Source organism: Chlorocebus sabaeus, chromosome 9, assembly GCF_047675955.1.
Source record: "Chlorocebus sabaeus isolate Y175 chromosome 9, mChlSab1.0.hap1, whole genome shotgun sequence".
In the NCBI taxonomy this organism is placed as follows: domain Eukaryota; kingdom Metazoa; phylum Chordata; class Mammalia; order Primates; family Cercopithecidae; genus Chlorocebus; species Chlorocebus sabaeus.
Window position 1 is genome coordinate 126,580,278 of NC_132912.1, and position 143,551 is coordinate 126,723,828.

At 50.3% G+C, this 143,551-nt stretch overlaps 1 protein-coding gene and 1 pseudogene across 4 annotated transcripts; one reads left to right on the top strand and one right to left on the bottom strand.

Moving 5' to 3' along the window:
* The window catches only part of LOC103216829 (Y-box-binding protein 2 pseudogene), a 1,101-nt pseudogene extending 788 nt beyond the window's left edge, over positions 1 to 313 (top strand).
* Positions 314 to 14,765: 14,452 nt separating this feature from the next.
* Positions 14,766 to 99,049, bottom strand: CHST15 (carbohydrate sulfotransferase 15). 4 transcript variants are annotated; one of them, XM_007964330.3, is made up of 8 exons: positions 98,867 to 99,049; positions 50,916 to 51,976; positions 49,818 to 50,157; positions 47,360 to 47,506; positions 43,550 to 43,706; positions 27,812 to 27,968; positions 19,278 to 19,425; positions 14,766 to 17,423 (listed from the first exon to the last, which is right to left on the bottom strand). In XM_007964330.3, exons 2-8 carry the CDS (start codon positions 51,459 to 51,461, stop codon positions 17,233 to 17,235), a joined length of 1,686 nt encoding a protein of 561 aa, XP_007962521.1. In that variant the 5' UTR covers positions 51,462 to 51,976; positions 98,867 to 99,049; the 3' UTR covers positions 14,766 to 17,232. The 4 variants fall into 4 exon arrangements, with proteins under 4 accessions (XP_007962521.1, XP_007962523.1, XP_072875536.1 ...); XM_007964332.3 differs by lacking the exon at positions 98,867 to 99,049 and adding an exon at positions 98,607 to 98,815; XM_073019435.1 differs by lacking the exon at positions 98,867 to 99,049 and adding an exon at positions 98,221 to 98,557.
* Between the last annotated feature and the right edge of the window lie 44,502 nt (positions 99,050 to 143,551).

Below are 143,551 nucleotides of genomic sequence, written 5' to 3' on the forward strand. Positions count from 1 at the left end.
GGGAACGGGCGAAGACTCTGGGCAGTGGCCCAGATGACGGCGCCCCCCACCCTTCTTCTACCTATGGCGGTTTGTGCGAGGTCCCCGGCCCCCCAACCAGCTGCAGCCTATAGAGGGCACTGAGGGGGTAGAATCCAAAAAGACAGCCCCATTGGAGGGGCACTAACAGCAGAGAGATGAGCGGGTCCCCCCCGCCCAGATTCCGGCCCAGATACCTAAGGCCTTTCCGCCTAGGCCACCCCAGCAGCCTACCACGGAAGGTGGGGACGGTGAGACCAAACCCAGCCAAGGAAATTATTTTTTTTTAATTTAATAAATAAATAATAAAAAAGAATGAAGACATTTATGCGGCCAACAAACATATGAAAACAAAGCTCATTATCACTGGTCATTTGAGAAATGCAAATCAAAACCACAATGAGATACCATCTCATGCCAGTTAGAATGGCAATTATTAAAAAGTAAGGAAATGACAGACACTGGCGAGGCTGTGGAGAAATAGGAACGCTTTTACACTGTTGGTAATAGTGTAAATTAGTTCAACCATTGTGGAAGACAGTGTGGTGATTCCTCTAGAACCACAAGTACCATTTGACACAGCAATCCTATTACTGGGTATATACCCAAAGGATTATAAATCATTCTACTATACAGACACATGCACACATATGCTTACCACAGCATTGTTTACAATAGCAAAGACTTGGAACCAACCCAAATGTCCATCAATGATAGACTGGATAAAGAAAATGTGGCACATATACACCATGGAATACTATATGGCCATAAAAAAGGATGAGTTCATGTCCTTTGCAGGGATATGGATGAAGCCGGAAGCCATCATTCTCAGCAAAGTTAACACAGGAACAGAAAACCAAACACAGCATGTTCTCACTCATAAGCGGGAGTTGAACAATGAGAACACATGGATGCAGGGAGGGGAACATCACACAGCTGGGCCTGTTGGAGGGTGGGGTCTAGGGGAGGGAGAGCATTAGTACAAATACCTAATGCAGGCGGAGCTGAAAACCTAAATGACAGTTTGATAGCTGCAGCAAACCACCATGGCACATGTATACCTATGTAACAAACCTTCATATTCTGTACATGTATCCCAGAACTTAAAGTAAAATTAAAAAAAAAAAAAAAGTTAAGCCAAGGGTCACAGATTGGATATCTAAGTGTGTCTTTTAGGCAGAGCAGGGCATGTGGATTTATCTGTGTTATCTCAGCTTTTCATCGAGACTGCGGACACTCCTAAGCCTGCACAGTAGCGGCTTCTTCTCCAGATCCTCTGTCCCTCCGAACACCAACCCCAGCCCTAACCCAACCCAGCAAATCTCCTTCACTGCCAGAGGGGCGAGAGCAAATGGAGAGGAGGAGAGAGAAAGCAAGTAAAGGAGAGGAGAGAGCAGAAAGGACTCAAAGACAAAGTGGACAGGGAAAGGGAAGGTCAGGGCCAAGCAGGATGAGCACCTGGGTCCAAGATGGAAATCCCAGACCTCAGCATGTTGAACTAAGGCTGGGAAGGTGCTCAGATAACACAGGGAGGCCCTGGGAATAGGGCCAGGGGTGTCGGAGCCCAGCAGCCCCTGGACCTGTTCCATCCTGTTCCATCTAGGAACAGAGTGGTTCGGGGAACAGGAAGAAGCAGAGCCTGCCTGCATAGGACTGCGAAGACACAGAGGCAAGGCTTAAGGAGAGAAGAGAGCAGAGAGGAGACGGGAGAGGCCAGGGAAGACAGAACGCTGGGCAGAAGTGGAGAAGGCAGAGGCAGGCAAGGGTGAAAAAGGATAGGAGCCCCTGGTGTGTTTGCAGACAGGCCTCTGATCTTGCTTCCACGAACTCCTCATCACTATCATGCCCACTTCCAAGGCCTCCCTGGGAAAAGTGATGGCTCCTTCCGAGGCCCTCCTCAATCATCCACAGTCCTAGGAGGGGGCTTGAGGCCAAAGTATAGCTGGCTCAGGACAGGATTTTGTAAGGATTCAGGAGAGAGGGTTGGGAAGGGGCAACTGTCCCAGGGTGGAAGGACTAGGAGGGCAGAAAGGTGGGGAGGTGTCTGCGCCCCTATCACTTCCAGCGGAGCTGCTGAGCAGACTTCTCAGAGGCCGTGGGAAAAGCCCACAGACGGAGGGGCAGGTGGGTGCACCTCTAGGGGGCCGCCACATCTACTTCCCCGCAACTGGGCGCCTTCAGAACCACGCTCTTGATTGGCTGAGCTGAGACCCAGTCTTTCACCCTCCAGCGCCCTCATCCTTAGTGTCGGGAGCTCCCTAGCCGGGTGAGAGGTGAGCCACGAAGCCTGGGGAGTGTCCAGCGGACAGCCTCTCTCCGGAAAGCCGGGAGGGAAAGGCTTCCTGGCTGCAGTGTCCACATTGGCCACCAGGGAGCAGCGCAGGACTGCCTTTTGGCGCCTCCTGGTCTCCAGCGAGCAGGTCTGCAGAACCCCAGGGGCGTGGGGACCGGGCTGCCACTCCCGGCCCCCGCCCCCTTCCACACCCTTCCCACAGCTCCTCTGCAAAACGCCTTAGGAATTCAAGCAGCTTGGGGAAAGTGGCGAGTTTTCAAAAGGCAATAAAGAGACAGGTAGATCTGAAAGGGCTCCTTGAAATCCTCCGTATTCCCACCCCGTTCAGAGACTGGGGAAACTGAGGCTCAGAGATGTTAAATCACTTGCCTAAGACTGTCCAACTCTTTCTCTGGCCTCCCTAGTCCGGTTCTCTCTCCGGACATCCACTACCTCCGCCTCAGGAACATCGCTACACTGCGGGATATCTGGGGATAGGGATGGAGGAATCCAGGCAGCCATCATGGAGGAAGCAGCAGCACTTGAACTTGGCCTTGGGGTGGGGTAAGAGGCGGACTCGCTTGAACAGTGTGAGGGTGGGCACTCCTGGTGGAGTCACCGCGTGGGCAAAGGCAGGAGGCAGAGGGCTGGGGCCCCGGGAGGCAAGTGCTTTCTTAGGGGAAGTAGGAAGATAGCGGGAATAGGAAGTGTGCCCATATCCCGAGGTCCTTGCAGGCTGCCCGGGTCTCTGCCTTTAGAATTGCGGGGTGGCTCGACCCAGGAATTTTCCTGAATTCCATTATGCTGAAAGCGCAGAGTATGGCAGGAGACCTCCCGATTATCTCATGTGGAAGTGGGAGTAAGCAAATGGTCTGCCCCGCCACTGGGGCACGGGCCAGCTGCCCCTCCGCGGCCGGGAGCCCAGCCCTGGTGAAGAGAGCGGCCACGCCCCATTCCTCCACCGTGACTCGAACCTTCAGCTGCTGGAGCTCTTGGCCACCGGGGCCCCGTATTGACCTCAGAATTGGCCGTGTCTGGGTCAGCCTGAGGTTCCTGGGCTCTGAGCAAGCGTCAGCCTGTGAGGTGGAAGGGCCCAGGGCACAACTGGTCCCATCTGCTCAACTGCGCCTGCAAAGCCATGGGGCTCCTCCCAGGGCTAGCAGCGCACTCATCTCGGCTCTGGCCTGCAGGGAGATGTGGGACAGGGAGGGGATGCAGTGAGGGCCGCGGTGGAGCCCAGGACGGAGTTTCTGTCCCCTGGGAGTCTGCGCACAGTGGGGCGCAGGGGAGGAGGAGGCCCTGCTGTCCTGGCATTGCTGTTGCTTCCACAACCTGAATATGGCACCCAACCCTGACCTCAGCCCTCCCTACTTGCAGCGGCTCGGCCTGGTCTCCCAGCCCCAGACCGTGTCCGAAGTCATTGAGTCTACACGGTTCCACCACCTCCTTGGAAACCCTTTTCAGAGACTCAGAGTTGAGAAGCTGAGGCTGAGATTCGAGCTCTGGGGACCAGCAGACCTGAGACCAAGGACCACCTCTTCTCCTTACTAGCTGAGGGGCCTGAGCCCGTCTGAACCTCAATTCTCCCACCTTTATCATGATGGAACCAGAATAAAGGTAAAACCTCCTCCCGGGGTTGCAGTGAGGATCTGAGACACGAGGAGACGCCCCAGCACAGGGCCTGGTGCTCACCTGTGTTCAATGATAGCTGGCCTGCTATGACCGTTTTCATCCCCTTTGCCATGGATGGCCTCTCATCTGGCCCTTGCGGGTGACAGGTGTCTCCATAGCCCCTCGACGTCCTGGGCGTGCTGCTGAGCATACCCTGGGCTTTTACGCTCCTGGCTTTCAGCCATTTGGCAAAATACCCTCCAGCTGATCTTGTATTTACCACAAGTCAATTGTGTTTGCCCCAAGCCTTTTTCATGCCAGCTGTTCTTGATATTATGAATGCACAGGTTAATTAAATATCATAGAAACTAGCACGTTTCAAGCTAGTTGGGTTTGTTTTCAGAGATGGGGTGTTGCTCTGTCCCCTAAGCTGGAGTGCAGTGGTGTGATCACAGCTCACTGCTGCTTCAAATTTGGGGGCTTAAGCAATCCTCCCACCTCAGCCTCCCAAGTAGCCGGGACCACAGGTGTGTGCCACCACATTCTGCTAATATCTATTTATTTATTTGTTTACTTTGTAGAGACAGGGTCTCACCGTCTTGCCCAGGTTGGTCTCAAACTCCTGGGGTCAAGGGATCCTTCTGCCTGAGCCTCCCAAAATGCTGGGATTAAAGGGGTGAGCCACCATACCCAACCTCAAACCGTTTAAAGATTCCTTTATACTCTTAAACATCATTGAAGATCCCAAATAGCTTTTGTTTATGCGGCTTGCATTGATTGATATTTACCATATTTGAAATTAAAGACGAGAGACTTTCAAAGCACAGGAATACACAAGCACGCATTCCATCGGCTGTCAGAGGGCAGGGCTGGGGCCTCTGGAAGTCTTTATTTGCACCTTCTGGAGAAAATGAGAGCATCAAGGGCACACAACATCTTAGTCTGACCAAGAAAAGAGTTTGGACTCTGGATTCCCTGAAAGGGTCGCAAGTGGTCCCTGGGCCACTCTCAGAGAGCCACTGATGGAAGCTGATGAAATATGAATGCAGAAAGGGAGCTGCTCCCTGAACGCCAGGCTGGAAGCTTTGGAAAGTCCCAGCACAGATGAAGGTAAGGATTTGGGGAAAATAGTCACACGAATAATGAAGGACTCCGCCTCGAGACTGCCTTGTAAGTGCCTTCCAGTTCTCACGTCCCTTTAGAAACACTGAAACCAGAGATCAGTGCTGATTCACTGCGCTGTGGTTTCTGCCACAGAGATGACCCAGAGCTCCAGTCAGTGGGCTCATGCTCAGAGAAAAGGTTTTGGCCCCATACCAAAAGGCAGACAAATAGATGTGCTGTACTTTACATATTTTAAGTAAAAATAAAATGTTTAAGAAATGTCTATGTGGTTAAGTAGGACTTCCCCACCCATCTAACTTGCCCAGCTAACGCTGCAATTACAGATGTTGCAAGAACGTTGACCCAACCCAGCCTTCCCCTGCTATGGTAAATGCCCCCCAGCCCTCCACCCTCAGGCTGGACACCAGCTCCAAGTCTAATCCTTGCCTTTGACCATTTGGGGCTTGACTTGGCCTTTGACCTTGCCTCCATCGCCTGCCACAGCCTTCAGTTAGTCACAAGCACAAGACGGGTCAGATTTGGTGGGTTCCTATACTGGGTCCAGTACTAACTGTGTGACCTTACAGCAGTCACCTAACCTCCCTGAGCCCCAGCTTCCTTTTCTGTAAAATGGGGAGTTACACATAAGCATGCATATACCCGAGCTCTGTGGGTGCCGTCAGTAGTGATGTCACCATCCCACTGGAACGGTGCCTTTGAAATGGCCCTTCAGCCATGCTTCCTACTCCTAGCCCCTGTGATCACTCACTTGGACCATAAAAGCCTCAGCCTTGGCCTTTCCATTTCCAGGCACTTCTACCTGCTCCAAATTAATGACCTAAATCCCTGCTCTAACCAAGTAATTCCTCTGCTCAGAAAATGTCAGTGTGGGAAGCTCAATACACCACTAGTTCAACCAAAGGCATTTACCCTGAGACCCAAACTCTCTTTGACCTGGTGCCCACTTACCTGGGTGGCTTCACCCGCTGCTGCTACCATGGTGCCTGAGGACAAGTGCCGAGGTGACCTGCCCCAACCTCCAGGGGCCAGATGCCATGTGGAGGGCATTACATGCATGAACCCTGAATATCGCCATAAGGGCCTGAGTCTGAGTGTATCCCCATTCTGCAGATAAGAAAACAGAGGCTCCATAGCATCAAGTCCTCTGCCCAAGGTCACACAGAGGACAGTGGCAGAGCCAGGATTGTAGCCCAGGTCTCCCTGACTCCAAAGCCCAGAATGTTTGTATGCTCCTTTCTGGAGGCACTGAGACCTTCCCTGCTCTTGTGCCTTCCCTGTTCCCTGCCCCTGCTCACCCCAGCCCCTCCTCTCGGCATGCCTGCCCACCTTTCTAGATCCTGCCAGTCTTCGGGGCTCAACACCACCTCTTTCCTGATGCCATCTGGGTCACAGCCCCCATGCACCCTGCAGACCTCTCCTCTGACGGAGGTTCTGACATTTGCACAGGGCCTGCATTCTCCTAGGCTCTCCCTGTTCCTTCCTTAGGAAAGTGAGTCTGGCCCCTACAGTGAGGTCCTCTTTCCCTGCTTCACACTCTAGAGCAGCGGGCCCCAACCTTTTTGGCACCAGGGACCAGTTTCATGAAAGATAGTTTTTCCGCAGTTGGGCGGGGGGATAGTTTGGGATGATTCAAGCTCATTACATGTATTGTGCATTTCATTTCTATTATTACTACACTGAAATATATAATGAAATAATTCTACAACTCACCATCATGTAGAATCAGTGGGAGCCCTGAACTTGTTCTCCCGCAACTAGATGGTCCCATCTGGGGGTGATGGGAGACAGCAACAGATCTTCTGTTGTTAGATTCTCATAAGGAACGTGCCGCCTAGATCCCTGACATGAACAGTTCACAATAGGGTTGGAGCTCCTATGAGAATCCAATGTTAGGATTGGTGGTGGACCTCAGGCGGTAATGCAAGTGATGGGGAGCGGCTGTAATAGAGATGACACTTTGCTTCTCACCTCCTGCAGTGTAACCTGGCTCCTAACAGGCCATGGACTGTGACTGTCCCACGCCCGAGGGGTGGGGGGTTGCTTGCTCTACAGCATCATCACACGTCTTTGCTCCATCTAAGTTTGTTGAGTATTATGTGCAGTCACTGATCCAGGCTCTGAGACTGCAGCCATGAACAGCGTTCCCACCTCAAGGAGCAGAGGTCCCTGATGGGTAGAAGGCTGCTGAAGCAGCAGCAGACACACAGATGGTCCAGTCTCAGGTGACAGCTATGAGGCAAGTGCTCTCAGCAAATCAAGCAGAGAGCCTGGCTTGGCAGGAGAGGTATTATTTTGTGTAAGTGGCCAGGGAAGGGACCATACTAAGTCAAAGGCACTGGCCTGGCCAGAGCCAGGGAAGGGACCGTAGTGAGGCAAAGGTGCCGGCCTGGCCAGGGTCAGGGAAGGGTATGCCAGGGAGGGTACCCCAGGGGCACAGGCCAGTACAGGGAAGGGCTTGGTGCACTGAGCATGGCGGTGAGGTCAGCATGGCCAGAGCTGAGGTGAGTGCGGGCAGCTGAAGTCTCAGAGGTCAGCAGGGCAGGGTCAGGGAGGGCCTCAAGGGCCATGAGCAGGTCTTGGCCTCTTATCCTAGGTGTGTTGGGGGGTTGGGGAGGGTTTCAAGGAAGAGCGTGACATGGTTTGAAGGACTGCAGGGAAAAGTGACAGTGGAAGTGCCAGGCTCTCACTACCATGCCGGAGTGGTGCGGGGGTGTGGGGTGTTGAAGCATAGGTTTCACTGTTATTCTGGTAAAGTGAGACCAACAGCTCAGAAGATTGTCTTTGGCTGGGCTCAGTGGCTCATGCCTGTAATCCCAGCACTTTGAGGAGCTGAGGTGGGCAGACTGCTTGAGCCCAGGAGTTTAAGACCATCCTGGGCAACACAGCGAAACCCTATCACTACAAAAAAATACACAAAGTTAGCTGGGCATGATAGCAGATGCCTGTAGTCCCAGCTACTCAGGAGGCTGAGGTGGGAGGATCACCTAAGCCCTGGAGGTTGAGGCTGCAGTGAGCCGAGATGGCACCACTGCACTCTAGCCTGGGCATCGGAGTGAGACCCTGTCTCAAAAAAAAAAAAAAGATTGCCTTTGACACAGTGGTTTGTTACTCACAGTTCCCAAGAGGAAGAGACACACCGGGCTATGTGAGGCCACTGGGAAGCACCGGGGTGAGGAAGCAGAGAGAGCACTGGGGAAATGGTGAGCCAGAGCCTTTGCTGTGGTTTTCATAGCAAGAAATGAACAAACAGCAACCGGGTTATACAGGGCTAGAGCTGAGTTTGAATAATTTTATAGGGCTCAGGGTGTCTGGGCTTCCAAGTTGTCTGGGCTCTGGCCCCAGGACGTCTGGGGAGCTGCATTGCCCACTGTAAAAGCTCAGGAAGGGAGATGGTCGGGGTGGGCTGGGATTGATTGTTTTGCATACAAAAGGTGTGCTCCAAGTGCTGCTATATCTAGGGGTTAGCTAGTCCCGAGGGGGCAGTCCTTCCCAGGTCAGCAACAGGTCAAAGGATCATAAAATACAGAAAATGATTAACATAACTAATACAAGCGTGGTTAAGATGAGGGGGCAGAGCCGGGAGAATGGTGGATCCTCTGAGGCAGAGGGAAGACCTGACGGTGAGAGAGTGGCTTGGGAAGGGGTGGGGTGGCTGTTTGGTCAAGGTGGTCGGTTTGATTGGGAGGTTGCTGTCAGCCTGAAGGAGGAAGCCGGGGCAGAGCCTTCCCACAGAAGAGACTGCAGGAGCAGGACAGTCGGCGAGATGGGTTCCAGGGTGGGTGTGGGCGAGCAGTGCCCGGTGGAGCTCAGCGATGTGGCCTGCATGGGCTGGTCACTGCGACTGAAGATGGAACTGTGCTGGGGAGGCGGCTTAGGTGGGGGGACAGACCCAAGAGCTCTGAGTCATTAATGCTGGGGGCGCCACCTGTCACACAGTGGGTGCACCAGCCTGTGCTCAGGGCTGAGGTCTGGGAGTCATCGGCATAGAGATGGCATCTGAGGCCACGGACTGGACAAGACCAGTTATGGGAGAGGGCTGAGGACTGAGCCGCTGGGCACCCTGATATTCATTGGCCAGAAAGAAGAGCAGGTGCAGCCATGGAGGCACGATGAGGACCAGCGAGGAGTCCATTGTCCTGGAGACCAAGTGAAAGTTTCAGGAGGAGCTGCCAACAAAGTCAACAGGGCCAGAAGATTGGATTAGGGTTGGCGTCTCCAGACGAGCATCTGCGGAGGGTCTGACAGGGTGCACTCAACTTGACCCTCAATGAAGCAGAGTATTACCCACTCCCAAAAGAACCCCTTGCTTCTCATAAGCAGAGCTATATTACCAAACAATTGTACTCAACGATTGTATTTTGAATTCTCTCTCTAAATATTTGTGGAACCTCTTTTCTCTCTGTTACATTAGTACCTAATATCTTCTATTTTTCCTCTTGGGTCCACCAAGTCTAATATATTTACCATCTGGCCCTTTATGGAAACATTTCGGTCATCTTGAGCCAGAGCAAGAAAGTGGAGGAGGCATTTTGAGAATGGATGAGGGGCCACGGGACACACAGGACCCAATGCAAGGTACAGTGGCTTCCTGAGGATCAGGACATGGCAGCCTTGGGGTGATTTGGTAGGTAGAGACTCTGGTAGGCCTGAAACATTCTGGGAGTGGTCTTCGTGCGGCCTGGGGAAAGCTGGGCGGTCAGTTCCAGCCCAGCCTCCTCCTGGGGCTTGGTCTCTGAGGCAGATGGGGAAGTCAGAGAGAGTAGAGTAGCTGGGGAGGGGGAAGGGTATCTCACCAGAAATATGTCACTTTCCCCAGTATCGCCCCTCATGGCTGTTGCAGTTCTGAAATGCTTTAGGCAATGCTGTGATCAATGTCCTGTCTGTTTCTGATCAATATCTGTCTGCTGCACTGCAAGCAGGCAGGGACCAGCTCTGCTCTCCCAGGTGCCTCTAATACCAAGGACATGGCTGGTGCTCCCTCAATATTTGTTGGAAGAACCAGTGAAGGAATCAATGAATGAGCAAATGAACTATGCCCCACCCTCACCACAGTGCCCAGCCCAATGACTCGTGCATAGTAGATGTTCAGAAAATATTTGCTGAGAAAATTAAATTTTGGCTTTTTTACGCTTTCTAGCTCAGGTGTGTTTGTTTGGTGCCTTTGATGCCCTGGACAGGGCTGAGCCCTGGGGTGGAGCAATCTGCTTCTGATATGACTCAGGGCTCACGGGACTCCTCTCCGCAGCTAGCCCATCACAGCCAGCCCCTGAAGTCTGCCTTCAGGGAGGCGCAGACAACTCACGCCAGCCAGCCCAGGGCAGGGGGAATATCCATGCCAGCAAGTTTCGGCTAAGAAAGCCTTTTGGCAGAAAAAGTCATTTTTATTTCCCTTGTTTCCCCCTAGAAATCCCAGTCATCACCTAGACCCTTGATGAGTTAAGTTGCACAAACCCCTGGCCCAGGTGACCTCAGAAACCACTGGCCTTCCCTGAGGGAACTTGAAAGGGGGGCATTTGAAATGGAGGGGAAGAACTGACCCTCGAAATGCAGACAGGCTGCTGAGGATGGGAGCCTGGGGCTGGTGCTAAGGGTGTACAATGCAGCACTATGGTTAAAAGCACTGACTCAGAATGTCTGAGCTGCCATTCTGCTTTCTGGGGATCTGAGCTGTGTGACCTCAGGCAGGCGTGCAGCCTCTCTGATCCTCAGTCCATATTTGTTAACTCTGAGACCCACTCATGAGCAAGACAGACCTGTGGGTGCAGAAAGGGCCTGTGGCGTACCCAAGGTTATGAGATGGCTGTCCTAGGCCCTCTGCTGCGGAATTGGGCTTTGAATCCAGCTCATCTGGCTCCAAACTCAGGGCTTACCCTCTTCCCACACTGTCCCTGTCGGGGGCAGAGTTTGGTGGATGCAAATCACAGTCCCTTATGGTGGAAAAACAGTCGAAAGGGGATGGCTCATGACCTGGGGGAGATGGGCCAGGGTGCAAGGAGAGGCAGCTGGGATTTCCCCACCCCGATTCCCTGGCCCCCACCTTTCTCTGCTCTGCCAGGAAGAGAATTCCTCAGGGAGCGTTGGGCCTCCAACCCTGGGCAAGTCACAAGGCTCAGGGAGGCCAAGGTTTCAGCCTCAGCTGAGACTTGCCCACTTCTAGATCTGAGCAGGACCTGACTTTAAAGGGGCCTTTCAAAGCATGCAGAGCTGACGGTACACCCCCAAAAGCCCTCAGGATCCCCATTGGCCCTCAGGCCTGCCAAGGACCCTGCAGGAACCCGGCCTCCTCATGCTGCTGGCAGCTCTCCACCATGGGAGAGGAGGCCTTTCACAGTCTCTGTGCCCCAGACACGGTGCCCAGCACCTATAGGGCAGTCAGCAGAGGCTGCCCAGCAGGGAGGAGACCAAGTCTCCTCCTTGCTTTGCCACAAGTTCAACAATGAAGAACCCAGGTGCAAGCCTGAGCTGGGTCCTGGGTGCCCCATGGCAGGAGGATGCAGCCACTTGCAGGTGGCAACTGACTGGTGCTCTTCCCCAGCCTCTCTCACGGGTCTGCTGCGTTGCCTGAGAATCCCCACCTTCTGCCTTCGTACCCAGCCTTACAATCCAAGGTCAGCAGCCCGTGCAGCCTCAGGCTCCCAGGACGGCCCACAGTGCTCAGCCTGCTGCCCCGGACCTGAGTAGGAGCAGGTTTGCAGAGGATACTGGGGATGAGCCACGGGGCTGGGGACAGGGTTGGTGAGGACAGAGATGGTGGGGGTGAGTCCAGTCTGTAGCCATCAGTGAGACCGGACACCAGCCTTCCCAAGCCCAAAGCCATGAGGCTGGGGGCCACGGAGGTCACCAACCCCTGAAGAGGGACTGGAAAATGTTCTGTTTCTGCAACTTTCATCAGCTGCTGCCTTTGAAGTCAACAACAGCTGAACTTCAGCAACTCAAAACTACCCAGGTGGCTGATGTGTATAGTTTACACACATCCTGGAAAACTCACAAAGTAACTTCACAGAAATTTTTTAAAAAGCAAACAGGTAAATAACTAGTAAGCACTCAAAAATTACTTCTACCAAGAGCTGGAGAAATTGTCCTGTCTCCGTTGTGGGGGACAAGGCTGACTCTTGGAAACCAGGTGACCTTCTGTGGGAAAAACACTGTGATGTGAATTCGGGAGGAGGTGGGTCTGCGGCCTGACCCCTCACATTGCCCTGTCCACCTACTCCACTACCCCAGTCATAGGGCCTTGCCTGGACAGGAAGATGCACTGTCCCGGAATGATGCATCCAGAAGCTCGGCCTTCTGCTGAGGGCAGCCCCCTCCCCACTCAGACCTGCTTGGGCTGTACAATAGAGCACGGGGAAGCGGCCAGGGGGTACCCCCTCCATCCCATGCTTGCCCAACTGGCCAGCTCTCCACACCACCCTCCTGTGGTTGGCTGAATAACGGCCTTTGAAGATGTCCACGTCATAATCCCTAGAGACTACAAATATGCTCCCTTCTATGGCAAAAGAGGCTTTGCAGATGTGATCTGGAGATGGGGAGATAATCTCGGATCATCTGGTGGGCCCAGTGTCATCACGAGGGTCCTTACGACACTGGGAACATGAGGGTCAGAGAAGGCCAGGTGATCTCAGAAGCAGAGGGAGAGTTAGACTTGAAGATGCCATGCTTTTGACAATGGAGGAAAGAACCAGGAGCCATGAGTGCAGGCGGCCTCTCAAAGCTGGAAAAGGTAGGAAAACAAACTCCCCTTGAGCCCCTGGAGAGAACCAGTCCTGCTCATCACTTCACGTTAGCCCAGTGAGACCGACTTCAGACTGCCGGCCTCCAGCACTGTGAGATCATACACTTCTGTTGCTTTGAGCTACTAAGTTTGGGGTGATTTATAGTAGCTGCTGTAGTTTGGATGTGTGTACCCCAAACCTCATGTTGAAATCTGATCCTCATTGTTTGGGTCATGGGGGCAGAGCTCTCAGGAATAGCTTGGTGCTGTTCCGGGGGTAGTGAGTTCTTGCTCTATTTGTTCCCACAAAAGCAGGTTGTTAAAAAGAGCCTGGCACCTCCCTCCCCCGGCCCTGCCCTCCCCTCTGTGACCTCTGTGCAGCCAGCCCTCTTCACCTTCCGCCAGGAGTGAAGCAGTCTGAGGCTTTCACCTGATGCTCAATCCTTAGCCAGCAGAATTGTGAGCCAAACAAGCCTTTTTTCCTTTATAAATTTCCAGCCTCAGGTACTCCTTTATAGCAACACAAACTCACGAAGCTCCCAGGCTGCTCCAGCCAATGCAGCGTCTGCCCCACGGGACCTGCTCTGTCTCTGCTGCTCCGCAGAGAACCCTGCCCAGTGAAGTGCTGGGAAAACCCAATTCATCAGTGACGTTTTCCGATCAGTCCCCCTGGGATCCACCTCACTATGGGCAGCACAGCTGCCTGGAGGGTGAGATTTCTGGAGTAACAGGAAAATAGCCACCCACACAATCCCTGTCTCCACACTCAGGGATCCTTGGAGTTCCTCTACCTGGAGCACAGCCTTTGCTTCAGTTCCCAAACAGGGTCATTTTGTGGGGAAGAGGCGTGCTCATCAGGATCCTTCCCGGGGGCTGGTTTCTCGGTGGGGAGTGGGTGGCCTCACGGGAGAGGCTTTCAGAAGAAATCTGAAAGGGAGGGAAGTCGTGCCCTCAGCTCTCAAAGATGCACCCCAGCTGTTCTGCTCCTGACTCCCACCTGTCCTCCATTCCCTGCTGGGGAAAGCCATTCCTGATGCTGGCGGGAAAAGATGGGGTCTTCCCTATTTCCAGCCTGGACACACTAGCCCCCAACCTCAACACACCACTATGGGAGGCGGTGCTGGGGAGAAGGGGAACCCCAGGAAGGTCTGCCCAGAACTGGGGGACCCACCAGGGTCCACACTATGCTCAGGATGGCCCAGCTTCCAGAGCCCTAAGCCTGAGATGTCCCCTCTGTATGGGCTGAAAAGTGTGCCCCAAATTCATATGTTGAAGTCCCAATCTCGAGTACCTCAGAATATGACTGCATTTGCAGACGAAGTTTTTTAAAGAGGTGATGAGGTTAAGATGAGGCTGTCAGAGCACGCCTTCATCCCCTCCGACTGTGTCCTTATAAGGAGAGGAAGAGGCAGCAGGGCCGGGTGTGTGTGGCCACACGAACACACAGAGAGCATCAGCCATCAGCAAGCCAAGGAGAGAGACCCCCAGAGAAATGAGCCCTGCAGCACCTTGATCTCAGGCCTTTGGTCTCCAGACTGAGAAAACCAGTTTCTGTTGTTTGTGATCTTTTGTCCTGGCTGCCCCAGCTGAGTGCACACCACCTCCTCCTGCGGGCTTGCCCTCAGCGATAAGGACATGTGCCACAGACACCAGGGGTCTCAAACTCACAGCTGCCGGGGACCAGGCAGGCCACCTGGTCACCTAACCTTCAAATTGGAAGGTCTGAAGACAATGCTAGGCCTGACTGTGGGCTGGGCCGGACCTCCCACCCTGACTCACACCCCAACAGGACTCGCACAGGGAGTCCCTGCTAACATGTGAATCCTTCTCTCTCTGGTCTTGAGTTTTCTTCTGCCTGTTGCTAGCACGATCACACCTCATCGCTCAGCAGCCAGCACAGCTGTAACTCCCCTTTACACAGAGCCTGCACAAGTCGAGCAGGTCCGACACTAAACCACTGTGATTCATTCACGCCCCAGGAAGAGCCTGGCTGCCGAGGAAGAGCACCCGCTCCACAGGCGTCACTCACGTGGGTCCATCTTTAATTATGTTAAATATTAATAAAAGTACAGTGTAACTGCGACTCACGGAACATACCTTACAGGACTAAGGGAGTACAATTTAACACAGTCTGGTACACAGCTTTTGAGAACAAAAAGGAGCTTCAATACCATGTTATGAGAAATGCTCTAATTCACTTTGGTTTTGAATGGCAGGCTCGAGAACCACCGCCCAGAACGGAACCTATCCTGTCAGCAAGAGCCGGGCCTCGAACGAGAGGAAGCAGAGGCAGCAGAAGTGCCCTCTGGAGAAAGGCCCCTGGAGGGAAAAACCATGTCTAGATGGCATTGATTGGCACAGAAGGGATGGGACTGCATATATAAAAAAGATCCGCATAATAAACCAAATAATATTGGAAATAATACCTTCAGTAATACTTCTGTAAGAAGCAGAATTACACCACATGTTATTCACATGCATAGGAGTGCATAAGAAAAATCCCTTGTTGTAATTATGGTTGGTGTCGAATAGTAAAATATGTACTGAAAATGACAAGTTAATTGGCAGAGAAATTAATCTATAAAAGGGTTGTGTCCAGAGCGGAGGAGCCTCATTAGCAACTGGAACTGAACAGAACCCACTCAGAAGACGCACTCACCCACACGTGCGAGTACACACACACACACACACACACACACACACACACACTGTACTGCAAATAAATATACACACACACTGAAGGGATCTCTCCCTAAAGCATCCTTGTGCTCAGACCAGATTTTCCTGCTGGCAGCTGCTCCTAGTGCCGGCTATAGAGAAGGTGGGGACTGTCCCTGCAAGTGGGAGTTCGGGACACACAGCTCCTTCCGTAGCAGGAACAGCTCCCGGCCATCCTGGTGCTCAGAGCGCCTGCACACCTTCAAATGGGCTGTGTGTCCCTTCTCTGATGGCAGAAAGACAACAGCACCAGGGGACGGCTGAGCGATTGCAGATCCTCCTACCCCTAAAGGCCGGTCTGTCTCACACATGCGAGTTAGAGCTGGGTAGACGGGTGCTTGCACTTTCTGGCTTTGGTGGATGAGACCTTGGCCTGAGAACTTTGGTTCACAGGAAGCTTCCCTTGACAACACTTGAGTGCAAAGCTTCATCCAGGTCCCACCTGGGCTGTTGCCAAGGATGCTCAAGTCTTCTCTTCAATCTTGCCTGTGACTGCCAAGAAATGACAAGATCTCTTGCCCATCCATCGGTAAACCAAGCTGCCAAGTAGCCTGGAAAATTCCATGAAGAACACGACTCTTAGAAACCTCATCCCAAATCTCAACACGCCACGTTCAGCCCAAGTTCAGCTTATGCATTGTGTTTCAGAATTGGGACATGGGTATCTATAGTCCCTTGCTGGGTGAGGAACTTTGACCACACGTAGTGGAGAAAGTGGAAATAAATGTTTCCCAATGGGAAGGCGGAGAAATGAAGCCTGTAGCTGGCCAGAACTAAAAATTAAAATCCTCTGTTTCTCTGATGATCTTGTAAACCTGATGAGGGCTTGAATTACCTAGATTTTCCATGAAGTGTTCAATTCCTTCAGGTTGCTCATTCTGGCATTAGTAGCAAAAATTTCCCTTCCAATTATAAACTGAATTTCTTGACGTATAAAGAGGCAGCAGAGAGAGAGCCAGGACTGGTTAAATGCAGAAAGTGGTTTTGTTTTAAATGTATTCATTTTCTAGGTTAAACATAAGTAAAGTCCACAAGGACAGAATAGGAGGAGGTCAGAGAGATGAAGGTGCTGCCAAAAACTGACTGATTTTTTTCCTTTTGGAAACAGTGACGTTAACAGGGTTTACATCTGAAGAAACTAGAGGGCTGACTTTGGAGTAAAGGAGAAAAAAAAATGAAGAGCCTCCATTCTCGAAAGACTGCGGTTCTCTGTCCCAGTGAGCTTAGCGATCTCAACAAGCGAATTTCAGAAGTGAATGTGATATGATCACACCTATAAAGATAGCCATTGAATACAGACAGTCTGCGCAACACAGCGAGACCCCATCTCTAGGGGAAAAAAGGGAACGTGAAGTGTAAGTTCCAGCCAGCCCTGTGGCATGACCTCTGGCGTGCTGACTCAGAACCCAGACTAAGGCTGGCCAGAAGGCGGAGGCGGAGAGCGCTGGGCTGCCTTCCCTAGGTGTTCTCTCCACGCCCAGTGCAGGGTCAGCTGGCTGCATCCCCAAGCTCCAGGACGCTGGGAGCAGAGATGAATTCTTGAGAAATGGGGTCTCCACTGGCCTCAGACGGAGGAGCTCTGTGAGGGGTCCATTGCTGAGCTCTTGAACATCACAAAAGAAATTCCAAAATGGTTATAATTCATGTGTGCCTAGAGAGGCGGAGTCCTGGGGTTTTCCATACCATGAGTGAAACAGTTCCCTGCAAAGAGATTTGTAAAATCCTGGTGATGACGGCATTGGCGGGCCCAGCACGTGCAGCAACAGTTCAGCTCTCACTTCGTCTTCCACGCAAATGCCTCATCAGCGAGGACCTGCGCCAGCCTAGCGTTGAAAGGCCTGTAGAAATCCCGCAGAATCTTCTGTGTGATGGGCCACATGGGCCCCAGGTTCCGGTCCTCAGGACGCCGTGCATTGGAGGCAGGGCTCTTGGTCATCAAAGCCTCCTGCTTCTCACTTAAGGGCCCTAGAATGAAAGAAGAGGAGTCCCGTAAGGCAGGAGGCATGGCAGGAAGTAAAAGGGACTTTGCAAAAATCCCAGCTATGCTTCGTATTCAGGCAGGATTTTCCTTTAAGAAGAATGTATTTGGGGATTAAAATTCTTTGGCTGGATCCATTTTGGAAGCACTGAGGAAAGTGGAAATACCATTAGGAAATTGCAAAGACATTCTGTGGCGGGTGCAGGATGCCCACCCACGGGGGAGCCCAGCTGGCATTTAATGATGATACAGCGTCTGAGGCTGACCTCAAGGATTCCCTCCCAATTGCCCTTGGTGGGCTGCTCTCCATGGGTGTCAACCCATCCTTGGAGGAACGTTCGGCCTGCCGGGCACAGCCCATGGGCTTCAGTTTTCCTGCTCAGCAGCCCTCTGGAATTCCGCCATCATCATTTCTATTTCAGGCTGCTCATGCCAAGGGCCCTGGGCCTGCAGTTTCACCCTGTGCGTCTTGCTGTGAACTGGCCATAGGTTGGAGGGTGGGGAGGAGGCCACCTGTGCCCAGAGCCCCCACGGGCTAAACCTCCATCTGCAGCAAGGAGATCAGTGAGGAGAGGCCTGCCGGCAGGGGCTGTCAGTCGCCCCCACGCCCCGCCCTCTAGAATGAGGAGAGGCCCTGAAACAGGTCGGCAGAGGTTGTCAGTCACCCTCACGCCCAGCCCTCTGCGCCACAGCTTCTTAGTGTAACCCATCACTGCTCAAGCCTCTTTTTAGCCCATATACAGAAAAAGCATGTCCCAGCATCCTAGGGCCATATGAGATACAGAATTGGCCTTACTATCCATCTTGGGGACAAAAGACAAGCTCATTAATGGGACAGAGTCAACATGTGGTCAAATCAAAGAAAGATGAGTCTAAGCCTTGGAAGGGAAAGAACTCATCCAACTCCATCACATTACCAGCTCTCCAAAAAAAGGAGAAACAAAATCAAATGATCAAAGAGGCCCAAGTCCCAATGGCAGGCAGATATACTTCCAGAAACACTCAATTAACCAAGTTCCCAGGCAATACCATTAGTCAGGGCTGCAGGAGGTGTTCTGGGAAGGAGGGCGGCTTGTTCCGAGCCTGTTCAGCCTTTCAAGCCATCCCTGGGTGCCCCGTCCACATGGGCAACCCTCACTCCGCCAGCACATGCCTCTGCCAGCCATCACCATAGTCAACAGTGTGGCCTGTCACCACAAAGTGACTCTCAGGCCCATGGGGGCGCTGGTATCCACAAGCTGAGGGCAGGTGGTCATGACCCAGGGGCCCAGCACCCATGGCCAGCAGCCAAAACTCAGCCACACGGCTGTGACTCCAGGAATTTCCCAGAATACCCGAGATGATGCAATGATCTGTCTGTTCCCTCCTCCAAGCCCCATGTCCTCTGCTCCAGCTCCCCGGTGACATCCTGTTGGTCATACAAAGCTCAGCTCTCAGGCCCTTTCCTTCCATGAAGCCTTCCTCATCCCTGCAGTAGCTGGGATCCCAAACCATCAGCACGCACCTTACATGACAGTGCTGACCTTCCCCATGGCACCCTACCTGTCATTCAGTTAGGTGAGCTATGGCCTCTTCCTCTGCCTTCACTAGACCGTAATTTCCCAGAAGGGAAACTATCTCCTCCTCTCCAGAGAATCCCTCACCATACTGTGCACAATGACCTGTGTACAGCTAGTGCTCAATAAATGGTACTTAACAGGCCTCCTGGAGGGCATGCCCAGGTCTCCCAGCCCAGCCCATTCCTACCCAGCTGACCAGGTCTGCATTTGCCCCAGAGGACTCCCAGAACAGGTCCACAGAGCTCATGCTTTGCCCCGTCAGTCTAAGCACCACACTCATACCTAGGTTCAGAAACTGGAAGACCTTGTGCATGGTGTACTTGACGTTGGATGCATGATCTTCCAGGCGAAGAATGAGAAACTGTTGCTTGTCAAAAACACTGAGCCAGTCCAGAAGGTACACAGCATAGAGCCCGACCTGGAGCCTCACCTAGGACCACAGAAGAAGGGCATTATTTCAGGAGCAGTTGCCCCAACACCATAGGGCACTTTTCCAAAAGTGGTATGGCATTTCACTGTACCACAAAAGAGTTATCCTAGCAAAGTTACTTTCAGAAGCTGGATTTTAACACAAGGTGTTCTTGCTTCTTTACAGGGGGTTTTTGTGCTACATGTGCAAAGAATTCCTATATTAGGGGTTGCATTTAATCCTCACAACACCCTGTGGGTAGCGCCATGCCTCCATTTCACAGCTAAGGACTGAAGTGCAGGGAAGACGTCAAGGTTGTGGCCACCAATGGTGCGCATGTTCTTTGCACAATATCCTGGCTATTTCTGTTCCCAGTGTGACCTCTATGCCCAGCACACAATGGGCTGTGAAAAATCAACCACAGACACCCCAAAGACAACCTAGATGAGTGAAGAGCCAAATGCCTGATGCCAGAGGAACATCCTTGACTGTGAGGGTGTGTGTAAATCAGCATCTAATGAGCACTGAACCAAGTCCACAGGAGGATGTTTCTATTTAAGTCCTTTCTACTTTCTAGTACCCATTTCCCAGGTCTTCACCCTTCTGTTCCTTCTCTCAAGCCTTACTGCAAGCTGTGTGGTAAAGATTTCGCTCTATTCTAAGAGAACTCTGGCCTTTCCCTCAGCTCCTGGGGGGTGATCTCTAGGCCCCTGGACATCCTACCAGACAGAAGTGTCCTGGTTGGCCTGGGGGTTTTGGTCATAGGCAGGCTAACACTGTGCTTTATGATGGGGCCTTGGGCCACATGGTATCACTCCTGACTCTAGTAGGACTGGAGACTAAAGGTCAGCCACAGGAGCTGCATGTGATAGAGCCCCAGTAAAACGCCTGGACTCCCAAGGCTTGGCCTGGCAATACTCCCCAAGGATTGTCACATACCATGGCCAGTGGCACTAACACCGTCCGTGACTCCACAGGGAGAGAAGGACCCAGAGCTCCGCATTTGGGCCCCTCCCGGACTCTGCCCCCTGCACTTCCTCTCCCTTGGCTGATTTTAATCTTCATCCTTTCCCTGTAATAAATCATAACCAAGAGCGTAATAGCCTCCAGTGTGTTCTAAGAATCCTTTTGGAAAATTACAGAACCTGAAGGTGGGTTGGGGAATACCTCTCCTGAACTTGCAACTGGTGTCAGAAGTGACAGCAGTCTTGGGAACAGTTTCCTCTAACTCCACAGTTCACCCTAAACTCTTAGCAAAGCTTCCAGGAAAAACAAAAACAAAACAAAAACAAAAAACAAAAAAACCAGCCTCTTCCTCTTTCGCTGAGGCCTCCTTCTCCAGGACTTCTCCCCTTGCCCCTTCTCCAAATGCCCAGGGACCCTGCTCTGCCTATCTGTGTTTACGCAGAACTTCTCATCTCCTACCTCTCCCTAGTTCACACCACTCCCTTTGTTTGTGCCCCATCTACACCTGCCTGAAGCTGATACAGCCTCCTGGCTGGTCCTCCTTCCCCTGGTCTCTGCACTTCCATCTGCACCCTGCCACCAGCATGGGCTTTCCAAAGCGGTGAGCTAGCCACAGCCAGCCCTGCTTAAAGCTTCCATGGCTTTCTATGTATAGAAAGTTCTGGGCCTGGCTTAAACTTCCAGCTCATCCTCTCATATATGCAGCACTTCCCGGCTCCCCAGGCTCCTCTCTGGAGTTCCCATTTTTTAGGCAGACACTCTCATGTCACATTTCCTTTCCTGCCCAACTTGACCTGGACCTTGACCTTGAGGGCAGGGACTGTGGCTCTTCCACCATCCCATCCTTGCGAAGCCTGCACTCCGGCCCTCAACATGGTTCTCGGGTGCAAATGCTAAATACAGTGTTAACAATAAGACAATGAAAGATTGGGCAAAATATGTACAGATGCTAACTATTCTTTTCCCATTTCATTATTTTTCTAACCATGGAGGAGGATGGGGAGGAAGAAAAGCAATTAGAGTGGATAAGTTGCCTTCAAAATTCATTAGCTGTTTCCAACCCACACTTTGTTGCTACCTCACATGCCAGCTCAGAAAAAAAGACCTCAAGCTGGGCCGAAGCTAAAGAGAAAATGAGAACGTGCCAGTCTCGGAAATAAACATGCGTGTCGCCTCCAACGCAGACGAATCATGACGAGACCATCTTGCTGTTAAGTCACCGGCCTCCCGGGGCTTTTCAATTCTCTCCCTGGCAGGCTTGTAGGCCGTCCCTCGTAGGGGAGATCAGGCTGATGAGGTTTTTCTTTTCCAGAGAACGTGCCTTTCAACAGGAGAACTTTCCAGAAGGAAAGCAGCCAGGTGTTTGTGGCAAGCTGGGGTGTTTTAGAGCAGCTGTGGCCTGCCGAGCACCTGGCTGGGCACCTGCCCCTGACAGCTCTCTGAAACCTCGTTTGTGCCCATCCTCGTGAAAGCCCCCTGAGCGGTCTCAGGTGGACACAGGCCTGCACCGCAGCATGGTCCTCCTCAGCAGGCGGCGCTGAGCCAGGAAGGGGAGGAAAAGAGGAAGCCGCAGGGGCTGTGCATGGGGAAGGCCTCCAGGCACTTGGCTGCTTCTCCGGGGGCTAGCGCCCCTCCCGCTTTGTGCCTTCCCTCTGATCCATCCACCCCAAAGTCCCCTCAATTCCCACCCCAACCCCCAGCCCCCGTGCCAGGGAGGGGGAGGGCGGTCACCTGAAGTGACAGTTTCTGGTGCAGGCAGCATCACTACTGCAACCATATGCACCATGAAGACAGGACAAAGACAGCCCCCAGCAGACTGTTTTCCCTCACCTTTTCCCAGTATAGGACAGAGAATCAAAATAGAACAAAATAGAACAAAAAGAAAAAGGGTATTTAGGGCAAGTGCCCAATGTGCTTAAAATTAGAAAACATCAGAGCTGCGAGAGGCCTCTGAAGTTAACTGTGCCAGCCGATTCATCGACAGAAACATGAAGGTGCAGGGCAGGGCAGGGGGCTACCCAGGGTCGGTGACCAATATCCTTGAAGCCAGGACCCGAAGCCAGGTCACCTGTGCACATGGAGCTTGTCCCCCATGCAGGGCCCCAGGGAAGATCCGAGATCCGAGGCTGAGCTGAGCACAGTCCCAGTCCCCTCTTCTCCCCAGACAGGTACCTGGCCGAGTCTCTCCGTTCCCTGCTAGGGATTTCAGTTGGGAGTTCCCACTCAGCCTCCCCACTAGTCCCCATTCATTCATTTGGCAAATAAGCTGAGCTCGTGCCACTATGTGCCAGGCACCCTGCTAGGCAATGGTGATGTGCTGCTAACAGAAGTGGCCCTGGCCTCAGGGAGGCTGCAATCTCGTGGAGACAGAGCTCAACTGGTAAAGAAACCGACTTCAGCGATCACCTTGTGATGCCCGCAGTGGAGAAAAGGAGTGGGTAGAAAGAGAAGACCGTCAGAGTAAAGCAAGCCCTGGAGTAAGTCTCCCCAACCCCAGAGGGCAAGAAGGAGAGAGTGGTGACAAGAGCCCTGATGGCTCTCCAACCGGAGCCCACAAACACCCACCTGGAGGGCCTGAGAAACAGACCATGCCCCTGTCCCGAGTTTCTGATTCAGGAGGTCTGGGGCTGGCAGAGCGTTTGCATTTCTGACAAGTTCCCAGGGGCTGTGGCTGCTGCTCATCCAGGCACCAGGCTTCTCCGGACCCTGCTCTGAGGCAGGCGCACTGGCCCCTCTGAGCACCCCCAGGGTAGGGTGTGCTGCAGAACACTGGCGGGGGCTGGCCAGAGGCAGAGGGGTCTGTGCTGCCCCTGCGTGGCCTCACAAAGCTGCCCTCCCAGGGCTGTGGCCGGGCTGGGATTCACAGCTGGAGGGAAACTGGCTTCTCCTCCCAGAAATGGGGATCTCTAATGAGATGATGCATTGAAAGGACTTGGGACAGGGGCTGGCAGTAAAGAATAAAGGTTGGATCCCTTTCACCTCTCACAGATGGAGTTTCAGAAACCTTTTATCAGAAAGATTCAAGCATACACAACACGGGGAGGATCACGATGGCGCCCACGAACTTATGGCTCAGGTTCAGCAGCGCTCTCAAGTTCACAGTCGGAGTGCTGACCTACAGCAGGAGGGCAGGGGCACACCCTCCCTTCTGCGTGGGAGAAAGTGTCCAAGTGCTTGGCCCCAGGGCACTGGATGGGGGTCAGCACGCTCTACGTGGTACAAAGTGCCCGGTAGCATGCAGACTGCACATGCATATTAAATATTTGCTCTTCTGCAGCAAGAAACACTATTTAAAGCTATTAAAATAAACTGTGCTTCGGGTCAGGAGTTCCCCCTGCCCTGCCTCTCCTTGCCCATCAAAACCCAGCCCAGCTTAAGCCACTTCCTCCTAGGAGTCCCCAGTGCAAAGCCCACACCGCCCCCACTTTTCCTAGTCCTTTTCAGGCAGTCTCCTGCAGAGAGAACTCAGTGGTCCCAGGGCCTGCAGCGGAGGGCTCTGGCCCCTTCTGCGACCACATTAGCTGGATACCTTGCCCCTCACTGTCCTTATCTGCTGACAGTGACATCGACTGACTCCTGTCTTCCCACCCACCCATCGGGTTTGTTATGAGAGTCACGCTGGATAATGAACAGGAGAGTTTCAAAAGGCACAATGTGGTAGAAATGCCAAGGTGGGGACGGACACATGCCTCATTCCAAGCACACAACTGGTCACAGCACTGTCCTGCACCTTCTCTCTTGGACCAGGGCCTGCCACGCCATGGGTGCCGAGTAGCAACCACTGAAGATCAGACCGTTGGGGAAATGTTGAGGCCAAACACACGTCTCGGGGAAGCTGGGTTAAAAGGCCTAGCTTTGGGTCCTATATCCTCTGCTTCCTGGCTGTGACTCCAGAGGAAGGCTGCCTCCCTGAGCCTCAGTTGTCCCAGTAGGAAGCCCCAGGCATGCAAGGGCCTGTGTTAAGGTTTAGTGCCAGGCTGATGCTGAGCCTACACTATCTGAATCCATCACTTCCCAGCCATACTCTGACGAGCACACACAGCCTCCTCGGCAGGCTCCACCTGGTGGCTCTTGTCTACCAGAAGGCACTTGGGCAGAGAAGGGGGCCAGGCAAACGGGGTCACCTGGCCGGATGGGGCCAGGAACCACCAATGCCTTCCTCCTTCTCATCCCTCCCTCAGTCAGGGTGCTGGCCTCAGAGAAGCCTTGAAGGCCGTGCACCAAGCTCTTCCTTCCCTTAAACGAGGCCCCTATCAAAGACAGGACAACACTCCTATTTGGTTTCTCTTGGATTTTCCTTGGACTTTTCCCTCCAGATCCATTCCTGGCGGAGGCCTGCACCACCTGACCCTCGGGGGACAAAGGTGCACCCTCACTTCCCACACTAAAGTAGGCGAATCTCCCCGAGCCGTGCTTTAAATTCACCTGGAGACAGTCTCCTGACGACATCACAAATTTTGTTCGTAATTACAGTTGTTTAGGATTTCAAATTATATCATTTAATAATGCTGGGGAATTTCCTCTCTTTGCTTTGCATTTATAAATATTGGCTGATTAAGTGAGAGGGTGAGTGCCAGCCAAAGAAGTGAGCTCGGAGCCACGAACCCCTGTAAGGGGGAATTATCTAGTGGTCACGCACTGGGGGAGACACAACCAGGCCTGTCTGTCCAGATTCGCCTCTGTGCCCCCAGATCTTCAGAGATGAGGACGTACAGGGAGGGCACCTCTGCTCTGAGCGTTTTACGGCCAGCTTCGGGGAGGAGGGGACAGGGAGGCAAGGGTGGCCTTCCTGTTTCTGCTGTTTTCTCAAATGCCAAGCTGTTGTATTTTGGGGCAGTGTGCCCTGAACCCCATCAATAGTGATGGCAGTTTGGCATTTCAGAAAGATGCCTGGTGCAACGGATCAAGGTGAGAAGGGGTCTGGGGAGGGGCTGCCTCCCAGAGAGAGGGAAGTTGTGCAGGTGGGGGTTGCAATGAAAGGGCCAGTGGCTGACTCAGGGCAGTAGCAGAGGGTGGGAGAACAGTGGAGCTCTCTAGAAATAACTGGGAGAAAGAGGGAAAAGGACTTGTGGGTGGATTGAATCAGGCATGCTGGGATGATGGGGAAACGCAGTCCGCGAGCATGTTCCCCGATGTGCGTGCCACCTCGGCATGTGAGCCATGATAGCCCTGGCTCTTAGCTGCTGCGATTACTGTTTATGCCAGGACTGAGGGTCCTCCATGTGGGGCCTGCAGGATGGAAGAGCCACCTGTAGCAGGAAAGTGTAGATGTGGCACGAAATGGGCCTGGCTTGAGTCACAGCTGCAACTTGATTTGTCTGTCAGCACACGCTGGGCACCCCTCTGTGCTCAGCATCGTGATTGTGCTGGAAGAAACCACAACCCCACCTTGAGGCGTCACGCCCAGCGCCACTTTCCTCCTGCTGGTGCCCCTTTCCTCCTGCCAGCCCCAGCCCTCAGATCGCCCTCAGGGAGCCACCTTGAGAGCCAGGCGGGCTGCCCTGCCTGTTCTCTCAGACTCACTCCATAGGGGTCCAGGGCCAAGAGTCACAGGTGAGAGCAATTCTGGGTAACGAAGCTGGGTCGACAAGCTGTGCTGGCCAAGCCACACACAAATAAAGTTTCTCCAAGACCCTGTGTCCCCTGTGACGGTGGCCGCAGAGCCACTGGGTCATTCCCCCTTTGACAATCATAGCCCTGTGCCCGACTGCTCCCTTCATCAAACCCAAGCACAAACACACACAGGTTTCCCGTTTCTCCAGGTCTCCGTTTCCTTATGAAGGCTCCCTCTCGGGTTACACGAAACTTACATGAAACAAGTATATGTGCTTTCTTGCATTAGTCTTTTATTATAGGTGCCTCAGCCATGAACATAGTAGTGAGATATTCCTTTTCCACTCCTACACTATCCTCTGCTTAAAACCCTCCGAGTGGTCCCATCGCTCTCAGGGTGAAGTCTAGACTTCTTCTGAGGCTCACTAAGTCCTGGTGGTGCGGCCCCACGTGCCACACCCGAACCCCCTCCCTCCCATCTCCCACACCATGAGGCTGGCTGTGTTCTGCATGGTAGATGGTGCTGACCACTGGGCCTTTGCACACGCTGCTCTCCGTTCCCTGGCCAACTCTCCTTCGGGCCTCAGCACAGACATTCCCTCTCCTAAGAACCTGCCTGATGCCCTGTTCTCAGGTGGTTCTCTGGTGGCCAGAGCTCCCTGCCCAGCCTCCATCTTCTCTCCCTGCCAGCTGTACAGGAAGGCAAGGACCACACCTGTCCTGGCACTGCTGTGGCCCCAGGACTCAGCACCATCCAGGGGACACAGTGGCAAGAATGAATTCAGGAATGCAAGACAGACTCATCACTGTCTCATCCTTACAACAGCCTGGTAAAGCAGTATTATTACCCCATTGTGTGACAAAGCAACTGAGTCTCAGAGAGGCTGAGACAACTGCCTAGGGTCACACAGCCAGCAAACGGCCAAGCTAAAAACCTGATCCACACTAATGGCTGGTTCCAAAGTGCACTCCTCCCACCTGGCACCAGAGCAGACTCTGGGGTACCTGTGTCCCTGTGGCATCTTCCTCGCCAAACTACAAAGTCCAACAGGGCAGGCTGGAATCCCACCCGCTGCCCCTGCATGCTGCCTCCCAGATCCGATGGCCTCTGTAATAAGAAAGAGGGGACAGAGCCTCTAGGCCTGAAGTCCCACCACCCTGGGGCCTTCCGAGATTCCACAGCAGGCCTGTTCCTGCCTTGCCATGCGAGACGCTGAGCAGAGCAAGGATTGTAAAGCCACTCCGGAACAGGCAGCGGCATTAGCCTTGCTGCATAAGCCCTGCTGTTGAAGCACACAGCCAGCCCAGGGAGCCCAGCATGGAAAACTATCCCAGGGCTAAAAGGTGCTGAATTCACCATTAACAGCATTCGAAAAGGCTAGAAATTTACAGACATAGTTCTGAAGGAAGAACAAGAGATACGATTGAGGAATCAACCAAAAATATTTTTCAATTGAGACTCTGTCAAAGAAGCACTGGAAATCATTGGTGGGTAATTTTTTAAACCAACAAAACAATCCGCCGCTCGAGAGAATGCTCTTAAGACAATTTGAGAGTCGGGTGTCCTCGCGTCTGCCGATTCTAATTGCCGGGTGTCTTGCTAAATGGTAATCTTCCTAAACGCACCCTCATTCTCCTGCTGAGGGAGGAGGGGGAGGTGGCAGGTGACCAGCAGGGAAGAAGGCAGGGAGCCAGCCTAAGAGCCCATCAGTTTTCAGCTTTTACATCCATGAATAATGGGGAACAGCATTTGCACATTAAAACGCTTCTCTCTGTTCCTATGCTAAAACCCAAGCCCACAATGCCACTTGCATAATAACAACAAACCAGCTCCTTCTGCTGGGGGCCAGCTCGGGGGGGGGGGGGGGGGGGGGGGGGGGATACGCACAGGCATGGCGTTGTTGAGGGTGTTGTTGTAGACGCAGGCGCGCAGTGAATAATCAAGCATGCAATTTTCAAACAGCTGCAGAGCTTCTGTCACTTTCTCATGGAAGTCGTCTGCGGATTTGTTCGAACTTGCAAAGTAGAGATAGTCTGAGTACAACCTGTGAATAAAATAAATGAATATTTTTTCCACCCATGAACGTGCAATCACACCATTTGGGTGACAATGAAAATCAATGTACAATTACATTATCCAGTTTTCCTGATTGAAACACAACCACCCCTCTTCCTTCCCTTGCAGATGAGCCACCTCCCTCGTCCCTTGGAGCTCCCACCCTTCTCATGGTCACCTAAGCTCTTCCAGACCCAGACATGTCTACACTGGCCCCACACAAACCACCGGCCACTTTTCTGTTGTTGCTCATTCTAGTCATCTCAGGCAGCCTCTGTTTTCATAGTAACAGGGAGCTTCAAACAACACCAGATTACAAAAATGGTACATTAGCAAAGAGAAGCCATGAAAATTTTATACACCTTCTCATTCCTCTCTCCTCTGCTGAAGGGAGCAAAAATAAGAGCATCTGTTGCTCTTGCAATATTACAATTTCACATGAAATTCCCAGTCCTTTGCATACACATTCCTGACATTGAAAAAAAAATGATGAAATGTGTCTTTCTAGGTTGGTAGGGACCTCGTTTTTAACACAATATAAAAGCGCCCCCACATATGCACGTGAATACCTGCAGACTTACACGTTTACCTGTGGACATGGATCTGTTCATAGACACCATACACGCTATGGCAGATCGCTGCCGCACAGGAACTGGTCGTCTTCCTTGATCCACTTCTGGCTCCTCTGTATCCTCCTCCCAAGTAAACCTCAACTTTTCTACCTCCACGTCCATCTCTGCATCACCCTATTTTACCAAGAATCCTGCTGTTCAATAAACTTTATGAGAGGCTACTGTTCTGGACTGAGCTTCTGCACTAGGCCCCCACAGGCCAGAACAGTCATCTGTGCTAGGTGCCACGTAATTCAACTGAACTCAGAACGGGCCAGTTTCCAAAAACCAGGGGATTCACAGCAACCAGTCAGACGTCCCCTTTGCTTTAACCCTAGAAGGAAAGTCACTTTGAAATGAACAATCCACTCTCTGTTCCCTGTTTTTGCTTCTTCAGCCCATTTCTGCCTATAAAGCCAGAACCCGGCTGGGCCCACAGGAGCACCTTCGTATTACAGGAATGGGATGCTGCCCTGTTTATGGACCGTGCTAATAAACACCAGGGAGATCTTTAATTTGTCAAAATGTTGTTTGTTGACATGGCTACGCTGGTTTAGCCAGAATCCCCCACCCTTGGTAACTGATCACCCTTCTTATCCAATCAGGTTCCTGGTCCACCACCTCCAGGAGGTGCCTGGCCACCTGGCCTGTCTCCAGCAAGAATCCCATCGGGTTGGTTTAGCCGGAATCCCCACCCCTTCCCCCTTGATGTATCCCCTTAGTAACTTTCCAGCCACCAACCCCCTCGCCCTGCTCCTGGCATTTTTTTTTTTTTTTTTTTTTTTTTTTTTTTTTGGAGACAGAGTCTCAATCTGTCACCCAGGCTGGAGTGCAGTGGCGTGATCTTGGCTCACTGCAACCTCCGCCTCCCAGGTTCAAGCGATTCTCCTGCCTCAGCCTCCCGAGTAGTTGGGACTACAGGCGCCTACCTACCCACCAAACCTGGCTAATTTTTTTGTATTTTTCATAGAGATGGGGTTTCACCATGTTTGCCAGGCTGGTCTTGAACTCCTGACCTCAACTGATCCACCTGCCTCAGCTTTAAAATCCCTACTTTTCCTAGTTGTATTCAGAGTCTCTCTCCTCTACTGGAAAACTGTCATGGCAGTCCCTATACCTACTACCATGGTCCTGAAGAAGGCCTGCATTGCCATTTTAATAAATGTCAGGGCCAGGCACAGTGGCTCATGCCTGTAATCCGAGCACTTTAGGAGGCCAAGGTGAGAGGATCACTTGAACCTAGGAGCTCAAGGCCAGCCCAGGCAACATAGTGAAACCCTGTCTCTACTAAAAATACAAAAAATTAGCCAGGCATGGTGGTGCGTGCCTGTAGTCCCAGCTATTCTGGAGACTGAGGTGGGAGAATCACCTGAGCCCAGGAAGTTGAGGCTGCAGTGAGCCGTGATCGCGCCATTGCACTCCAGCCTGGGCAATGGGAGTGAGACCCTGTCTCAAAAAAAAAAAAAAAAAGTGTTTTTATCGTCACCAGAACTTTCAGGGTGTGAATTTCCTATTCTTTTTTCTCCTCTCTCTCTCCTTGCAGCCCCTTTTGTCTGTTTTCAACCTTCCTGCCATATGTCCCACTCTCTTCTTGCATATACACCTCATCATGAGCCCCATGGCTCTTCCCAGAACCCTTCACTCATAGCCTTTGCTGTGTCACCTGCATCTCTGGGCCAAGGGTGAAACCGGGCTTATGAAAAATGTGGCCTACATGGCTCTGCGGGGTCAGGCTTCTCACTCCTCGAAGTTCTATACTTTCTATTCCTTCAGCTTCTCCAACCTGGCTTCCCCTCTTTCCAGGGACTCCCCTTCTGCACCCATGCATCCGGGTATCTGACATCCATACTTCCAAATACACCCAGACCTTCAGCCACACACTGTCCTGCAAAAACTGTGCTCCCTTATAGCAGGGTCTGTTGCAAATGTGCCTTCTCCACCGCCCTCCCCTCTAACTGAGGTCATGATACAGGGATCAGCATTTCTCAGGGAGAGGCCCAGAAGCTATCCACTTCCGTAGCCCACCTTGGCACATGGGGTGCCTCTGACACAGCCCGCTAGAATTCATCCACGGCCAATGTCCACGGAGGACACCTCTTGGAAGTCTTGAGCGAGTGGTTTGAGATCTACCCACAGAGTTCCTAGAATCAAAACACCCACCGGAACAGGAGTGTTCCGTCTACCACAGCCTGGTCAGCCAAACTGTCCAAAGGACCAGTCAGCAAAGGTACCTGGTGGCCACTGAGTGGATTTCCCCAGATCCACACTCACCTGAGAATATTCCCCATGACAACACCACATCACCTTATTACCGGTGTCCCCAACATCACCTGTGCTATTTTCCTTCTTCAGAATTAGAAGACACATCAAAACTGAAACACGGCATCTGTCACCATAGGGTCGCTCATAGTTACTATGACGTAAATGGCTGGTCAATAAATGCCAAAATCAGATACACGTGAACCTTCAAGCAGGGTTTGGCTGTGTGCACTGAGGGGTGCCAGGTGGCAACGGGTCCGAGGGGTACCCTTCCTCGCTCACACATTTCCTACGAGTCCTGTCAATATTATGGCTCAGCCCAAGAAACTGCGTCAATGAAAAGTAACAGATGCTTCTGAAAATGTCATAAAATCCCATGTTAAATAAGAATTTGAAGCCCAGTTTTTACCAAAGATGTCCACAGAACTACCCAAATTGTTTGGTGGAACTGGAATTCCATCACATAAATTACCTCATACAAACCCAAACATTGGCTGAAGGTTTCCATACTGAGAATTTTCTTTGTGGTAATAACATTTCTTGCAGATATTTGGCTCATAAGTAAAACAAAAGTACCTAAGCCTGTCTTGATTTTAAATACAAAGTCACTTTATGAGGAATCTACTGATTCCATACAATTCTTCAGAGATCAAAAAGTAATCCCTGAGAAAAACTGGGACATACCTACTGTTTCAACCAGGCAAGCCCACCCCCAGCAGGTGAAATGGCTGATTTTCATCTGTTTGGGGTGGGTTAAAGTGAATTCACTACCTCCCTTCCTGTGAGTCACATTTACAGACTTTGAGAGCCAGGTCACGCTCCTTCCTGGCCTGGATGAAAAGAGACTCCTTTGGCCTCTCAGTCACCTCTGGATACTTTGGATCTGCTCAGAGAATTGGCAGTGGGCTTTGGGAGACCCTTGAACCCCACTGTGAGAACCCACTCTGGGTCCCTGGCATCCTGCTCTGTCAGACATCTGAACAGGGTCTAGAGTCATCACAAGCCATGGCCACCATCTGGATTCTGTAGTTGGATGGATAGTGGACACCAAAGAATTATGTCCAAGTCTTAAGCCCAGCCCCTGTGAATGTGACCTTTCTTGGAAATAGGGTCTTTGCAGACGTCATTAAGTGCAGCATCTTAAGATGAGATCCTCCTAGATTTAAGGTGGTCCCAAATCCAATGGCAGGTGTCCTTATAAAAACAGGAGAGGACAGAGAGTACCACAGAAAGACGGAGGCAGAGCCTGGAGTGCGGCATCTATGAGCCAAGGAACGCCAAGGACTGCTGAAGGCCACCAAGAGCTCGGAGCAGGGGACGGCTTTTATCCCTTAGGGCCACCAGAGGGAACCAACCCTGCAGACATCTTGATTTAGGACTTCTGGCCTCCAGAATCATAAGAGAATACATTTCTGTTGTTTTAAGAAGCCAAGTTTGTAGTGATTTATTCCGACCGCCCTAGGAAACCAATACAGATTTTAAACCCCAATTCCAAGGAAGACCAGTAACTCCAAGGAGTTACTTTCGCTGACACCTCTCTGCCACCCCGAGACCCTGGAACAGTGGCCATGAGGGTAGCGGGGGACTGGAGCCATGTGGCCAGGTTTCCCACAAGGAGGCATGAAGGAAGGCAAATGCAGACAGGAGCACTTCCCTTCAGGGGAGCATTGGGACAGGGGAGCACTGTTTGGGTTCTCCCCAAAAATTAAGCGAATGCTTCCTAAGACTGTCTTCAAGTAACAAAGCTATCATTTCCCCCTCGACTACTCTCCAAGGGAAAGCAGTGAGTTAATAATCTTGGGTGAGGAAAAGCCACTCGGGTGGGTTAAAGCCACTCAGAAAATGTCGAGAAGAACAGCAAACACATCAAGAATAAGTATCCAGTGGACCTCAAAAGGCCGGACAGGCACACCATTGAACAAGATGAAACATACAGAGACAAACTGAAAAGTCCACCTTTTAGTCTTCAAAATCCACTGTCCCATGAGGAAGTGGGGGAAGAAGATCAACATGGAAAATACACAGCTCACGATGAATCACCACAGAACTGCAGGGGCACAGATGCAACCCCAGGAAGCATTAACAGAGGCATGGCATCAGGAATGTGGGAGGGCGGAGCCAGGCAACAGGCAGCTCATGGCCTCAAAGGATGCTCGCTTTCAGTGCTGGGCACCAAACCTGGCTGCTCTCCCTGGAGATGCAAAACCTCAGCAGGAGGGAGCCCAGTCCCAAACTCCTGAAAGACTGACCAGCAGGCAGAAGGTTTAGGAAGAAAACCTGGTTGCAGGCAAGGGGAAATATCTCCAGTCAGGGCAGCCCAACACAATCAGATGGTCCTAGGAGGCAGAAGCAGCCTAGGCTGGAGGGAAGGAGGGCTCCAGGGTAGTGTGGGGGCCAGGGGACCTGATACCCTCCCAGCCCTGAGTTTCAGGGCTGCCCAGCCCCCTCCAGCTGAGCCACCTCATTTTCTTACTCTCAAACCATCCCGAACAGATGGGTATTACATTTGGCCAGGACTGTTTCCAACGACAATTCCAAATATAAGTCCAAATGCATTCCAGGCCTTCTGTGCTGCGGTTATTTTAGAAGGCTGCCGGTGCGGCCTCTCACACTGGGCCTGTGCTCATGGGGTGCTGCTCAGTTCCTTTCCTGTGGAGCGCAGGGGTCCTGGGACCCCTGGAGGAGCAGTGGGATGGGAAATGTATGTTGGGGGCGTAGGGCTCCATCAGTCCAGTGCCTCTGAAAGTGACCATGTCTCTCCCCAAGGGACAAAGGAGAGGCCAGCAGTGGGCAAGGCCCTACTATGTAAAATCTGGATGATCACCCCAAGACCACTGCTGAATTCATTCAGGGACACTTACAGGGTGCTGTTCCGAGCCAGCGTGAGCAAAGGTCAGTGAGCTGATCACTATTAAAGCAGGACAGGGCTCTGTGTGATTGCTTTCCGGATTTAGCACCTGCAATGTTCTCAGTTTCCACTCCTGATGCGGATGCTGGTGGGTAGGGAGGGCCACCACCACCAGGCCCTGTGCAGGGTGCTGCAGGCATGCTCTGCTTCTATCTTCAGAGCCCCACAATGAGATACAGGCCACTGCATTTTATGGAGGAGAAGGCTGACACTAGAGAGGTTAAGGAGTTTGCCCATGGTCACGCAGCCCAGGAAGCTCCAGGGCAGGACAGGGACCCAAAGCAACCCAGGCCTGCCTGACCCCAAAGCCCCTCACCCAGCAGGATGTGGCCCCTGCCCTCTGAGCTTAGGCAAGGAGACAAATCCATGGCTGACTAGAGTGGGTGCTGGCTGTCTGCACTGATAGTTTTCGGGTTTTGTTTGTTTAGATGTTTTTATTATTTTGGGTACACAGTGATTTGGAAGAAAACGTCAATTCTACTCCAGAACTGCTTAGTAAGTCACAGGAGACTGATAAACAATTACAAATGTAATAGAGCGGCAAACAAACACTTAGGATAAACGTGAGGAACTCCAATGCCACTGTCGGGAACAGCAAATGTGTTTATGGAACATCACACTGGGCATCTAGAAAAGTGACAGCAACAGCAAAAGGGAATTCAGGCATCTATCATGAAGCCGGAACACACTGCGGGATCTTGTACCTCTTGGAAAAGCTAATTTTCCTTGGTGAACGCAATAGCTCATTAGAGTTTAACAGATCCAGTTCCTAAGTGATGATGTGGTTGTTCATTGGCCTGCCCTCTACGTGGAGAACTCCGCAGGTCCCGGCTCCAATGCCACTAGTTTGGGAAAACCTCTCTCCACGGTGGGTTCCTCCTCCTTTTGTAGTAATTTTGTTCATATCATTTTTATACTGAGAAATGATCCACATACCGTAGCATTCACCCATTTAACGTGAACAAGTCGCCAGTTTTTAGTATACACCACACAGCTGTGTGAACACACCACTCCCCAGTCCCAAGGTGTCTTCATCACCCTGATAAATGACAGCTGGTTCTAACACAGCAGTTCCCAAAGGGACTCATGTCAGAAGTCACTAAGATCACCCAGCTCAAAAGGCACCCAAATGCACAAGTTTCAATCTCAGCTTCAGTTCAGACAAGGGCAGGTGCTCGGTGGCCTTGAGCTGTGACATTTCCTCCAGTTACTGCTCCATGCATGGGACTTCTCAGAGGGCCACTTTTGAGAAAAGATCCCAAGCTGGTGCTGCAGTTGCAGGCGGCAGGGAGCAGGTGACCATCCCTGGGCTGGCTCACCCCAGTGGCACTGGCTCCACCTCCTGTATTCCTCAAACACCCCCTGCTGGTTCCTCAACGACAGTTATGGGAACGGTCACATTTCCTCAGGCAGGAGGACCCGAGATGGGGACACGCTCATGTCCTCCAATTCACTCTCAACAACATATTGCAGTCCTGTGGCCACGTGAGGGTCGTAATGAAAGGCAGCCAGAGCACCTGGCCTCGTTATTCTCCATTTGCTGGAATCTGAATTGAAATCACTGATCAATAATTCCCAGCCTGTGATATGGTGCCATCAATAACGATTATATATATTTTTCCTACCAGGAAAAAAAGGCCATTTAATGTAGCTGTGACGGAGCCCTTTTGTTCCACCGAATCACGAACTGTGACTGTCTCATCAGGAGGCTCGATGAGACAGGACTGGCCAGGCCAGCTGATCTGGAGGGACTGTCTACGGTCACCTTAGACTGAACACGGGGGTGATACTGGGGAGGCTCATTTTCTGCCAGTTAAGAACATCCATGTTTGGTCCTAAAAACGCCCACACGAATGACAGGTGTCCTGTTTATCGGGGCCATTCTATTTCCTACCAGGCCCTAGGTTCCTTGTGTACAAGTGGGCTTCCCAGCCCCTCTTTGTTCCTTCCAGAGCATCCAATCACAGGGCCCCGGTAACTGTTCACAGACTGGGAGACAGCACTTCTCAGAGACGACACCAAGCATCCCTGACATCTCCGAGCCTGGTGTGGTTTACGGAGCACCTTCTCGTGATTCACCAGTGATCCTGATGGCAGATGTTTCTACAGGCAAGAAATCTGGGGTGCACTGAGGATTGCCCTTGTAACCAAGGATTACCCAGGTGTGGGCCCCTCACTGCAGGGGAATGGCCACTGCACACCGGGGGGTCCAGTATGTGACATGTGTGACCTCCTCCTTCAACAGCGTCAACCTCACTAAGCAGCCCAGAACTCTGGGCAAGACAGGTCCCAAAACTCTGGCAGCCCCAGGGTCGTTTCTAAGTGCCCTCCCTGATCCCGGCCCAGCGGGCAACATCTCACCTTAGGCTCTCTATAGATACAGACACAACGGGGCTCTTTTTCCCTAGGGTGTGCCTCCTGCTCGGAACTGTCCTTTCCAAACAATCGTGTGGGAATACACAGGACTGCCAAGAACTTCGCAAACATTTCCCCAAAACATAAACATTGTTCAACACTTGGGAGTTTTCAGCTTGGTGGTTTCTCTCCCACCAATAACAAGATGTGGCGCCTCACCAGGCAGTCCCTTCTGAACAGTCTTCAGAGAACTCCTTCACAAAGACCTGAGCTGTCCTTCTGGCCTGGGCGCTGCCAGCTCTCCCTCCCCTCTCTGTGGTCAAGGCTAGCCCCATTGACCTCGGGTGGCTCAATAGCTCAGTCCTATTAAAGTGACCTCTCACCACTTCCAGGGCCCATATCAAGGTGTGTCAACAGGCAGCTTCTGGGAAGCAAAGTGCCTGAACCCACCAGGAATCAATAGGCAGCTTCAATAAAGACACTGCACTACAGCAGTCCTCGCAAGGACCCTTGTAATTCTTAATCTTCCAAAATCTTAGAGAAAAGGAAAGAGAGCTGGAGGGAGGAATGAGAAAGAGAAATCGATCTGTGGCTGTTGCTGCAACCTCTACACCCCCATGGCTTTCTCCTCATTCCGTCTCTTCTGCACAGAGGCGTTCTCCTAATTTCCCTTTGAGATGGTTTAAATCAATAATGAATTCCTCAGTGCTAGGAACAGCCTGCGTTTTAATCCTTGTGCAAATCTGTTCTAGAGAAAACATCGCATGACATTCCCAATGCCAGGCTCTCTTCTGACTGAGAACATATCCACGGCTTTCAATCAGTGCTTCTAGGGGCTGGGGGAAGTTCAGTTGTTTGGAGAAGGGCTTTTGGTGCTGCCTGAATAGCAAGAGAGATTCTCAAGTCAAAGTTCTGCTGCGGTTCAAAGGCATGAATCCAGCTCAGCTCCCTCCTGTGTGTGCTGGCTCTTGCCCTAGGGTGGGCATCTTGCTCCCTCTGATGTGGAAGTAGGTGAATGAGGTGTAGACAGAGGCTCCCTGAGAGCAAACGGGACGGATTTTCCTCTCGTATGTACGGCTTGCATCTAGCACATCAAGGGTATTCAATAAATACAGCCAGGCATCACTAAACAGCAGTGACATATATGTTCTGAGAAATGCATCATTAGGCGACGTCATTATGTGAACATCATAGAGTGCTCACACAAACCCAGATGGCACAGCCCCCTACACACCTAGGCGGCGAAGTACAGCCTACTGCTCCTATGCTATCAGCCTGTACAGCAGGAATCCTGTAGGCAGTTGTAACATAAGAGTTAGAATTTATGTATTGAAACATAGAAAAGGCACAGTGAAGACACGGGATTGTAACATTACGGGGCCACCATCATACATGGGGTCCACTGTTGACCAAAACTTGGTTACGTGCTTTGCAACTCTATCTGGGGAATGAGTGATCAGTTTATTGTTATTATTGTGAGCTATTACTGATACCTAATAATAATAGCTGATGATTACATATTTTCCATTTGTCAAGCCCTGTTTAAACACATCACTACATATATTAAGTCACTGAACTCTCACTACCCCGGAGGTAGGACTACCTTCCCCCATTTTACCGATGAGAAAATGAGGCACAGAGAGGTTAAGTTTCTTGTCCCAGTTTACAGAGCAGTAAGTGACAGAGCTGGGGTTCCAATGCCTGTGTCCCTGCCACCAAGACCCCGGTACACCTCCCACTCAGCGGGTGAAAGCTGTGCACCACCCTCACGCCTCCTCACACGCTCTGCAGACAGAGTGAAACTGATGCAACCAGGATTCCTGTCCAAATGTTCAGCCCCGCTATTCCTCTGTGTCCCCATGAGTGACTGCCTATAACAGAATCCATTTCATTAAAAGCCTGCTTCCTTTCCTAGTTTATCGTCATAACTGAATCATTTGGCCAGTCCAAGGGGTGTTTAAAAACTCAGTTTATAGAAGCCGATGAAGAAAAGAATTAACCAGGTTCCAAGACTCCAGGCGTTTGGGTCAAAACCGAGTCCGAACTCTTCACTGAGCTAAGTTCTCCTGCCCTTTGGACTCGTCGCCATAAAACGGGAAAACGAACCATTCCTCTGGTGGGTCGTTTCTGGGCATTGCATTAAGACTACACACAGAATTAAACCCAAAATAGAGACACTGTAAAATCCTTAACAGATGGTGCATGACCCCACTCCAAATGTCCCTTGAATAAATGAGGAATGCAACTAGGTTGGAGGGGCCAGCACCTTCCACGCATTTTTCACATTTAATGGGGGCTATAACTGCCTCTGAAGTAAGAGACAAACTCTATCAACTGTCTCACAAATGAAGAGGCAGGAGGCTAATGTGAGATGCATTTGAGAAGAATAGCCTTTACCACTTACGAATGGGATTAAATAAAGACAAATTCTGCTTGCAACTGGTGGCTTCTTTTTAATTAACTGGGCCAATTTAGCATAGGAATGCATGAAGCTAGTTTTAAATTGTCATGATCTCTTACAGAGAGAAAACTGGAACATGAATTCTTGGCTGGCTTCTTTGGCCATATGAACCATCCCGTCCACGTCTTTCCAGTATTCCTCTGTTCTCCTCCAGGAAAAAAAAAAAAAACAACTTGCCACTTGAATCTTTCTCTGGAAATTTAAAAGTGATTTGACTTTGCTTAAAATTCCAACATTTTCAAACCCTCTACTTTGGATCAATTATAGAAGTAAAGGTTGAATGTGAACCTAAAACTAAAAATAAAAGTAGTATTTCCCCTCTCCAAGTCAATTTATAGAAGGAAAAGAACAACTTGGGACCAATCCAACTTGCACCCAGCGACCCACAACATCTCCTGCGTTCAGAAGTGCAAGGCCACAGAATAGGGCTAATGGCCAGGATCCTGTTATGCTAATGGAACTTGGGCTCAGAGTGTTTGTTTCTTCAAGAGTGACCTAAACACGCAGCATTTATCATCCTTTCTGGCCGAGATGGGAAATGCGCCAGCCTTCGAAAAAGAAGAAATTCCTATTGTTACTTATTTTTATAAATGTTTAAGAAGAAATGAAATAGCTGCTATGTCAGTAACTTACACAGAAAATATGCACATAAACACAATTCCTCTGCTACTAGAGCTGGGATCAAGCTGGAAGCTACTCTCCTGGCTGCAAAGCCCGAGCCCCAGTTTCCTGAGGATCAGGTACAGAACGGGAGGTGGCTGACTCCTAGGATGGTCCTCAGTGATCCCCGGTTCTCGATATTCACACCTTGTAGTCTCTTCACATTGAGTGTGGCTAGACCTCACGACTTGCTTCTAACCAACAGAATATGGCAATGATGATGGGATTTCACACCCATGACTAGGTTAGAAACAATCGTGACTTCTAATCTGCTAGCAGACGCTCTAGCTTGCTGGCTTGGATAAAGCCTGCAGCCATACTGGAGAGGCCCTTTGGCGAGGTACTGAGGGTAGCCTCTTGCCAAAAGCCAGCGAAGATCTGAAGCCCTCATTCCAACAGCTCTTGAGGAGCTAAATTCCACCCACAACCATGTCCAGTTGGGAGCAGGTCCTTCTGTAGTCAAGCATATGGAAGAGCCCCAGCCTGGTGACAGCTGGATCATAGCCTTGAGAGAGACCCGAAGTAGAGGACCCAGTAAAGCTGCACCCAGGTTCCTGATCCCAGAAACCATTTGAAGCTGCTAAGTTTTGGCGAACTTGTTCCCTAGCAGTACATAACTCATACAGCAGGCAATGCAAGGCCTGGGTCAGCGTCCTAACACATGCTGCTGCCCCGGCATCTTGCCCTTCTCCTCAGCACCAGGACGTGCGCCACGACGAAGCCGCCGCCCACTTCTCTGATAAAGCACCAGCTCCCAGGGGGTAGGCACTGGGTGGCCACTGTTGTTCACCAGGGCACGTATGTTCCGTGCCCAGCACAGCACCCAGCCTGTGGCAGGGGTTGAATATGTGTTTGAATCGACCAACTATTTCTGTTAGGCTGAGGGCCAGGGAGGCAAGAAGCTTTCACGTTCAATTCCTAGGATAAATGGAGTATTTGTTATTAAAAGAAGAAAACATGGTGGCTACTTGGGGGGACCACACTGTGAACTGTGAGCCTCCTTCTAGCTGGCAGACTCGGGCTAGGGTATGAGAGAAGAGTTTGGCAGGTCTTGCTCCTGGCTGAGCCGCTTGACCTGCACGGTGCTGCTGTCTTCTGTTCCAACGCTCACCTTTGTGGTGTTTGTGTCCTCAGAGGTGGGACCAGAACCCAGGAAAAAAGAAACACATTCAGGGACCCTGGCTCCACCCCTAACAAGGACACTGGCTCCACCCCTAACAGGGACCCTGGCTCCACCCCCTAACAGGGACCCTGGCTCCACCCCTAACAGGGACCCTGGCTCTACCCCCTAACAGGGACCCTGGTTCCACTGGACCCTGGCTCCACCCCAAACAGGAGGACATGTGGTCTTTTCCTTTGCAGTTGTCCTTCTCTCTGCCTGGAAGGTTTCTTCATCTTAACCCACCTTCCTTCCTTGTTTACACAGCAAACTCTTACTCATCCTTCAAAATCCAGTCTGGCATCAGTTTTCTCCAGGTCAATTCCTTCTGGATCTCCCCACTCAGGAGCCCACTCCCCCGGCCTCCTACTCTGCACTACTGCAACCAACCACAGCCACGCCCACATTCCCACCAGGAGTTCCAGTCTCCCAGGCCCCAGAGAAGGGCCCACACACACCAAACCCAGTCCTGACAGATGGGCCCCCACCTCTCTGTGCCCAGAGAGCACACAAGGCTGCTGTGTGCACTCTCAGCCCCTGAGGTTAAGGCGTGGTCTGACCTTCCTCAGAATGAGGAACTAAGGAGCAGCGACAGGAAACCATTTGATGAGCACACCGAGCACTTGCGCCCTTCAGCTGGGGGTCGTGGAGGGGAGGGAGGCAGAGCAGCTGTGAAAACACCTCCAGGGACGGCGAGGGGTCAGTGCCAGGTGACAGTTATGTCACCATGAGAGCTCCGCTAGTGTGTGTCAGCCCTGCTGAACAGAGGGAGACCAGCCCGCTCAGCAAGGCCAATTTCTGCCTCCAAAACACGGGAACCAGCAGGTGGGACGGGACATGGCAAGCGACAGCAAGTCAGTGGCTGCCTCGGAACAGAGTGGACGAAGTCCTGGGCTGGGAGATGCAGAGGGTAGGGAGCGAAACCACACCTGGCACCTGCCAGAAGGCATGGCACCTGGACAGCCACCAAGAGCTCAGGCTCAGGCGCCGGGGCTGAGGAGGGCGGATCCAGCCTCTCCCTAACCAGGTCATACTCAGAGCGGCGGGAGCCATGCAGACTCCACAAGAGGGACATCAGCTCAGAAGTGTGACCAGGGCAGACTTTAAAGCATGCTTTTTGGGGGCAAGAATGAAAAGTGAAAGAAGCAGGACATAAGACTGTACCGTCACACCCATGTGTATACACACACACACACACACACACACACCTATTTGCATAGAAAAAGTCTGGAAGAAAATACACCAAAACATAAATAGTAGTTATCTAGGTGAGAAATTATAGTTTGAAAACAGTTTTCCAATATATGTTCTAAAATTTCCACAACAAACACGCCTTATTGTTATCATTGGCAAATACGTGGGGCCAGGAAGGTATGCCACCTGAGGAAGGGATCCCACAGGTCAGTGTCCTGGGGCTGCCAGGACAAATCACCATGAACTGGTGGTGCACAATGACAGGACTCTTCCCCCAGTGTCCTGGAAGCTGGAGTCTGAAACCCAGGTGTGGGCAGCGGGGGCTCCTCTGGGGTGCCGGGGGAGAATCTGTTCCACACCTCTCCCGGCTTCTGGTGTCTGCTGGCACTCCTTGGCACCCCTTGGCTGGTGGCAGCATCACTCCAGCCTCGTCATGAGGCATGCTCCCTGTGTCTTAGGGTGGCTGAGGGTCTACCCTGATCCAGTATGGCCTCATTTTAACCTGAGTGCATCTGCAAAGGTCCTATTTCCAAATAAGGCCACAGTCATACACTGGGGGAGACAACTTCGGCATATCTTTTTGCGGGTCATAATTCAATCCATCAGAAGATACAGTTGGCCCAAAGGAAAATACGACGCAAAGGGCTGTGGTCCCCGTCTTTAAATATCGCCAGCCTCTCCTGTTTTGGAAGGATTAGACTTGGTCTGTCTGACTGTATGGAGAAGAAACAGGACCAATGAGTGCATGTTCCCCCAGAACAGACCTGGTCTCAAAATAGGAACGCAGCTGTCCTAAGCTACACTGGCCATCTTGCGTGGAGAATTCCCTGACTCAGAGCGCCTCGGATTAGACTGGGGCCCCTCTGCTCTGATGTGGTGGTACTGGAGGGAGCATTGGACTAAATAATTTTAAGGTCCTGGCAGCCCTGAGATTCTGTATTCACACAGGCAACAATGATGCAAGCAGCGCTCAGTGGCAGCTGGGCCGCCCCACAGTGGCTGTTCAATATCCCACTACCCTGGCCTCACCCACCCTGGGCAACCCTTGATCTTAAAGCAAAGCTGCTCTACTCATCATTGTTCTTCCTTTTGGTCTCTCAAGGAAAGCTGGAAACTGTACATTCAATGCAGACAAGGATAAAGGCATCAACCACGTCGAGAGACACAGAATTCTAGGAGTTAAACCACGTGGCGAAGCCGACGCCCCTGATTCTAAGGGTGCTTCCCGAGCCTTGACAGCACCAAGGAACCGTCCTGTGTCCCTGGTCAGGCCTGCTGGGGCTGAAGACACGCAGACCAGGATCAGAATGGTTAAGAAAACAATCTGCAATGTGTGTCAACTCAGTGACGACAGCCCCAAGAATAACACTTACGTAAGAAACAGCAGTAACACTGCAAGTTCCATTGATTTTTATTTGTTTTTATTTATTTATTTTGAGATGGAGTCTTGCTCTGTGGCCCAGGCTGGAGTGCAGTTGCGCCATCTTGGGCCACTGCAGCCGCCACCTCCTGGATTCAAGCGATTCTCCTGTCTCAGCCTCCCGAGTAGCTGGGACTACAGGAGTGTGCCACCACGCCTGGTAATTTTTGTATTTTTAGTAGAGACAGGGTTTCACCATGTTGGCCAGGCTGGTCTTGAACTCCTGACCTCAGGTGATCCACCCACCCTGGCCTCCCAAAGTGCTGGGATTACAGGAGTGTGCCACCACGCCTGGTAATTTTTGTATTTTTAGTAGAGACAGGGTTTCACCATGTTGGCCAGGCTGGTCTTGAACTCCTGACCTCAGGTGATCCACCCACCCTGGCCTCCCAAAGTGCTGGGATTACAGGCGTGAGCCACTGCACCTGGCCTATTCAATTTTTTCTAAAGGAGACAAAATCTTAATTGTGATGATAGGAGAACACCTTTCTTCAAAAGTGCTTCTTCTTCTCACCCCAAATACAACACACAGAAACTGCTCACCTTTCCACAGGGTCCCTGAGCATGACAATCAGTTTGGCATTCGGCTGAAAGGCATGGATGAAGTCCTGGGTCAGAAACGGTGGCTCGCCGTCTGTGCTGTTGTCGTAAAAGAACGTCCAGGCATTGTTATCCCACATAGTGGAAGCACTGGCCTCCCCTGGAAACAGAAAACACTCCAAGTGAGCAGGGGTGGGATTCAGGCTCCCACGAAGTGGCCCTGGGTGCCAGAGGCCAAAGCTGGCCCTGACGCCTTCCTCTTAAGCAGCAGGAGAGGCCAAGCTGTCAGCCTTTGTGGGCAAACAGGACTCCAAAGAGAGAAGGTTGGATGCCCACCCCTGCCACAGTCACACCCCACCTCCAGCCCAAAAACCTCTGTCTGGAAGTCCAGGCAATCCATGCAACACTGAGTGTCCCCACCCCTGAGCCCCCTTTCCAAGGGGAACAAAAAAGAAAACCTTCACCAGCATCTGGGCCCCCAGTTTCACAGTATTTAACTTTGCTCATGGTGCACAGCTCTGTGGCATTTTAAGGGCCCACGGAGAACGCAGTCTGTGAGAAAATACACCAAAACACAAATAGCAGTTATTTAGGTGGGAAATTATAGGTGGTTCTGAAAATGGTTTTCCTATATAGTTTTCCAATATATGTTCTATATAGTAGATGGTTCTAGTAATAATAGATGAAGTTCTCTCTGAACTGGGGGCCCAAGATGGCGAAAGGCCTTGCCATTTCTGCCCCGGATCTAACAAAGAGAAAGAGCTGGGGCAGAGCCAAACCACGTTTCAGAGCTGGGAGGAGCCGAGAACTGGTCTAGCAGCCCAGGAGCCTGGAGCTGGTACTAGATGGTTTCCTTCCAAGGCATCAGGAGAAAGCAGGAGGGTGGGAACACTAACCCTGACGAGGAATTCGAGTGCGATTTCCCTCCTTGAAGCTGTAACTGTTCATCTCAGGGCATACTCTAAGACTAAAAGAGAGAGGGGCTTTGCCACAGGGCTCACACACCCTGCCTCCTGTGAGCCACTGCTCTGCACACAGCTGGTGCCTACTCAGTGCAGACTGGGTGAACGGGAACTGGGTCCCAGCCAGTTTCACATTTCATCATGGTCCTCATGAGTGAAGGATGTAAATGGCAAACACACATCCCAGCACAGAGGTGATGCCAAGATACAGGCAGGCATTCCAACTGCGCAGACTCTCCCAGAGGACGAAGCCAAGTTCCTGAGGGTTTGAGGGTGTGTGTGTGTGTGTGTGTGTGTGTGTGTGTGTGTGTGTGTGTTTGGGAAAGTCTTCAGAGATTTAAAAAGGAAGGCAAATCCATCAATCAGCTCTACACTTGACTTCCTGACAGTTTGCCAAGGACCACAGGACACATCTGAAAGTTACTTATCCGGGGAAAGACTGAGCCAGATGACTGAGTCTCTTTGGTCAGTGACAAGTGTATCATATCCCTGCAGGCCCCTATCAGTTCTGTCGGATGCATAATCACATCCAGGTGAACAGCTCTGTTCTGGCCTTTTTTTCTCTCTTTTTTTAAAGAGATAATACCCCAGGACACAGAAAAAACAAGTCAATCAGAAGTCCCTTGAAAATTCTACTCACAACGAATAAGAATATAAAGGACAAATGAACCCTCTAGCTAAACTGGCACAAATTCTGTCCGATCTCAAAAATGAACTGGTTCTAGAGCCACGGAGGCAATTCTCCATCCACCTGACTGTCTTCCTTCCATCCGGCCACCATCCATCCTTCATCCAGCCAGGAAGCATTCATTTGGTGTCTAATCTGTGCTCAGCATTGTGCCTGGCACCAGGGACAGATCAGGGGAGGAAAGCACGGCCCCTCCTCTCTCAGACCTTAAGAAATAAGGGGGACAACAGGCAATTCAAGAAACAAAGAATACCACATTGGGTACCTGGGAGTAGAGGCAGGAGCCTTTCAACATGTCTAAAGCCCTAGCCCCAAGTTCAGCCATCACGTTCAGGCCACTTGCATCCTGAAGCTCTTGTGTGACTCTAACTGTCAACAATGACAGCAGAAGAAAGGTCCTCTTTGCCCTAGGGGCCCAAGATGAGGAAAGATCCTGTTGTTTCTGCCCAGAATCTAACACAGAGGAAGAGCTGGGGCAGAGCTGAGTCACATTTCAGAGCTGGAAGGAGTCTAGAACTGACCTGGTCCAACAATTCCACTTTGCAGAGGTGCAGACAGAGTCCAGGAAAAATGACCGGCTGCACAGCACAGAGCTGGCTGCTGGACCAGGCCCAGGCAGGGCTAGATACCTGTCACACCACAAGACTACCATAAAACTCACCAAACTCTGCTTTAAGTAAATATCAGCACAGTGATTTTATTTTTTGTTCTTTTTAAAACTTAGGAGCAAGCAAAATTAGGAGACCAAACGGAGGCTTTCCTTTTTCATTCATTGTCTTAGTCTCTGTTTCCTGGCCCGAGGATACATATTTTTAGCACTTTCATAAGAACATGTGATTTTCCCAGAGGCATATGGTATAGGAGTCACAATGAAATGTAAGTCAGACTTGAGATTTGGGGAGTTTGGACCCCCAAGTTTGCAAAAAACTAGCTAACAGCCAAATCATACTGGAGGTGACTCCCAGTGACTTCATGTCTTTGAGCTTAAAAGAAAAAAAAAAGAATAAGTCAAGACTTTGGCACATAAGCCTGTCCCCTTGGATAGGAGAGTCTTAAGTTAAAAAGTCATCTTTCAAAGGGTTGATTACAATTCCTCTTAGTAGCTAATAGATTTATTTAATTTGGAGATTGCGAATATAACAGATCTAGGGAAATTAAAAAATAGATCACTGTCTATGGTAAACAATTTAAGCAACATGTGATTCAATTTCTCTTTCAGAAGACATCAGTGGATAAACGCCTTCTAAGCTGAATCCAATAAAAAGAATTATGTCAGACAAATAACAACTCTAGCGATCTAAGGTAGAGCGTGTGCACTGTAGTTATTAATCCTATTCATTCAGTACTGCATGCCGGAAGTTCTCCAGGACAGTATATTTCAGGTGCTTTTACCACACACACGCCCACCTCCCCACACACAAAGGTAACTGTGAAAAAAAAAAAATGGCTACGTTAATTTGCTTTACTATAGTAATCATTTCATTGTCTCTGTTTCCAACAAAACATCACATTATGCTGTACACCTTAAATTATACAATAAAAAATAAATTTTAAAAAGAGTAAACATATGTTTACTTATAAAATAATCTTGTGAATATTTAAAACAAATTATTATTAATTAACCTCATTTTGAATGCCCAAAGGCATTAGGTTGACAGAGGCTAGGCTTTTTAAACAGCAATTAGTTATAGGCGATGTGTCAGAGCGGAGTCTATTTCAGAAGAAGCTGCCTCCGTCTTATATGGTCCCAGTGGCCAGGGATTACAAAAGCCCCAAGCAGCAAATCAATGACTAACCAGTTAACTGCATTTATAATTCCCCATCCAAACTTACCAGATCAGTACATCAGGAAAAGAAGTCAATATCCCTGCTTAATTTCTTAAAAACAAAGAAATGGCAACTTCTCACGAAAGCCATCAGCTGTCCTTACCTCTCCAGAGAATTAGAAAGTCAACATTTCTGCTTTATAGTAACTGTTCAAGTGATGTGAACATTTTATGTAGTGGTAAAAGTGACGGCCAGGTGGAGCAGTGGAGGCTCAAAAGAAGTCTGCTGCCACCATGCAAATGTTCTGCAGGTGAAGCAGAGCTGGGCCAGGCCTGGAGCCTGAGCCAGGACCTCAGGGAGGGTGCTGGCCCTGCCAGAGTAACACAGAAGCCTTACCGATAATGATTGTATTCATCTTGCTCTGCTCCTTTGCAGAGCTGGCCTGCAGTCCTTGATGGATCTGGTGTGCGGCCAGGTCAAAGAGGTCCAGATAATCTTCCACAGGATAGCGGTCTCGCAGCCCATCTCTTAGGCGGACAATTCCTACAAGAACCAAGAAGCAGGAGATACTAAGGACAAAGTTGCTACTGCTGGAGCGATGGCCTCCCAGACAGCGACCAAAGAGAGATGGAACAGCCTAAAGGGCCTGGCTACAGCAGCAAGAGGCTCAGCCCGGGTAGCTTCAGAAAGGGTCGCTGGGGATGGGGGTCTATGGGGCCTGGCTACCCACTTTCAATCCATGCATGCTTCAAGGGCTGGAAGATACCACCACTAAGCTGGACAGTGGGAGATTAAAGACTGCAACACCTATTCAAGAGCTAGAAACATGTCTGTTTGGAGGGACAGAGTCTGGGGCTGGTTAACTTGTGCACAGGTGGGACTCTTAAGTGGCCGGGCAGCAATGACAGCCAGGATGCATATGTTGTGTGAAATAGGGACAGAGGACCAAGGGCAGCCCCCGGGGGAGAGGAGGGCAGTATCCTATAAACTCCATGATGCCTTCCTCATGGGGGCCAGCCAGCACCTGCCTGATGTTCTCTCTCCTGCCCTGTTCAATCAAATACCCTGCCCTTTGTCCAAACAATAAGGGGAACTGATCATACTCTAGACAGACATGGATTCTGGCATCGGCCACATAGAGCTTAAATTCACTCCCTGCCTGAAAAATAAGTAAATTTCACTTGCAAGCATTTAAAAATCCACTTCCCAACGCCACAACTCCTGAAGTCAATGGAAATTGGAAAAAGAACATCCGTGGCCAAAGCAACAAGAGGTTCAAGGTGACATTGAAGACTAGATTCCAGAGGTCCGCCTCTGTTCTTCCTCCTTTCCTGCCAGTGGGAAGCTGGTTTTCATTAAGGGGAAATCACTGTGAGCCTCGGGGGAGCACCCTACGGCAGGGGAGTGTGTTCAGACACATCAGCAAATGCATAGGGATGTGAAACCCTGGCTCCTACAGCGGCCGCTGCTAAACCACAAAAGAAACATTTACACTTTAGCTCACTGTAGGATGAACATCATCAAAGGATGAAAGCAAACGTTTGTCAGGAAACACATTAAGAGTTGGTCTAAGGAAAACTTTGAAGATTCCCTTCTAGGCAACCTGAGTCCATTACTGGAAAACACCCTCGTGGCCTGCCCGGACTCTGGTTGACAATAGGCACGTATCACCTGTCAGCTCCAGTGACCAAACCTCTCCTGGCACAAGGAAAAGGTTACAGAAAGGAAACAGTGATCTGAGGACCACAGGGTGCCTGGGGCTGGGCTGGAGCAGAAAGGGATGGGCAGTGGTCATGGTCAGCCTGCGGCAAAGGGCTGAGAGCAAGGCCTCCAGAATGATCTCCATGTGGTTATCATATGGAATCCATAAGGCAGATGGGGCAGGTCAGAGAAGCTGAGGCCTGAAGCAACTCAGTATCCCCCAGGTGCAGTGACTGCAGCTGGAACAGCACAGAAGAGGGAACAGCACAGAGCATGGAGCAGCACAGAGCAGAGAAACAGCACACAGCATGGAACAGCACAGAGCACAGGAACAGCACAGAGCAGGGGAACAGCACAGAGCAGAGAAATAGCACAGAGCATGGAACAGCACAGAGCAGGGAGCAGCACAGAGCAGGGAACAGCACAGAGGAGGGAACAGCACAGAGCAGAGGAACAGCACAAAGTGGGGAAACAGCACAGAGCATGGAACAGCACAGAGCAGGGAACAGCACAGAGCAGGGAGCAGCACAGAGCAGAGGAACAGCACAGAGCAGAGGAACATCACAGAGCTGGGAACAGCACAGAACAGGGAGCAGCACAGAGCAGAGGAACATCACAGAGCTGGGAACAGCACAGAGCAGGGAGCAGCACAGAGCAGAGGAACAGCACAGAGCAGAGGAACAGCACAGAGCTGGGAACTGCACAGAGCAGGGAGCAGCACAGAGCAGGGAACAGCACAGAGCTGGGAACAGCAGGGAATGGCACAGAGCAGAGGAACGGCACAGAGCTTGGGAGCAGCACAGAGCTGGGAGCGGCACAGAGCTGGGAGACAAGAGTCCCGATCACACCTTCCTTGCGGGCCCTTACTAACCACTGGCACTTACTGCTCACTGCTCGGGTCATGTGCCCGGGCTTTCGGAACAAGAAGAGCTGCCAGTTCTGACTCGTCCCCCTGTCCTGCACACAGCTGGCAATCATTGCTCACTGCATGGCTCACTGGAACCGGGTTCCAGTGCTGGGAACAGCCTCCTAACAAGGGAATTGCGCAATCTCTTTCTGCCGTCCTCGCCCCCCAACCCCAGCGCTAACGCTGCGGGAGGAATGAACGAATGATGGAACGAGACCAGACAGGAGCTCGGGGACCGGCACTCACCAAACCGCTTCCGGGTCCACCAGTGTGGCTCCTTGATGGCGGAGAACTTGACCTCAGGGTGCAGCCGGAGGCGGTCATAGAGGTCTGTGGTGCCGCACTTAGGCTGCCCTATGATGTAGAAGTGCGGCAGGCAGCGCAGGCGGAAGTGCTTCCCGTGCGCGTGCGCCAGGTGGCCCCAGAAGGCCTTGCGCAGCGCGTCGAAGGTGGAGCGGAAGCGCTTGGAGTAGAGCACGTAGGAGTTGGTGAGGTACGGGTCTGTGGTGTTCCGCCCCGAGAACTCCTCGTACCAACAGGGGCTCTTACTGTTTGGAAGGAATTTATTGGGGATGACTGAAAACATCTGCAAGGAAACAGCGGAGGAGAGACACCGAGGAGGGGAAAGTGAGCAAAGACACAATCTAACCGCAATGGGAACATGCTGTGAGACTGACGACCGTGTTCAAATGTGAACTAATATTTGACAATGACTAACAAATAAAGCAAAACTTGGTAGACGGTCAATGACTGTGCTTTCCTCACCCCCGCCCCTCCCCCCACAAAAAAAACTTGGATTAAAGATAATCCAAAATAAAGATTATTTTGATTAAAGTTAAAGAATAAAAGTTTAATTAAAATCCATTCAACCATAATTTACCTTTCTGACACACAACACCCACGCACACATGGTAATTAAACAGAATCTTTTTACTAGTTGTATATTTAAATTGCCGTTAGAGATTAAAATATAGAATAGAAGCAGAAAATCAAATTTAACGCAGCTTTAAAATCCCAAATGATGGTGATCTGCAAAAGCAACTTTTAACTACCACGATCACGTGTCAAGCAAGAAGTTCTGGAATGAAATAATGAGAGCCGGCGGCCCTTGAACATGCCTAACCCAGCGTTCAGGACAGCAGATTCCCTTCCTGGCACTCCATAGCGTAAGCAAACATCACTCTTTCAGTGCATTCAAATCCATAAGGCTGTCAAATGATCCTTGCTACATCTGAGGCATTTTTCAGTCATTTTCCTTCTGTGTTCCCAAAGATGGTGATAGAAAGAAAAGCACTCATTTCTAAAAATTAACCAATCAGTCAAGATTAGCACAAAGCTACTCACATGCAACTCCTGCTTCTTAAGGTCTTCTAAGTCTGGGAGTTGTCTGGTCGTGAACTCAATCCTAGCTGTGATGCTGTTGATAATTAATTTAATGCTTGGATAGTCCTTCACGTATGAAATATTATTTACAGAGGACTGATGATGATGTTCTTTTGTGTCGCTTGGGTTTTCGCTGTCCATCAAGCTGGGGTTGCTGGGGAAGCCTCCGTAATGGAAAGGTGATGAGATCAGAAGCTCTTGGTGGGCCCCAGAAAGGATGTAAGAAGCCATTACCAAGGTCATTATTATCAGTCCAAAAACGAGGCTACATCGCTTCCCCTTCTTGAAGCGCAAAAACCCACCCCAGTTCTCGTTCCCTTCAGTCCTCACTTCGAGAACAGCAAGCAAGTTCATCTGCTTACTGTCCACACGAAACAGAATTTTGTTTTCTCCTTTGCACGTGGGGCACGCCTGGTGACCGTGGTGGGGGCCCCCTCGGCAGTTGACCTGGTGCTTGTGTGCACCGTCGGGTAACAGCTGTATGCAGCAATTAATGCAGTGCCTCATGGTAGTGCCAGTGCCCTGGGCTGCTGGCTTACCGAGCCATGGGTGGTGGTCCCCCCAGGAGTCTGGATGTCCACAAATTGTGCCGGAAAACCTTAAGGATGCCTTATGATTACATAAGATGGATGGAAAGCACAAATACAAAAATAAGCACACACCACAGCACTAGAGAAAGAGGACGCACATTCTTTGGTTCAGCTCCGAAAGAAAACAAAAGGAAGTGATGTCCCAGAGTCATGTTCTACAAGAGCCTCTGCAACCTTGGAGAAGGTCACTAGTTCAGGAGCAGCTCTGCCTGCCCTTCAGGTTTTTCCCATGGCACAAAAAAAGGTGGAAGAATTCTCACTGGGGAATACGGAAACACACAAAAAATTAAAAGAAATCATGGTCTTCTCACTGATGGATGGATTGCCATGCCATCCACGGAGGCATCTGTGAAGATCTCCACTTTTACATCCTGAGTATCTTTGGAATATTTCCTCTTTGTGGGGCGCAAACTTTAAAAAATGCCAGATTTCCTACACAAGAAGACAAGAGGCTTTATTACATTGTGTGGTAATAGCGATAACCCAAAGCTCATCCTCCAACCAGAGACAGATGCTCACTCTCTTTTCCACCTCTAAGTCCAGCCAAGCCAGCCTGGTTCTAAGCAAGTCATAGAAAATCATGAGGATAAGGAAGAGGTTTCAGGTCCTTGCAGTTGGCTTTGGGGCTCAATTTCTGCCACCAAACATGGTCCCAATCCCAGCACCACCAGCGCCACATCAAACATCTCACATTGTGCATGGTCCACATCTCCCCTAATCCCTCTGCCTTGATATATCTCAGTTACAGGATCTCTGAATCCCAGGATGTTGTGATCATTCTCAGATTCATGCACAGTCAATGACTACAAATTTGAGGGATGAATTGAAATATCAGTGCTTTTCAGTCAATGAAAAATCTCAAGAATACTAAGGAGAATGGTTAGAATGGGAGCAGACAGAGAAAATGTGTTCTTTCCCTCTCGCTGGCATCAGCAGTCTCTTTCTTAGAGTTAACCTTTATTATCAGATTAGGAAGCAAAAGTTAATGAAAATTTAGAAACAATGAAATGAGTCTCTCCTTCAGTAGAATGTATCATATTAAAAAACCACTTGACTTTAAGTTATTAAGCAATTAAATCCAATGTATAGTATTCCCTCGAGTGGCACAGAGCTTCAGACCCTGACATAATTTTTCATTTTCATCATCTCGAGCAAGATATGATTCTTAAAAACCCATTAATAGAATCCTGTGGTTATAAAATATATTGTTGCCCAAATGACACTTCTTTGTAGATGTCATAAAAAGAGCCATGGATAAGCAAAAAAAGGGACCTACTTAGTTTCTGGCAGTGGTAGATCACCACTAATTGGCTGTGTGACCCTGAGCAAGCCACATAACCTCTCTGAGCTTTGGTTTCCTCAATAGCAAAATTAGGAAAATAGGGCACTTTAACAGGTACTAAATTAGCTACATGTAAAGAGTTTGAATAATGCCTGACACATATTTAGCATACCATAAAAGGTAGATAGCATTGATAATAATAGCATCATCAACTACTACTATGATTTTTCATTGTCAGTGAATGCCAAAAACATTTGAAATGGGATCAAAGATGAGAGATCCTATACCACATGATTATTCTTTAGCAACTGAAAATTACCCAAGAGTAGTAGATTCATCTCCAACTCTACACATGCCACGCCTCAAACAACCCTCACTGTGTGCATAGAGGCAGCATTAACTAACCCCGCATCAAGATCTCCATGTACTGGCTGAAGGATTAAACAATCAGAACTCAACAGAAGAAATGTTCATGCCCCTTGGACTGAAAACCTCGTGTTTTCTCAAAATATGGTGGCCAAGAAATAGCCAAGCTGTGTGTTTCCCAAAACGTCTTCCTCCCACAAAATGTTCCGCTTGCCGTTGGTGAGTGTTCCATGCTTAAATTATTTGGAGAAAATGTGGAATGGACAAAATTACACAGAATTCTTTACAGCTGAACTTTTCAGGGCCTTTGATATGCTAATAAGCCCTGTGAATCCACAAGAGAGGAATATAATACACAAAGTTGTAAGTACATAATTGGCCAAGGAATCTCACTAGGGTATCAAGGAGCCAGTTTGAGAAAAGCTGGTCAGTAGAGGCTGAGACCTGAGTCCTGCAGAGGCGCCGGGGCGGGGATGCAGAAGGGGCCAGTTCTGGGAAGCCAGGCCGGACATCTCAGGCCCTACCCCCATCTCTTATCCCTGAGGGCAGCTGGAGGGACATGAGGGCAGCTGAAAGGACATGTCAGAAACCTCAAGACTCAACCTCTGCTTCAAACTTGCTCAACCACCCCTGACCCATCGCTTGCTACAAACAATTCTTCCAAACTAAAGAAACAAAAGGGCAAGATCCCCTACTTGGAAACTCCATCATTAAAGCCAAGAAAACATTTTTTCACATGTCCAAGACAGGGCCAAGCCGGGGTTAAAAATGAGACTCCAACCAGCAGCTCAGCAGGGAGGGAATTCACACCCTCCTGTCTTTCTGCTGCAGAAGATCGAATTAGATTCTTTACAAAGCAAACAAAACACGGACTTTGAAGCTCCAAGACAGGAATGTACATAATCTGGACCCAAACGAATGGGCAAAACATTCCTAAACAAGGGCAGGGGAAGCTCATTTCAAGCAAAGCGAAAACATGAGCAGCTGACAGTCTCAACAGAGAGAAGGGAAGATGGGGTGCCCGGACTGGGTCCACAGAGCATGTCTGCCGGGCAGCCGCCCCCTCCAACCAGCCCAGCCTCTGCAAGTCCCGCTTCCTAAACAGAAAGAACTGAGGAGGCAATTTGAGAGGCTGCAAGAACCTTAGCAAAACACTCAGATACAGTGTTTTCTCAGCTCCTAGCATTCTTTCATTCGTTCATTCATCTGTTCAACAAATATCTTTTGAAGAACAGCTGAGTGTTGTACATGTCCAGTTAGGGGTAGGCCAGCCAAAAGCCAATACAAGATGAGGGATGTGATGTGGAAATAAAGAGATGAGTATTTGGTCTCTATCCTTGGGTACTGGTACACAGGTGCTAAAATCCTTGGAATTTTTCTGAGTGATGGGGTGAGGGAAGCACCTGTCGTCATTCATGACAAGCCCCTTTCAGCCATATCTGAGTGTATCCTGATGCGGTGACCCTTTGCAGGCCAGGATAGCTCCGGGCTGAGGGCTGGTCACCAGAAAGACCAAGCCTCAGTGAGCAGCTTTCAGCAAACGCCCCCAAACTCCAGGTGGGGAAGAAGGGCTGCAGATGAAGTCAATCACCAGTGGCCAATGATTTAACCAATCATGCCTTTGTAATGAAACTGCCATCAAAACCCCTAAACCATTGGGCTCAGGCAGCTTCCAGGTTGGTGGACCCTTCGAGGTGCTGGGAGGGTGGAGTGGAGGGAGAGGGCATAGAAGCTCTACACACCTTCCTCCAACATACCTCACCCCATGCATCTCATCTGCTGGCTGTTTCTGCATTGTATCCTATAATAGACTGATGATGAGCCAAGCACTCTCCTGAGTTCTGTGAGTCATTCTAGAGAATTACTGAACCTGAGGAGGTTGTGGGACTCTCTTGCCTTTGTAGCCAATTTGGACAGAAGCATGGGTAACCTGGGGACCCAGTACTTGGGACTGGCATCTGAAGTGGAGCAGTCTGGTGGGACCAAGCCCTCAAACTTGTAGAGTCTGCCTCTGGTAGGGGCAGACTTGAATTGAATGGTAGGATAATCAGTTAGGTTCTGGAGTTGGAGGATTTGCTGGTGTTGGAAAACACCACTGGGTTGGGGTGGGAAGGGGGGGTCCTCTCTGAGAAAAAACATAAAACTACCTCACATTTATAAGTTTTTACCAAAATCGATAGCCATTGTATAGTATGTCAAACACGCAGTAAGATGGACAAGCAATCTGAAGGCCAGGTGAATCCCTTGTAAGTGAAGGCCCTAGAGCCCGGCGGCTTCCAGACAAGCCCTCCCCTGACGGGTGCGAGTGGTGCACAGCTGACCCAGAGAGGAGTTCTGTTCCCAAGTGGAGCTTCTGTCCCACCAGGGGTAGGGGTTGCAGGGCACAGGCTCTAAAGAAGTCCCAAATGAATAAGATAATCCCAGATGCTGCTAGATAAAGGCTATGCAGAAAAGAATAAAGAAAAAGGGGAGAGAACAATAAAACCATTGGAACAGGGTTTTGGAATTCTTTGTGCCATCCTAGGATGGCCCATTCTTTGTTGTCAGGGCTGTCCTGCGTAGGATGCTTAGCAGCACCCTGGCCTCTACCCACTGGATGCCATAGCACCCGTTCCCCTGAGATGTCACAGCTAAAAACGTCTCCAGGCATTGTCAATGTCCCCTACGGTGCATAATCACCCCTGGGTTAGAGTCACTGCCTTAGAGGAATGGGAGGTATGATACACAGGGTGACAGGGAAGACCTGATTTCACAGGGACATTGGAGGAGAAACCTGAATGACAAGAAGGAAGCCAGTCATGTGGAGACCAGGGGAAGCAAAGGCCCTGTAGAGAGATGTTGTGGGGAGTCCCAACCCATGAGGGCTACTGGTAGGGTAGGCCAGTAGTGGGGGTGGAAACCCAATGGGAGAGGAGGCAGGGACCAGGCTCTGTAAAGTCTTGAAGGCCAAAGTCAGGGGTGGGATTTGCTCAAGTGCAAAAAGGGAGGCACACTATATATTCTGTTTTTTTTGTTTTTTTTTTTTTTGAGATGGAGTCTCACTCTGTGGCCCAGGCTGGAGTGTAGTGGCACGATCTTGGCTCACTTCAACCTCTGCCTCCCAGGTTCAAGCGATTCTCCTGTCTCAGCCTCCGATGTACTGAGATTACAGGCACACACCACTGCGCCTGGCTAATTTTTGCATTTTTAGTAGAGACGGAGTTTCACCATGTTGGCCAGGCTAGTCTCGAACTCCTCGCCTCAAGTGATCCAGCCCGCCTTGGCCTCCCAAAGTGCTGGGATTACAGGCACGAGGCACCATGCCTGACCTCAAAAGAATTTTTATACTATGTATAATTATTAAAGAGCATAACTCAGGGAAGAAAAATCTAAGTAATGGGGTGGTATTGAAAGGAAAATGGATTGCTGTTAATGTTCCTTATCTGGCCTTTTCCATAGGCCACAAATTATCCCAAGCACAGTCATTCAGAAACCTAACACTCAGGTGGTTCCTCCTTCAGAAAGGAGTCATGTATGCCCCCTGCACTTCACCTGTCTGGAATGTCCACGTTTGGTGCCGGCCGACTCAGACAAGACGGGGCCCTTGGCGCTTCCGTTCATGTATTAAACCAAAGGATTCAGGTGTACATTTCAGTGAGATTACTTCCCACCTGGGCTCAATTCTGAGCCTGATGGATGCAGACCATCACTGTGGGAACCTGGCACCAGGAGAGAAATCAGATAACGGGTCCCAAAATAGAAAGTGTTCAATTACCCAGCCCTTGCTTGGACACCCCCTATTAACCTATGCACCCAAGCATCATTAGCAAGCCATTTATAACAAAATTGTAATTGAGAGACCCAGAAATACCACTTTAGATTAAGTAATTGAATGCCCCCTCAGTGTAAGATCGATAAAGGGCATCCAATTTCACCCTAGGAAAACCTTATTAAATTATTGTAGCTATAAGCTGATATAGCAGAGAAAAGATGTATGAAACTTCAGAAGAAATCTGGATGGATTTAAATAAATAGCTTCATTTGGGTAGAACATTTACATCTGCCCTCTGGGAAGAGACAGGGAAAAAATAGCTAATTACATTATTTTACCTTTATGTTTTAAGGAAAAAAATTCAATGGCTCTTAATTAACCTTTACTAAAACACAAAGCCTTCTTCTGATTAGTATGTCTAACTGCTGACATTCCTCTTTAGGCTATATATATGGAAATACATTTTTTCAAGGAATATTAATCAACAAGTAGGAGAAGGAACATTTTTCACATGTAGCTCGAAGATACAAGGTTGTTGCTGAGACTAAGAAGAAAGCCAACAAGACTGAAGAGTTCTGTACAAATTGTAAATCATCAGATTCCGTCTTCTACCTGGACGTTGACAGTTTTGATCACATCCAGTCAAAAAGCAGAATAAAGCCACACCACAACATTCACTGGCCCATAGCATAGTGGAGAGAACACAGCAGTCACATGGGTTAGGATTCCAAGTCCATGTCCACCCAGTGGCCTTGGGCAAATCACTTAAGGTTTCTGGGCCTCTGTATTTTCAAAAGAAGTCCCTGCTAGCAACAGATCACGTACAGCATTGGAGTTCAGAGCCCAAGTGCTAGAGCCAGGCTGCCCAGGTTTGATCTTGAACAAGACATTAAACATCTCTTCTCCCCATTTCCTTGGATACAACTTAGGAATAATCACAGGACCTGTGTCACAGAAGTGCTGTAAGCACCTAGTGAACTCATTCATGCAAGGTGCTTAAAAGAGTATCTGGCCCGGCTGAGCGCACTGGCTCACACCTGTAATCCTAGCACTTTGGGAGGCCGAGGCGGGTGGATCACAAGGTCAGGAGTTCGACACCAGACTGACCAACATGGTGAAACCCCATCTCGACCAAAAATACAAAAATTAGGGAGTGGTGGCACACGCCTGTAATCCAAACTACTCAGGAGGCTGAGGCAGGAGAATCATTTGAATCCGGGAGGCAGAGGTTGCAGTGAGCCAAGATTGTGCCACTGCACTCCAGCCTGGGCAACACAGCAAGAGTCCGCCAAAAAAAAAAAAAAGTGTCTGGCCCATAGTTAGTGCTCAATAAATGTTAGCTGGTATTACAGATGCACAGTGCTGGCCCACAGTGGGAATTTGATAAATAGTTATTTATTACTCTTTACCATAGATTGTATTATGGGTCTCAAGTTTTTCTTCTTCCCCTTGTTCACACTCTTTGCCACTTTGGAAGGCCTTCAGCTGCAGCAGTGATGTATTTCTCCACCCTTCGGTTTGAGTTGGGTGGCTTGCTTTGGCCAGCAGAATGAGGCAGAAGTGGGCTTAGGGCTGGCACATGCCAGGCCCTCCGACATGTCCTGTGTACTCATTTGTCCTCTTGCACCCTTGCTTGGCCAGGAGGAGTTGAGACAGGTGGAGCAGGGCCACCTGGCTGAGCCCACCCAGAGCAGCCAACACCTACTGGATCTCAGCCAATTCCTAAAGACAGCAGACAAATAATAAAGGGTCGATTTTTCTTTTTCTTTTTTTTTTCGAGACAGAGTCTCACTCTGTCGCCCAGGCTGGAGTGCAGTGGTGTGATCTCAGCTCACCACAACCTCTGCCTCCTGGAGTCTGGCTACCACCAGCAGCAGATATGCCAACGTGATGATGGAAACTCAGAGGGGAGGCTGGGTGCAGTGGCTCACACCTGTCATCCCAGCACTAGGCAGTTGGATGACTCAAGCCCAGGGGTTCTAGACCAGCTTGGGCAACATGGCAAAACCCCGTCTCTATAAAAAATACAAAAATTAGCTGGGTGTGGTGGTGCACACCTGTAGTCCCATCCAGCTACTCGGGAGGCTGAGGTGGGAGGACTGCTTGAGCCTGGGGAGGTTGTGGCTGCAGTGAGTCGTGATCACACCACTGCACCACCTGTGCAACAGAGTGAGACCCTCTCTCAAAAACGAACAAATAAAAAGAAACTCAGAAAGGAGCTGTTCCTGAATCAAGACACAATGGCTGAAACATCGGAAAATAACACACCAGGTTATTTTCTGACAAAATGTGTGTGTATGACAACCACAGCTGTTTTGTTTTAGATATCCAAACAACCGGCCCACACTCCCCCACCTCCTGATGAAGAGGCCTTCCTCCTTGCCTCTTTTCAGTTACTAATTTCTTCCGTGCTTCCTTCCTCTCCCTGAGCAAGCCTTTCCTGTAATCTGATCCTTATGGTTTCCTTGCCAGATTTCATCTTTCCTGATGCCTGGGACGCATCACTCGTGCTTTGTCTAAAACAGGTATTCTCAAACCACGATCTGGGGGATCTTCCTGGCCAGCCCAAAATCTGTGCATACAAAACCCAGGCAGTTTTTAAGCTTATTTTTAAAGCACACTTGACTGTCTTTTAAGTTCATCATCAACATTACTTTTGGTTAATCATGACCACCTTACATGCATACAAAGTACATTCAATGCTATTATTTTAGTCCATAAGCCATATCCATAATAAACAGGCATTTCTCCAAGACCAGATCTCTATAATATGCAGCCAGCGCCTTCCCCGTATTCTGAGCTCACTGATTCTCAACTTGGTAGTGTCATGTACGTCCGAGTGAAGAGACCACCAAACAGGTTTTGTGTGAGCAATAAAGCTTTTTAATCACCTGGGTGCAGGTGGGCTGAGTCCGAAAAGAGAGTCAGCGAAGGGAGATAAGGGTGGGGCCGTTTTATAGGATTTGGGTAGATAAAGGAAAATTACAGTCCAAGGGGATTTGTTCTCTGGCGGGCAGGAGTGGGGGTCGCAAGGTGCTCAGTGGGGGAGCTTTTTGAGCCAGGATGAGCCAGGAAAAGGACTTTCACAAGGTAATGTCATCAGTTAAGGCAAGGACCAGCCATTTTCACTTCTTTTGTGGTGGAATGTCATCAGTTAAGGCAGGGCAAGGCATTTTCACTTCTTTTGTGATTCTTCAGTTACTTCAGGCCATCTGGGCGTATAAGTGCAAGTCACAGGGGATGTGATGGCTTGGCTTGGGCTCAGAGACCTGACAGGTAGAAAGATGGGATGTAGGAAAAACGGTTTCCAAGCAGTCAAAAATAAGACATTATGTCAGGCTTGGGAGTCAGGGAGACCTGCGTTTCAACCCGAATCAAGTCTAAGGCTGCTCTAATGATCTCAGGCAACGAATTTAACCATTCTGTGACTCGGTTTCATCCTCTGTAAAATGGGACTCAAATGATGTCTCCTAGTGTGAATGTGAGGAAGAAATGAGGTCATATACACAAAATGCGTAACCCAGAGTCTAGTACCCAGGAAGCCTTGGAAGGATGAGCCATCCCAAAATATGCCAAATTGATATGTTGATTATTTTGAGTCAAAAACACTGGAGGAATTATAGTTTCAGACAGAGCCAGCTGACCTGTCTCTTCCTGCATACTCCAAGCCGTAGACTTACCCTTCCCCTGCCAGGCTGAGAAAATGGCCCTCCTCAGCAGAGCCTGGGAACTGGGGGCTGCAATGGACCAGGATAAATACACTTCACAAAGGAACCCTTCTCTTCCACTGGTTTTACACACCCCATATATCTCCCAGAGACTCCCCTAGAAATGTATATTGCTCCACCAGATCCCTTGTGTTCCATCTCTTCTGAAATTGATTGTTCTTTGTCTAAAAGGTCTAAAACCTTCAACTCCACTCTCTTGTGAAGATTCCCAGGTCCGTGTAAAACTAACAAAGTGTGTTTGCTTTGCTTTTGTTTGTCTGCCTGGTGTCAAGTTGGCTTCTGGATGCAGTTGAGGAGCCCGCAAGAGAGTTAACGAGGAGTGGGCTGGAGGTGATCTCTGGCTCTCCTGCATCTCAATACATGACCTGGATTCCTTGCATTATTACTGGAGAGACCCTTGGGTCCTCACTCCAGGGTTACTTGCTTTCAGTGTGCATATATTATAATTCCAGACACTGGTGTCCAATTTTCTTGTCTGCCACTCATCTGAGGTGATGCCCTGGAAGAGGCAGGTAGTCACACAGATGCAGGAAGTAACACCCAAGTTCTACAGTAGAACAACATACTAAGAAGCTGAGCAGGCCGGGATCATCTGGGCACCCCTGTCACCAGGGCCCACAGCTCTGGCAAGCCGGGCACAGCTGTGGGGAAAATTCTGGAAAAGCTCACCCCCCTCCAACGACCGTGGCCATCCTGAACTTGTTTCAGTGCTCAACAGCAAGGGCCAACCTTCCAGAAACGCACCCATCCCCAAAGATCTAGGGTAAACCCGCCACTGCTGTACAGATGGAAAATGTCAGACAGTGAAGCTCCTGGGATCCCTGAGGATTCTACTGCAGTCATTCACAATAAGAAACACCCGGAACCCCTCAACAATGATGGTGAGCACACTCAGACCCAGAGCAAAACCCAGGTGGCCTCCAGCAAATCAACTTGCCAGTATAAACCTATGGGTGCCTGTCACCCAGCCTGCCTTTTACAGAGAAACTAAGGCCGGTGTGGCCTGTACTTCCCCAAGGACATGCAGCCCATGAGAGAAAGGTAGGGCAAGAGGCCCCAGGGGCCTGACACTCAGTCTTCCACCATCCCTCAAGAGAGGAGCCATCCTAACCTCTACCCCTACCACCCAGGCATGGCCTCAGATAGTCCAGCGGCTTCTCCAGGCCCCTGGTGTTCTTCTCCCTTCCAATCTTCTGAGGAATCCCTTCCGAGAAAACAGATTTGCCGTCTCACCCAGAGACACAGGACAGGAAGGCGAGGGAAGCATCCCAGGAGGAAGCTGATGGGATGAAACTCCCCTACCTCCTTCAATCTCCTTTGAGCGCCTTGTCAGCCTGGGGCATTGTCTTAAACTGTCTCAATTCAGACTCTAGTCATCACTCAGGCTTGTCTCCTGCAGCCAGGGAAGAGCCTGCTAGGACCGGGTACAGCCCCAGGACAGAGACAAGGGATGGGGGAACAGAGATGTGCAGAGGCTGGCCTGGTGCCAACTGTGGGGACAGGGGAAGGAAGGACAGAAAGCAAGGCGGGCAGGGGCAGGGGAGGAGGGAGAGGCGGGGCTGTCCCTTGTAAGTTACTCTTGCAGCTGAGTCAATGGATAGGAATGGAACTAGCCCCATGCACAGGAGGCAAGCCCCGGTGCACACCCCCCAACTCCTATTTTGTCCCTGTACATCAAAGAAGCCTGGGCTGTGTACAACTGGACACTCTGCAGCCCAGGCCTGTACAACTGGACGCTCTGCAGCCCAGGCCTGTACAACTGGACGCTCTGCAGCCCAGGCCTGTACAACTGGACGCTCTGCAGCCCAGGCCTGTACAGCTGGACGCTCTGCAGCCCAGGCCTGTACGACCAGACACTCTGCAGTCCAGGCCTGTACAACTGGACGCTCTGCAGCCCAGGCCTGTACGACCAGACACTCTGCAGTCCAGGCCTGTACAACTGGACGCTCTGCAGCCCAGGCCTGTACGACCAGACACTCTGCAGTCCAGGCCTGTACAACTGGACGCTCTGCAGTCCAGGCCTGTACGACCAGACACGCTGTGGCCCAGGCCTGATGGACCGGACACACTGCGGCCCAGCCAGTATGACTGGACACGCTTTGACCCAGGCCAGTACGACCAGACACTCTCAGGCCCAGGCCTATAGGACCGGACACTCTCAGGCCCAGGCCTGTATAACTGGACATGCTGCGGCCCAGGTGGTGGCTTCCATGATGATTTGCATTTTAAAACTTCAGAGCAGCAAAGGAGGGACCTCCCAGCAAGGCAGGGAGCTGCTTGGTGTCCTGATCGCTAACCTGGCTGGTCACCCTGAGCGTCACTTCATCTCTCAGGGCCTCTGTTTATCCGTATATAAGATATGGATTTGGGACTACCCCTTTTGGCCCTAACACTCATGGGTGTATGATTTGAAGTTAATTTCTCCTTAATAAAAACTCATTATCTTCATCTGTTATGTCTTTCAGGGCTGCTCAGAGGCCAGTGATTTTGCAATGAGCATTGACTAGCCGGCGCAGCGCTTGCTTTATTAGCCAGATAATTAATTCAACAGAGACGCAGAGTTTTCTCCAGATTAGTGGTCCACACACTTTTGTACATGTTTATTTAAACACCTACTATGTGCAGGGCTTGCATTTGCTGGGGCTCCAAAGACAAAGACCGCACCATGTCCGGTCATACAGACAGCCTGAATCCTCTGGGAACATCCCATCTAAATCCAGAACAAAGACTCCAGAGGCTCCAGAAAAATGCCCACATTCGGGACTGCATATCCCATTTCAAAGACAGCCGTGAAGCCCACCCAGCCCCAGGGAATCTGCAGAAGAACTAGCTCTGCTCCAGGAAGCCGAAAAAGCATGGTAACAACAGCCGTGATTCAGTGAACCAGGGCCTCTGGCCATGGCAGGCAGGAGGGAGAATGGGGTCTTTTTCCTGTTCTCTGTGATAGCTTGGTCTCTAATAAGGCAATCAGCTCCAGCTCCCTTGTGCAACCACCAGAGATATAGGCCAAACACAGCAGATGTCCCAGTCTCTCTGAAATGCACAAAATAATCAGGTTTTCTCAGCGAAGGGGCAGGGTGGACCACAGACTTCAAATATGTTCATGCTGTATTTCTCCCCCCGTGATTTCAATGTGCACAAAAGGTCTTTGTGACACAATCAATAATTTTTTCTGAAACCAAGTGAGGAGAAAAACTATTTCGGAGCGCTCATTTTATTATTTCCAGTAGTAAATCACACCAGTGTAGGGACTAGATTTTCTCATGCTTGTATATCTACTGACTCCGATTTTCCAATAAGGCAGAGGCCACTCAAGAGGAGCTTACAGGGTGTGCCGTGAAACGCGTCTACCGAAATGGCTCTAGGGAACAAAGCGAGGACAGTCATATAGCTGCAAAGCATTTTAGCAGCACGTGGAGTCAGTTTAGGGTTTTAAGTGACCCCAGGGATGGCGGCAAAAGAAGAAGGAAATGCCTGAGAGTCCAGTATCTGCCACCTGCAGAGGACCGTGCTAGGTCCCTTCTTGAAGGCACTCTCTGAGGTCAGCACTGAGATTCCCCAAGTCGTGTGTGGGAAACTGAGGCACAGCAGGGTTAACCACATGCCTAGAGTCACAGGGCTCCCCAGTGGTGGAGCCAAAATCCAACTGCAGGTCTGTGTGGCTGCAAAACCCATGATCTTTCTCCTGCAGCAGGCGAACGAAGCTGTTGTTGGCAGCTGTAGGGGAACCTGCTCAGAACTCAAGGCTCACAGAGGAGCACAGTCAGCCATCACTCAGCCCACCGGCCACCTTTCTCCCTTGTAAGGAGGTGAGGCTGGACTACAAGCTCCATAAAAGGCCAGGTCAGTGGTGCTCAACCCTGAATAGCACAGAGTAAGTGCTCAATAAATACTTTCAAATTAAAGAGTCAGGGAACAAGCTCCAGAAAGCATGGCAAATATCCAGCAAATATCCAGAACAGAGTCATTATTGCTGAGTCACAACAACAATGATGCCAGCTAACATGTGTTGAGAGCTTCCTTGTGTCCAGACACCAGGCTGGGGTTGATAGGGATTATTCTATTTAAATGTCATAATCTAAGAGGAAAGTACAATTACTACTTACATTTTACAGATGGGGAAACTGTGGCCCAGAGAATTTAATACTATACACTTCCTCCCCAAATGACTTACAGAATACAGGAGAGCGAGCTGGCCTAAGGAAGAGCTGGAGACCCAAGGCCTAGGCTGAATACTGGCCACATGGTTTAACCAGCCACATGACCTTAGGCAAACCCCTTCACCAGTTCAACCCTCATTCCCTTCATCTCAAAGTCAACGTGGAAGGCTCAGCATTGTTACATGGGTGCAGTGATCTCGGGAGCCCAGGATGTTTAACACATGTTATAATTATTCTTTTTGCACGTTTTCGGGGTTCAAACACCTGCAACATCAAACCTTAACTACCAGGAAAAAGTGACCCATTTTCAGACTAGGGCTCATTCTGGCTGTCGTGTATTTAGACTACAAAGATGAATGGTACCTTCTAGTTGCTGTCCAACAATTTTTCCTTGACACAGATAGAGAAATGAATGAAAATAAGTAGCCCAGAGTATAATGCGCAGAGACTATAGATTAGGGACAGAAGGGGCAGGGTGACTCTGTCCACCCTCAGGTCCCCAGAGTCCCCCTGCCCACTTTGACCTGACTTCCTGAAGAGCAAAAAGGTTGCAGGATAGTGGAAGATGCCCAGCCCAGATGTCCTTCAGGACGGGCAGAAGAGAAAGGTCTCGCGTGGACACATAGCTCACACGTTCAAAACCGACTGCAAATCATGATTCTGCAGATGCACAACGCACCCTAGAATGAATCCATTACAGGCAGCGCGACTGAAAGGGGAGCAGCTGCACACTCCCCACCAGATGGCCTTGCTGATCCGGGTAGTTCTAAACATTGTTTTATTTCCAAAGATGAGCAAAATAAGAATCTGGTTAACCCTTCAATGAGAAGAACTGCCTGAAAACACTTCATTGGAATTTCCTTTTTTTTGATGGAAAGACCAAGCAACCCAAATAAATGAGGAGGTCCTCTGGAGGATTTTAGAGCCAGGCGAGGGGAGTTTCTCCAGGGGGTCACCTGAAGTCAGCTGACATCCACTGTCTGCCCCCAGATGGACCCAGCCCTTACTAAGCGTGCCAGGAGGTGAGGAGAACAGCTCCAGTACCAACCCAGCTTGGCTATAGGGATGTCAGGAGTGTGCAGAGGTGTGCCAGCCCCCATGCAGTGTGTGCACAGGTGTTCCAAACCCCCCAGTGTGTGCTGGTCCTCCCCAGGAGTGTATGATGCGCCAGCCCCGCCCCCAGGAGTGTGCAGAAGTGTACCTCCCCCAGGAGTGAGTGTGCAGAGGTGTGTCTGCCCCCCCCAGAAATGTGTGTTGTGCCAGGCTCCTCCAGGAGTGTGCAAAGGTGTGTCCCCCCCAGGGTGTGCGAAGGTGTGCCAGCCCCACCAGGGGTGTGTGAAGGTGTGCCAGTCCCACCAGGGGTGTGTGAAGGTGTGCCAGTCCCACCAGGGGTGTGTGGAGGTGTGCCAGGCCTCCCAGGGGTGTGTGAAGGTGTGCCAGTCCCACCAGGGGTGTGTGAAGGTGTGCCAGTCCCACCAGGGATGTGTGGAGGTGTGCCAGGCCTCCCAGGGGTGTGTGAAGGTGTGCCAGCCCCACCAGGAGTGTGCAAAGGTGTGCCTCCCCCAGGGGCATGTGGGCATGTGGAGGTGTGCCAGCCCCTCCACCTCCGGTGTGCAGAGGTTAGCCAGGAGCTGTATGAAGCCGCAAGACAAACTGAAGCTTCCATGTTTAAAATATTTGAAATTTTCAGCATTGAAAACATTGTTTTCAAATAAGTTATACCCACATATATTACTAACTGACAAAATTTGCAGAGATCCAGCTCGCCTTGCTGGCTGCAAGCTGTCGGGACCAGCCTGGGGGACCCCAGGGAGCCCTCACTGTCTTTCACCTTTGAGTACTGAAGAGGAAATTTTGAGAAGCACTGGTGTAGGGAGAGGGGAAAAGGAACCAGGATGACCTGCTGTTTTATGGCAGGCATTAAGCTGGGAACCTGCTTCCTCTCATCTCTTTCTGACTTTTAGACAACACTAAAGGTAGGTGTATTCGCTCCATTGTGCAGATAAGAAAATGGAGGCTCTGGGTGAAGTGGCTTGCCCTAAATCACGCTGTAAGTAAGTGGCAGAACTGGATTTAAACACAAGCTGAAGCCCAAACTGCCTCTCACTTCATGGAGGATGGGGACCTGCACATTCACATTCACTCCCTGATATGGTTTGGCTGTGTCCCCACCTAAATCTCAACTTGAATTGTAGCTCCCAGAATTCCCACGTGTTGTGGGAGGGACCCAGGGGGAGGTAATTGAATCATGGGGTCCAGTCTTTACCATGCTATTCTCATGATAGTAAATAAGCATGCGATCTGATGGGTTTATCAGGGGTTTCCGCTTTTGCTTCTTTCTCATTTTCTCTTGCCACCGCCATGTAAGAAGTGCCTTTTGCCTCCCACCATGATTTTGAGACCTCCCCAGTCAAGTGGAACTGTAAGTCCAATTAAACCTCTTATTCTTCCCAGTCTTGGGCATGTCTTTGTTGGCAGCATGAAAACGGAATAATACACTCCCCAAACAGTTCCCCATTGTTGACTGTGGGTAGCATTTGGGGGATTTTGCTTTCTATTTACACATTTCCATCTTGCTTCCAATTTTACTTACATAGAGCAAGCATCACTTTTGTAACTACAAAGATAATAAAGAAGAAATAATAAATGTTGCACAAAAAACGATGTGGCAAATAGAAAACGGACTGGGCCCAGGCCTCCAGGACGTGAGTTCACGTCCAGTCAGACAGGTTTCTGAGACTCAGTTTCCTTATCTGTTGAAAATGCATGCACTCCTTGCCTCCCTCATCAGATCAGGTGGAATAGGGAATTGAAATGAGGCCACAGGCCACAAAGGCAAGGCAGAGGTGGGCTAAAGGCATTGTGCAAAGCACCAGTGGGAAGCTCTGTCCAAGCTGCACTGTGTCCCCTCCTTTCTCAAGTTATCTTTGATTTAATAACATCTTTACTTCAGACATACTGTAAACCATTAAAAAACAAAAACAAAAACAAAAACCCTCCCATTGCCATTCAACTCCAAATGACAGGCCTGCGAGTGCAGCTGGGAAGGACATTTTTCCTTGTCTTCTCTGCCACTGCAATGGAAAACCCCAAGCAAACCACAGAATTCCCTGGAGTGGGCATGCACTTTTATACACACGCACAGACCAAAAGAACTGCAGGTCCAAGAGCAAAAGGGACAATGTGACCCCGGAGGATGCTGTTTTATGAACGTTCACCAATGCCCAAAGAGAATTCGACAGAGGCAGCCGAGGATCTCATTCCGTACAGCTACTAGGCACATAGGAACGGGCACATACCCTTGTGGAAAGAGAAACGTAGTGGGGAAGAAAGACAAAAAGCCAAAACCCAGAGGCAGGTAAATATCCACACATGCCATCTGGTTTGTATCAACCCCTTACCGGCTATATGCCCTCGGGCAAACTGCTTTGCACTTCGGTGCCTCCCTTCGCTGATCTGTAACAGGGAGATAATGGCAGTATCGACCATTTGGACAGGCGTGGAGATTAGGTGGGAGAATCCCTACAAAAATACGCCCATGGTACCTGCCAACTCTAACTGCTCAACGAACAGCAGGCACCACCACCACCAGCCTCATTTCTTTTTCTTTCCTCCCTCCCGTTTCTGCAAACAGGATCTCAGCTCAACAGTAAGGACTTTGGCCTGGTGTATAAAGACTCAGCCGAGCCAGAATCAGTGGCCGAATACTTTTAAAAAGGATGAAGGGAGCCCGAGGCTCTGGCAGTGAAGTGGCTTGCCCTAAATCACACTGCAAATAAGAGGCAGAGCTGGACTTAAAGGCAAGCTGAAGCCCTCTCACCTCATGGAGGATGGGGACATGCACATTCACGTTCACTCATCAAGCAGTTTCCCATTGTCAAGAGTTGGGGGGCTTGGTTAAAGCTGCATGCAGACCAGCAATGTCTGAACAAAACTGCTTTGGAGAGGCTGGGAGAGAGCCCTTCTCCACCCTGGCGTGGCCATGAAAACACTGGTCCCACCAAGACATCAGGAGGCAAAAGCTGTTTTTCGGAGGGAGAGAGAGATCCAGAGAAGAATCTAATTAAAAAATGGTCATTTCAGGCTGGGTGCAGTGGCTCATGCTTGTAATCCCAGCAATTTAGGAGGCCGAGGCAGGTGGATCACCTGAAATCAGCAGTTTGAGACCAGCCTGGCCAACATGGTGAAACCCCGTCTCTACTAAAAATACAAAAATTAGCTGGGTGTGGTGGCAGGCACCTGTAATCCCAGCTACTAGGGAGGCAGAGGCAGGAGAATCGCTTGAACTCGGGAGGCAGAGGTTGCAGTGAGCTGAGATCACATTACTGCGCTCCAGCCTGGGGGACAGAGTGGGACTCTGTCTCAAAAAAAAAAAAAAGGTCATTTCAGACCCTCCTTCTCCTTGTCAACTTCCTCTTGCCTTTTAGATAACAGACCTAGTTTCTGATAGCTCCACTCAGATCTAGAATCTAGATTTCCAACCTCTGTAAAATAGGTCAAACAAGTATTTATTTATAGACCTATCGCCCAAGACACTGAACTTAGATATGCCCAGTCTATCAAAAAGGAATGTTTTTCTTTTCTCTTTTCCATTAGAGACAACCTAAAAGTGTTGATGGGGCATGGCTTTAAAAAAATATATCTCTAAGCTTCAGTATTCAGAGCCGGAAAAGTGAACATTCAATAAATATTATAACAAAGGCACGTTCCCCCAGAATACCCACGTGTCTTCAGAGCGTAGTGAAGACCCTGCTTACACTGCTGCTGTCTTGCTCATCCTGTCAACAACCAGGGGCAGCTGCCAGCTCTGGAGGGAAAGCCTCCTTTTGCAGAGAGGTAGAGTAGAGAGGGGAAGTGAGAAGTGAGAGGCAGCGATACAGCGTATGAATCAGACAGCTGAGCTTCAAGCGTTGTGTTGTGTCCTCAGTGCTGTGTAAACATGATAATAAAAAAAAAAAACTTGTTCAAAAAATAATAAGTGGATCTTGGCTGAGGCACAGTCGTCTCCCACAGAGCAAATGATGTATGGTATGAGAAATTAGTAACCTCTCTGAATTAACCGCAGAAGAGTGGACTCTTTCTCATAAAGATCTGGAAAGCATTCAGGCCTCATTACGAAGGCCAGGACTTTTTTGCAGATAGCAGATTTCCTCCTGGGCTAAAAAGAAGTCTCTCTCAGAAAAAAAAAAAAGAACTTAAGAAAAGTCATTGTAGCTGACTGGTTCAAGCTGACCGGTGCAATCAAAAACTGCTCTGGTTTCTGTTTCAGAAAAACAAATATTTGATCAAAGCATGCAGTTGTTCAGACCTGAAGTCAGTTCAGAGTAAGTAAGAATTTTGCTCCACGCAGTCGAAGTGCCTGTGTGATGGCCTCCCCATCCCCAAGGCTTTCCCCATCCTTGCAAAGGTACAGCAGCGGCCACGGAGCAGAACGCAAGCCCAAGTTGGAGTCCATGGGGATTCAGAGTGCGCAGCGTAGACACAGCCCTAGCTTTGTGGGGCTTGCAGCCCAGGAGACACCACACGATCATGAAACAGCCACACCCATGCTGTGACTCTGGGCAGGTCCCCCAACCTCTGAGGCCCTCCGTTGCTGGGCTGTACTTGGGAAATTCAATCCCCCTTGCAACACTGCACCCCTCAACCCCACCTCCGACCCCCGAACTCTGCTGGCTGCCTTTATCTCGCTGTCTCTGTGTGTCCATCTCCACCTCACCCAGCCTCCTTAGCCAGATCCCATTTTCTTCAACACCACTGGCCCTGCTAGACGCTTTCACTCTTGTTCACCCTTCAGATCTCAGGCAAGGACCCCTTCCCTGAAACCCCAGACCACACTGGCCCTGCCCTGATCTCTCCAACCCTTCTCACTTCCCTTTTCTGTGTGTGTGTGCTTGTCTGACTAGCATCTGCCTTAACCAGCTGATAGTCTTATCGGCTCTGTGACGGCAAGAGAGTCTCTTGTTTTGTTCACTTTTACAAAAAAAGTCCTGGAGGAAATTATAAAGTTAGGCAAGCAACACATATAAAAACATGGCCCAGTCATAAAGAGAGATGCCCAATACATGTTGGGGTGGGGGCCGGGGGTTGAATCTAAAATTTGGGCTGAGTGCAGTGGCTCTTGCCTATAATTCCAACATGTTGTGAGGCCGAGGTGGGAGGATGGCTTGAGCCCAGGAGTTCAAGACCAGCCTGGGCAACATGGCAAAACTCCATCTCTACAAAAAATTTAAAAATTTGCCAGGCATAGTGGTGGTGCCTATAGCCCCAGCTACTTGGGAGGCTGAGGTGGGGGGATCTCTTGAACCCAGGAGATCCAGGCTGCAGTCAGCCGTGATCATGCCACTTGTACTGCAGCCTGGGTGACACAGCAAGACCCTACCTCAAAAAGAAGAGAAAAGTAAATAAATAATAAAACTTGCCTCTAGGCTTAGTCTCCATGTCACTGAAAACCTGTTTCTCCATGACTTTCAGGGGAATTGTTGTCACCCAATACTGCTGTGGGACTGCTGGGGGTTGGCCCTAGGCTTCACTGGCCCTGGGGTTCCCGACACCCACAGAGAGCTGCTCCCTGCACCTCCCCACCCAGTCCTGCTGGAGGCAGACACAAGGGTGATTCTGAGGGCCCCATTACAGCATCTCATTCCTACCAACCTCAAGAGCCCTTCCTGCCTCTTCCAAATTAGCTTTCACCCTTAACAAAACATGCCAAAATGATGTCTCAGTAAATTATATGATTCTCATCTGTGGCCAGAAGTCTTGTTTTTTCCGTTTTGTTTTGTTTTGACCCATTCTCAGTTTCGTATAACCCTTTCAGGCAAATTTCTGCATCCAGAAGATATAATTTTTCAGCACATGCCACAAAATCCCAGGTACTGAGCTCAGGACAAAAGAAGGGGAAAAAAATCCCACCTCCCCTTTTGGATCATTTTCATTCCTTTCCCGTAAAGGAAACTTGGAAACGTTTCAAAAGCATCAAGTATTCAGAATCAACTAAAAACCCAAATTCTTCTGTCTTTTTGTCTTGTTTGGTCCCCTCAGTCACTTTTTCCCTCTTCTACCCTCCAGAAAAGACAAAATACCAGTTACCTACTAATTAAATGAGTGCCTCCATTTAATCAATTTGAGAGATTCACTGGGTTTTATGGGAGGACTAGATTTGGGGGTTAAAAAATTGTTCATCAAGTTACAGATGAATTGGGCTAGGAGAGCTTTGAGTGTCGACCAGCTAGGAGAAGGGGAAGGAGGCTGAAATGGGAAGAAAGAGACAGGTGCTTCTCAAACTTCTTTAGCTAACACACTGCGGGTCTGGGACTCAAACCCAGGGCTGTCTTTCTCCACCACCACCAAGACATGTTCTGTCACTGCTTCTGCATCTATTTCTGGGACTGACCCACACCTCCTCTTATGTAACTGGCTGGGGGAAAAAAAAAAGTTTACATGGTCACAAAGCAATTTGCAATTATATTCTTTCTAAATATTCATAAGCTGGGATTATTTTCCCCTTTGGATGACAACACAGTCGATAACATCGCTGGAAAGTCTTTGATTGACTTAGTTTTTCTGAGGTTTTCACACCCAAAACATTGAGCAAAAATGAAGGATGATGAACAAACCCCAAGGGGCTTTTCCTTAGAAATGGCCAAAAGCGTTCACCTTACAATTTAAACAAGAGGTGGAGACCTTTCATCTTAGGGTGGGGGCACCCCCACCTGAGCTGCCGTGCACCTCCCTCCTGGGGAGGTGGGCTCCAGCCCAGCTGCAGCTCATTTCCTGGGCTGCATCTCCCTGTTTCCCTGACCAACCAAGCCCGACCCAGCCACAGCTTTCTGAGACAAAGCCGGGACTTTTGGTGACAGCACATGCCTTGGGCTCAGCCTCCTCCTCTTGTCCCATTCTTCCTGCCCCCACTAGGACCTGAGCCACCCCAAAGGGGCTCTGCAGCTGGGGAAGAGGGTCCATTTGCACACACCAGAGTAACTGGCTGCACTTAGCACTGTGCCGGGCATGCAGCCTCCCATCTGGGCGACAAGACAACCGCGCCCCACACTCCACATCCTGCACTTAACACTGTGAACACCACGACTTCTGCAAGGGGCACACTTCCAACTCCCTGAAAAATCTCTTTGGGGATCACAAAGAAGAGATTAGGAACATTTTTCAGGAGGTAGCATGAAGCCCAGATATTTATCGTCCATGGGTATTTTCTGGCCAGTGATTCACATTCACGTCATTCGTGGAAATCTCTGGCATCTACTGCACTTATTCAGACCAATTTGCTTAGTAATCACTGCAGGCGCGCTTCTGTCCTGCTTCCTAAGACGTGTAATCCAGCTGGGCATGGAAGCCGCTAGAACAGAAGCTCAGATCCAAGCTGAGGCACTTGAGAGATCATGCTGTTGAAACCTCTCATCTCCCAGATAAAGACCAGGAGCAGGCCATCTGCCCCAAACCAAGGCTGACTTTCAACTCTGATAAACAGGGCAGTTGGAGACTTCTTCTGCATGTTGGGCAATTAAGCTTATAACTGAAAGTCTGAGCCCTCAACTACTTTCAGAAACAGATTTAGAAATAGATGGTTTTTGTTTTTTTGTTTTTTTGAGATGGAGAGTTGCTCTGTTGCCCAGGCTGGAGTGTACTGGCGTGATATCAGCTCACTGCAACCTCCGCCTCCTGGGTTCAAGCAATTCTCCTGCCTCAGCCTCCTGAATGGCTGGGATTACAGGCGCCCACCACCATCCCCGGCTAATTTTTGTATTTTTAGTAGAGACAGGGTTTCACCAGGTTGGCCAGGCTGGTCTCGAACACATGACCTTGTGATCCGCTGGCCTCGGCCTCCCAAAGTGTTGGGATTACAGGTGTGAGCCACCGTACCCGGCCTAGAAACAGAAGTTAATATTATTTTCCCCAAGTAGAGTTGGGTTTTCAAGTTTCATTAAAGGTTGTGTCTGAGGGTGCAAAGTGAAAATGATACATTGAGGCAATTATCCAGATACTTACTGTCAAATTACCAGAACCTTTGCCTCAATTAGTGAAATAACTGAAGCAAAAAATAAGCATATGGCTAATTCCGGGAATAGCCGGCTCAAGCTCCCACCTGCTCCAGGGGTCAGAGGCAGAGCCAAGGGGATGGTGAAACCAGTCCCCACCCTGCAGTGGTGTATGTGCTGACCACTTGGGAGCAGAGTGGCGGTTACCAGGACGTGGGTTGTCTAGACAGCTGGTGTTCTCATCCTGGCTCCATGGCCTGACACTTAGCCCACCTCAGTTCCTTATCTGAAAAATGGGGATGATGTGACAATATGTAGTCTAATGGAGCCACAGGGAGGACTGAGATAATCCATGGGAAGCATCAAGCAAAGACCAGGCACCTGGGAAGTGCTGGAATCGTTGGCAGTGCTCCTCATTATGGCAACCATCATTGTCACTATTATTTCTGTTTCCACCTGCTCTTTGACATTTAGCTGATGGGCCGGGTACATGTCTGGTCTGGTTTGTGTCACACACTTCCATGTTTTATTCCAGCATCTCCTAGAGGGCTGCCTTGCTGAAATGCATCCGAAATGAATTACTTTACTGTCTGTTACAATAACTAGTCCTTCATATTCAAATCCAGAAAAAGATCAAAACGCATACATTTTAATGTCTTCTAAGTCCGTTGTGAAAAGCATCACTATGCTCTTATTAAAAATTCTGCTTTCATCACCTGCCTTAATATCCCTGTTCTTGAATTTAAAAAAGAAGTCAGAAAGACAGAGGAAAACAGTTATTTTTAAAGTAAGACCTTATCTTGTGAATAACTGTAAAATGTTCTATTTTAATAAGAAACACAAATTCAAGCAATAAAAAGGGGATCATTTTTACTTTAGAATGTTCGGCCTTATGGCATTTTGGGCCCTAAGTATACAAAGAAAGCATACAAGGAGATAATCCAAGCTAGAAAGTATCAGAACATGCTGTAGCACGCCTCTCTCTGGGCTGAGCTGGGGTCAGATGTGAATCAGACAGGACCAGGCAGGATGAGAACTGCCTCTCAGGTGAAGAGGACAGTCCCTTGTCTCTGCACAGACATCCATGAGCTTAGCATTCCTCCCCAGAGGCCTCTCCCAAGGATGCAGGTCTGTGCTGCTAGGCAAAGTTGCAAACTCACACAAATCAACATCCCGTTTGAGTTCCTACATCCTGTAGTCCTCTTAATATAGAGAGGTCGGGTTCAACTGACTTCTTCAGGCTCCGCTCTAGTACACATCAGTGCCACACAGATCATAAATATAGCCAGGAAATTCGAGAGTCTTGCAAAGTTCAAGTTAGTCCCTTGAACTAACTTGAAGGGACTTCAAGTTGTTTGGGGGATCCCCCCACCATTGGTGATATGGCACAGATGAAAATGGGGCAGAGGCACCATGAACAGAGTAACATTGCAAGAATCATCAGGGCCAGGCTCAGGGAATTCGGGACAGGGAGTCCAGGGTCTCTGGCAAGTCTCTGAGTCATCAAGATGAGTGAGCTTCGAAAGCAACACAGAGGAGAACCACGAACAAGCAGTGCCGTGTGCAGAACCCATGGCCTGGGGAAGGCTGAACAGGGATGGAGAGTTTACGGTTTCACAGTTTTAAAAGTTTGAGTCACTGACTTTAAACAGGTGAGGCAGAGCAGGGGACCCAGAAAACAAGAACAGTGCTCCTCCACGAGCCCCTGCCATAGGACATCTGGGCAGAGGCCAGCCTGAGCCTGGACCTTCCCAGTCAGCCAGCTCATCCCTCGAGGAAGGACGAAGATTTCTCTCTCATTGCCCGCCTTTAACACTTCTGTATTCCAGGCCTGACCAAACCAGATTTATCCATTAGGTTCCATGACATGTGGAATATAATGAGGGCAAAGAAGTCACCCCGAGATGGGAGTTCCCCTGAATCTAAGGTACAACTGTGCCTCCCTTTAGCTGTAGGACTTTGGACAAGTGGGGACATGCAGAAAATGGTGATGTCCCCCCCAGCATGTTGTCAGGAGCAAATGACATAGTCTGGCTGTGTGAGTGCTTTGTAGAGAGCACACAAAGGACAGGAGTTTTCTTTGCAATGGAAAGTAGTTGCAGTGTTGTCCAAGAAACAGTTTCTGGAAAGAAAAAAAAAAAAAAAGGAAAAATCTGCACTTACAGATCTAGAGTAAAAACACAATGTAGGTCTGAGGTTCCTAGCCACTCCCAAGCCAGAGGCCCCTCTGGGAATCTCTCCCAAGGGAAATGCATATGCCCACCTACGGGGAGGTCAACATGAAGGCCATATCTGATCAACAGATTTAGGGGGCATGCTCCAAATGAACCCATTCAATAAAGTTTTGTGGGTTTTGTTTGTTGGTTTTCGTTTTGACACTGAGTCTCGCTGTGTCACACAGGCTGGAGTGCAGTGTCTCGATCTCGGCTCACTGCAACCTCTGCCTCCCAGGTTCAAGTGATTCTCCTGCCTCAGCCTCCCGAGTGCCTGGGACTAAAGGTGCGTGCCACCCAGCTAATTTTTGTGAGGTTTTTTTGTTTTGTTGTTGTTGTTGTTGTTGTTTTAGTAGAGACGGGGTTTCACCATGTTGGCCAGGATGGTCTTGATCTCTTGACCTTGTGATCTGCCTGGCTCGGGCCTCCCAAAGTGCTGGGATTACAGGAGTGAGCCATCGTGCCCGGCCCTCAATAAAGATTATTAAAGCCCTACTCTGTGTCAGGCCCAAGTGTAGAGCCCTGGGATGCAGCAGTAAACAAAACAACTCCATGTTCAGCTGCACCTCGTAGGCTGGTGGGGAGGCTTCCAGAATCCAATGAAGAAGAAGGCAGATGACCTCAGACGGGTTGAGCGCCTTGGATGAGAACCTGCCAACCCACTACCCAGCTCACCTGCGAGTCCCTGCCCGCCGCAGCCTCTGTAGACTGCCCTTCATGGCACTGTCTGGAGGGTCTCCTCCAGAAACAGTGGGGCAAAGGCAGGAGGCAGAAATAAAACCTAATTTGCTTTCTGGGCCACATTCCTGTAGCTTAGTATTTGGCAGTGCTCTCTACCCCACTGGGGTAAAGAATTCAATTTGATTTGATTTGATTTGATTCTAATTTAAAGGCAGAGTTCTCACCCTGACCAGCGGCAGGCCATGTCCCACTTGTGTGAGATGCAGTGCAGCCCAGGGTGAGACGTGCTCAGCTCTCTCTTCCCAGCCTAGAGCATTAGAGAAGATTCTCATTTTCTAAAGGCACGCCCTGGAGGGAACTGGCAGTTTCCCCCTTTGGGCAAGGTACCCAAGGAGATGGACAGGCCAGCCAGAGCCCAACGGACCTATCACAGGTGGCCTTGTGGCCATCTGTAAGGCCAGGTGTGCTATCAGCCTGAAACCCTGCTCCCACATGAGCCAAACAAGGGGCCATAGCAGGGGCTTCTCTCTTCTCCTCCAACTCCCTGGCACTCTGAGTCGAATTCCAGCAAGTGCCTCAGAGCATCACTGCTCAACAAAAATGGAGTGTGAGCCCACACCTAGGTTAATTGTTACAGGTGAAGTTAATTTTCATGTAGTTCAACTCGAATAGACCCAAAATAACCACTTCAACATGTAGTCAGTATAAAAGTTATTAATAAAAAATTTGAATTTTTTTCACACTAAGTCTTCAAATTCCAGTGTGTATTTTACACTTAGGGCCATCTCAATTTGGATGCTACATTTTCATCTAAAGTACCTGAGCTGTATCTCGATTTCGTAAGACTTAGAGTTGGAAAAGGAGTTATGGACCCAAGCTGCTCCAAACATTCTTAAAAGTTTTCTAATAACTGAATTAAGTATCTGCTTTTAAATTTAAAATAGTTAAAATTAAATGAAATATAAAATTTCCATTCTTCCACTGTCCTAGTCACATTTCGAGCATGATCCTGTGGAGCAGCAGACACAGACCTTGTCCAGCTCCGCAGAGAGCTTCCTGCACAAGACTGCTCAGGCAGGGACCTCCTGGAGCGCGAGATCTGTTTCTTATTTCCTTCATTCCTCTCCTTACTCAGCCTCCCAACAAAAGGCCCTGGGAAGTCACTGCTTCCCCAAATTGAGTAAAACTCACCTAAGGCATTTGTTACAAACAGCTTCCAAGCCCTGCCCCAGATTTACTGAATCTACTTGGGGTAGGGAAGACAGCCGGGCAATAAACCCAGCTAATGGCCACAGGTTTTCCTTCCTTCCAAGTCTCTTTTATCCAGCCACTGCCACTGTTGTGGGTTACAAATGTGACAGAGCCAGGGCAGGACACACACCCCAGCTGGGGCTCTGCTGCTCAGGGACACTGCAGAGTCCTCTCTTCTTCTACTTCCTGTGTGGTTGGCGAGACCAGCACACCTGCACTCAGAGTTCTCATGAGCACGCAGGAGGCTCAGTAAATGTCAGTTGCCTCTTCCCACTGCTCTGGATCCCCCATCACACCAAACAACAGCTTTTGGCACAAGGAAAGCTCTTTCTCCAACTAGAACACCGGGTGGGAAGTCCAGGGGCTGGGTGCAGAACCAGTTGGTTCTGAGACTAGACTGATCTACAAATAAAAACCTTTCTTGACTGAGCCATTAAATGGTGGCAGCTCTCAAGCCCTCCCAAAAGAATACCCCAACCAGCTACCAGGCCAGCCACTTTCCTCTCAAAGATGAGCCTGGAGGCTTTGCTTCATTGCATGCAAACACCCAAAGCATGGAGACTAAAATGCCGAATTCTGGGCTCTTCTCAGAGACCAACCAATCCCATCCCCAAGTTCAGATACAGATTGGCTTCCAGTGAAACATGACCACGTGGGCAGAACCCCATGAGGGACAGGGGCATCTTTCTGGGGCATCCCAGAAGCCTTCCCTCTTCCAGTGCACCCATCCAACTCAAAAAGGGCCAGCCGTTACCCCCCGGGGTCTTTTCTTTTTTGAGAACTTGGGCAGAGGACAAAAGGGAGTCAGTCTCACCTTACATTTTTTCCAGGCTCTTATTTCATCTTTCCAGAGACTCATATGCTGCTGATCACTGCTGACGGGAAAGGTAAATGGGTACAATCGCTTGGAACACTGGTATTATCTACTGAAGCTGGGTACACTCGTTCCCAAAGACCATAATTCCACTCTTAGTTACATACCCAACAGAAAGGCATCCACATGCTGATCAAAAGACATGAACTAGAACACTCCTTGTACTATTTGCAGGACCAAAAACTGGAAATCACACAGTGTCTACCCACAGTAGAACAGATAAATACAATTCAACTGCGAAAATGAACAAGCTACACCCAGGAAGAATCTCACCGATGAAGTACTAAGCAAAAGAACCCAGATACAAAGGAGAACAATGCATGATTCCAGTTAGAGACAGCATAAAACAGGCCAAAAACCCAGGTTGTGGAAGTCAGGATAGCAGCTTGCCTTGCATGGGGACTGAGAGGTGGTTAATGACTGGAACGGGGAGCCCATCGGTCCTGGGGTGCTGTCTGTGTACCTGATCTAGGTACTCGTTGCACAGGTGAGTTCTTTTTGTGAAAATCCATCAAGCAGCACACTTAGGATAGAAGCTCTTTAATGCATGAAGGTTATACTCCAATTCCTTACAAGTTCACCAAAAAAGAAAGCCAGATAGAAGGTGGGAAGTTTCTGCCCCATCAGAAACCAAGGGAGACGCAAAGGGCACAGCAGCCATTCGACAGGCGCATGAATGAGCCAATGCAGGCCGGTTCTTGCACCTTGACCATGAAGGCAAATGTTCTCTCATCAGACGACACCCATTTCCTTTCAGAGGCGCCAAACCAAAGCTCCTCTGTTCTTGCATTTTAAAATGGTTAACAGAGCTCGTAACCACTTAGGGCTTATTTTACGACCCGGCTCTTAGTCAGACGGCTAATGACCTCCAGTTGCCAGGTTTGATGGGTTTCCAGGGTCTTAAATGGCTCCTCCCGGGTGGACTCGGCCAGAAGGCTGTAGATCCCCCTCGGCCATATCCCCGGCCTGCTCAACTTGGCAGCTAACTACGGGCTATGCCCACATAGGGCAGGGGAGAGGTCTGAGGTGGGGGCTTTAAAAGAGATGCTCTCCACATAGTCTTTTTAGCCTCTTTGCATAGAAGACTTTCTCAGGGCAGAAGTGGGTGCGATCAGCGCAAGCTCAAGCCATTCCTGCCGCACCCCCAGGGAAGGCAGCTTGCTCTCCCTCCCAGGATCTTTCCACTTCATCTCTGCAGGGCCAGTGCCCCCCAGCCACGAAAGACACCAAATCCTTGCACTGCTGCCATTAGACAGTTTCTACTGGGCAAGTTGCTTCAAGAATTTCTCAAATCTCTCAGTAGAGACAGAAAGTCAGCAAGTCCCTGGAAGCCTGGAGGCAGGGGGCAGGAGACACTAAACAGAGTGCGCCACCCGATTGTGGAGGGCACAATTCGGGTGGCAGGTTGGGGCGGGGGCCTGGGTGGGAGCATCGCCCAGTTGTGATCATCAATCCAGTCTCTAGAAACAAGGATTCTAGCACATTCTAAACCTTAAAATGAGAACTCTGGGTCCAGGCACCTCATTGGGGACTTATGTAACTTCCGCCTGCACGCCCAACACCATCGCCAGGTCTGCAATCTCTGCCTCCTCTCCCTCCCCACAGAGCTTCCTCCATTATGACCTGGAGCTCTCCAATGCACCCCATACCTCCGCTAGACTGGGCTCAGCATTGGTAAACTCGCTCACAGACCACTTTCCGTTCCTGTCCCCAGCTCATCACAACTGAAATTAAATGATCCTTTGCCTAAGTGTTTCCACCTCATTCACCTCCTAGACTCTAACCTCCATGAGGACAGGACCATGTCTCACTCGCCACTGCCTCCCAGCAGCCAGGGCTGACTTTCCTTCTGAATGCGGCTGTGCTAGGCAAGGGGGTGCAGTGTGTGGACAAGACAGACAGGCTTCCAGCCCCCGCGGAGTTAATGATGTTTTGCAGGGAGGATTGTTCCGGCACATTCCTCTTGTCATGTTTCTGTTTCTCTTTTGTGTCTCAAGATTTTTTTCCCCCAATACTTTTAAGCCAGACTTATTATTCAAGTTCTCTCAGACTCCCACATCAGGTAATACAAATATTGTGAAGTTTTTTCCTATTATTTTGCTTCTGAAAGTGAAAACAATGACTGTGGATAGCTTAACGGGGAAAATAAATAAAATCAGCTTTTGCTTGAACGTGAAGGTGCTATGTTTGTTATTTGCCAAATAAGTTAAGAATAGGCTGCGCGTCCCCATGGTGGGGAGGGTGCAATCCCAGACACCCAGAACAGCACAGACCTCCCTCCACACATCCGAGGCTCCACGGGAGAAGCTTTGGCCTCCAGCACTGCGGGCTTCCTGCCCTGCTCTCTCTCCCCAGCCAGGAGGTATAAAGGATGGTTTCTTTCTTTCTTCAAGTGTCACAGCCCATTCAGGCCCATCGACTTGTGACAATGAGAGGAGAGCACAGCGGCCCGGCTCCCTTTGAGCTCACATCTCCAGTGACCTCTGTACAAACCGAGGACAAAGGGAGGAAAATCTAGCGGCGGTGCAGTCACTCCCCCGAGACGCTGCTCAGAAGAGATCTGACTTGGGCAGCTCTCTCCTGATGTATTCTGAGCACAGCATCCACTCCGCACACTCCCTTCCAATAAAAAACTAACTTTAATGCTCATTCAAGAACCCCTCTTCCAATTTAAAACCTGAAAAGTCCGGGCTCTCCTTGGCTAGAACCTCCCCTGTCTTTGGCAGCCGGCCCTGGATGCTCCTCTCTCCCTCTCCACTGGCAAAGGGGAAAGGGCACCTCTGAGGCTGGGCCAGCCTGCAGGGAGGGAACAAAGAGTCAGCACAAAGGAGTCCCGGGCCCTTCCAAGCCTCTCGCTCCAGGGAGAGATGCTTCTTGGGTGGGATTTTATTTCCTTAGCAAGATGCACTATGTCCCCCTCAACTTTGCAAGGCGGCATTCTCCGGGATCCAGAACGACAAGGATGACCTACAGCGGCCCCTAAAATCCTAGACTGTCTCCAGGAGCTTTTTACTCCACTGGGAGGGGCGGAGCTTACACAGCGGACATCAGGGATGAAAAGCCAGGGGAGATGGGCTGCCCCTCTCTTGGGACTGAGCCACAGAGTCACGACAGACACACATATTAACCACACGTAGGAGAGACACTGTGTGTCAATTTTTTCCATTTTACAGTGAAAAATCACCAGGACTAGAGGCTTAGACACACACATAGTGTAGATGGGTTTTGTATTCAGGTTTTCTCTTCTCAAAGTTGAGCTGTCAAGTCAGTGAGTTTCATTAGAGAATGTTGGTCCTTGTCCCTGTCTGTTCTGAAGAGCCTAGCAGTAGACTGTCGCAGATTCCTGACGCGTGGAGGCTGAGAAACCCACATGAAATTTCCCCAGCAGACCATGCTGTTGGCTCCATGAGTTAGTTGATTCAGCGGGCATTTCCTAAGTGAGTGCTTGGGTCAGGCCTCCAGCCAGACCCCTCCCAGCACACCAAGGTGATTCAGCTGCAGCCTGCACCCCCCGTGAGGTCACAATTGACACAAGTTGCTACAAATCACATTGGTCTAGGATCAGCATCCTACAAGATCCCAGAGCCACCTCCGAGGGCGGAGACCCATGGGCCATCACACGGGGCCCTTTGCTCAGAAACGCCCTATATGGGATGTATTGTTCCGCTTCCCCTAGTTTTAAATTCTTAATAATTTTTAATATGCATTTCATGTTGTGTTGCATCTTGCAAATTATATAGCCTGTCCTGGAGATACCTAAAAAGTTATCTTATCAGGATTAAAGGAGGGTGAGAACACACCCAGAGTGCTATTCTCATTCCTGGTATATGTTAGAGCCAAAGAACAGATACTTGGAGAATGGCATTCCGCCTCGGGTTTACGCTCATCTTGGGTTTGAGCAGAGACCTTTCCCAGGGCGTGTCAGAATGAGAATCAGAATCTTCCATTCCATTCCAGGAGTGAGGATAGTAAAAGCTGCTTCCATGAGCCTGTTTATCATGTCTCATCTCGAACGGTATGTTCTCTAATGCAGCTCTGCCTGATGATTTAAAAATATGGAACCCTTTAATTCATCATGCTAATGTGATTACACATTCATCCCCACAGTCCAGGCCATCCCTGAGGCACTCAAGCGGAGAACTTGTCTGTGAAATTTACGAGCCGAGGCTTACACTCTTTCAGCCCCTTTAAATGGGAAAATCTTTACCTTAGTTGAGTGATGTGCTCTGTCCACCACCTAAAGAGAAAATTAAGCCCTTCAAGCAGTGCCCTGCTCTGTTAGTTTCTGCAACTCATCCCCAAGCCTGCGCAGTTTAAACACCATTTACAAACAAGCTTAATTTTAACCTTCCTTTGTGGAGAATGCAAAATCAATTAAGTATATACTGATAATGCCCTCGCATCTCATTCCGGTGGCATCTCACAATTAATGCTGCCCATGAGGCCGAGTGTGAGCAGCTCACGCAGTCCTCTGGTTATTACGAGCATCACTCGGCTCCGGAGTTGAGCGCAGAGGGAGGCAGGCACAGCTCGCTACATGTAGACTCTGCCTCTTTGTAAAAGCAGCTTGTAGATGGTTTAACTAAAATACACCGGAGCATAATTCAATTGGAATTGAGGCTCCCATCAAACCAAACTAGGCTGCAGAAATTTTACCAACCTTAAAAGCACCTACAAGGGGCAAGGTACAAATTTCGTTTGGATGTTGCTTGGGTGTTTCTTGCTCTACAGGTAGAATTGTTTTCACCACTAAAACCAACTGCACTCAGAAATGGAAGGGACACGGCAGATCTCACATAAGCCTCTTGCACTGCAGGTAAAGAAACAGAGACTCAGAGAAGTCAGGACAACCCCAGCGCACAGAGCAGTCACTGTGCAGGCCTGAGCCAAGGAGGGAGCCCCGCAAGGTAAGAATAAGCAGTCTCTGACTTCACACTGCCTATATTTCAGGCCCAACTCTACCATCCAGCTGCAGGAATGTGGGCAGGGTGAACTCCTCTGAACTCAGTTCTTACATCTGTAAAATGGGGATGTTAACTGTATCTACCTCAAAGGTTGCTGAGTGTGTAAAATGAAATAAAGTAGATAAAGCCTAAAGCATACTAAGTACTCAATCCAGCTTGGTTTCCATTATCAGAACTGCAGCTCCCCTGGTCTGTCCTATGAACCAAACTACTGTCTAAGGTTCTTTATCTCTGAGAATCTCTGAGATCTGCGGAAGAAGTTTACCTGTGTGCACGCATCAGAGACAATGCACCCACAGAGCACCATGTGGACCCGTGGAACCTGTGAAATTCATCCTCCAGTATTTGTTGAACTTATGGAAATGAATTTTAATTGATTGTCAATTGGAAGGGATTGAAACATCCTCTAAAAGACAAACAGCAATGCTAAAGCTTATGAAATTCTAAAACGCTTCTAAAACGCTATAGATCCCTAGATTTAACAAGAAGAATAAGGTCTTCAGCTCAGTTAATGGTATTTTACCAGTGTCAATTTCCTGGCTTTGATCATGTCTGAGGGTTGCATAAGATGTTCTCCCTGTGGGAAGCTGGGTGAAGGGTACACAGGGACTCTACTATTTTTGCAACTTCTTGTGAGTCTGAAATTATTTCAAAATAAGGAGTTAAAATAAAAGTATGAGGCAGCATATAGGAGTGACAAGAGATTATGGGGACTCTGAGCAAGCGTTCAGCATGTCAATACAGCCACAGCTTCCTGGTGTGGCCTCACATGACTTGGGAAGAGATGCTGAATGAACAACTGGAATGATTCTAAACCAAACTACTCAGAAAAAAATATTTCTTTTATCTTTCCATTTATTAAAATGCAAAGAAATTTATGTTTTGTTCACCATTTAAAAAATTAGTCAACAACATAAAACGGAGATGTATATTACTGCCACAACTACTGATACATATTTATTGGGAAAACTTTGCAATGTGACAAAGGATCACTCTTAAGGATGTCTGGGAAGACCAGAAAGAGATTTCAAGTTTATGAAAACAACTGATAGACACAATCTCTTGACGCCCTACTGTGTGTCAGGTTGACCAGCTGGTGCCTTGGGTGTGGTTTCCACAAGAAAGCCTGGCATTAACACGTCATTAACAAGAACGGACTCCATGTGGTATGGAGCAGTTCAGGAGTGGACAAGGTTCAGAGTGTCCTGATGGAGGACCTGGGAGGCCAGAGTGCTGCCCCATGGAGACCACGGTTACTCAGGTTAACAGCAGGACCTGGGATGAAGAGGCAGCCTGGGGTCCACTCCTTCACAGGTAGGGAGGTGGCTGTAACAAGAGGACAACTAACAGCAGGACCCTCGAGAAACTGAGGTTCTTACTGACGAGGGTACAGAAACAGCTGGAGGCAGCACCAGGAGGGAGGAAGAACTGCCTGAGAGGGCCCAAGTCCTGAGCAAGGGCCGGGTCTCTGTTACAGCCAGGGCCGGAAAGCAATGCTTAAAGAAGAGGCCAAACCAGCAAACAGTTTTCCATGCCTCATCCCCCTCCAAAGGATTCCTGCTCCAGGACCTAGGCTGCATGGAACTGTCCCCAAATTCAAGTTAACGGCCTGTGTTCACCTTTGGGAATTCGCAGTCCTATTTCAGTCTTGTTTTTATGAGTGTGGTTTCAGCTGCCCACCCCAGGATGTCCCCCCTCAAGCATGTGCTTACATAAAAATAACTCTGCCTCCCCAGCCAAGCCCTAAGTGAGAGGACAGGGACGTTGGGGTTTTGCTTTGTTTTTTGCTAGCCCTGTTTTCTGAAACTGCAGCAGCTGCAGGCCAGCGAGCATCAGACAGGTGTTCTTTACCCAGAGATGGGACAGGGTGAAGGCAGAGCGGCAAATGTCAGTGCAGAGGATGCAGAAGAGAAGAAAATCAAGCCAGGCGGCCAACAAATGAAGTCTCTTTCTCCCGAGCATAACTGAATCCCATCCCATCAACAGGCTCTCCCCTTGGGGTTCTGGCACTGACTGTTCCCTCCTTCCAAGCATCAGACAGCAGCACCCTCAGACCATTCAAGAATCAACTGAGATGTCACCTCCGTGAAAAGGCCTTCCTCGCCCACCAGCCAGTCACTCCAGCACATGGCCTTTATGCCTGTCTGTTCTCTTATATTTGCGACCTTGTCTGCTGCCTGTCTCTCTCCATGAGAATATGCCCTCTGTAAGCGCTGGGACCCTGTGTGTCTAACTCATGGCTAGATCCCCAGCTCCTAGGACAGCATGTGGTACACAGCAGGGCCTCAATAAAGATTTCTTTTCACTGGAGGGTGACTCTCAAGAGGATGTGCAGAGCTTGAGTCAGAAGAGTTGAAGACATCAAAGGGCCAGGCTCCCACATATTCTTCTTGATCAAAGCTGAAGGACTGGGGCAAGTCACTGACTTCTGCAGGCCTCCATTTCCCCAGCTATAAACAGACGATCTGAAAGACGCTCACCATCCCCGCACTACGGGTCAACGTTTCCAATTATTCACTGTACTCCTGCCTGTTTTCCTTTCACCCATCTGTCTGTCCATCCGTCCAATCATTCTTTCCCATGGACTAGGCCCGGGGGATGCCACCTTGAATAAGACACATTTCCTGTTCTGAAGGGACAGATAACCTTCCAGTGGCAGAAACAGAAAGGAGGCAATTCTGCACTGACCAGCTATGGGTCAAAGGAGACTCCTGGGCCTCCAGCCCAGGCTACTGTGGGGATGAGAATGGGGTCCTTCCCCAAGAGAAAAACAGATCTAAAATTCCACCACTGCTCCTGAGTGATGAACAGTGTGTGTTACTTCTAACCAGGGAATCTGAACATGAAACTCAAAGACAGCCACAAAGTCTCATCACAGATTGAGGACAAATGAGGCTAATTCCTGAGACCACTGTGCTAATTATCTGTCCCTTATCTTTGCCACAGGAGAACTGGAAATTCTCATTAGAAGAATGATTACAATCACTGCTAAGTTCCATCAGTGTTTCTTAGCTAAAGAGCTTAACAAATGCAGGTCCATGCATGCACACACATACACGCATGCACACACACACATGCCCAGCATCCATCCCCGGAGATTTGATGCAACAGAGCTGATGTAGGACCAAAGGATATGCATTTCTTTCAATAAGCTCCGTGGAGGGTTGCAAAGCGGCGCCCCTGATTTACAGCCACTGAGTTTCTGCCAAGTTTACTTCTTATTACAGCTGTAAAGGTGTGTTAGAATGTCAATGATAACGACGAGAATTATATCCATGAGGATTTTAACGGAAGAACTTTCCTAAGCACAGAGAACACTCCAGCCACAAAACACTTTTATCCACCTCATCAGAGCTACATGGTACCTGGAAACATAAATGCTGGAAGGACCAGCCTGAGGACACAGCAGCCCCTGGGACCACACCCCCAGGCCATGCAAGAAACCTGGCCTAGGGAGATCTCCCAACCTGGCCTCTACATATTTCTTTCAATGCTTTCACCCAGTGTACTACTGAAAAAACAACTTCCTAATGTATCCTGGAGTCACCATCACAGCCCCTTGCTTATGGGCTTGGCCAGATCAGATAAAATTTCATTCTCTGAATTGGTTCCTAATTTAATTATTCCCCGGATCAGCAGCCGGGCCTCCCATCACTGCAGGGGAGAAAGAACTAGAAAGACGCTGGCGCCACAAGTTGTAGTTCTTATTTGGCCACTGGTGGATGGGGAGATGTTCTGGGCCTTGGACATCAGATGCACATCGGATGGACAGAGAGATGGGTGAAAGGAAAACAGGCAAGAGTCCACTGGATAACTGAAAACCTTGACCAATAGTCACATAAAAGAGGGCAAGCTAACCACCATCTGTTCACCCAGCCCACCTTCATCTGCTGCCCCAGGCCAGTCAAGAAGGCAACTTGGGGTTTTAGTAAGAGTTTAGGGAGAACATTTGGAGTAATTGGATTGTCACTCCAAAAACCTGGATTCAATCCTGTCTCTTTATGTGTGGCTTCTCTGGCCCTCAGTTTCCCCATATATAAAAAGGGGCGGAACCGTGTTTGCCCAAAGGCCTTTCCAGCTCCAGGATTCAGACAATTCAGTATCTCAGCCAGGATCACTGACAGAGGGATCAGGATCCCATCTAAGAACAAATCCTTTTCTAGGGTCAAGGAAAGAGCATCATTTTTTTAAAAATGAATCTTATTATTAGAAGAAAGTGAAAACATCTCATAAAACATAACCCTAGAAATGGAAACACATGTCCACACCCAAAGAAGCTTGTACACAAATGTTTGTGGCCGCCTCATTCATAACAGCCAAAGGTGGAGACAATCCAAGTGTCTGTCAATGGACAAATGGATCCATGAAACTGTGGGCTATCCATACAATGGAATATTATTCAGCCATGAAAAGGAATGAAGTGCTGACGCATGCCACAGCATGGATGGACCATGAAAGTTCAGCGTACAAGAAGCCAGTCACGAAAGACCTCATTCTATGTGATTCTGCTCATACAAAAGTCCACAATAGAGGAATTGGAATGGACAGAGACAGGAAGTAGATTTGTGGTTGCTCAGGGCTGAAAGGTACATGTTGGGGAGTGGGGAGATAAAGGAGTGATAGCTAAAGAGTACAAGATTTCTTTTTGAGATAAAAAAGTTCTCAAATTAGCTGTGGTAGTGGTTGCACATATCTGTCAATATACTAAAAAACGTGGAATTGTTTACTTTGGGTAAATTGTATGGTGTGTGAATTATATTTCAATAAAGCTGTTAAAGAAGAATAGATTGAACAGGATTTTCAAAAGTCTGTTTTATGACTTTTTTTAAATAAATCAGTTGAGAACTTTGAAAGACACACAGGCCCACCCTTCAACGCTTCTGCAGCTTCCTAAGTGATCCAACGGGTGATTTCCAGTGAGCAAGTCTTCTCACCCTTCCATAAACCAAAAAAACTGCTGACTCAAAAGTGGGCAGGCCTGCATTTTTTCTATTGACTTGTTTCCATTTTTATGGCCAAAAGCAAATTTATTTTCTACCACTCAAATGGCAACTGAAGCTTCATCTTCTTTTCAATACATCATTTTTCTTCTCTGAGCCAAATTTTATACAATGCAAAAGATCCCTGGATTTTCAATTGTCAATAGGTGAGCAAATGATTTTTTTCTTTTTTTTTTTTTTCTTTTTTTGCCTGGAAGATGTTTCTGAGGAGGAGCTCACAGTTACCCAGCTCCCACTCTTCTCTTCTGTACATCTCCTCATATCTAATTTCTCATAGAAACTGCTATCAAGTGGGTATAAATAGCTTTTCAAAGTTAAGACGACACAAAATGTCAGGCTTATACTGTTCTCATTAGTCGGAGCGTGCTTTCTTCCCCCTCATTTATTCCCACTGATAACTTTCTTAGGCAAGTTCAGCGTGTCCTAAAAGCAGCTATTTCCTCTGACTTTCACTATAATGACTTGGATCACTGACCTGATGCGGCATGGCACTCAGCCTTTCTGGAACATATTTTCTTCATTAAAAACTGTGGCGGATGATGAGAGAGGATCGCGCCACCGTGGGTCAGGCTGGAGATAACCACAGGCAAGGAAGTGGTAAGCCTTCGCAGTTCAGCTCACCCAGGGCTTGGAGGAAGATGATCCTCCCCAAGGCTCACAGTTTCTAAGCCCACACAATGTTTCAGTTGGGGTCACCAGGCAGAAAGATGTCAGACACTCTGAGGCTCAGGAGGCTGCACCTTTGCAAGGCAGAGCTAGGGAAGGAAAGATGGAAGGGTCCCTGCTGCCCCAAGGAGTCCCGTCCTGAGGCATCAGTGTTCAGTGGGACGGAGGAGGAGCTGACCCTCCCAAGGGCGGGGCCACGCACTGGCTAGGAAGCAAGGACAAAGGAGACCCTTGGTACCTGCCTCTCGGGGAGTCACAGCTGAGGGCCCAGGACCCTCCTGGCTATCTTCTTATCTGCCCTTCATCCTGTGATGAGACAAGAGGGAGGTTGCCAGTTGGGTGCCCACCCGCATTCAGACCTCCTTTCCAGGCGAGCTGACCTCCACGGCCCAGCCTTCTCCGTTAGAGCCTCTGGGCCAGAAGGTGTTCATCAAAGGCTGCCCAGAGAGCCTTAGAAATAAGCTCCCCCATACCAGGGACAAATGGCCTGCCAGGCTTCTGCTGCTCCACCAAGCCCCCCACTACCAAGCACAGGCCAAGGCCAGACCAGAGATGGCATCACACCCACAGTCAGGGATTAACAAAATCATCTGGGTTGTCCTTCATAGAAAAATTCAATCTAAACAGCCCCCAGGAATGCAGTGGAGGAAGATACCACACAGAGGCCCTCACAGTTCCCCTCTGAACTGGACATGAGAACTTCCTGCTCCCTCCACCAGACCACAGAAAGGGCACTAAAACTCCCGAACATCTGCCTAGAGCAACAGCAACTCCGAAGTCAAGCGTCTGGTTACGTGACACAGAGGTCAGCCAGCTGCAGCCAAATCCCCACCTGGATGTCCAGGAAACCGAGGACAGAGAAGCCAGGCCCCTGATGACCCACAAGATCTCAGTCAAAACTCCTCCACCCCATAGCCCTGGGCCGCTGCAGCTACCAGGCAGAACCATCAGAAGTGCATGGAGAGAAACGCAAGCCTTCGGCCCACACTCCCCGGGACAACCCTGCTTTCTTGTAATCCTGGCGGTCCGTTCCGTGCATGAAGCAAACAGGATTTGGTGTGTACATTTGGAAGACTCTTTACATATACAGGTTCACAAAGCAGAGAAAATTAATCCTCAGTAGACCCATAGTCTGATTTGGGGTTTGGAAATTATAGTCCCTAAAAATACACACCAGGACATACTTTATATTTTTAATGCAAATATTTACATTCCAAACAAAGGAGCATGGAACTTGAAGCCGAGCTATTTATACCAGCTATAAGAAACACGAGCAGCCTCCACATTTCTCGCCTGAGTAGATGGCTCCGCTTATATTCCTGAAACAACAACCAAATTTCCATAACATTTTCCCCTAAGGCTCTCAAGACACAAAAAACTGTGGTTACTACATTTTAATAGCCCCAAAACCTAATGCCAGGAAGTCCAAGGTTATTCCATTAGGCTCTCGACTCCTTGGGAAATTGAGTGACAAGTGTGAGCTCTCCTGTGCCACACTATCAAACTTAGGGTTCACATAAAATCTCCAGGATAAACTAGCCTTTGGAAAAATCATTTTTAATTGATGCGTTAATGCAACACGTGGCAGTCACTGGCCACTAAGTGAGAGTCCAGCTACACAGATGTGCCGTGAGTCCCAGACACCCTCCTTCTGAAGAGTCTCGTCAGGCTGGGAGAGCAGACTCCACCTGGGAAACTGGAGCCCAGCACAGTGTGGAAGAGGGTCAAGGTTGAGAAATACAATAGAGGAAAACTGCAGAAGCTCAGAGGAGGAAGGCTCCACCTGGATGCGGGAGGGAGGTACGGGGAAGAGATGGCAAGAATGGCAGGCAACTGCTTCCTGAAGGCAGTGGGGGTGGGAGGGCTCAATGATGAAGTAGGCAGATGTGGGAGCTCCCCCTCTCCAGTGGCTGGAGGACCCAAATGCAGCCAAGTCCAGGCCCGGCTGGCCAGAGAGACAGAGCCAGGTCTGGTAGAAGCAGAGGCCCTTTGGGGGCCTGGGACCAAGAGAGAGGAGGCAGAGAAGCTTCTCCAAGCCCAGGCTAGGAGTCAATCACTATCTCAGCTCCCTGTGAATTGCGTTCAAGTTAGAATGCGACCTTGAGATCCATGGCTCACCATTATCTCAATCATGCTCTGCCAACAAGTAGGAAAGAGATGTTCTTGAATTTAAAGCCAGATTATTTCCTGGAGCAGACAACAACACCGACTTGACACACTGCGGCCACCTCTACCAAGTACGTACCTAACAGATGCCATTGACCACCCTCCCACTGTGGGCCAGGCACGCAGCCCAGCATGTCATATTCCTTGCCACGGGGCGACTCTTCTCCACCACTCCAGATGTTTCCTTCCATGAGGAGGACGCTCCCTCTGTGTAACTTTCCTGTTGTCTATACCAGGAATATGGAAGGAGGGCCTGGACGTGACAGCCCAGCCCTGCCTTTCCCCATGGCAAGGAGGCCCTTCACCCTGCTGGGAGAGGCTTCTCCAGCTCCACAGGCGATGGGGTGGGCAGGTCTGCCTGACTGCCCCAGTTCTCCACTTCTTTGCCCACTGGTTCAGCCACATTCTCCAACAACAGCTGCAGTTGGGATGGCCGTCGCATGCGGATTTCCACCTGCCTTCCTCCTCCTGTATCTCTCCATAGGTTTAGACCTTGCCCAGAAAAGAGTGGTTCCACGTGGGGAGCTCCCCTGAACCCTAAATTGTACTCTTTCAAATAATCAAGCCATCTAACCAGGTAGAGATCATTAACCCCATTTTACAGATGAGGAAACCGAGATGCAAGGTAAGCCACTTGACCAGAGTCACAGGAATGGGACGAAGCAGTACTGCATGAACTTGAATTTGAGTCCGCGTGGATCCCAGGCTCAACCCACTACCTGCCCTGCCCCACCCAGTGCCTATGGCATCTAACACTTGTGCTAAAAGAGCATCCTTGTCATGGGGACCAAACATTTGGCTGACAAGAAACGTGAAGGTACAGGTGAACTTACCGCCATCAGCATGAGTGAGCTGCCAGGGCTTACAAAAGGGAACACAGCTGCCCAGACCACTTTCATGGAAGGGTAAAATAATACATCTTACACCTCTCTTGACCTCTTAGACTCTGAAATGCAGGCTCTGGCCTCCTAGCAAAAGTGCCATGGGCCCAGTCCCTCGGGACAGCTACCTACAGGGACACAGAAGAGCAAAAGCAGGACAGAACCTCCCTAAGATAGATCCAGGGCCACCCTAGGAGGGATGGCATTGCCACTTCTCCTTGTATGCCCTCCCCCTTGGTGGCCACACCACTATCTTTTTGACCACAGGGAGCAAAAGGGTCTGGCAGGGGCGTATTCCATTTCAAGAGAAAATGCTAAGCCACCAAGTTCCAGCCTATTGTCAGAAAAACATAATTGTGCCTGGCCTGTATCTAATTATTTGCCCATGTTGGGGTATTTTCCAGGCACCTGGGTGCCTGGGCTCTCTGTTTCAATATTTTTACCACAAATGCAATTCTGGAAAGTGTCCAAGTTTCCATTATAATGATACCCTCTGCTTTTGAGGATCTGCCAGCCTTACTTTCTTCAGAGATCTAAAAGGCCTGGGCCATGATGAGTTCTAGAAATGTAAAATAGGCATCAGGGAGAGCCTGCTGAAGCCAGGAGGCCCCCCTCAGACCCCCTCTGGGCTCTTTTAAGCTGGGAGTGGGGTGAGATGTAACATTCAAGTGAGCTACACCAGCACAGTTCCACCTAGAGCCGCGCAGTCTCCTCTCTCTGGTTAATTGCGTCAAATATGGGCACAGCCGAGCTGCTCCACAGCCTGGCTGCAAGGTCAGCTGAAGGGTCTTGAAGGGTAGCTGTTTACCAGTGTTCTCCTCGCACAGATGAGGAGACAGAGTCCAGAGAATGAAGCCACCACCCTAAGGAAACCTAGCTGGAGCCAAGGCTTGCAGGGGCTCCTGCCTATACCCTTTGAGGTAGAATATACTGGAATCAAATATGGAGACATGCATGGTTAGGAGCTCCAGGGCTAAAGAATACCACTCAAGCCAGTGCTTACTGAGCACTTACTGGATGCCAGGCACTGTGTCAAGCACTGGCAGGTATTAACTCTTTGAAAAGACACCCGTCCTCAGGCCAGGGCCGAAGTCTTCCCTGAACACTCCAATCTCAAAGTCGTTACCCCGGGCTCCCGCTGCACTTTGCCAAGCCCCGTAAGGTGCCTGTCAACGGCGTTACGTAACTCTGACTTGCACAAGCTCCACCTCGCTCACCGATCTGAGTGCTGTGCTCTGTGCTGAGCACCGACTCTCTGCTCCCATGCACCTGGCCCAGGGCTGCAGGGCAGAAACGCCGCAAGTCCTGCTGCAGAGGGTCTCCTTTCCTCCCCACCCCTTTGGAAATCAGCAAAGATGAGAAACTGCTTCCCACTTGCCACCTCCCCGCAACTTAACCACTTGCTGATTCACGCCGCCTCCTCCTTCTGGAGCCACAGTTGCTCTTCTCCCCTCACCCCCTTATTTCCCTCCTGCCTCCACTGTCATTCCCAATCCCTCCTCCTGCACATCCGGATGGCTGAGAGCTTGGTGTGTGTCATCTCCAACAGCCTCCCAGCCCTCTAAAGGACACAAAGGGATACACCTGTGTGACCTGCCTAGCAGAGGGCCAGCATCAAACCTGTAGGGACACAGCACGTGATAGCTCTTGCAATGAACTGTCTTCCCATACTTACAATTAAAAAAATCTATATTGGCCCAAATGGACACAAAACCTTTCTCCTTCTTCCTGAACACTCCTAATTAGACACCTAGACTGGACACACTAATTAGATAACTGTTCCCTTTATGCTCCATCTCCTGCTGTGGAGACACAGGTCTACACATAAATCATTTTGTCCCAGTGCTGTATTTGAAAGGAGAAACCATCTCAGTAAAGAAATCAGACCCTCATACTGAAAGCCAATAAAGAAATGCCTTGTGCGGTGGAAACACTCAGACTCCCAACACTTAGCCAGCTAAGTGCAAACATGATCTCCTCATTCACAGCACAGGAACACAGTGACCCTTTGAAGTAACTTCATCTCATACCTGAGCGTCCCCTTTACAGACCAGAAGGGGAGGGAAGCTGCATGATTCTCACCAGTGACTGAGTCACTTCCAAATCACAAGCTGCTAAAGAGACGTCCGCTGGCTGATTGCTCAGATCAATGACACTCCCAAGTCAGCTACCACTTTTAAAAACAGTCTCTGCTTTTAGAATTTAGACGACTCCTCTTTCATACAAATGCGCTCCAAACAGCATCTCTGCAATCCTGGGCCTGCTGAGGCTCCAGGAAGGGGGACAGTGCCTGAATGTGTAGATGGGGAAAATGAGAGCTGCCAATTACAGGGAATGTCCACTCCTCTGGGAGTTTCTAAGAGGCCTCAGCCCAGCACAGCAGAGATGAAGGAGCTGGCCAAGAGCTGGAGATCAGAGACCCCCTGACTTCCCACTTACTGGCTATGTGACCTTGGGCAAGTCACTCCCAACTTAACCTCATACCTGAGCATGCCCTGCTCACGGGGTGGGTGACTCCCACCCACTGCTCTGAAACTCAATGTCCACACCTGGAAAAGGAGGCTCCTCACACTCCCCCGAGTCCACCCTCCACTCCCCCACTCCTGCTCCCAAGCCTTGCTTTGCATCACTGCCCTTCCGGGCTCTTTCGGCAGCTTCTAGACCATTTGTCTGTCTACACAGCCAATTCCGCTTGTCCGCCTCCCATGAGGGCTGGGACCCTGTCTGTCCTATCCCCACCAAATCATCCCAGAGGCTCAACTGCAGGATCCATTTGGTGAAAGGAATTATGTGAAAAGGTTCACGCAGATGACTTTCCACATCATGGGAATTCATTCAACAGCTGCTGAATGAACGTATGGCACACGAGTACGTGAAGGAGCTCTGCCCGCCTCACCTCCAGCCTAGACCTGGCCACAAGCATGATGGGCAGCCGTCAGTTCTTAGTCTCTGGGCCCACGATGGGTGTGGCTCCTGTGCCCTGCTCTCTGATGCAGTGACACCCTTCCCAGTAGATAAGCACTGGGCCAGATGGCAAGCTTCAGACCTCCTGGAAGGGCACTCACCCCGAACCCTCTACCATACTTCTGGAATTTGAGCCCACATTTAAATACCCAGGCTGGAGAATCCTCTCAAAAACTCACAAGACCTATCAACTCTGTATTCCCCCTAACTGGCCCAAACTGAGTCGAGGCTGTCCCCTGTAGTTGGGCATGTGCTTACCTGTTCAGGACAGCCCTGGGGTCTCTCTCTTCTCCCCAGCCCCCTCCACTAGCAGGGCACCTTCCAGCCAAACTCAAAAGGGCTTCGACCACCACAACCCAGCACTAATCTACAGCTTCCCCTACTGCAGACTCCTGGCGCCCAGCAAGTTAACTTGGAGTTTCTTTTCTGCTGTTTCTCAAGACGCCAAATAAGTAGAATCTGCTTCCCACTTTACCAACCTTTCCCCAAACACTTCTTCTTGACGCAGGAATTAATCTTCACTCTTCTAGGCATGTGAAAAATCAAATGCTTCTGACATCTCAGCTTTCCTGGCCAGGGGCAGCAGCAACCAGGGATGACAAAGGCATGGAAGGAAACTGCAGCCCTCACGGCAGCCACAGTGACCCCCGGCTGGGTCCCTGGCCAGGACAGTGGCTCAGACATGGCAAGCTTTGATCATCCAAGAAAAGCAAGACACACATGTGACCATTGTGGCCCAACCTGCCTGCCACCCCCCCAGACAATATCCTGGAGAATTACCCCTGCATGCTTCACCTACAAGCCAGCTCACTGCAATCATCCAGTGTCCAGAGGAGAGAGCCGCAGAGACAGGGCTGGACTTCTGCAGAGGGTCCCTGAGCTGGCTCTCCTGAGGAGCTGGACTTTGGAGGTAAGCCCAGACCTGCAGCTCCACCTCCAGCTCACCTATGTGCCCACAGGAAGGCCATGACAAGCCACTTTACCTCGCCAGCTCAGTGTGCCCATCCAGGAGGTAGCAAGAAAGAAAATCTTCTGACAGTTTCTCAGGAATTTGGGGAGAAAAATTTGTTTGGTAAAGACTACCTACTTAGAAGGCATTTTTATTCCTGTGCTACTTTGAATAAAATCATATATGATCTATGTATGTATTTATGTATCAATCAAGAGATCCTAGTTCAACATTCAGTTTGTAAAATTAGTAAGTGCCACGTTCTGGAAGGGAGGGTTCCTGATTTTGCAAGGTTGCGGGTGGTGGGAGGAGGAGCAGGAAAGCGGCGGATGGATAATGGTCCAGGAAGGTCCAAGGAGGGTCCAGGAGAAACGCTAGGCAAAACTCTAGGCCTCAGTTTACTTCAGGGCCCCTCAGGGGGGTGCAGATGCCCTCTGAGGCCTTTCTGCCCCAACACTGGGCGGCTACCCTAACCCACCGAGGCATCCCACAACACTGAGGAATTGCAGCTGATAAAGTGGGGCTGGGGGCACTGCCAGGGTGCCCAGAGGCAAGGTGAGTCCCTCTGCTCAGTCTCACTGACCGGCTTGTCACATCCCTCTGCAGGGCATCCCGGAGCCACGCTTCATTCCCGAGAACTCGTACCATTAACTTATCCAACATGAACAAGGCGAAGGCGCCCAGCTGTCACAGCGGCTCCGCGCACGCCGGCAGACGAAGAAGGGCCCCGGTCCCCAGGAGCTGGTCCCAGCCCCCAGCCTGGCAGCCTGCTTCGCGGACTTCCCTACACCCGGCGCGGACCTCCAGCCGCCAGCAGCAGGCAACCTAGCCCCAGCCTTCCTCGCCTATACCCGCTGTCCCAGCCGCGCTGGCCAGCCCCGGGCGCAGGGCGGGCAGGCAACGTGGGCACCGGGACCGCGACGGGGCAGTCAAGCAGCTGTGCCCAGGACCCGGGCGGCTCCGAAGCCTCAACACGTACACACTCGAGCGCACGCCGGCCAATCGGTTGCCTGGAGGAGTCGGGAAGGCGCTTCCACGGCTCTTCATTCATTCATTCTCCCAAAGGCAAGGTTCCCTTCGCCCTGGCGCCTCCATCCTGCCATCCCAAGGGGCCAATTGCGCCACAGCCCGCCACCCAGCCACCCACAGCCACCGCGTCCTATCCCCCGGCACACACAACCCAAGAGACTCGCATTTCATCTCCACTGCCAGAGTCGCCTCCGCGCCCGGGCCGCTGCCACCTGGCGCCCCAGCTTCGCCGCTCCGCAGCCCTGGATCCCCGCCTCCGGGCCCACCGCGCGGCTCAGACCTGCCTCGCTCGGGTCGCCGCACCCAGGCTGGCCAGGGACGCCGCCGCCACTGCTGGGAAGCGCCGGCAACTCCCGAGTCACGCCGCCTCCCGAGACGCGGCGGGGCGCAGGGAGGGGACAGCAGTGGGGGCGGGGCGGGGAGGAGGAAGAAGGAGGGGGCGGGGAGCAAAAGTTCACACCGCTCGGGGCTCAGCCGCGCCCCCATCTCTTCCCAGGCCCGCCCCCGCCTTCTCCCTCCCTGAACCGGGTCCCACGGGCGTAGGCGCCGGAGAGCTCTGGCCTCGCAGCCCGGAACGGCCGCAAGGCTAGAGCCGGGGTTCTGGAAGCGTATCCAAGCTGGAGACCGGGGAGAGAGTGGCTGATGCCCGCTTACCTCCCCCGGGCCGCGCCTGGAAACTTCCCCAAAGTGCGATAGGGGTGTGGGGGCGGAGCGCAAGGCAGAGGGGAATCCCCGACCCCTACCACCAAACGACGCGCGCTCACACAGCGAAAGCACTGGTCTGTCCGTCGGTCGGTCCCCCGCCTGCGGCTCCCAGAGCTGGGCGGTGCAGGGGCACCCAGATTCCGACTACTGGGCTCCTTCTCCCGGATAGCCCGCCCGTGCGTTCCCCGCGGCGTGCGCCCCCCGCCGGCCTCCGGCAATCCACGGCGCCACCACGCCACTGCTCGGTCCCCTGTCCCCTCGCTCCGACCGCGTCCTCCCTGCGAGGGAAGGGGCGTGCGTCGCCGCTGGGCAACCCTTCCCGCGGGGTCCTCAAGCGCGCAGGGCTCCGGAGCGCCGCCAGGACCAATGGCGAAGGGACACCTCCCGCTGGGGATCTCTGAAGCATCGGGGAGGCCGAGTCGAGGGGCGCGGGGCCCAAACCTACCTCGGCTCGTCTCGCTCGCTCGCAAGTTCATTGTCTGCCTGGGCCGCCGCGGCCACCACCACCGCCGCGCCGTGAGCGCCACGGGGAGTGAGGCTGCGCGCAGCCTCCGCAGGTCCGGACTCCCTACGCCCAGCCCCGGCCGCTGCCGGCGCTGCCTGGCCAGAACCCGCGGAGGGGCGCCGGAGCCCCGAGCCCAGAGCCAGACCTCCTACCGCCGCTCCTCGCCGCCCCCACCTCGGCATCTGGCGCCTAACTTGTACCTGAGAAGCCTGAGTCCAGCCCGGGAGCCTCTGCGGCTCCGGCTCCGCGGGAGCGCGCTCAGCTCCCGAGCCTCTAGCCCAGCATCCAGGGCGCGTCAACCTGACTCCCCGAGCGCAGGGAGGAAAAGTTTGGGAGTGACGTGCAGACGGCGAATGAAGCATCCAAAGAGAACCCTCCCTCCGCCCCATGTCGCGCTGACACACATCAGCTCGAGTCTGGAATGCGAGATCAAGGCGTGTGCGCCGAGCGGTGGGTTTGGCCCCCGCCCCCTCCCCCTCCGAGTCAACACTGCTTGTGTGTTGCAGTGATTCCAAATAAAAGCACATCGAAACCCCTGAAGTCTGACAGTGACACCTTGCCAGAGGCTTTTTTTTTTTTTTTTTTTTTTTTTAAGACGGAGTTTCGCTCTTGTTGCCCAGGCTGGAATGCAATGGCGCGATCTCGGCTCACTGCAACTTCCGCCTCCCGGGTTCAAGCGATTCTCCTGCCTCAGCATCCCGAGTAGCCGGGATTACAGGCGTGCACCACCACGCCCGGCTAATCTTGTATTTTTAGTACAGACGGGTTTCTCCATGTTGGTCAGGCTGGTCTCGAACTCCCCACCTCAGATGATCCGCCCGCCTACGCCACCCGAAGTGCTGGGATTACAGGCGTGAGCCACCGCGCCCGGCCGCCAGACATCTTTAAGGAACCTGGCGGTCTGGAGCCAGCCCATACATTAATATTCAAGGCCACGGCGCTGGTGAGTTCGGCGCCCTCTGTTGTATTTGCATCCCGGGAAGGCTGGCCCGGCTCTTTGGCCCGGCGTGTTTGCTTCCGCCGGGAGGTAAAGCTCTGCAGGACCCCGAGCGCCACTGCCTGCTGCAGTGGCCTGGAGTCTGCCCCAGGGAACTACCTGGACAGCGCGAGGGGCAAGAAAGCGGCACCAGTGGCCAACTCCGCTGACTCTGGGCTGAAGATGTCATCAGTTAAAGAAAAGACACATGAAATTCTGGCAGATTCGCTCAGAGGGCCTTGCAGCACCAAGCTCAGCCTCTCAGGAAACTGAGGTCCAAGGGGCAAAAAGAATCTGCAGTTTTTTGCTGGCCTGTGTTCCCGTGGCCAGAGTCCAGCACCCTCTTCCTCTAAGCAACCAGCAGTTGAAATGAAAGTGCTCCGTTAACTATAGCCTGCATGCCACCGAAGGGTCATTCCTGACAGTGCCTTCTCCCCATTATCTCTTTATTGCTGGAGGCTTCATCTCACCCCCCTGAAGCTACAGTCCACCCTGAGGTCATAAACTTCTGCTCAGCATCCATGGCAACTAATTCAGAGGTCACCATCAGAGGATTATAACTGCAGATGGGAAACCGGGATGAGAGGGAAGTTCTTTAAAATGCTATCTTGTTTTCCTACAAATAATGCCTCTTACATAAAATCTGCAAAGAACCATGAATGCAGCAAAGAGACTTGCCTTAGAATATCAGACTAGATTGCTTTTTCCATATAGACTCCACTTGGTGATTTTTATTCTTTATTATTTTTTTAAACAAAAACCTATTTCTGAAAATACAATGAGCTGCTTTTTGCAGGGTTCACAATTCCCAATAGATGATGATGCCATTTTTCAAGGTCTCACACACGTTGTGGCTTTGGGGCTTATTTATTAGCTCCCAAGAAAAGCCTGCCTTTCAGTGAGGTTTATATACTCGAGTAATTGCATCAGGGGACACAGAGCAGGTTGCTGTTAAAGAGGGTTGGTTGTACATGCGTCTGCAAGGAAGGCCCTGGGCCAGGCAGCTGTCAGACCAGTGTGCAACGGGTTTAAACAAACACAGGGAAGGGTCTGTAGAAACAGCGAGGAGGAAATCCCCTTCTGTAAGGGTATGTGGAACATTATTCTAGGGCCACACATACTGCCGGGGAATAATAGCTTTCCTTTCCTCCCTCCAGGTAAACACATAACTCCGTTATGGAGATGGCACTGGGCCCACCCAGATCACCTTCAAATGTAGGTGTCAGAAACCACAGTTGACATGAAGCAAATTGTTTTTAAGTAAAAATCACGGTACCCGCTTTGATACGAATTCCACCAGGGACTTTCCAAAGGTGTTTATACACGTGCCTGAGATTAACTAGAGGGTGATTTTTTCCCTTTCAACCTTAATTTCAAAAAATTACCCAAGAATTGCACTTGGGCCTGTTATTGGAGAGAATTGAAAGAACACCCAAATGCCAGGTCCCTGTGGGTGGGTGGAAGGATAGACAAATAAACGTGTAACTGCAAGAGAGGTTGGTACCAACATGGTATTAGCAAGTTATGACTGAAAAAAATGCAGATACTGGCCAAGCACAGTGGCTCATGCCTGTAATCCTAGCACTTTGGGAGGCCGAGGAGGGCGGATCACTTGAGGTCAGGAGTTTGAGACAAGCCTGGCCAACATGGTGAAACCCCGTCTCCACTAAAAACACAAAAATTAGTGTGGTGGCACATGCCTGAAGATTGAAAGAGAATCGCTGGACCCTGGGAGGCAGAGTTGCAATGAGCCGAGATCACACCACTGCACTCCAGCCTGGGCGACAGAGTGAGACTCCCTCTCAAAAAGAAAAAAGAAAGAAAAATAAAATGCAGATACTTTCAGAAAATAAATCCCTGCTTCCCCTGTGTGCACTCTAGGCCCCCACAACTGTGGATTTAAATTGCCTGGGTTCACATCCTACTTCTGTCACCCACTAGCTGAGCAACCTGGGCAAGTCACTTCTTCCCATGCCTCGGTTTGAGGCTTCTGATAGCACCTACGAGTAGTTGACTGAGATGTTGATCCCAACTCTTCATTCTCCTGTGGTGGTTATTACACATATGCATCCTTGTCACAGCCTTCCAGTGTGGGGATTGCACTTCCCCATTCCTTGACTTTGGACTTGCTTTAGACAATGAGATAATGGGGAGTATACCTGGATCAGAGGCTGGAAGTGTGCTTGCAGGGCCAGACGTGCTTTCCTCTGTTCTGGTGGTCCACCATGAGAAGAACACGTTGCTGCCTCTTTCAGAGAGGCTTCAGAATGAACACACATGGAGGAAACCTGAACTTGACTGGCTGTCTGGAGCCATGTCACTCCACATACAGCAGGACTCAGAGCTGCTACAGGCAACCTACAGACATAAGAGCAAGGCAGGGAAAATGCTTATTGTTGCAAGCCACTGAATGTTGCAAATGTTTTGTTACACAGCATTGTTGTGGCTGTAGCTGGCTGATACATGGCCTCAGTGGCCTGGTGTCAAGACTGAAGACAAAGTATTTTAAAAATACTCAGCACAATTCCTGGGACACAGTAAGAGTTGAAAATCGTAGTTCTTATTAGTAATCATCATTATTGCAAGTAGTTTTATCCATGATAGTCACATAATTGAATGTTTGTTAACGTGCAATTGTGTAATAAATTGAATCCATGAATAAGTATAACTCGAATAAAGATTCTGTAAGCGATGCTACAAGGACACCAGCAAACTTGAATGTCAGGGACCTGCCACAATCCTTGAAATCACATTCACTTACTCATTCATTATTCACTCGTTCAGCAGACACTCTCTTAACACCTGCTGTGTGCCACTCACAGGGCTGAACGTTGGCACCACTGAGGTCACTAAGACTCAGCCACCTCCTGAAGAAAGGGACCTTCAAAGTCCCACGTTGTGACAAGCATTGTGCTGAGCACTTTCCCATGCCTGTGAGGCCGGTATTACTTATCCCCATTTTTCAGGCCAGGAGACTGAGGCTTGCAAACCAAACACTTAGGCAAGGACAAAAAGCCATGCCTGTTCCATGAGCGCGCACCAGTGCCGATGAGTTCAAGTTCATAGTGGGCAGACCCATTAGGGAAGTACCGTGGGGCAGGGCAAAGAATGGACACACCTTGTCACTCTCTGCCTCCTGCGTGCTAAGAGGGGCTCAGTAAACATTGAAGCTCAGGAGCCCCAGGTCCTGCTCCTGCCACTGAAAAGGGCTGCACCTGGGTGTGAGGGAGGCCTTCGGGTCATTGCAGAGGCCTTCAAATTCATTTTGGCAGCCCCTGGCTTCAGATTTCTGCCACCTCTGCCACCAGCAACGACCTGCCTCCCACTCTGTGACTTTGACAAATTTAGACTGCTCAGTAACCTGAAGTGCATTTCAATTTCATAAATTTAGCAATGCTCTGGTTAGGTGGCTCCCTTCTGCAGTAATGCATCCATTAAGTGCACTTTAAGCCCATTTTGGTATGCTAATCCATCACAAATCGACGTGAAATTTGGGTTCTTGTGAAAATTTCCTACACCCCATCCAAAACCTCTACCGGATTTAGGACAATAACAACTAGTGGTTCCTTAGAACAGCAGACTTCGGCTCTGCATCAAACCTTCAGTGAAAAAAGGAATGGGGTTAGTTTTAAACCAGTGTCCAGGCTTGTATATTCACGAGAGCTGTCTGCTCTTACAGGGTCCTCCTGAGGGGCGGTTCGCTTGTTCCAAAAGTGCTGCTGCAGCTTTAAGATTTCAGAGCTCTATTCCAGAGAAATGGAGTCCTGTATGTCTCTGCATTCACCACCCCTAGCTCAGAGCCTGTAAATGTTTATGAATGACCCAGTTGGAATCACCTGGCTTGATTAGCATTTACTCATTCATCAGACTTAATTAGCTTCATATGATTTCACTATGTCCTGATGAAGACTGGGGATCCTAAAACACAGGCAGATGCCTCTGAAGAGGAAAATCAGATGCAAACCCCCAGTGCCTCCAGTGATGACCACGTCATCAGAATGGTGCAACCTGTTTATCCTACAGCCTCTGAGACCGGAAGGAATGTGCAGCCAGTAACTGACAATACAAAGAACCTACAGGTGATAAAAGAGATATAATGTCATTGTTATCACCACCTAAGACTCTGTTGCTACCAATTGTTGAAGGGCAGCACCTATTAAGTAGATGTTTTTAGCTGCGTAATAGACATTTCACCAATAAGATCAAGTTTACAGCTGGTAGCGTTCTCACTTACTTGCTTCTGTCATAAGATCTACAACCCATTCAACAGCAAAAATGAGCTGTTGACTTGGTAAATTTAGAGCAGCATCACCTGCCCTAGATGTGAAATACCTCAGCCTTCTAAATAAATTTCATTTTCCTGGTTGACCATTTAATGCAGTGAAATGTTACAAAGCGGTGTTTAGGAGGATAATAGAAATGAACACCCACAGGCAGACGCAGCGAGCGGTGCATCATGATGGGCACTCCTCCCCAGCCCAGCTTTGCTTCCAGCTCCAACCCAGACCTGCTTCACCCCCACCACCCCAGGCTCTGTGGGTGTCCACTGTGCACCTTCTCAGGCGGTGCCTGTGAGAGAATCTCCATGACATCTTTACTGCTGCTCCTTTACCCCAGTGCAGTGAGCCATAGTCCTCTTCCCAAGCCTGGCTCATCTTGGAAGTGCCTGGACAGTTTTCAAAATGCAGATTCCTAGGCCCCAATACCAGAGATTCTATGACAGTGGGGTGGGGCCAGTCATCTGAATCAGAGTGTCTGGGGTGGCACCTGGGCACCTGTGTATTTAGCAAGCTCCCTCAGCGCCCATTGACCTTTGAGAGCTGCTGGTTTGGACCAGTCTCATGTCTCCCACGAGGCTGTCACAATATCCTCCTCCTGCTACTTTCCCTGCCTCCTCTCCCTGCTAGCTGCTAACTGGTTCTTTCTACTTACACAGCCAGGGTCTTTCCAACACACAGATCTGATTCTGTCGGCCCCATGGCTAAACACCTTTGATGCCTACCCTTAGCGCCTCCACTGCGCCAACAAGGTTAGCCAGGTCCAAGTCCACATTGCCAGGCTGTGCAGCTGTGGCCCTGCCTCTTCCCCGGGCCCATCTCCCTCCTTGGCTCCTGGACACCCATCGGCTCCATCCACATGGCTTCCCAGAGTGGCTCAGGGGCAATAGACAGGGTGGTTCTGAAAAGATGAGTCCTGTACAATGGCAGCACAGAACACGGGTGTCCACTTCCAGGGACTCTCTGCTCTTAGATGGGGGCTGGCTCTTTAGGAGTTGCTTAGACAAAAGCAACCACCTGCTGTGGGTATGGCTGTGGGTGTGGGTGAGAGCTGGGGGCGGGGAGCAGTGTGAGCACCTGTTCAGAAGTGTGCCCCACCCCCACCGGACCCGTGGTAGGCTCACCTGAGCACTAGGTACATGGGCCGCAAGCGCCCAGACTCCGGCTCTGATCTCAACTCCACTCCTCCTTTGCTGTGACCCCCTCTGAGCCTCACATCCCTCCCTGTGACATGAAATGTGGAACAGGATTCTCTCCTGGGACGGTCCCCTGTCCAGTGTCATCCAGAATCGGTATCTCTCGTTGTGAGAAGTGAACAGAAAGGGATTTCCTCACTCTCTGAATTGATCTTCTGTTGCTGAGTAAGAAATTACCAGCAATTCATGACTTAAAGCAGAATCCTTTTTTTTTTTTTTTTAATCTCACAGCCTGTAGACCAGAATTCTGATGGGGTCTCTGCTCTGGGTCTCACAAGAATGAAATGCAAGTGTCGGTCAGGCTGGGCTCGAACCTACAGGTCCTGGGGAGGAATCCAAGTCTTGGCTGTTGGTAAACTGAGGCCCCCATTTCCTTGCTGGATGCCAACGTGGGTGCACTCTCTATGCTTAGAGGCCACCCACATTCCTTCTGTGTGACCCTCTCTACCTTCAAACAGCAACTGCATTTTGAGGCTTTCTCACTCTTGAAGCCCCTCTGCCCTCCTTTTCTACCAGCTTTTAAGGGCTCATGTGATTCCATTAAGCCCACCGAGGATAATTCAGAATAACCCCCTCTGCTGAAGTCAACTGATTAGTAACCTTAATTACATTTGTAGAGTCTCATTTCTCATGTAACCCAACATATTCACGAGCATGACACCAGGGCACAGGTAAAGGTGATGGGGTGATGGGGGTAAAGGTCACAATTCTCCAGAGAAACAGAACCAGTAGGATGTATGTATGTGTGCATGCATGTATGTATTTGTGCACTAGAAGAAATTGGCTCACATGATCATGGAAGCTAAGGAGTCCCGGCCCTCAGGTCTCAGACTGAGTGTGACAGAAAGCAGGAGGGGGCCGGCATCCCAGGTGAAAGCAAAGAGAGAGAGGACTCTTTCTTACTCAGCCCTATGTTCTGTTCAGGCCCTTATTGAATTAGAGGAGACCTGCCCTCCCTGGGAACCGTGGCCTGGGGAGGGCAGTCTGCTTTGCTCCATCTACCAATGCAAATATTAATTTCATCCCAAAACACTCTGATATGGTTTAGCTGTGTCCCTACACAAATCTCATCTTGAACTGCAGTTCCCATAATCCCCATGTGTTGTGGGAGGAACCTGGTGGGAGGTGATTGAATCACAGGGGACATTACCCCCGTGCTGTTCTCATGATAGTGAGTGAGTTCTCATGAAATCTGATGGTTTTATAAGGGGCTTTCCCCCAAACTTCACTCAGCATTTCTCCCTTTTGTCGCCGTGTGAAGAAGGGCATGTTTGCTTCCCCTTCCACCATGATTGTAAGTTTCCTGAGACCTCCCCAGCCATGCTGAACTGTGAGTCAATTAAACCTTTTTTCTTTTTAGATTACCCAATCTCTGGTATGTCTTTATTAGCAGCATGAGAATGGACTAATACATACCCCCACAGACAGGCCCAGAAAAAAATGTTTGACCAGATATCTGGGCACCCCATGGCCCAGTCAAGTTGATACATAAAATTAACCATCCCAGGGGTCATTTAAAATTCAGCCTATCTCATTCTCTGTGTTAGGAGTTCCAACCAGCTAGTTTGTCCCACTTCTTCAGCAAATATTTTCTGAGCAGGCTCCAGGGATATCACACATGAGCTTCCAGGACTCCCACCCTACCCTTGGGAGGCCCACAGTCTGAAAGGCTTCAGACAGGGAAGAACTGGGTGCCATGCCCATGTCAGGGCTGGGGCAGGTGGCATCCCCCATCAGGTGCAGGTTCTTGTGCACTCAATGAGAAGCCAGCCCAGGCAAGGCTTCCCAGCCACATCACTCCAGGCCATGCTCAGGGATTTGCTTTACACAGGGACTCCCTGCACAATGACTGACTCACCATGTTCTTTTGATATAGTTACATAGAGGCAGTTGACACTGAAGTATACACAGGTGGAGTTGTATGGTGGCTGGGAGTTGCTTCAATAATGGGCTGTGGGATGAGCTGGGGGTGTCAAAAAATGAGACCAGCCAGGGTCATTGAGGCTGGAGGGTGGCATGGTGGTATTCATCCCTATTTCTGGTCTATATTTGGAAACATTCATTTAAAAAGTGTTTTAAAAATGCATTTTAAATGACAGTTTTTGTCTTCCTCAGAAAGGAAAAACCATCATCATTTACCATAAAAAAAAAATCACAAAGTAAATACAATGAAAAGAAAACAAAGTTACTCAACTCCAACCAGGTACTAATGAGTCCTTCCTCCTTGTTAACAGGAATGTGAGTGAGTGTCAGAGTTTAGGGCCCAGGTTCCAGCAGGCTTTCTCACAGGGATCAGTTTTTAGCAAGACGCATCAGTTTTCTTTTGATCTTTCTGATTTTAAGAAAACTGATAACAAAATACCCTTCTCAGTCTGTGGCCCTGCTGTCTTTAGCGCTGGATGTCTGCATTACCTAGGAGCCCCTGTGGTCTGGGTGAGCCCTGTCTGAGCACACTGCGTGTGTGCAGGGGGAAGAGGGACGCAGGTGGGAGAGGGGCCAGAGGATGGAGAGAGCACTGGAAGCAGCCAGGGAGAATCCACTCAAGAAAGGGAAGCTCGGGCTCAGAGATGGCTTCCGAGGCCCCTCTTCCCACCTCAGGACTCGACCTTCTTCTCTGGATCCCACTTGCAATCCCCCTGCCCTTAAGACTCAAGACCTGGAAGCACTGTTCATGCTCCCCACCCTCTGCCCCAAGCTTGCCCTGGGAAAGGGCCCAAGGGCCCTCCACACCCTAGTTTCAGCGTCCAGTGAAAACCCCGCCTCTCCCGCCATCCCCAGGTCTAAGAGGGGACTACTTTGTTGTCTGCTAAGCCTCTGATGTCCTGAGCATTTGAGGAGGTTGAGGTGTCGTGTTCTCAGCCCAGGCACAGCTCAGGGGCCTACACCTGAGGGCTACATCCCTGAAACCCTGAGGGACGTCAGCTTCACGGCTGGTCCCTCCGTCCAGAATTGGCCTTTGGGCCTTCTGGTCCCATGTGAGGCCAGGCCTCCCGGCCTCTTGGCCTTTCTGGGTCCAGTTCTCCAGTCCACCCCAGTCTCCAAGGACAGGGGCTGAGCAAGGATACAGCAAACTACTTGTGCTAAAGCCACAGGGGAGGGATGGGAGTAGAAGCCGATCCCCCTCAAAGAGCACAGGGTCTAGGGGCAGTGAGTGCTCTCCTGACCTTACTGTGAGGGACAGGGCAAGGGGATGCTTACCCCACACCGAACTTGTGCCCGGCACTACACTAGGGCATGCCTGTTAGCTCAAGCAAAGACACTGCAGCCTGCTACCTGCCCTGTTCTGGCCACCCTCAGATGGTGTACAGCACGGTTGCACAGTCCTAACCCACCCAGGCCAGGGGGACTGGGAAATGAATGAGAGGACCCGAGGTGGCCAACAGGGAATGGGTCTTCAGCACCATGGAGCACACATGCCCATCCAAAGAAGCTGCTATGTCTCAGTTCCCACTGGATGGAGCATGGGAGTCTGAAATTTGGACATTATTGTGAAATAGCCCAATTAAAAAAAAAAAAATCTTGGATTGGCAACTAAATCAGGAAAAATAATTGTACAATATAGTGAGATCCAATGCCATCAGATTGCAGGAGAGTCCCACAGGCCGTCACTTTGCAACCTCTGGGGTGATAAACACCAGCAGCTGAGTCTGTAGCTCTGCACCAATGGCTTCCAGAAGCTTCAGCTAAGCTGAGCCTGCAAGGGCTTGAGTAGGGCTAAGAGGATGCTGCCCCATCTACAACCTCATGCAGTGGGCAAAATGCACACAGCTTTGTGGGAGTTGGGATGGGACTCATTGGCCCTTGAATCAGTGCCCCGTTCAGAGTACCATCCAACCCAGAAATGGGCCAGATGCTGTCTGAGAATCCCACCCCAGCAGACCAGAACCAAACTGGAACCCAGGTGTCTCCTCCAGGAGCCTGAGGGCCACCTGCCACCTTGCTCCAGATTTGCATGTTTTGCTCCAGCAGCATACACCAACAGGGACTGCAAACATTTTCAGATGACAATGTCACAATTACAGTCCTTGGGCAGTTTGCTATTTCCTGTTTTCTTCTTTTATTCCCAAGCCAGGCCAGGCTCTATCACAGGAAGGGGTACAGGGGTGATGGAACTGAGACTAGGACAAAACAGAGGTGGAGCAGGGTCTACAGATGGGTCACAACTCAACGATGGACGCCACCTTTGATGGTGTCCCTGCTGCCTGAGGCCACCTGCCTCTAAACATGGCATCACAATGACTTCTCGCTTTGAAACAGAATTTGCAAAGGCTCCCGGGTTGATGTTATATTGTCCCCTAATGTGGCCTTCAGGTCTCTCCTAGGAGAGCAGCTATAAGCTCGAGCCTGCCCTGACAGGGCTGCAGGGGAGGTGGTTGTGGATGTTGACGGTGTACCTTTCATGGGATGCTTCTTTGCCGTGGCGGACGGCCTGATTAAGGCCCAAGTGTCTGACCCATGACAAGGTGTCCTTGTCCCTTGTGCTGGCCGATGCCCTTGTGGCTCTTGCCTGACTTGTGTCCAGTTTATTCCTACCAGGATACCCACTCTCTAGGGCAACCCTGAGCAAGAGGGAAGGTAGATTTGGGTGTGTCAGTCAAGTGAGACACAGAGGAGGCAACTCAGCAAAACACACGAAATAACAGAAGCAGATGTTGTTACGTACAGGTCCCAGAGAGAAGAGGGCAGCATGCCTCAGGGCCAGCGGGCAGCAGGGAGCTGTCTGGGACACGCAGGCTCCACCAGCATGTGGGGAGCAGGGCTGGGGGGACCCAAGGGCCAGAGCCTTTACTGGGGTCCAGGGCTTACCTAAGCAGGTTTCCCATGGGAGTTCTAGCTGGTGGGTTTAGAGCAAGCAGGGACAGGTATGGGGTTGCTGTGGCCGAGAGGGTGTCACTGGGGCATATCTGCTCAGTCCATGCAGTGTGGACGTCAGTGGAGTGAATCGAGTAGGCTGTACCCAGCTGTCCCATAGGAGGTGGGGGCATGGTCACCAGGAGGCCTGGCATAAGGCAGACGTCTGGATCAAACACATTGAGGAACTGGGAGGAACCAAGGAAGTGGAAACTGTCAGGGGGGTCTAAGCTCTACCTCTGGTCTGAGAAAGTTAAATTTGTATTCAAAATGGATGCTGGGGCAACGTAAAATTCTAAGAATTCAGTCCAGGTGGAGACTTGGATCAGGGGCCACCCCCTCACTATTCTCATGCCTCTGGGGATATCTGGCCTCTGGTTGGGCCCTGGGTGAGGGCAATTCAAGGAGGGAGGAGCCCAGCATTTGAGAAGTGAAGGAGTGGAGAAGGACATCTCCTGGACCACAGAGGCCCCCAGGCCCTGCACCATGTTTAGGGCTGGCTTCTCTCCTTCCAGAGTGGGAAGCCCCGTCGTCTTTACCAAGATGAGGAGGCCGTGCCCAGTCATCCTCTGAGCCAGGTCCTTGTCTGCCTCCTGCAGGTGCCCAACAGGGGCTGTGTTGGAGACAAAGCTGAGAGTCACCCTCTGGCCCCATCTGCTAATTATCTGCCTCCTCCAGGCTGGGCCTCTGTAAGTCCTGGGAGTGGAGCACCAATCTCTTCCCAGCAGGGAGCACGTCTGAACCAGCCTTCCAGCAGGCCTTCCCCGTGCCTCCAAGGCATTCGGAACTCAGAAGGCTATTCCTTCAGGATCTGCCTCCAAAGCAGCTGAGGGGGGCTTCTCTCTCCCCCAGGAACCACCAACTCTAACACGTGCATCCCACCTCTTGTCCTCAGGCCAACCAACCAAAGTTGTTACTTCACTGGCTGCGATCAGGGTCTACAGCTGCCTCCCCGGTGGGAGTGGCTGAAAAAACAATTATTTCTTCTTTCAACTCAGTTAGAATACTGAGCCGATAGTTGAAGAGGCAAGGAATCAAATATTAGTAGAAATGGCTGTGTAATTCTTATTTGGAATATTAATTTATGTGAAGGGACCGACAGACGATTCCTCTTCTGTGAAGTCCTAGTGAAAGAGTTCTCCCCAGTCTCATCAAAAAGCCTAATACAAATAAACAAGGTCCCGAGGCTGAACAGGACCTGCCCCAGGCAAAGCACTGCAGTAGCAACACACCAAAAAATAATCATGCCGTAAGTATCTCTGTGCAAACGCATCTATATTCATCCAGTTATTTGGGCCCTGGTACCTATCTCTTAAAGGTTCATGTAGGAAATATTAATGCCCATTTTATAAATGAAACAATAAGCTCAGAAAGGGGAAACATCTCACCCAGGGACTCACAGCCGATAAGTCATAACTGTATCAGGAAGGATTGAAATCCAAGTCCAGCGCTCTCCCTGCTAAAGCCCCTGCACTTCAAAAATCTTAATCTCACAGCATCCCTGGGTCTATACCTTATCCGGCCCATTCTGTAGAAAAGGAAACTGTATTTGAGAAAGCATTGCCTTTGACACCTTCCCAAATCCCCTGTAGCATCCGTCCACCCACCCATTCCCCCCGTAGCTTCCCAGCACCCTAGGAGCCTAAGCCACGTTTCCCAGGATCAGAACCCATGGGGGTGGTGCATCCACATGTGTTTTGCAGTCTTCAGGCTCTCCGGCTCAGTATTTAAAAAATATCAACACACCAAAACCACAGAACACAAGGTTTCCGCACCTTGGCAAATTCCCTGCTGACTCAGCCAGGCTGGGAGGGAGCCAAGTGTGGTAACTCCTCCGGCCTTGCGTGAGAAATATTTATTGTTGAATAGTCCTCTGTTTAATAAAAGGCACTCAGGCCTCTTGGCGGGGCAGAGCGGCTCCAGGGAGCACGACTATATTTCCCAAGCCTGCCACTTTCCGGTGGGATTGTTCAGGGGCAGCTTCATCCTCAGTTGTCCGGTAGAGCTTGTGTTTTCCCTCTGCAGAGCACAGGGTGCGACCATGATTTACCTAAGTCAGAACAGGTTTTTCAGTTTCCATTTTCACCCTATTTTGGTTTTGCTTGGTGAACTAGGCAAATGACTTAACTCCTCCGCACTTCTGTTTGCCCATCTGTGAAATGGCTAGAATGTAATGTAGACACTGATTGATCTGTAAAGAGCTCGCCTCTGATTCACCTCCAGATAACATGATTCTTCCCAGAAGTGAGAGGTGAGGGCTTGTGTTCGGGGCTGAGGGGAGTCCTTGCTGGAGGCTGAACAGGTGGGTCTGTGTTGACTCGAAAGAAGCCTTTGAAATAAATGCCAGAATGCAACAGAGAAAATGGCAAAGGACTTCAGGGCACAGGAAAACTAACTCCACTGTTCAATAATGCACGAAGCTTTTTATGATGCTTATGAGAAAAGCTCCTGTCTGCAGAGGAGGGGCCAACAGAGCCAGCTTCAGAACAGAGTGTTCATAATATATGGGATTTCAAATCCCAACGACCAAAGACCAGGGGGGTTAATCATGTTTCAATTACCTCCACAATTGCAAAGCATGATATTTATGTGATGTGCCCTGGCCGTCTCTGTGTTAAAAGCATCCTTCCACTTGCCATAATGAGCACCTTCATGTCTGTCCCCCCGTCCCACCCCCGCCTGTCCTGGGATTACTTATGTTCAGACTGGGAATTGATCACCAGCTTCCGAGCTTCAGTTGCCAGGATAACACACGGGGCTTTTTAATCTGTCAGGCTCCCCTTTGTTCTTTGGGGACTGGCTGCTGAACAGTGCCCAGCAGGGGTCAGAGGCAGAAGGGCAGTGGATGCTTTGCAGGGTGTGAGGGGAGGTGGCCAGGGCACCTGGTGTTGAGCAGGTTGGTGACTCTGGCCCGGGTCTCTCTGAGCCCTCTAATGCTGTAACCTACTGCCTGTTGGGGCGATCCATCAACAAGCCTGTCATCTTTCCCCAAAGCTGCCCTAGCCTCCCTGGTCGTAAACTCAGTGAATGACAGTCGCCCAAGTGAGGAGTCTGGGAATTGCCCCGTCCCCAGCTGGATTCCACTGTTGATAGCTCAAGGCCCTGCTTCCTCCTCCCCTGCTGCGTTGCCATGGCCCCATTCAGGAGTCCATCCCCCGTGTGGAGATCTCTGCACCGGCCTCCCGAAAGGTCTCCGTGCCCTGTACACTCCACCGCCTTCATTTCATTGTAGCCAGAGCTCTCCAGCCCGGCCCAGCCCAACCCACCACCTCATCCTTTCCACCATGCAGCCCCCATCCGCCTTCCTTGCCGCCCCCCTGCAGGCACCCGGAGCACTGATGGCTCCCAGATGCCCTTCTGCCTCTTGTCTCGGCTCCCACAGCCTGGAATTCCCCTGGCCCTACCCTCTGAGTGGTGTACATTTACTGCTGGTCGAGTATCTGTTTGCTTCCCTGCGTTTCCCAGCCCCTCTGCAGTGATGTGGGGCCACGTGGCGAGTCCTGATCCAGGGACGGAGAGCAGGACGGTCAGTGTCATTTCCAGCTGAGGCCAAGGAGCAGGCGGGGCTCTCCAAGTGCTGTCTCCCTCGGGATGAGACCAAGGACCCCCAAGAGCAAAGCAACCACAGTCCCTGAGTCACTGCAAAGACACCTGGATGCCGAATATGCATACGTGAACTGCTATGCCTACGTGGACTGCTATGCCTGGCGAAGCCCAGCTCAGTCACTCCTCTAGGAGCCCCCAGGTAAACTCAAGTCCAAGCGGTGCTTCCATAGCGTCCTGTGATCTCCCCTCGGGGAGGAGCTTTGTGTCTGATAGAATTTGGGTGTTTGTCTCCTCCAAATCTCATGTTGAAATGTGATCCCCGATATTGGAAGTGGGGGCTAGTGGGAAGTGTTTGGGTGTTGGAGGCAGATCCCTCATGAATGGCTTGGTGCTGTCCACCAGAGTAACGAGCAAGTTTTCATGAGAACTGGTTGTTTAAAAAAAAAAGAAAAAAAAAAAAAAAAAAAAAAAGAACCTGGCACCTCCTCCCCTATCTTTTGCTTCCCCTCTCACTCCGTGACATGCCAGCTCCCCTTCGCCTTCCTGCATGAGTAGAAGCTCTTTGAGGTCCTCACCAGAAGCAGATCCTGGACCCACGCTTCTCGTACAGCCTACAGAACCGTGAGCCAATCACACCACTTTTCTTTATAAATTACCCATGCTCAGGTATTCCTTTATAGCAATGCAAAACGGACGAATACAGTCATTGCCGCCATCACTACCTATCATGTTCCGAGCTCTGTCTAAATGCTTTACATATCTTATCTAATCCTAGTAGTTGCCGTCTGAGGTCTATACTATTCCCATTTTGCCAACCCAGAAACTGAGTTCTCACAGGTTGAGTGGCTTGTTTAGCCACCCCGCTACTGAGGGAGAGCCTGTCCAAGCCCACATGCTTTCCACATCAGTATCCACAGCCAGCACTTAGCACAGGGGCTAGCCCACAGTGGGTGCCTGGTGAAGTTTGTTGAATGAATACCTAGAAGATGCTCCACCTTCTGACCTCCCTTTTATGCAGTGGAGCCTGGGGCTGGGCGAGTGGTGGGGTTTCCCACTGGGCACTGGGGACAAATGGCAAGTTGTGCCCAGGAAGGTACATCCAGGGCAGGTGACTCCAGACATTTTCCCTCAACTCAAGTTGCAGAATACTTTTGTGATGGGGCCTTTTTTCCTTTCTTCGTTTAAAAGAAAACCGAAGAAGGATGGAGTGGCCACAGTCCTCATCACTTGCATCCACCCTGACACTCATCTGAAGGCTGTGGTTTGGCCTCAGGACCTCTGGCAGCAGCGCCCAGGTGACTGCCCCTGCCCCTCACCACCTCTGTTTGGGGGAGGGAGGACGAGGTGCACTGAGCTGGGCCTGAGCCACTGGGTGGGGCGCTGGGAGCCAGCGTGAAGAAGGGAGCTTGCAGGGGCTCTGGCAGCCTCTGCTCTGGTAACATGTTCAGCACAAAGAGCCATTATGCCAATTGTCTTCCTTCCTGGGCAAAAGAAAAGCACAGCCAAGGTGACAAGTGAGAAGGCTGTTTGAGAGACCCCGATGAGTGGGGTGGGGGTGGGTGGTCAGCTCCGGGAAGGGGTTTGGGTGGAGGGAGGAGGGCTGCAAGGTGAGCGGACAGTTCGGAGTTTGTCTTTCCATGACTGGTGGCATGGTGCCAAGCTCTGGCAGAAGAGAAGGACTCTGCCTTCTGCGGGTAGGGATTTGTTGGCATGTCTGTACCAAATTGACCAGTCACTGGGCCTCTGGAACCCGCTGAAGGTAGTTGTTTGTTTGTCTTTTTCTGCTCTGCCTGGCCTGCCTGAAGACCCACAGAGACAGCGTGTGGGGTTTGAATTCACTCTTCAGGATCGGCTTCTCCTGGGGATTAGAAAATCCACAGCCAAAAGCCGTCTCCTGCCCCACCCTCCTCCACCATCTGCAGGAAGGAGACAGTGGAAGAGAGAGCCCCTCTTTTCCCTTGGGATACTGTCATGTTTGTGTCTGGCTGTGATGCCCAGAGCGGGTGCACCTCGCCTCCACCTTGAAGATACAGCCAATGGGCACAGCCCATGGGATCCAGGAGAAGTGAAGTCAGAGCTTTGACATCCTGTCTGGAGCATCCCCTGCCAGGATTTCTGGGCTGTGAGATGACAAATGTCCTTAAGTCTTAGACTACTTTGAGTTGAGACCTTCTATTGCTTATAACATCATCCTAAGGATGTTTTTGGGAGTCTGGGTCTTATTCTGCGGCAATGGAGAATAGATAATGACTGCTAGTGGGTGGGTGGATGGATGGATGGATGGATAGAAGAATGGATCGGTGGATGGATCTATGGATGGATAAATGGATCAATGGATGGATGGATCAATGGATGAGTGGGTGGGTGGATGGATGGATGGATGGATGGATGGATGGATGGATGGTTGGATGGTTGGATGGATGGATGGATGGATGGATGGATGGATGGACGGACAGGTGAATGGGTGGATGATGGATGATGGTCACCGCCTGGTCAAAAATCATGAGGCTGCTGTAAAGGAAATGGATTGTCAGGAGGAGGTTTTGGGAGCCAGAAGCAGGAAGGATTGGAATCTGGTAGGAGTTGAGGGCCCACCAGTCCATGCCAGCCCCACCTTTGCAAAGAACCTTCACCAGAGATGGGAAGCCCCCCATGGAGCAGTCAGCCCATCCGGCTGCTGGGATAGTGCCATGACCTAGAAGGACATCAGGCATCCAGTGCAACACGGCTCCCACTGTTGCTTTCATGCCGACATGAGTAAAACTCTGCAAAGGCACAACATGCATTGTCTCTCCACCCACAGAGACAGGTGGAGTGTCTGTGTGTCTGACTGTGTCAACACACAGTCATTAAAAAGCATGTTTCATTGAAAACACAACCACATAATCACAGCCATTATCTCCTATTCCCTTTAATAAACGAAGAAGTAAATATCAGACCTAAAGCCCAAGAAGTGTCAATGTGGGGACTTGGGAGAAGAAAACAGATCACAAAATTAGGGCATTTACTCTCCTGTATGCTTGCTACTCCAATAAGCCACCCTGCCCGAGGCAGCCACCCTGTGTATCCCAAATGCTCATTAACTGCTGGGTCATGGCCAACAGATGCTCAGGGTGCTTACGGAACATTGGTGTGGAGTTCATCTGAAATCTCTTGGGAGATCCTATTGGGGAAGGCACGGGGAATCACACTTGGTTGGGCTTATATCACGGCTCTGTCATTTCCTACCTGGATGATCTTGAGGTGGTCTCTCCTCTGCACCTGTAACGTGGTGGTTTGAGGGGGGCTTTTTTCTGTAAGGGTTAGGTCCACGTCAGGGAGAGTAGAGGAGCTGGGCTCCTTGGAGGAATTGAAAGCAGGGAGTTAAGTTGGGAGGGAGGAAGGATGTAATATGTAGGTGACAGAAGGGCTGGCTTTTTCATGTTTTCTCACCATGATTTTTAGCCTCCTAAAATGGTATTCTCTGCCATAGATTCAATATTACATTGTTGGGTTCTGCTTAAACAGGTTATTTCTCAGTCCTCTGCAAAATGAGACCCACTGAGGCCTACCTCAGTTGTGAAAGTCCAATGAAGCACTTTCTGTATTGGCCAGAGCTGAGCCACACCCCTCCCTAATCCACCTTATCACAAACCAAAATTGTCAGCGCCCTGATGGATTCACAGGCTTCCTCCAATTTCACCAGCACCCTCAGGTTCAGCTGGCCAGGACACACTCATGGTTCACCTCTGACTTCACACTCTTTGAGCCCCGTATGTCCCCCTGCCCTTATGTAAGGGTCAGGGAAGTACTGGGGAGGTGAGGAGCTTCAGCAGAGGTGTTTATGTGGTCATTTTTCCATCAACTTTCAAAACTCCCATGGTGTCTCCAAGACAGCAGCCTATGTGGTCAGCACTAGGATTAACCCAAAGTATTGGGCATTCACCCTGTGGAGTCACCACAAGAGGGTGGAAAAGCCAGAAAGTACACAAATGATGTCGGTTCCAATGGATCCACATATCCGAGAAGCTGGTGCAAAAGATGCCTCTGTTCTAGATCATTCTCTGCCTCTCCTCTGTGACCTGATTGACCTAGAGTCCCCCTTACCCTGTTGTATATATATATGGGGCTCTGAGATCGACTACCTCTAATAGCAGAGGAAAAATCTTCCCAGGCCATTGATGGACATTATCCAAGAGTCTGTCTCATAATTCCTGCAGGCTTAAGAGCAGAACATTAGTGTGAGCACAGGAAAAGTTGGAGGATACGAGATAGAGGGAGTAGAATCCAACAGTAAACCTTCCACATGCCCTCCTCTCAGCCCCATCCATGGGAGAGGCCTGGCAAGAGCTGGATAGGATGTCAGGCAACTTGCCAAGGAGGGAAACTGAGGCAGAGGCCAGCCCTGAGACTGGGCCTGCATAGCAGAGGGAAGGGAAGACGCCTTCAAGTGCTTCAGAGGGGCTCCTTGGAGGATGTCAGGTTCATTGGTTCCGGAGGACTTCCAGGACATACCACCTAGTGGTAAGATTAGCATCTTATATCCTTAGGTTCCCATCATAGGCCCCAGCAACTCTGGTCGGGACGCTCAGGGGAGGGTGGCGTCCAATATTCCTAAGAACTCGAACATCGTCCGCCTGCTTCCCACTGGGCAGGCTATTCTATGACTACTTCTAGCACTGGGAACACGACATGGGGAGGAAGGGCCCGAGAGAGCCGCGTAGATGGCTGTGTCTTTTCAAAGACTGTGTCTAAAGAGCTGTGCGGGCAGGGGCTTCTGAAGAAGGTGGAATTGGAAATGGCCCTCTCTGGTTTTGAAAGCACCAGAAATGAATAGCCTCCTGAAGACGGAAGAAGGCTCTGCTGGCTAATATTGATTATCTTTGGGGCCAGAAGTTGTTTTGCAGTTGTTGCTGATTGAAAGGTTTTCTATTAATTCCTACTGGCAGGCAGAATAAGAAATATCGAACACCTAATTGCCTTTGAATTAATGACACCCCCACATGTAATATCTTAACCAACGCACCACGCAATCGATGCTTTGCCAAACTTGGCAGTTTCCAAAGGCAATGGCAGCGCAGCCCCGGGCGGGGGCAGGGGAGCACTAAGGCATCAGGCAGTGGGCTCAGTGCAGCACCTCCTGCTCATTCTTGGCCATCAACAAAGTTGGTGGGCAGGAAGCCCCTCCCATCAGGGGCCTAGAAAACAGAGATGGGAGCACTTTCCTGGAGCGAGCTGTGGGCAAACGATAGAGTCAGAGATGTGCGTCCGAGGCTGCCTCCACCCTTATCCTATCCCACTGACCCCCTCTGTCTCTGTCCCCTTGGCTGCAAAGTGAGACCCACTGAGAACCACCTCATTTGTGAAAATCCAATGAAATAACTCATTGCTGTACATGAAAGCATCCTGTAATCTATGAATGCATCTACTCATTCATTTACAAATGTTTATTGTCCGGTGCAGTGACTCACGCCTGTAATCCCAGCGCTTTGGGAGGCCGAGGAAGGTGGATCACCTGAGGTTAGGAGTTCAAGACCAGCCTGGCCAACATGGTGAAACCCCTTCTCTACTAATAATACAAAAATTAGCCAAGTGTGGTGGCGCATGCCTGTAATCCCAGCTACTCGGGAGGCTGAGGCAGGAGAATCGCATGAACCCACGAGGCGGAGGCTGCAGTGAGCTGAGATTGCACGATTGCACTCTAGCCTGGGTGACAAGAGTGAAACTCTGTATCCAAAAATATATATATATATATATTTTCCTGCCCTCAGAGAGATTGGCTTCTAGTAGGGAGGCAGATGATGAGACGAATAAGTAAAATGTGTAGCACTTCAGTGGCAAAAAAAATGTAAAGAGAAAACGTACATCAGGGAAGGAGAAATAAAAGGAAAAGAGGACAGAAATTGGAGACGGTGAGTAGAGACCATGTTCTCCAAGAGTTTAGCTGTGAAGGGAAGGAATTGAGTGGGTTGGAATTGGAAGGCAGGTGAGGTCATGGGAGGAGTTTATGTTTACAAGGAGAAAGTATGGCAGGTTTGGGTTTTGATGGGAATGCACCCATGAAGAAAGAAACCTCCTTGCAGGAGGAGGAGGGGGAAATTTCTAGAACAGTGTCCTTTAGAGCAGGAAAGAGAAGATGGGATCTGGCACCAGGGACTGACCTCAGCTGGACACAGAGATGGTTTGTCCACAGGAAGAGGAGAGACGATTGTGAGGGCCAACAGGCAGGTGGGTGGGGCGCTTATGGACATTCTTGGGTTGCTTTAATTTTCTCGTTAAAGTAGGTACAAGGCCTTCAGTGTGGAGCGGAGATGGGGCAGAGGTGCTGGCGTTTGCAGGGACAGGAGAGTGGACATATGGCCAGCTGTGTGTGGTCCTGGTCCAGCATCCCAAGGCAGACTAGGTGCTGTGGTTGTGTCTTCCTCCAGCCACATTTGGCTTCCAGAGTGCAGGCCAGGGTAAGTAGCAGAAAGGTAGGTTTAAGAGGGGTGTGGTTTACCCAGAAAGCACAAAAAAGCAAAAGGGGCTGGGGTATGGAGGAGGATGTGAGGCAGTTGTCATGATGACAGCCCAGGGAATTCAAGCTGGGTGAGGAAGGGGTGGGGGACAGTGAGAAGATGGTAGGACCAAGGGCCAGAATCTCCTGATGTGTCAATGGATCGTTGGATTGGAAGAAATCAAGGCAGGGGGTGGTTGTTCAAATATCAGCTGTGGCTCTGGTTTGGGCAAATCTTCACTCAAGTATTTGCTGGGCTTTTCTATGAGGTCAACATTCCCCTAAGTACAATCAGGTGAGGAGATCATGGATGGGTGGATGGGTGGATGGGTGACAACCCCCTCCAGGCTCCTACGGTCGCTTTAGAAGAAGACACTTTGGGGTACTTTTCAAATCACTCACCTTCCTGGAGCTTCTGACAAATAGTGTGCAGGGACTACTCACATGTTTACACACGGCAGGCCCTGTTCTAAGCCCTGTTCTTAGATGGTCCTTCTTAATTCTAACACGATGATAAGGGAGAATTAGTACCATTCTCCAGTCACATGGACGTGGTTGGAGAGGTTACATAACTTGCTCCCAGCCACAGAGGGGGCCTCAGAGCTGGACGTGTGCCCAGGCAGTCTGACTCCAGGTTCTTAACCACTCCCCAGTACCCCTTCCACACGTGGAACCCCCACCCTGCTTCGAGGTAGTGATCCTACCTTGTTTACAAACTATTCATCGAGTCTATCCAATAAACCCATTTACTGGTAGAAAAACTGAGGCACAAAGAGGAGGAAGCCTTCCTTTGGGAAGATGATTTTTTGTATTGCATTGAGGCAAAACCCTGCGTGACTTAGAGTCCCAAATCGGGGTTCAAATCCTAGCTTCACCTTTATTGGCTGAGAGACCTCCCCACAGCATATGGTAAATGCATCTGACAGCAATAACTTGCACATACCCTGAAAATGACCCTGTAGGGAAGATGCACCTGAATGCAGTTCAGAGTTTGAACTAAGGAATCGGGAATGCCCAACCTAGAGACTCATTCCTCATCTATGAGGAATATCTGAGTCTCCGGCCTGTCCCATGGAGTGTGGGCCATACAGGGGATTGATGCTCTTCGTTTTGGGTTACATGAAGGCTGCCAGGTGGAGGTCATTAGGGGGTGGGTGCTAAGTGAAAATGCTACATAAAATGCATGCTTTGTGCCAGTGGCTGTGGCTCTCCTGTCCAGCCCACTGGCCCTGGATTCTCTCCTCTGAATGTAGCCCCCAGTAAAACCCCATGTCTCATTCGCTGGCTCTGGGTCTCTTCTTTGGCCTCTTAAACCTAATGCCATCCCCACTGGAGTCTATATGGATGTGGCGTGACACCTAGTGACTCCAGCTTTCAGGTGAACTCGGCAACTTAACCAGGAAAGCCGGCCATCTGACCTCCACCCATCCACTGCACACAATGGATGGTTTTCCTAAGGACGGAGCAGCCTTGCTTCTCAAGGGGCGGTGAGAACCCGAACCCCCTTCCCACCTCGCACTGGGGATGTGAAGGATGCTGGCGCACAGCTTTGCGTTATTGACTTATAACATCTCAACCATGTTGCAGGGGCGAGGGCACCTTCCTGCCAGCGTTATTTCTTTGCTCCCAACTCGCAGACCAGAACACAAACTCACAAAGCTGCTCCCTTCTTTTCCTCCTTCCAGTAGGAAGCCTGCAAACACTTATAATTTGACCACCATCAGCACACCACTGTAGAGCACTGCGGTGGAATTTTTAAAGTGACTGTTCTAATTGCCGTGGCTCAGCCCCCTGAATACTAAAAAAAAAAAAAACCCAAAATACTAATAGTTATATGTTCCACTGAGAATTTGAAAAAAGAAAAGGAAATGAAATTGTGCTTTTTAAAAAAACCACTCAATGTTATTCTAAAAACACCTTCCATCTGAGATTTCATTTCAGTCTGAAGACATGGCTGTGGGGGCTCCAGGGGACAGCCTGGGCCAGGCCTGCAGGATGAGAAGGCCGCAGTGGGAGGCTGTTTCCAGGTGCCGTGGGCTAAGAGCAGCCCAGCTGAGGCCTCTCTTCAGATAACAGACTTGGCTCTGAGCCACGCTGGATCAAATCAGCACCCTTCTGTCAAGAGGCTTTGGAGCTCCAGGTTCTGGGGTTGAGAGCCGAGAGACCTTGGAGGAAGATCCACTTTCTTCCACACCCGGTGTGGCAGGAACGGGAGCTGCCAGGGAAGGCAGCTCTTCGGGTAACCAGCATGGTCTGCTCCACTCATAGGCCAGTGCTTTGCCGGCCTGAGCTGAATGGGGACCCAGGGCAAGGAAGTGGAAGTCCTCTGGAACACGCCCTGGCACAGAAGGCTCCAGAAGGATAGGAACACAGCCAAACATGGAGCCAGGGGCTGTGCAAACCTGGCCTCACCCAAACTCGGTCCTTGCCCTCAGCCCTGATGCCATGAAATGCCCTCAAGGCCCCTGTACGCTTTTGGTCCTGATGTTAGCCTCTGGGCAGCGCTTGTCACTAGGGGCCACCCTCCCTCTCTACCTTGGTCTCTTTCCATCCTGTTCGCACCATGCACACCCCTGCAGGGTTCCATCCATCTTCCTCCTCTTCCTTTATTCCATCAGTAGATATCTGAGCACCCGTTTTGTGCCAGGCCCTGGCAGGGGGAACAGACACTGAGTATACATTTTAGCGGGCGAGGCAGATAGGAAGAAAAACAAGGTGTCGATCAGGAAGGCTTGAGTCTCGCATGTCCAAACTCTTTCCCCAATTCCCCCAAAGTGAAGGATTCTGGCGCGGAATGTCAGGATCCCAGGATTCCCAGCCTCTCTCAGCTTTGAGACAGAGAGGAAGCCACTTGGCCACATCAGGCCTCAGTTTCCCCACCTATAAAGTGAAAAGGCTGGACTATAACCTCTAGATCACCACGGTGCTATAGAACTTTCTGCGATGATGGGAGCTTGTACATCTGTGTGCCCAGGTCAGCTGTCACTAGCCATGTGTGGGTATTGGACACTTGAGGAACTGGCTTTTTTATTTAATTTCTATCCATTTAAATTTGAGTAGGCACGTGTGGCTGGCTACTGTGTCAGACAGCACAACTCTAACCACGCTGGCCGTCCATCCGACACTCTAACCACGCTGGCCATCCATCCAACACTCCAGAAGGATGCAATAGCATTAGCCAACCATGCAGTGATATTACCTGCAAACTCTCTGAGTTGATCAACAAAATAAAGATGCAGAGGAAGGTGAAGCAGTTCTGATATTCAAATGGACTCATGCCTCCTTCCAAGAAAAAGACCCCCCCCCTCCACCACAGGAGACCTGGGGGAGCCCGGGAGTGGCCATCTGGCCCCATGGCCCACCACCATGGCTGCATAATAGAATCTGCTGGGGGACATTTTTAAAAGCACTAGTTGGCCGGGCACAGTGACTCATGCCCGTAATCCCAGCACTATGGGAGGCTGCGGTGGGCAGATCATGAGGTCAGGAGATCGAGACCATCCTGGCCAACATGGTGAAACCCCGAATCTACTAAAAATACAAAAATTAGCTGGACATGGTGGTGCATGCCTGTGATCCCAGCTGCTCGGGAGGCTGAGGCAGGAGAATCCCTTGAACTGGGGAGCCGGAAGTTTCAGTGAGCTGAGATCGCACCACTGCACTCTAGCCTGGTGACAGAGTGAGACTCTGTCCTGGGAAAGAAAAAAAAACAACAACAAAAAACCATGAATCACCAGGTCCCTCCCCAGTCAAATGGAATCAGAATCTCAGGGGCTGGAGCTGGGCTTACTTGTGTTCTTAAAGCTCCCCATAGATTCTAACATGCGGCCATTGTCTTGTCCAACTGCTTCACTGAACTGGTGGGAGAACAGAGGCCAAGAGAGGAGAGAAGTTTGTCCAGGTCACACCATGAGTTCATCTCAGAGCCTGAGCAGGACCCCAGCTCCCTGCACTGCCTGGGCCATGCTCTGGGAGCAGCACGCAGCGTCCAGCGGGGAGGCGACTTCCTGATTTCCCTGGTAACAGAGCTGTGGCCCAAGCAGAGCTTCTGCCCACCTGTGCCATTTTAATTTCCCAACTGCAGGTAAGTCACCCGCGCATGCCAGCGCTCCGAAGGATGGCTCAGAGCCATCTCCCTTTCTCACTGGAGGGTATTATTAAGACCAGGGCTCCATGCATTTGAGAAAGGTAGCTCCTCATTTGTCACTTCGTGAAATAAGCTATTTTCTAGGGAAACATTCACATTTAAGCTCATTCCAGACACGGAGAGCCCCAGCTCATCACGCCGCACCCACCAGTTGTGCCTGAAGGGACGGGGAGGCGGGCTAGGGATGGGAGGTGGGGAGAAGGAGGTAAGGGGAGGCAGGCCAGGGGAGGAAACTCTGCTGGGTCCAAGCCCCTTCAGGCCAGGAAGGAAGGTCCCCGATGCAGCAGGGAACACTCAGCCCCTGACCCTGGGCAGGGCCTGGTCCTAGGAGCCTCGTGGTTGGCATGGGCACTCCCACCACCTCAGCCTCCTAGGTTCCCCTCTGAACACAGAACTGGCCGCTGCTCCACCTCCCTCAGGACCTCCTCTGCCAAGGAGCCTGCTCTTCACCCCAGCTGCTGCCTGAATTGTTTGTACCCCAGCTCCTGTCTCATGGGCTGCTGGTGATCCAGCCCTGGCAGACCCGGGTTCAGGTCTCAGCTTTTCTACTTAGTAGCTGTGTCACCTCCTATCAGAGCCTCAACGTCATCTCTAAAATGGGGATCAAGCGGAGCCTACCTTCCTGGGGCTTCAGGGAGGAAGGGCGTGGTCAGCACAGTCCCAGGTACACCACGAGTGCCCAGTGAACACTGTTGTTTTCCCTGAGCCCCTCATGACCATGGGCAGCCCCTCCTGTCCCTGAGGCCAGGCCTTTCCCAGTTCCTTTGCATTTCCTAGTTCCCACCAGCATTTCTTAGTGCCTGGCCTGGCACTCACGGATGGTGAGTATTTTGCAAATTTGTGTTAAATGTGTTAAAAAGTGCCCAGAAAGAAGGGACCTGGGATTGCCTCCCCTCTGTGTTTCCGCTCCAGAAGTTAGAATTTGAAGCCACCTTCCCCATCACTGATAAACCAGACAAACACAGGCCATCCTGCCGCAGCTTCCGCCTTACAAACCCACGTGCACCAGACACAGTCCCCGGGAACAATAGGCGGAAATGAGGGGGCCTGGGAACGCTGCCTGAATCCTGCCCAACTGTTCAGGAGCCTTGCATTGAAGATGCGGGTGGTGGGCAGAGGAGGCCTGAGAGGGTGGGCCTGACAGTGAAAAAACAGGAAATGGTGCAGGAAGTCGGGGGTGTTGGATGTGTCCGATGTGTGTGTGACATGTGGTGTGTATGTGCGGGGGGTGTGTGTGGTGTGTGTGTGTCTATGTTGTGTGGGGTGTGTGGGGCATGTGGAGGGTGTGGTGTGTGTGCTTGCGGTGTGTGTGGGGTATCTGTGGTGTGTGTATAGTGTGTGATTTGTGTGTGGATGTGTGTTTGTGGTGTGTGTAGAGTGTGTGTGTTTGTGGTGTGGATTGTGTGATGTGTGGTATGTACATTTGTGTAGTGTTTGTGGTGTGTGGTGGGGTGTGGTGTGTGGAGGGTGTGTGTATTTGTGGGGTGTGTATTTGCCATATGGATATGTGGTGTGTGTAATATGTGATGTGGTATACGTATGGTGTCTGTGATGTGTGTGGTATGTGTATGAGTGTATGGCATGTGTACTTGTGGTGCATGTGTGTGGTGTGTGTTTGTGGGGGGTGTGTGTGTGGTGTGTAAATGAATTTATAGTGTGTGTGGTGTATGTATGGGGGTGTGTATGGTGTGTGTGGTCTGTATATGGGTGTATAGTGTGTGTGTGGTGTGTATATGGGTGTATAGTGTGTGTGTGGGGTGTGCGAGGTGTGTGTGGTGTATATATGGGTGTATAGTGTGTGGGGTGTGTATATGGGTGTATCGTGTGTGTGTGTGTGTGTGTGGGGTGTGGACAGGCTGTGGAGTGAGCCCACCTATGGATGGGTGGCCTGAGGTGTGTCCTGACCCCCAGGAGCTCTCCAGGCCCAGGGTCAGCCCGGGGTGGGAGGATGGCATGCAGCGAGGTGTGAGGAGCTCGGAACACCATGGAGCCCAGGATGCCCAGGACTTAGGGCCACGCTCCCGGGAAGCCTGTTTCCATGTCCACCGTGGAGGAGCCCAGGGGTTTTGGGAGAGCCACTCACAAACTAAATGGTAAAGGGTTGGGAACTGTTGATAGCAGAAAACTGCCTGGACAGACTTGGGAAGTCTGAATCCTAATTCTCACTACACCGTTGCTTTGGCCAGGACAGAAACCCACAAGAGAAAACTCGGAAAGGGGAGTTTATCTTAAGAATCAGCAGAATTCAGGTGGAGCTGGAATGTCAATAGGACTCAGTGTCTCTCTGTCTCCATCTCTGTCTCTGCCTCTGTCTCTCTTTGCCTCTCTGTTCCCCTCTCCTTTCTCCCTGGGCCACATGGCCTCTCCGCTTTCTCTTCTGATCGGCCCTAATGTGTAGGATCCAGTGTGGAGGATCCAGTGTGCAGGATCTTGCAGTGCTGACATTCCCTCTACTAGTCTCCAGGTTGCTTGGGCTATTCCTCCGTTTGACCGGGTATCCGAAAGGTGCCGACCATGCCCAGGCACCTCGAGGCAAAAGGGACGCAGAGTGAGCAGGGCAGATCGGCCTGCATGGGCTCACTTGGTATTTCCACTTCTCCAAGGAAAGAATCTGACTGGTTGCTGGCCAAAGGCCTGGCTGGCTTTGGGTTCCATCACCCTTGGTCCATCGGCTATGGCAGGAAGAGTTGCATGACACTGCGGTGAGCAAGCTTGAGCCTTCAATGGGGCTGTGAGCAGACCAAATCCAACCTGCCACATCACAACACGACCTCAGCCATTCATTCACGTGTTGTCTGTGTCTGCTTTCACACTAAAGCAGCAGAGTTGTGTAGTCGTGACAGAGACTCCATGGCCTGCAAAGCCTAAAACTTTTACTGTGTTTTCTCAACCCTGACCTGGGAAAACAAATGCAAAAGATCCATGAGTACCACAAAGCACTGCATAAATATGAGGAATTCTAACAACAGTTACGTTGTTCCTCATCCTGCCAGGACTTCACAAGAGTTTGCTGGGCCCCCTGGATAAAGTATCAACCATTCTAGACGTGATTCTCCATCATGCCAAACTTCCAGGCCATTTGCAAATACGAAATGGAGCTGGTCTGTCCCGGTCCCACCGGTTGTGAATATGACCTCCGCTGAGACTGTCTCAAGATTGCACGAGCCCATGCCAACATGAAAGGAGATGCCGTTGTTCACCCAGATGTTGTGCTCAGCACTTCACAACCATTATCTCATTAATCCTTTCAACAACTTAATGAGGCCAGTTCTGCTGTTGCCAAATTCTACTGAAACCAAGGCTTGGGGAGGGCTCCACAGTGAGTACAAGACAGCCCTGTGACGGATCCTGTGTCTGCAGACACAAGGCCTCCTGCCCTTCCTCCTTGGACTAATGAATTTTTTTCTAAATCATGCATTTAGGTCATTCACTCAGTTAATATCATGTTCATAATATGTGCAAAATACTGCACTAGGTGCTTTGGGGAACAGAAACAATGATGAAGAAGGTGCAACCCTTGCTTCAGGGACAGCACCGTCTGGGGCGGATGATGACACAGATAAACACTCGAATGTGAGGCTGGGAGGCCAAGGCAGGCAGATCACCTGAGGTCAGGAGTTCAAGATCAGCCTGACCAACATGGAGAAACCCCAACTCTACCAAAAAATACAAAATTAGCCAGGTGTGGTGGCACACACCTGTAATCCCAGCTACTCAGGAAGCTGAGGCAGGAGAATTGCTTGAACCCGGGAGGCGGAGGTTGTGGTGAGTTGAGATCGCACCATTGTACTCCAGCCTGGGCAACAAGAGTAAAACTCCATCTAAAAAAAAAAAAAAAAAAAAAAAAAATTATTCATGTTAGTTTGGTGGCAGAGACTGACAGCTGTGATCCTAACCCACTTCCCAGCTTCCTGTGGACAACCCCCCTCCCCAGCTAGCCGTGCAGTACGTGTGGCCTGTGACTTCATCATCACAGGGATGGAAGTGGGAGTGGTGTGCACTACTTTGGGCCTGGCCCATTGACACATTTCCACATAGTACGTTCCACGCTCTCTCCCCTTCCAGCTCACCAGCATGGAGATGACCCCACTGAGACCATGGAGGTAGCTAAAGATGACATTGAAGATGACAGACACAAAATAGAGGAGGCAGGGCCATGAGATCATCACCTCGAAGCTGACTGGCTGCTGGTGCGTTTGCACGGATTGACACATGAATGAGAACAAACTTGGATCACGTAGAACAGTGAGATTTGGAGCGTTGTTTATTACAGGAGCCAGTGTTATCTAACATATTCGGATCCCAACTGTGGCTCACAACTAAAATCATGTGTGTTGCTTCTTTGACATCTTAGGTCATCTGAGCTCTACCCCAAATGCCCTGGTTCAGTAGATCTCGTATATGGTCTGAACATGCACATCTTGAAAAAGCATCCTAGGTGGTTCTGATACAAACTCTGATCATATCCTCTGGTTTCTAGACAAACTTCCTCATTTTACAGAATGAGGATCAGAAAAGGAGACCCGGAAAGACCATCGTACCAGGTCACACAGCTAGGCAGGGGCAGAGGTGGAACAAGAACCTGGTCTCCGAGCACGGCTTAGATTATATGACGGAGCTCCCTGTTCAGGAATTACATCTACAAGCTCCTTGTAACATTCTTTAACCTCCAATGGCCCTGTTGGGATGTTTGCCAAGGGGATGTCTTTTTGTTGATAGGGCTTAAATGCAACCAAGTTGTGCAAAAATATTTTGAGAAAACTGTTAACCGATTTTGGAGGTCAAACCAGTACGTTCACGTGTTTATGCCTTTCCTGTTTACAATGCCCTGTCCCCACCTTTCAGGTTATCGCAAATTCCCATTCTCTTTAAAACCCTTCCTGACCACTTACGCCCATGGTTGACATCTTCTTGGCACTTCAGTAGTCAGCAAATAAATGCACACACACACACAACCCACATGTACTCATACACCTACACACACACATTCATGCCCCCCAAACACAGTCATACATCCCCACACAAATTCACACATATACAACACATTCACACATACACCCACACACAAACTCGCAATACACCAACACACACATCCACCCAAACACACACATGCACCAACACACACATACACTCACACACAAACTCACACACCAATACACACATATACCCACACACAAACACACACCAACATACAAACTCACATATATAACCCCCTCACGCACATGCACTCACACTCCTACACACACATATACCAACACACACACACTCACACGTATAACCCCTCCCCCACACATGCACTCACACCCCCACACCCCCACAAACACACTGACACACCAACACACACACCACACACACTCAGGCATACACCAACACCCACACACACATACACCAACTCACACATACACTCACACATATAACACACCCACATACATGCACCCACACCCCACACACCCACAAACACACTGACACACCAACACATACACATTCAGGCATACACCAACACCCACACACACATACGCCAACTCACACATACACTCACACATATGACACACCCACATACGTGCACTCACACCCCCACACACTGACACACCAATACACTCACACATACAGCCTCACACACTATCACACGTACACCCCACACACTGACACATACACCAACATCCAAACTCACACATATAACCACCCCTACACACATGCACTCACACTGCCACACACACACCAACACACACTCACACATACACCCACACACAAACTCTCACACATACACCAATGCACACCATACATACACTCTCACATATAACCCCCCCTACACACACACACACACACACACTTGCACTTCACCCAGCATGGTTGGAGAATGTGCATCCAATGAAATTAACTATCCCAGACCAGTGACATTTACCCTCAGAACACACGTTTTTAAAATTCAACTACACTGATCAAAAACCTTGATAAAATGTTTTGTGCATCTCTTGGGTTCTCACGTAATAGGATGACTACAATTTTCTTGATGGTTTAAGATCACCACTAGGGGCGTGAGCTAACACGGAGACACCTGCTTCATCGGAGCTGGCCTGTGAGGCTCTGAGCCCTGGGCCTCCCCGTGGGTCTTTTCTCTGGTTCCCGGCTGCTGTTGATGGTTCGGCTGGTGAGGATGGAGGTGCTGCTGCTTGTCATTCAAACCTTTGTAGAAGAACAGACAGTGAGGGAGGACTGAGGCTGCTCTGCCCACACAGTCAAATGCCAGGCTTTGTGGAGCCTGACTTGACTTCTTTCTGCAGCCCCAGATCCCCATCTCGAGTTTATTCTAGACCCAGGTTTGCTCGTTGTGATTTCTAGATTGGTGGAGTGTGAGGGTGTTCACATGTTGTACGCTAACTTGTCCTTGTTATACACTGACTAGTCCTGGTTGTACACTAACTTGTCCTGGTTGCACACTTGTCCTGGCTGATATGCTCATTCGTCAAACCATCTCTGTACCGTCTGTGCCTCCCACACTGAGCTGGGAGCCGCTGAGGGCTGATCGTATCTCAGAGTCTTCCCGTCCTTCTTCCCCTCCCCTCTCCACGCCTTGGCCCAGCACCCAGTGTGTCCTGGCACACAGTAGGTATTTCTTAATACCTTTCAGCTTTCAGTTCCAGCCCAGGGCAAAACAGTGTCCGATTTTATGTTAACTTTTTCTTTGAAAATCTGATCCTAGCTGCAAGTCAGTGAATAGCTAAGGCGCAGCAGTTGCCTCTGGGAATATAAGTCTCAATGAGAAGATTTAGATTCATTAGATTTCTGCCTTTAACAAGGAAAAAAATTTACCTAGGGGGCTCAGAAGAAAATTCCATTCCGTATTTTAAAGTCATAGCCTAGATTTTTAATTTCCTAATGGATTTATAACACGAAAAAAAAAAATACTCCTCAATATGGTATTCTTGCCAGACACCAAATCTATTCTCATTTTGAACTCATAGCTGCAAAACCCTCGCCTTTCTTCAGCTCCTGCACGGAGCCCGTTTGTGAAAGCAGAACTTAGAGATGCATCCGGTCCTGCTCCACAGCGGCCTCTTCCCCAGGGTGAGCACGTGGGGCTCTTGGCTGGAGCCCTGCGACGCCTGTGGCCTGGGTCTTCCTGCAAGGTCCCTGTGGATGCCTTTTCCATGCACCCATGAGGATACCAGACCTGGGCACTCTGGGATGGCAGCAGATACCAGCAGTGGGAGGTTTTGCAGCCTGAAGAAGGAGCCCAAGAAATGGCCTCACTCCACCAGCTGGTGAGGGACAAGGAACTGGAGACTGAGAGCAGCTTTTGAGGGTAGCCTGGATGCAAGGCCAAGACCAGACGTCCAAGCTCAGCCCCTCCACCACCTTCCATTCACCCAGTATTCCCTGAGCACCTTCTTGTGTGCAGGGGAGCAGCAGCCCTGGTCGCACTGTGCTCATGGTCTAGCTCTCTGCCTCCCTGTCTCACTGGGCCCGTGGTCTAGCTCTCTCCCTCCCTGTCTCACTGGGCTCATGGTCTAGCTCTCTACCTCCTATTCTCACTGGGCCCGTGGTCTAGCTCTCTGCTTCCTGTTCTCACTGGGCCCGTGGTTTAGCTCTCTGCCTCCTGTTCTCACTAGGCCTGTGGTCTAGCTCTCTCCCTCCCTGTCTCACTGGGCCCGTGGTCTAGCTCTCTACCTCCCTGTCTCACTGGGCCCGTGGTCTAGCTCTTTACCTCCCTGTCTCACTGGGCTCATGGTCTAGCTCTCTGCCTCCCTGTCTCACTGGGCCTGTGGTCTAGCTCTCTACCTCCTGTTCTCACTGGGCCCATAGTCTAGCTCTCTGCCTCCTGTTCTCACTGGGCCCGTGGTCTAGCTCTCTACCTCCTGTTCTCACTGGGCCCGTGGTCTAGCTCTCTCCCTCCGTGCCTCACTGGGCCCGTGGTCTAGTTCTCTCCCTCCCTGTCTCACTGGGCCCGTGGTCTAGCTCTCTACCTCCCTGTCTCACTGGGCTCATGGTCTAGCTCTCTGCCTCCCTGTCTCACTGGGCCTGTGGTCTAGCTCTCTACCTCCTGTTCTCACTGGGCCCGTGGTCTAGCTCTCTACCTCCTGTTCTCACTGGGCTCATAGTCTAGCTCTCTGCCTCCTGTTCTCACTGGGCCCGTGGTCTAGCTCTCTGCCAACCCTGCCTGACGGTGGGGAGAACTTAAGCTGGCATTTTCTCCAAATGTTCATAATTGGCACCTCAGGGCTGAGGTCTCTTTATCAGAAATGCCAGTGTGCCTCTGAGCTATTGGATCCTCTAGACCTATGGGCAGCCCTTCTCCTGAGCCCTGGGCCCTGGGTCTTCCACAGAACCCTGGCAGTTCCTCTGTCCCCACCCCATGAGGTGCTGGCCTCAACTCTAAAGGAAGATCAACTCTAAAGGAAGCTCACTGCCTGGGTGAGGGTGTCAGGAAGGCAGTTTCCCCTCCACTCCCAGTTCTGACCCTCCCTGGCCCTGGGGCCTTGGGCTTCAATTTTCTCATGCACCCTTGATGGGTTGCACCTGGATGAGCCTAGAAGAGCTTTCCAGATCCAATGCTCAGGACATCATCGAGAGGATGACAACAGGGGCAGGTGGCCCAACCAAGGGGGTGCGGGCTTCCAGACACACCAGATAGGAACATGAGCAAGGCTCAGTTTCTGGTTTGTAAAGCAGGAGATTGGAAGGAAGAAATGAACTGGGTCAAGCCCACAGTTGGTGCAGCGAGTCCAGCACAGGTGCTCAGCGAGCAGCCCAGGGATCTGTTAACCCTGCTGTCCATGGGTACCTCCCACTGAGGTCCTGCCAGTCACCCCTTCCGAGCAGGCCCTCCTGCTGGCAGGGAGTGGCCTGGCCCCCTGCCGCATCACCAGCCCTCCAGCCTCCCCTGGTCCCTGAGAGACCTGAGGGACCCTGGCCCCAGGGAACCCGAATCTCCTTGGACAAGCCCACGCCATCAGGGTTTTCTTTGGAGTAGGTGGCAGCCCCTGTGATGACGCTGTGGGCAGGACCGGGCTTGCCTCACCCTACCTGGGCCTCACCCAGAAGTTCCCCTGAGCAGCACAGTGAGACCCTGGGGGAGGGGTGGCACAGTTTTCTACTGAAATGAACTGTTTATCCAGCCTGCAGTCTGTGCTCACCAGGGCCTCCAACCCAACCTCACCCCCTCCAGCTGCTCTGGCCCAGGAAGGAACATCCCTTCTTAACCCTGAGCAGCCCCCAGAAGATTCCACAGCTATCAGCCTCCCAGCTGCTCCTCCTGTTAGCACTCACTGGCTTGTCAGCCCACCCCAGGCCCTCATCTTGTTCTTTTTCTTGCTGGGGGTACAGAAGGGGCTTCTGAAAACATGGCCACAACCGCCATTGCTGCCCCCTCACCTGGCCAGGCTGTGGTGTTGGGATTCAGCTGCAACCTTGGCCAGCTGGTGGTTTGAGATGTCCATGGCTTCATTGCCACCCAGGATGCCAGGCTGGGCACCAGCCTCACCAAGGGCCAAGAGGATCCCCCCTGCAGAGCCAGCCCAGCACCGTGGTGGAGGTGGATCGGGCTGGGAGAAGCTCAGCCTCCTCCTCTGAGCTTGGGCACTCCTTTGCTGAGCTCTGTTCCCAACCCCAGCAGGATGCAAAGGAAAGGAGGGAGGGGTCAGCAGAGGGGGGAAGCAGGGACATGTGTCCCAGGAGGCTCAGCAGCAGGACTGGAGAGGCCGGGGAAGGCAGGCAGCGGGAAGGCAGACACTGGGGCCCTGGCCAGGGTGCTGGGTGTGGGCAAAGATGAGGCTCCACCGGCATCCACTGCTCAGGGCGGTCCCCAGGCCATGCTGAGGGCTCGGCCCTTGGCCCCTGAGGAAAATGGGGAATGACACACTTCCAGGGGTTGGAAGCAGGAGAGTGACCTGCTCAGATGGTCACCATGACCAGGTGGCAATATTCCTTTGGAAAGACATAAGTCCTTGTCCAGAATCAGCCCTAATGCCCACTTCCTTTGCCATTATCTTCCTCTCCCAGGGCAGCACCGAGCCCAGCCTGACCTTCCAAAGCCTCCTTCCATCCTCTCGATGGGCCCTGTGGCCCCCATGACCAGGTAAGCACCGGGATGGCCACCATCCCCACTCCACGCACTCTTTGGGGCTGCACAGATCCTGGCCCTAGAACCGCAGGGCTGGCCAGTGGGTCTGAGGGTCCTCCATGGTGACAAGGACTGCAGACAGTGCCAGGTGATGGGCAGGCTTCAGCCGGAGCTTCCCGGCATGGCCTGGGATCCCACATTGGTCAGGTTGGGGGCAAGGCTCAGGACGGCAGGCTAGACTCAAGTCCCCGCTCTGCCGCTGCTGCTCTGACTGTGGCCATGCTGTTCCTGACTCCAGGCCTTGGTTTCCTCTTCTGGGGAAGGGAGATGACCCAGCGAGCCTCATGGGTAGCTGTGAGTCAACGTGCTACGGAAAGCCCTGGCCTGCACAGGGGCATCGTCCTCCCTCCCCCGCACTCCTTCCTTGCAACAGAGCCTTCCCCTACTCCCTGCTCAGCTGGCCAGGCACTGGGCGGAGGCACAGGAGGCTGGAGGGCGCTGCAAGCTGTGCCTGGACAGGCCTGTCCTGGTCCCACACTGCCCTAACTGCCTTCAGGGCTGTTTCCCGCCATGCAGGGTGCTCGGCGATGACTACCCTTTGGAGAGAACCTCAAAATGCACCGAGAACATTTCTAAACAGTGTGTATTTAAAATTGGGGCCAATCCCCAGGGTGGACAGAAACTACATTGCCACGTCTGACACCAGCCTGGAGGGCTGATTTGGGGCTCCCTTCTCCTCCTCATGAGGATGGGGGTGTTGAGGGCGGGGATAGCGGTCACAAGAGAACTCAGGAGAATCCAGCTCCTGTGGGTGGGAGGGGTGGGTGAGAACCATCTGGAATCCCCCAGAGAAGATGGACTCGGTGAATGCCAGTCTGGGAGAGGTCTGAGATGGCACAGCCCAGGCCAGAGGGGACAAACGATTTGCCTGCGACCACAGTTTGAGCCATGGAGCCAGAACTAGAACCAGGTCCTGGACTTCAGCCCAGCCTCTCCCTCCACATGCTGGAAGGGGAGGGCAGGCCTGGAAGGGGAGGGCAGGCCTGGAAGGGGAGGGCAGGGCCATGGTGGGGACAGTAGGGTGGGATGGGGTCATGGGAGCAGCCCACAGCTGAAGGAGGTGGAATAGGCTGTGTAGTTAAGAAGACAGGCCCAGGCCAGCTCTGCCATCTGCTGACTGGGCGCCTGGGGAAGGTCCCTGACCTCTTGCAGCTGGGGTCACTGTCACCTCTGGTTAACAGGATAGCAATGGTACCTGTCTTGGGCAGCCATTGAGAGGATGCCAGCAGGTGACATGTGACAAGTGCTTAGCCCTTGCTGGGTGCAGGGTCTGTGCCTAGAAAATACTTATCCAGAGCCTCCTCTTTACAGAGGACGCAGGCGGCTTCGACTCCCTCTCCTGTGCCCAGGTCTCCATCACGTGCCGAGTTCTGTCTCCTGCCCCTGCCTCCTCTGACTCTGCTGTCTCCCTCTTCTGCTCTCACGGTTCTTTCCCCAAATCCTCAGGATCTGGAGGCCTCAGGACCGCTTGAAGTTCTGGCCAGGAGCGACCAGCAGATATTCGGCCTCTCGGGTTTGTGATGCCATAAAACCTAGCAGGGCAAGTTTTTTCTGCCCCACCCCAGGCTCCCAGGCTCCTTCCAAGCAGCCTCTCTGTGCTAACCCTCAACTCCGCCACATCTCACTCTCTCCGACCTGCTGCGTGGTCTTAAGCAACTGCATTCCCCTCCGTGCAGCCTCACTGTAAACTGGGGGCATGGATTAGATGTCCTTCAAGCCTTTTCCTGCAGAAGCTTTTAGAAATCCAAACTCCAGGGTCCAGCCCAGGTCCAGGAAAGCCGGAGACCAAGCTCTTCTGCTCCACGTCCACACGTTAACTAGCCCTGTTTTGCACACATCTCCAAACAGTTATTTTCCCTTTTAACCTACAAATAATTTTTTTTCACTCCCAAGGAACTTCTGAGGGGAGGCCCAGCCTATGTGGGGTGAGGCCAGGCAGGGGCGGCCTGGCAAATGAGCCACATTCCATCCCTTCTCCCAGTGGATCATCCTTCTGAGACTCCCGCCTGTCAATACCGAGTCACTCTCGGGGAAGCAGGTCATGTATAATTGACAAGCCTTTCTTCTCTCTGGTAGAGCCCTGAGACATCCATGGCCATAATGCAGGATGTTAAAAGCTTCCTGGGAAGACACAGCTCTCATCTCCAAGAGGAGTAATTAATGTCACAAAGGGGTTTCCAATGATGATTCCTGCTTCAGCTTTGATTTCCTCCTACAAATCCTCCTGAGATACTCCTAGAAGCACCTAAGCCTTTCCTATGTGCGTCCTCCAAGGAGTCCCATCCGCTTGCATCTGTTCCAGGGATTGCTAAAGAAGGAGTCCCACTTTGCTAGGATCCAGGCCTGTGTCTAGGTGCAATGCAGGGAGGGAGAGAGCCATTGTCTCAGAAGCGTACCCCATTCAAAGTCCTTGCCTGGGTTCTCCCAGAAGGCTGGGCCACCATTTCTCCCTCTCCACTCTCTTTTTTATAAAGAGTGATTCTTGGTCTCCAAAGGGGATTCCCAGCCAGAGCGTCTCACTCTTGCAGAAGCCAAGAGAAGCAGGTCACTGTTTCTCCCGTCAAATCCCTCCAGAGTCACTGATATTTCTAGTTAGCCTCAGGCTGAGGCTTGGAAGTTCCTGGATATTAAAAATTAACATGGGCACGTGTGCTTTTCTTAAAGCAAGAACAAGTCAAAGTAGAGTTTTACAGGTGTGCTACCTGAGTCCCAGAGAAGCTAGGCATCCTACACAGTGCCACACGCACTCACAGGAATAGCAGGGCCAGAAACTAAGCCATGTTCTCCAAATGCCAGTCCCTTCTCCCTGCCCTAGGAGCTGCCAGATCACTATGAAAAAACTCATCTCCTGCTGAGCACCTGCCACCCCTCCTAGAGCCTTCCTGGAGGGAGCTGGGAGGCACTGCTTCTTCCTTGGAGTGGAAGGATGAAGAAAAGAGGGACCCCGCAGTCTCAGTGCACAGTCCAAACCCGCTCCCATGCACAATGGCTCAGCCCTGAGATGCGCAGGGGCCTCAGAGCCTCCACTCTCCTGCTGGAATCAGAGGAAAATGTAAAGGGACTTTGGAAAACAACCCAGCTGTGGGTGCTACAAGAGAGGCTGCCTTGTCTGAGAAGGAGAGAGGCCCACTGTTCAGGGTTCCAGCCAAGAAGGCCACAGCTCAGGACACATTTTAGGACTGGCTTAAGACCTGGTTTGCTGAACAGGGAAACTGAGGCAGCCACCCAGGAATGCAGAGCACTCTGATGCTGTGGGATGGTGGAAAGGCCCAGTCACCCAGGGCTCATGGCTAGCACATCAGAGGCAGGACAGTCGCATGCTCCCAGGCGCTGCCCCATTGTCTGGGGGTTGGGGGGGGCAGGTCTGAAGCCTGAGGGACAGGCACCAGTGACCCCATTGCAGGGCAAGAGGATGGGCAGGTAGAAAGCTCCTCCTCCTGCTCCGCTTCCCCTCCTTGTCTTTCCCATGTCTCATTCACTCCTCTCTTAGCCTCTCTCATGCTCCCAGATTTCAGGTCACCACCAGGCATGTGCCGTGTGGTTCAGTCCCCAGAGGACAGAGATGAACCCAGAAAGCAGGAAAATAGCGAGGAGGTGATAGGAGCCTGGGGGTCATGAGCAATAGGATGAGAAGATAAAGAAGGAAGCCAAGTAGCTCGACAAAATGAAGTCAGGAAAAAGTCGTTTGAAATAGCGTCATTGATAGCACTGCACTCCGCGTCCTGGGACCTCCCTGCAGATGCTCGGGTGGAAGCCGTTTCTACCCTTTTTCTCCCGTCAAATCCCTCCAGAGTCACTGATATTTCTAGTTAGCCTCAGGCTGAAGCTTGGAAGTTCCTGGATATTAAAAATTAACATGGGCACGTGTGCTTTTCTTAAAGCAAGAACAAGCCAAAGTAGAGAATTTAAGAAGTCAGCTACTGTGTGATCATTTTTCCTGCCCCGTGGTTCAAGGGTTTGACATTTTCATTCATTTATTGCACAAATGTTTATCAAGCTATGTGCCTGGCTTGGTTTTGGAGGTAATGGTACCACTCTAAGCTGCTTGGGTACTTCTACATATCTTTAGCATTTGTACACTTCCCAAACCACCAATTGGTTTAATCCCACAATTTTTCAGGGAAAAAAACAAAAGCCTTGTTCCGGCATGAAGTACCTGCACAGGGCCAGCCTGGGCAAAAAGGAGAATAGAGAGTCGGTGGTCACCTGTGGTTACCAACACCGGATCTCTCTACTATGGGGCAGGGGCTGGTGTTGTGGGAAGCAGGGTGTCTAGCGACCCCACACCAAGCAGCACATGGTAGTTGGAAATCCCTTTTGAAGTTTTGTTTTAGTAGAGGAGAGCTGCGTTGTTTTCAATACGCATAATACTTACTGAGAGTATCTGAAAGAAATCAGCAGATTGTCAGGTCTTAGAAACCCATATTTGCAAAGTGTGAGTGAATAATCAAACAAGGTATTGCTATTATTCAGGTGTTTTAAACATTTGTTTTCCTGACTCCCATACATGCTGGTCTCCCTCATGAAGCATTACTCAAACAATGCAAATGCCCAAGCCTGTAAACACATTTCTGATCATCTGAGGAGGGCTGCATGAAGCAAACTGGCAGAAAATGGCACTTGGACACTGCAGGGAAATGAAGAAACATGGACCTGCCTAGTTAATTTCAAATGCTGTCACTGTTTTGATGACCCGTCTCAGAGGAGGACCTTTTTCTCCTTTGCAGAGTGTAAATCAACCCATTAGTCCTATGAAGCTCCCTGAGACAAGGTAGCAAATGTTTCTGCCATTTAAACACGGCCACTTGATGGCCAGAGGAGTGTCCCCAGTGACTCGGAAGGAGCTAGACACTGGCTTTGAACGCCCCATGACATCTGTGTGGCTGTCTTCTCAACAAGCTTGGCTGTGTCCTGCTGTCAGCAGGAAGCCCAGGTGATTGGCTGCAGGAGCTGACCCTTCCCTGAAGTTTGGTCACTACTCAGATCTGTCTCCAGGGCCCTGAGCCAGGGAGGACCCAGACCAGCTCTAACACCACATCTACCTTTCCATCCACGGGGCATGGCACACCCAGGCTGGGTAACATTGATGGGAGCACACCCCCTGGCCCACTGCCAGACCACACACCCAACCCTTTGCTGGGACTGCCCAGGACTGGATCTGCCTTGAATGAGAATAACTCCAGTCTGCCTCTCCATCTGGATTAAAACGCCTCAAAGGGAGGTGTTCTGCACAACCTGTAACCCACTGCCAGGCACGGTAAGTGTTTGTTGAATAAATGTCAGCTAATTGCATGATGAACTTTGTTTCTTCCAGCCAGAGAACGGCAATTTTCAAATGTTTTTCAACTCTTACTCTTGATTTCTTCTACCTAACAGGTAAACAAACATTTGTAGAGCATCTCTAATGTGCCAGGCCTGGTGCCATGCTGGAAATGGGGAATGAATAATTCATGATCTCTTCCCTCAAGGAGCTCAAAGTCGCACGGATGAGACAAGAGGTGAGCAGATCGTTTCCATGAGGCACTCTTTCCCATGCTTCAGGTCTCAGCCCCAAAGGACCCCTTCAAAGAGAGCAACCTATTCAACACCAACTTCCCTGCTATCTTTATCAAAGCACCTATTGATTTCCTTCATCGATAGCCATAATTTCTATTTATTTGATTATTTACCTATGGATTGCTTGTGTCCTGCCAGAAAATAAACTCCACAAAAGCAAGAAGATTGTCTATTTAGTTCTCCTCTATAATCCTAGTACCTAGCACCTAGTAGGTACTCCACAAATATTTCCTAAAGAAGGAGTGTGTGCAGTGACATAGCTGACTTTCGAATGCAAACTTGCAGCCTTGCCTGTCCTGACACTCCTTGGATCCCTTCTTTGCTGTACTTTTTCCTCCAGTAGTTGTCATACAAGTCATTCATGTATATTGTCTACTGACAGCCCTCCCACTCACTGGGATGTACATTCTGTGAGAACAGGGTATTTTGCTATTTTGTTCACTGGTTTTCCCTAGCACCTGGAACAGTACATATAGCAGATGCTCAATAAATATTGTATGATTGAATGAATGACAATACCATGTAGAAGTTAGTAGGTAGATAATTTAGTCTATTATGGGCAGGGGATGTCACAGAAGACTTCCTGCAGGATACGGCACTTGAACTTATTCTTTATTCTTTTTTTTTTTTTTTTTCCCGAGATGGAGTATTGTTCTGTCAGCCAGGCTGGAGTGCAGTGGCATGATCTTGGCTTACTGCAAACTCTGCCTCTTGGGTTCAAGCAATTCTCTAGTCTCAGCCTCCCAAGTAGCTAGGATTACAGGCACGCACCACCAGGCCTGGCTAATTTTTGTATTTTTAGTAGAGACGGGGTTTCACCATGTTGGCCAGGCTGGTCTTGAACTCCTGACCTCGTGATCCGCCCACCTCGGCATCCCAAAGTGCTGGGATTACAGGTGTCAGCCATCGCGCCTGGCTGAGCTTATTCTTAAGTCCTAATGAACACGTTAGTGACCAAAGCTGACTCAGGAGGAAATAGAAAACCTGAACAGTTCTATGACCACTAAATAAATTAAATTAGTTTCCACTAAAAACTGCAAGGCCCAGATGGTTTTATAGGAGAGGTCCACCAAACTTTTCATTCCAACTTATGTAAACTCTTTCAGAGACTAGAAAGGGTGAGACCATTTTGTGAAGCTAGGGTAACCTTGGTAATTCAACCAGGTAAAAGCAGTTTGGGAAAGGAAATTTTCTGGCTAACATCTCTCAGAAGTATATATGCAAGAGTACTAACAGGACATTAACAACCCAAATCTACCAATGCCTATAAAATAATAATACATCATCATCAAATTGAGTTATTCTAGAAATAAAGACAGTTTACTATTAGTAAGTTATTGGTAATTTCACTATATTAAGAGATTAAAGACAAATAGTAGCATCTTATTATTGACAGAAAATGACATTAAATAAAATTTAACCCTCACTCATGATAAAAGTTCCTAGCTATTTAGAAAAATATGGTACTTTACTTAATCCAACAGAATAAATTTAAAATAGCTACATAAACATCATGTTTGATGGTAAAGCACTGAAAAACATTCCTTTTAAAATTATAAAATAGGCAAGAATATCTCAGATCATTGCTTTTATACAACCAAAAAGTTGACTAATTTGGAAGAGGGAAGGGTTGACGATTAGATAAATGGTGCTGGGAAAACTGACTATCCACGTGACAAATAAACTGGATCCCTACCTCAGATTATATGGGAGAAAAAAGACAAAAAGCATAAATCACAAAAGAAAAAAATAGAACAATTTAACTAAATAAAAAATCGTTTGTCAATCAGATATAAATAATACAAAAATGTTTTGTCAGACAAAAAAGGCAAACCACAAACAGGGAAAAAATACTCGTAACATATCACCAAAAAAAAAAAAAAAAAATTGCTAGCTGTGGAGGTGCATGCTTGTAGTCCCAGCTCCTCAGGAGGCTAACATGGGAGAATCCCTCGAGCCCAGGAGTTTGAGGCCAGCCTGGGCAACACAGCAAGATCACCACGACCCTGCATCTCTTTTAAAAAGATTATCCAAAATATATTTCAAATCATTAAAAACTTATTAGAGGAAAAACAAATAGAAACAAAAGTTATACACAGGCATTTCACAGAAGAGGATATACAACAGTCTGCCTATAATCAGAAAAATGCCAAGTCGAAACGACAATGGGATTCCATTTTACATCCATTTACTGTCAGAATTTTTAAACCTGTCAATAGAAGAGGTTAGGCAACCATGTAGACTGAAGATAAATGTTTTATATACCACTGGCCAGAATATAAACTGCTCTATTTTGACAAATTATTTGGCAATGTATGGTAAAACTGAAGATGTGCTGGGCCTCTGAGTTGCATTTCAATTCCTGCATGATACCGTCGAGGAGCTCTTGTCCACATGCACAAGGAGATGTGGTTAGCAGTGTGCACAGCAGTAGGTTAATAAGAGCAAAAACAAGGAAACAACCTAAATGTCCCATGAGAGAATAAACACACACACACTTACAGAAACACACACACATTTAAATACTGTACATTACTGAAAATGGGTGAACTAGGGCTGTATGCATTAACACGGAGCACCTCAAAAACATGAGAGAGGGCAAACATGGCAAGTTATAGGGGAATATAGAGAGTATGATATCATTTACAAAACGTGAAAGCATTTTAAGCAACAGTGCATACTGCTTAGAGATGCATGTGGATATTCATGTACAAAGATCATTATGAAAAGGTAACACACAAGATTCAGAATGATGGTTACCTGGGAGAAGTAAGGAAAGGATTAGGAAGGAATATACAAAGAGCTTTAACCATGTTGATATACTTTGTTTCTTAAGCTTGGTAGTGTATTCTTTATATCTCTTGGATGCCAGATACTTTATTGAAAAATTGAGGGAAAAAAGGAATGTGTTAGCATCAGATGAGGGAGGAAGAAAGGGGTCTTCTAGGAGGGAACAGGAGCATCAGCAAAGTTACTGGGGGGTAAACCAGGAGGTAGAAAGGGAAGACCACAAGAAACATGGTGTTTAAAGCACACGTCGAGGCCAGGCGCAGTGGCTCACACCTGTAATCTCAACACTTTGGGAAACCAAGGCAGGAGACTCACTTGAGCCCAGGAGTTTGATACCAGTCTAGATGGACAATATAGTCAGACGTCATCTCTACAAAGAATTTTTTTTTTTTTTAAATTAGCCAGGCGCCTGTAGTCCCAGCTATTCGGGAGGCTGAGGTGGGAGGATCACTTGAGTCCTGGAAGTCAAGGCTGCAATAAGCTGTGATCACAACACTGCACTCCAGTTTAGGAGACAAAAGTGAGACCCAGTGTAAAAAAAAAATTATATTTAAATCAAATGAAATAAAGCACACACCAAAGGGGATGGCTAAAGTTAGGCATCGGAGGTTGTTGGAGAACTGATCCTAAGTAACCTGGCATGCAGTGCCAAGGAGCCAGGAAATTGTCCGGAAGCCAATGGAACTTATTAAGGGTATGAAGTGGGTGGGTGATTCAGTCCTCCAAGCATTTGAGAAAATCCACTGTGGAGGAGGGATTGAGGGGAATGGGGCAGAGGAGGGGGTATTCTGGAAGCAGAAAAGCTAGTGGGACACGGGAGAAAGGTCTGGACCAAAAAGTGAGGGGACCCTGAGCAGTGCAGTGACAATGGGGAGAGAGAAGCTGCCCAAACACTTAGTACCCAATGCCTGTTTCAACAGAATCCTAGTGCTGTGGTATGTCCACACAAAA

What these genes read in the sequence shown, in the direction of transcription:
- CHST15 (XM_007964330.3), bottom strand. Translation starts at nt 51,461, where the DNA reads ATGAGGCACTGCATTAATTGCTGCATACAGCTGTTACCCGACGGTGCA. An exon ending in GATGAATACAATCATTATCG is followed by an intron (nt 43,707 to 47,359) that starts GTAAGGCTTCTG and finishes TTCTGTTTCCAG; the next exon opens with GGGAGGCCAGTGCTTCCACT. An exon ending in CCCTCAACAACGCCATGCCT is followed by an intron (nt 19,426 to 27,811) that starts GTGCGTATCCCC and finishes CTGTGGTCCTAG; the next exon opens with GTGAGGCTCCAGGTCGGGCT.